The 106,284-nt window shown below is 41.1% G+C and overlaps 4 protein-coding genes across 4 annotated transcripts; 1 reads left to right on the forward strand and 3 right to left on the reverse strand.

Moving 5' to 3' along the window:
• Positions 1-1,507: 1,507 nt before the first annotated feature.
• On the reverse strand, positions 1,508-54,006 carry plekhg5b (pleckstrin homology domain containing, family G (with RhoGef domain) member 5b; the record flags this gene model as incomplete). The annotated part of the gene is made up of 20 exons (XM_079226372.1): positions 1,508-2,561; positions 2,788-2,942; positions 3,038-3,153; positions 3,770-3,902; positions 4,071-4,190; positions 4,293-4,430; positions 5,145-5,294; positions 5,423-5,533; positions 6,458-6,658; positions 6,906-7,001; positions 8,497-8,667; positions 9,925-10,107; positions 21,137-21,303; positions 24,057-24,193; positions 24,280-24,371; positions 24,659-24,715; positions 24,919-25,022; positions 25,386-25,527; positions 46,345-46,421; positions 53,883-54,006. 20 exons carry the CDS (start codon positions 54,004-54,006, stop codon positions 1,508-1,510), a joined length of 3,528 nt encoding a protein of 1,175 aa, XP_079082498.1.
• An 11,611-nt stretch (positions 54,007-65,617) lies between these two features.
• Positions 65,618-71,238, reverse strand: nol9 (nucleolar protein 9; the record flags this gene model as incomplete). Its single annotated transcript, XM_079226859.1, has 12 exons — positions 65,618-66,121; positions 66,254-66,387; positions 66,892-67,066; positions 67,413-67,527; positions 67,618-67,870; positions 67,963-68,130; positions 68,642-68,739; positions 69,110-69,206; positions 69,861-69,996; positions 70,183-70,313; positions 70,462-70,672; positions 70,768-71,238. The coding sequence occupies 12 exons, from the start codon at positions 71,236-71,238 to the stop codon at positions 66,002-66,004; spliced, it is 2,109 nt and encodes a 702-aa protein (XP_079082985.1). The 3' UTR covers positions 65,618-66,001.
• A 1,137-nt stretch (positions 71,239-72,375) lies between these two features.
• On the forward strand, positions 72,376-78,198 carry zbtb48 (zinc finger and BTB domain containing 48). The gene is made up of 11 exons (XM_079226598.1): positions 72,376-72,517; positions 73,537-74,279; positions 74,379-74,689; positions 74,763-74,868; positions 74,961-75,053; positions 75,139-75,225; positions 75,372-75,526; positions 75,683-75,819; positions 76,628-76,792; positions 76,884-76,972; positions 77,540-78,198. The coding sequence occupies exons 2-11, from the start codon at positions 73,563-73,565 to the stop codon at positions 77,960-77,962; spliced, it is 2,283 nt and encodes a 760-aa protein (XP_079082724.1). The 5' UTR covers positions 72,376-72,517; positions 73,537-73,562; the 3' UTR covers positions 77,963-78,198.
• Positions 78,199-78,439: 241 nt separating this feature from the next.
• On the reverse strand, positions 78,440-89,630 carry klhl21 (kelch-like family member 21). Its single transcript, XM_079225774.1, has 5 exons — positions 89,517-89,630; positions 83,571-84,658; positions 82,289-82,694; positions 81,763-81,835; positions 78,440-81,069 (listed from the first exon to the last, which is right to left on the reverse strand). The coding sequence occupies exons 2-5, from the start codon at positions 84,595-84,597 to the stop codon at positions 80,734-80,736; spliced, it is 1,842 nt and encodes a 613-aa protein (XP_079081900.1). The 5' UTR covers positions 84,598-84,658; positions 89,517-89,630; the 3' UTR covers positions 78,440-80,733.
• Between the last annotated feature and the right edge of the window lie 16,654 nt (positions 89,631-106,284).

Consider the following 106,284-nt stretch of genomic DNA (forward strand, 5'->3'; position numbering starts at 1 on the left):
GTCATGCCTGGCAAGGAAAAAATATTAAGACTACATCAACAAAACAAATGTACAAATCATGGAAGCAAACAATATAAACAATATCTTATATATAAAACATAGCAAGCATAATAAATATTACAAATTAACAAAAAAAAACTAAAAGTAAACAGAGTTAACCTATTTGGTTTGGGCGATGTTTGGAACACGGTTATTAATCACTGATCTGAAAAGTGTGAATCTCCTGGGAAAAGCTGTGTTCATGTGATTCACTCATGACAGAATACCAAACCCAAACCTTTTTTCTTATTAAGAGTGCACAGGCAGTACTACATACAGTAAGTGTAGACATCTTTTTTGTGTTTTTTCCTATGACCACATTGTTGGTTGTGCTTCTTCAGTCAAAGTTTTTTTTTGGGGCACTCAGCTCTCATTGGTTCAACATACCAAAACGGTAAAAAAAGAAAGAAAAGAAAAAAGAAGTCCATTTGAGAAATCTGTTGAAACACGATTGGCTGTATTGGACCTCTTTGGTTGTTGGTAATCTACTGGCTACTTCCATCTTTGGGTGTGTTAGCATATTCACAGGAGATGGGAATCAGTTCTGGTTCAGTCAGGAATCGAAGGACCGTGTGATCATTCGAACACAAGACAATCATTCACACAATCATTCACACATTCTCTCACGCATACACACACATCTGTACACGAGCAGACACAGACGGCAAACAATACATTCTAATTCATTGTGTGACTGTAATTGTAATTTCACTCTTTAGTGATTCTTCTACTTAACATATATAATAACTGTGCAATTTTCATTTTGTTTTCTTTTGTTAAAGCAAACCAGGAGTAGTATAAATATTAGGAAGATGTTGTAGGTGCAGGTTTTTATTAGCCACGTGTAGAGAGTGTAGAGAGCATTTTCCCCCAGTCCACCTAAACGTCCCAGCCCCTATAATGCTACTTCCGTTGCAAAGTGCAAGCAGTTAATGTCTCTCTGCCTCTCCCTCCCACTCAAGAAATTCGGAAAACCAATGCAACAGCAACGAAATAAATGTTGTCATGAAAAAAAAGGTTCTATCAGTGTCCAAAAAGCAACCAGAAGGGAGAGGGCAGCAAAAGAGAGAGTGCATTTGTGTCACAAGAAATTCAGTCCAGTGAAGCAAAACAAGTGTTATTCCTTATTATGCCCACATGCCACAGGTCAGCTGTGTGAAAGAGTGGTTATACTTCCCTAGAAAGAGAAAAGACAAAAAACAAAAGTCATACACATATTCCTCTCCAGTAAGAACATGCTGAATCTAGAACCACATTACAAGAATAATTCAACATTTTGGTAAATACAATTATTTACTTTCTTGCTAAGCTAACTAGAATTGCTGGTTGCTTCATCTCTGCTGTACAGACATGAGATCGATCTTCTCATCCAACTTGGCAAGAAAACTAATAACACTCTATTCTCAAACAAATTAACTATTCCATTAAATGTAGTGAATGTATAAACTGATATTGCAGAAGTAAGGACTTACGATGCAGTGAGTGTAGAGTTGAGGACAAGAGTGGTGCGTATCCTATACAGCTGCGCTAGCGTCAGCTTCTTGTGATGCTGGGCCGGTGATTTCTTCTTTTTAAGTGACAACTCCCCCGAATCACCGGTGGACTCGTTTTTCCTTTCTACGCAGGCAGGTGGAGCCGTTTCCCCGTCTGAGCTGTTGCTTTGGGACTCGTCGCCCTCACGTTGTCCGGCGGGCGCTGCGTTGCCGTGCTTGGCCTCCGCCCTCCTCAGGGTGGCGCAGAGTTTGTCAGAGGGCACGCCCAAGCAGTCATCAGACCGGTGAAGGTCACTGGAAAACTGCTCCAAGCAGGTTTTGCCTAACTCGGTCAGGCTCTTGCTGTGTGCCAGCGGTGATGTGTCCATGTTCCTACATTGTGTTTGGTCCTGCGCCTTGGCGCTGTGTGTGTGTGTGTAGGATACAGGGATTTTACCATGGAGGCGCTGCAGCAGATTGTCCTCAGAGCGGGATAAGGCCAGAGTGGAAAACCTCTGGAGGCAGTGGAGTCGTGACTGAACATGAGGCCGTCGGCGAGGTTTAGACGACTGGATTACTGACAGCTGGGACCCCAGTGAGGCAGAATCCTCCTCATCCTTCTCTTCTTCTTCCTCCTCCTCCTCCTCCTCCTCCTCCTCCTCGAATACTGCTGACTCCTGCTCAGTGGAGTCGGCCTCCCGGTCTCCCTCTTCCTCCTCTCCTTCACTTTGGCCCGGTTGAGGCTGAAGCTCTCTGATGAGGGATTCAGGAGAGAGGGTACCATAGGCGCTGTCCATGGAGAGGGAGCGACACTGAGGGTCTATCTCCTTGCCGCCAGGCCCCGTCTCCTGATTATGCTCAGAATAAACACTGGAGTGAGCTCTGTGGGGGCTCTTGGAATGCGACTGCTGGACCTCAGACATGAGCGCCACATCAGAGTCTTTTTTACTGGTTCCCTGGAGGTTCATGTTTGGGGAAGGAAGCTCTTGGTGTTCGCCCGGTTCATCAATGTCCATCACTGACAGGGTCTCAGTAGAGCCATCGGATTGACTGAAAGGAAAGTTTTGGTGGGTTTAGTGGATAGTTAAGACCCAAATGCACGCTTTTGGTGTCAAGTTCAGCCATTTAAAACTAAGTTACGGTGTACTTCAAAATGTGCACGGTAGACGCCTTTAGTCTTACAAAGGCGTCTACAATTACTACTATAACACTACTACAAACATTACAACTACTATGTAAGTGAATATAAAATGTGTTGAGTTGAAGACTGCCATACCTTGAGTTCTGCTGCTCTTTGTGCCGGAGGCATGGGGAACTTGTGGTAGAGTTGCTGCTCTCATCTTCCTCATCTTCTTCTTCACCCTCTGTACATCTCTTCATTCTGTTCTGCTGCCGGAGGACCTCCTCCGTGCGAAGCCTCTGGAGCTGATTCTGCAGAGTAATACAGGCACATTAAGTATGCAAACACCACAACATTGTGTTTGTAAATCTTATTTCCCAAATAAAATATGAACTGCCTCTCCAACCTGGACATTGCAGATTGCATCGATCCAGCTTCGCCCCTGGGTGGCGCTGTTGGCTTGGAAAGTGTAGGCTGCCACTGCACTTTTGAACTCGTTGAGGTAGATGAGGATGAATGAGCCTACACAGACAAAAAGCAACAAAGAATAAATAAAAATCAGCATTATTTGGAAAAATGTTGGCGGTAATTTTTCAGTTTTATGTCTGCTCGTTGAATCCCAGGAACAGTTAATAATCATAGATCAGTGGTCTCCAGTGGAGGAATGAAACTAAGTGCATTTACACATGTACTGTATGATGCATTGCCGTAGATTAAACCACCCAACAGGATGTAAGGCAGCAGTAAAATGAAACATACACATTAATGCAGCAGAAATATTAATCCAAAAACATCATTATAGAAAAACACAGACAGGGAACATTTAGCTACTTTTACTGAAATAAAGGATCTGAATCCTTCTTCTACCGCTTGTGGTCTCTGAGTTCTACATTATTATAGCTTCATGTTGACACTAACACCATTCAACCATTGATCTAATTTATCAAGTGAAATCTTAAATGTTTTCTGCTTACTTACTGGTTATACTATGAAACAAGTAAAATCTTTACATTTCAGAACTGTTGTTTTTTTACTGACAAATTAGATCATATCTTTATTGAAATATGTCAAAAAAGTGTTTCAATTATGAATAATAAATGAATACGAGTTACATCCCAATATTCTTCTGAGCACTCACCAGGGTCTTTGAGTTCCTTACAGACGACATTGTGAATGAGGAGAGGCTGGCGGATGATTTTGACTTTCTCAACCCTTTTCCCTGGCTTGGTAATTAGCAGCAGGTCAGTGAACAGGACACAGTAGACTTCCATCTACAGAGGAGATAAACTCGTCTGAAAACTGGTCTGATGCAAACTCATTTATTTTGGTTCTAATAGGTCAAACATTTCATGTGAAATATGAGGCGACTGTGAAGCAAAATGAGAAACCAGTTGTTGAGTATAAAGACAGGAGGAGCTCATCATGCGAGTCAGTCTTACCCTGCTGTCTTTGCCCTCTTTCATCCTCAGAGCTCCCTCAAGATGCAGCTGTCGAGTCTCCTCCGGTGAAATTCCTCTCATGGGAGCCATGAGGTCGAAGCGGTTGTACTCCTTAAGCATCTGACAGGGGAAAGACAATAAGTTACAATAAGTTTCATACCTGACAGAGCTTTTTTTTTTTAAGATGTGGTAGGGCACTGCAGCCCTCAAATCGTTTCTTACCTTCTCCACTTCTTCACTGCTGCCCTCTACAGCCTCGTAGGAATCGATACGAGCAGAAATGGTGGCCAGCTTCTGTTGTTCCTGACGCTGTCGCATCTGAGACTCCACGCTGTTGATAAAACCCTCGACAGCAGCCACCTTGAGGGGGAAAAACACAGAAATACACTCAGACATGTTCTATCAGTGTAGATAAATAGAGCACCATATACATTGTATTTGTATAGCGCTTTTAGGTGGTAAAAACAGAAAGAATAGAAGCAATAACAATGTAAACAAGAGCGATTACACTGTAAAATACTGTACAAATACTCTGTTACTAAGTCCTGCATTGACCTTTTTAATGCTTTTAATGCTTTAATAAAGTAAAAGTACTCAATGTAGAAAAATGTCCCAATAGCATAGTTATCCCTCATTTTATTTGCTTTGTGCGTGTTGAATTTGTAAGCCTCTGTGTTACATGTCTTGTTAGTACTTGACTGTCTCCTGAATGATGATACTATGTATTTTAATATTCTCACTCTATTCATTGTTTGTGCACGCATTGTAAAGTGTTCATATTTTATAACCTTGTATATTTAATCTTATTTCTGTCTGCCTCTCGGGACTACAGATGAAAAATAGCCTCTTGGCTAACTCTGGCACATTTACAGAAATGTTTTTATTAATGTGCACTGTACCCTCATTAAATAAACCACAACAAAAAATGTGTTATACTATTATATGTACACACTACTCAGGAGTGTACTGTTGTAGTTGCAATGTACAGATAGTAAAGTACAAGTACCTCAGAATGTGTACATGAGTCCAGTACTTTATTAAATGTACGTAGTTGCTTTCCACCGCTGTCCTTACCATGCTGTTGACGATGTCCCGGGCCGACGGCTCATCCGTCTTCTTGAGAACGCTCTTCAGGAGGAGTGGATATTTGGTCAGCCTCTGGTGAGGCTTTGCCAACATGTCAGCCAGCTTCAGACGGTTACACTGCTTATGGGTTTCTGCCCACTGAATAGAGACACACAAACACAGTAAAGCAAATATTTAGAGGGCCGTAAATGTGAAGACAACTGAAGAGGAGTGTGTTGTGCAGCATCTGGGATTAGCTTCCAGGCAAGAGAGCTGAGAGGACTGACCGTGACGTAGGTCCTGAAGAGCTCATTGTCCCTGAGAAGCGTACGCATGTTCTCCATGCAGCCCTCCTCCTCCATGCAGTAACGGATGTAGGGCTGGAACCTGGAGCCGAACTGAACACACAGACAAACAAAGACATGCGTCAGAGATATTACAAACATCGACATGATGGAAAACATATTTACTTATGTCTCAGCCTAAAGCCAACACTGTATTATATTTTTATGGAATTAGTCATAAGATGCGAGTGTCCCGGTAGACCGGAACTAGAAAGGAATCGCATCTCCCTGCTGTTGAAAACGATACTATACCGGATTGTATTAGTACCGTAATTACGGTATACTTCCTTTTTCATGACATATTCACATGTTAAAAAACAAACAATAAAGACTATGATAAACATTTGGCTTTTGTAAACATACTCTATAATTAAGTAAGTTTGTGCATTTCAAAACTGTTTTAATGTTCTTCTAAAAAACAAGTTTATCAAAAGGAAAAAATAGAACTTTTTGCATTAATAAATGATACAGTTGTGGAAGAATTATTCAGATCCTTTAAGTAAAAGTAGCAAAGTACCACACACTCTAAAATGATCCATTTAAGGCCCTGCATTCAAAACTTTGACTCAAGTCAAATAAAAAAAAGCATTATAAGCAAAATGTACTGATATAAAAGTATCAAAGCTATATTGTTGTTTGGCTCGAAGAGATTAGATGTGCAGTATTATCATTTCACTCCCATTATTTATTGATGTCATCAGTTCTATTTTTGACTCGTCCGATAACTTTTTACTGCCTGCTATTGGTTCCATGAAATTGTTTTTATCCATACGACACAGCTTATAAACCAAAGTGTAACCTCACGGAAAATGTGGTCGAAGTCGGTTAGTTTGACTGAGACCTCCAGCTTGTTAAACGACGTATTAGCCACAAACTATGAAGTGCTTTGTATTAAAGTCCACAGGTGCACGCTTCCTTGATAACCTTTCTCTTGTGCTACCTGTGGAGATATTGGAACACAATGTGATTGCAACTGACCGTCCTGAAACCGTGGTAAAGGTCGGTGGGGTCGAGCAGAGCCCGGGCCTGCCTGGCCTTCTCCAGGACCGGCAGCATGACCTGGTTCCACAGGGACGTGTGGAGTCGGACAAGCTCATGGATGTTACTGAACATCTTGGCGGGCTCCACCTCTGTCAGCAGACCGCTTTCCTGCAGGTTCAGCAGCCCGCACAGGAACAGCTGCAGAAGGTGATAGGAAAGAAAAATGTGTCATCAGACACGATGCCGACAAAAACCCTTTAAAGCCAAAAGGTCATCACTTCACACATCACAGGTTAAATCTCTTGTACTCCGACTAGTGAGCAGTGATAAAGGACGGTGTCCATTCTTGAACCTAAACAAGAGCTTCATTGTGTGTCTATCTGTCTCTGTACAGAAAGTAGTTCATCTTACACAACAGCCAGACTTGTATCAGTAGTGCACTTACATCAGTGATGACTCGGAGTTTCTTTATGTAGGTTGCCTCGGTGTGAAGCAGCTCCCAAATCGCCTCCTGCTGGTGGAACTGTCGCCTCGTCAATGTCTGCACACAAACACAGATCATGTTATTAAATATAACTAATATAGTCACTGATTCTTCCCATTATTACATTACATTATTATTTCCGCCATTGTATTTAGAGAGCGTCACACATTTTGTGTGAGAATCTGTGTAACATGTCTGTCTGTAACATCTCACCTGTTAATATCACGGTAAAGTAAGTCAGAAATTGACAGTATACCAAAATCCCATCTACCAGAATGTTTGACCCCGTCTATAGTAAATACTGTGTATACAGTGATGCAGTGAGAGCAAAATATGTCATAAAGAGCCTTCTGCGTCTGCCACCCGCTGTGCTAATGGTGGGAACATCTCCCAATCATATACTCATACAAAAGGCCACAAAAGTTATTATACGTTTAAGAATGTGTAACATATTTTAAATATCATATCCCTGAAAGTAAGAGAACCCTATAAGATGTGGTCACATGGTATATTGCCACTACGATTTAAACTGGAAGACACAGAACTCATTGTATTCTCTGCTATCCTTTATGTCATTATTTCTGACAAAAATTGTTTAAAAAAAAAAAAGGTTCCAGATTTACACTTTGATTGGAATGGATATTTCTGGAATACTTCTTTAATAATGTTTTCGCTTGCTTGCTTACTTATGATTAATCATGATAGATAAAATCCTGATCAGACATATAATGTAATTTAACTGACATCAACTGAAGCATAAATGTAGCTTCTGTTTTGTTTGGGTTATGCTTTTTTTAAACGTGTATATTATGTTTATACTTGTATGTGAGGGATGTATCATGGAAATAAAATTATTTACTCATGATCTTAAACATGAGAATAACTTTTTCTTTTTTGACTTGATTGCTGACTTGTACTGTGAGTGTACGTACAGTAGGAGGGACTGTGTGGGCGCTAAGCAGTGATGTTGCTCGGTCTGGCCGGCCTGATTAGCCATGTACACATTAACAGGTGGAGGCGTCCGTGTTATCGTTTACATTGCCGTGTTCCTGACAGCAGAGTGATAGTAAATCGCTTTGAAAGCATCATTCTGGGGAAACGGTGCATCAGTGCAATTGTGAAGACACACGATGAAGGAAGTAAGAGTCAGATGCATACCGGGAAGCAGGATGCCAGTATGCACGTAGTAGTAATCAGCTGCCAGATAAGATATGTTTTATTTCAATTTAAGATTCATTGTAAAAAAACAAAAGGATTTAAAGAAATTGACTGTTTAATTAAATTAATGCTAATAGCCCTTTTAGTTATTAATGGTGAATCAGGTTGTACCAATTATATTATAATAACAGATAGATGGACAGACAGATATATTTAGATTTACAATCTCTGTGTGGCACAAAACCTTTTAAGTTTCATACAAAAGAGAACATAGGTCTTAAATCACCATTACCATTCATTCTTGCTTGATTGATTAATTGTTTTCCCCCCACAAGTGTGTCGACAGTCTGTTTTTCTTCATCCCCCACAACCCCCCGGCCCGTGTGTGCTGTACCTCCGAGTCGTCCAGTAACATCTGCCAGCTGTCCTCCATGGCCAGGTTGGTCTCCTCCTCCTCCTCCTCCCAGGAGTCCTGGTGGAAGGAGAGCTGCTGCGGCACCTTGGGAAGCCCGAACAACATGTAGGAGTGGAGCTTGCTCTGGAGCTGCTCCAGACGATCCGCCTCCTGTAATGAGACAGGGACGCTTTAGAAAACAAACCTAATTAGTTTGAACTAGGTTACCGGCATGACAGCGAAGAGAAGAGATGCAAAATGAACTGTCCATTTCTGTCCTTTGTGCGTCGATTTATTGTAATGTTCAAACTGTAAGCGAAGATGAGTCCCCAAATTAGCATATAAATCCTGTCCTGACTTGCGCCTTAATTCTTAAATCCAACAGTCGCTGCCATTCAGGCCATTGTTCAGTCTGGCAGGCCTTATGTAGTTATGAAAATGAGCTCTGGGCATTGAGACCACTCTTAACAATAGGAGGACTAGGGAGTGGGGGCAAAAACTGCAACATAGTGGGGGACGATGGACTAGTGGTTTGTGGGCCGTGACATTTTTTTTAAGTCCTTTCTCTATTGATTAATATAAAGACATTGCACAGCAGATTTAGGAGTAAAGTAATCAAAGATTCACGTTCCTTTTCATAGATTTGTGAAAGGAGGCACTGACAGTGGTTCATCCCTCCAAAATGGAAAGTGCAAGGGGTCCAGGTCCTGGTGGAGGATCTCTGGCCCTGAAGGGGTTAAGGGGGACGCTTGGGATGAATAGAGATGAGACGGGCAGTGACAGCTGACTGACAGATACTGTCTCTACATGACATCTGCTACTGTGCAAGATGTGACCTCAGGAGGGGAGAGACAAAGGGAACGTGTGGGCGTGTGTGCTTTATTAGAATGAAAGTTGATATTTATTGTTGAAAACCTCAGCCGTTAAAAGGATAAAGTTAAAAGGTTTGACGATTTGGGATTTTGCGTCAAATAGTTAGCCTTTGAGGTGCTGGAAGGTATTTTTTTTATCTTTGCACAGAACCGGGCTAACTGTTTCCTGTCGTTATGCTAAGCTAAGCGAGGAGTATCAATCTAACGTCCATGAAGTGAAACTATTCCTTTAAGCTTCTTTTTATGGGGAAGCTGAGTTTTTTTATTTGAAATCAGCGTTGTATAGAATTGAGAGAGGCTTTTCCTCCACCTACTCATTTCCAGAGGAAAGTATGTGAGCCAACAACACGAGACGGGAAATTACCTCACCAGAACTCGGGGGATATGACCTTCCGACCTCCTCCCACTGCTGCTTGCTACTGTTTTGTTTGCTTTTTAATGGTTTTTTTTCTGAGACATGTCTATGAAACAAGCTTTTGCAATTTCTGTTTTACAGCCAGGAGAAAGTGCAGCGCACATCAGTCTTATATTTCAACCTTTGTCCGATCAGCGTTACCTTGCCGAAGGGCCCCGCGGCGTTGGAGCTGAAGAAGCCGCTGAAGCGACTGGCAGCGCGGTTCTTCCAGCTGTCGGGACCGGCTCCGGGCAGAGAGCCACCAATCTGTCCCAGAGCTTCCGGCGTAGGAATATTCGTTTCTCCCAGGAACTCAGTCATGTTCTTCCTCCGTCGAGCCTGACCCTGTAAGGCAGAGAGCAAAAAAAGAACAATTAAAGGACGCAAAAAAAAAACTGAAAATGAAAGAAGGCAGACTGGCAGCAGGAATTTTGTCACCTCAAGGGCAAAGACAAAAGTTTCCAGTCTGATGGCTGGAAAGAGACAATGAAGGAAAGAGAAATATACAAAGACAGGATCAACAGGAAATCAGAGGGGGAATTCTGTGCATGGGATGACATCAGCAGGACCGTTAAAGCTATCCTAATGATCAGACACAAACAGGAGAGGGAAGGACTGCCACTTCCTCGCCGTGAAAACTCATTACATCACAAGTCGCGGGCGGGAGGTTGTTCCATAAGGACAGACTAGTCTGGCCATTGTTCCCGCTCCATTGTTACCCTGTCAGCAGGCCCTGCCATGGACTCTCATTCATGCAATCTCTGTCCACTTTACGAGCCCCAGCAAAGCAAACAAACAGGGGCCACCTCAGTATCTGAGGAAGCAGTTGTTTTTGCCGTTAGAGTGAGGAATCTGCTGGTGAGGAGTCGGCGAGATTCAGGCCACTGACCCCCCTTCAAAACACAGTGACAAGGAACTTACATTCCAGGACACTGACACTACCGCTAAAACTGAACCGGCCATTCCAACCAAATTCTTTTACTGATCAACCCCCACTCCCCCCACCACCGCCACACACGCACACAAACACTATGCCATGAAACACGTATGTTCAAAGCTTCTATGCTGCTGGGTATCACAGACACAAGCTTGTAGGTTTGGTTTCAAAAATGGTCCCAAAAAAACTAAAATATATATCAGTAGTGAAAATAACAGAATGAGAAAGGCTCCAGGGTTTTCCAAACAAGTGCTCCACTGATTTAGCGTTGCACTCCAAGAACATTGAAGGACTTGTGATGATGGATAGTTTCAAACAAGAAGTATCAAAACAAATTCAGTTTTTCATTCCAAAGGCCAATGTAGCCCTCAGGCGAATATTGACTGAACAAAAATATAGATGGGATTAATTTCAACCCAAAAAACATAAAGGAGAGGAGTTTGCTGCCATCTAAATGTAGTTATTAAGATAGAAAGAAAACTGTTTATAGAGGGTAAAAATCACGAATAAGAAAATCAAACTAAAACTCACAGGCAGTCAAACTTTGATTAAAGAGACACACTATGAATACCCAGTCTGGATAAACTTCTGAGGTTACACATCCCAGCTCCTAGAAGTAAACAACTTCCATTACACTTCAGATAAAGACTTATCAAAGTATATAAGTTTGTGGCATGTATATGTAACACAGTGAAATGTAAACATTATGAATAGCAAATTGTTCTTCATTGCACAAGTTCCCATTTCAGGAAGAACATGCCCAGACCTTTGTGAAACCACTTAACTAAAGTAAAAGCATACAAAGGGCCTATGCAGAGTTGCATAACAAGATTGTAAATCTGAGTGGGGGGTCCTAAAGGTTTTCAGCTTAAAGTCCTTTTATTTATTTATTTTAGTAATGATGACCAAAGAGGAGAGTGACTTAACTGCAAATAGCTGGCTTTAAAACAAAAACTAGCACGAAAGGAGAAATGAAAAACAAATTGAAAGGCTCAGAAGTCCAAGGAAAACAAGCTTGGACCCATTTAGGGAATCTTTTTTGGGGGGGGGAATCTGGTCCAACTGGCCAAACACAGGTGTCAAGAAGTGATCGGTCTGCATGGACCAACGGGGACAGACTGAGACCTGGTGAGGTTCATCCGAGTTCAAGGGACTCAGCCCTTGAAATTTAAAACAGACATCAGTTTTTCTATACGGTATTTTTAGCATCACCATGAATACAATTCTGACAAACTTAAATATAAGTCTATATATTCTGCAGTTGCGAATAACAAAAACAATCATCTCGATTATCAATTTAACGAGAAACCAGTTTCTCAAAACACAACGACAAGCCCAGGAAGTCGACAATAAAATGAGGATGCAGGGATAGAAGCCCCCAACAGTTTCCCACCACAGTAACAGTGCTCACCATTGAAACCAGAGGCATGTCAAAAGTAACAAAAACCATCCTAATCCTCCAATTGGATTCATGGATCGCAGTCCATTCTGGAACCAGCTGCTGCTCTCTCTCAACTTCTAGCCTCCTCTGTCTCTCTCCACATCCACCGTGAAAACACACATCCACACCGTCCGGACTTCTGGCGCTGAATCAGTCCCGAGAAGCTGAGTGACAACTATGAACACCGCCACGGTATTATTTCCCCCCACCAAGAAGCTGGTGTTGAACTTCGTTCGATCTTGGAGTGCCTCGTTCCAGCTGACGGGGTCCGGGGTTTAGGGTGTCTGGCTGTCGCGTCCTGCCGTGCCCGACAGAAGCTCCTCTTTGAACCGGGACGTATCTCTGTCCTGTCCTGCTGGCCAAACAGTCAGTGGTTGCATTTCATATAGACACTGGCCTGAAGTCATAGCAACCAGGAGGATCCTGCCTCATTGTGTGGGGCAGGAAAGAGGAGGCAGGGCCGGGAAAAAAGAAAAAAAAAGCAAGGCTGATCTGAATATTTGGAGGCGGAGTCAGGGAGCTCCCTCATCCAAACACACATCCTGGTGCTCTTTAGGTCTGTCTCAACAACTGACCACTCATTACTTATGCAAGATTAGCTTTCCATCCAAGCTACTGCCTGAATAAAATCAAGCTAATTACAGGGTGACTGTAAGCAGATGGGACGCTTCATTCTTTACTTGTATTTGTATTTTGGGCCACTAATCTTTGTGCTATCTCAAATCACTGTTGTGCCCGGAGACCTTCGAACAATGCCACGCTAACTGGCCAAAACAAGGAACAAGAAATGCCCCGGTAATGACCGAAGGGGAAATTCCCTTTGTTTACTTGCATGTTTCAGCACATTTAATAAGCTAAGATAAGGAAAAGGCCAGCACCTCCTTTAGGACTTTGAAACCATTCAGTCAATCGACAGAAAATTCATCTGCAACCATTTTGCATAGACTAAACAAAAAAAAAAGAAAAATTGGAAAAAATATTAAAATTAATGAACAAAGAAAATTATTGTTTTTGACGCAATAAAACACTAGCAGAATGAATCAGAGACAATTATATTTCTGGAGGTAATAAACTATTTACATCAGCCGAAGCAAATACATCCTCATAGTAAACATTGAGCCGCTCTGCTTCGTGTCGGCCAAACTAATTATGTTTACAAGGTTTCCCTTGTGCCTCCTGTGTAAACACGTCAGTCAGGACAGAGGGCAGCCTCATCCGGAGCCCTTTATTTGACAAAGCTACTCGCTGTGGGGACTGCGACTCGTGCACTGGGTCCCGTTGGGGCCAGTCACGTTAACGATATCAAGCCCTGTGTCCCCTCACAGCCTTATCTTATCAGAGTGGCTTGTAGCATTAACCTTGGGCGGGAAATGAGAAAATCTTTAAATGGGAAGGGATTGTATTAAAATAAGTGGTGACAAAGAAAGAGCAAAGAAACCCCCCTCCTCTCCTCTTCTCTTTCTGCCCTATGCTACTGCCTTTATGTTAGTCAACTGATAACAACTCCCCTTGATCAGGTGGGTTGATTAACGATGAGAAAACAGCGCGACACTGACCTTTCCTGAGGGCCTGGACACACACACCAACACAAGGTGCAAACACACAGACACGCACACACCAACACAAGGTGCAAACACACACAGACACACACACACACACACACACGTCCATAACCAGGAAATAAAAAACTAAAATAAACCCCCGGTGGTCACCACATGCTGCACGTTTCAAGGCTGTTTCAGATCCAATAAGGAAGACCTGAAGCAATAGTGACACAAAAACAAGCTTCCAGTCTGAGGTGAGAGATGTGAGTTGTAAATAAATGAATGAGGTCCCAGGCACCATCACACTTCACCTTATTTACAAACAGACACATTTTGCATTTAGCAGATGATTCATGAAAACGCACAAGGGATAACGGTTAAACCTTTTTCTGCCCGACATTAAATTGGGACAAATAACTGTTTAAGCTTGTGAATCAAGCTTAAATACATGCAACTGATGGGTATTTTCATAAGGGATAGTTTTGCTTAAATCAATTAGTATGTAAAAGGTCAGAAAATAGTGAAAAAACATCTGTTATCATTTCCCACAGCGCAAGATAACGTATTCAGATGTATTCAATCCAAAACCCCAATATGTTCACTTTTCTTTCTCATGTATGACATAGAAAAGCCTCATATATGACAAGCTAGAACACAAAAATGCTTACTTTTGCTTAAAAAAAACTACTATTATATAAAAACACAAATATTAATCAAAATAACAAATAATTATTCAATCGCCTAATTTCTGCAGCTCTAAAATGTGTGATTGCCATTGCCAACAGAAGCAGCGAGTAACTTTATTGAAGCGTCGACATCCTCTGAGCGCTGCACACAGATGTGTCAGCAAACGTCTCACCTGACAGTCGTCCGCGGTTGGTTTCGTGTCAGTAGGAAGTGACTGAGTAATCTCTGAGTCCACATGCAGCACATCCCAGCTGTGCCAGGATGTCAAACGACCAAAACGAACCATGTTTCCCCCAAAAAAGTCCCCAAACCCTCTAAGGTCTGAGTAAACAAAAGTAAAAGCACACAGGCAATTCCAAAAGTCAAGAAGAATCCATTTCCAGGAAATCACAAACCAGACAACACAATCCAGACCGAGCAGAGAGAAGCATTGCATCTACTTCACTGCCTGATCCTGCTGGTACTGTGCACCGCGGGCAAACGGTCACACACACACACACACACACAACCATCATAAAAGGTGTGTGTTCACCCTGAAGTAATCTCCACCTTTAGGTTCAGGTGAAGTTATTTGTCTTCCCACACACACCTTTCTAGCACGCACACACACACACACACACACACACACACCTCAGCTTTCTGTAGCTCCTCCCACACCATATGGATTATAAATAATAGTCTCCGAGCACCTAATTATCTTAATTAAAGTGTGTTTCGAAAAACACATGAGTCATCTTAACTGGACAAGCTGGATTCAGCAATTAAGTAATGCAACACACGACTTGTTCCTTATTATGATTTATAAATAAATGGCAATGCAATATAATTTAGGGACATGAATCATTTTTGCATGAACAATTATTCTGTTGATGTTTTTTTAGTTCATTAATTAACTATAAGAAAATTGTGAAAAGTCATGTTTAGTATTTGCGGCAATTGATTAATTGACAGCTTTATTATACAAAAATGTATCTATTTTGTACATCATATACAAACATATGAGTCATGTATACTGTAATATGGTATACCTCATATGTATACAAACTAGCACTGATAAATTAAACTGCATGCACACTTGAAACTAAGCAAACTCTGAAGTCTCATATTTGTGTCAAACGCCGTATCAACTCATTCACAGGCACTTCGCACTCTATTAACAAACTATACTGCCTGTTGTGTGGAACACCTCGTGTTTCAGTTCAATGACGCCCCATGTGACCACGTTGATTCAACCATTGTCATTGAAAGTGGCTCTGTGTTAATCGACAATTGACCCCATTGTAAGCCATCGGAGAGGCCAGACAGTGAGAGGAGAGAGGAGGCTGCTGGATCCGATAGCTCGGCGGAGGAACAATCCCCACATTACCATCTACAGTTGTGTAACGCAGATGCGGGAAAACACATTCTGCATGATTCAGATTGAAGAAGAGGAAATAAATGACAATTGTCCCTGCCAAACGTGACTAACAATAACAAGCTGGCACTCCTTTCATTGTCTCACAAGCTGAAATGTTGGCTTTCTACATCATCACTGTGTCTTCAGCCCTGAAAGCTGGTTAGAGCCTTTGCCAGTGAGTTTATTTGGCACAGTCCTCGTCTATTATGAAACAACACCTCTACCTCTTCAGTCTATGACATAAGAAACTCCTCCACACCCCCAAGGCAAAGCCGGGAGTCTCGGCTTCTTTTCCAAACAACAGTGGGGTTGCAACTAATGATCATCTTTATTAGTGATTCACCTAATAAAATATAGCCCAGAATATCCTGATCAGGAAAAAAGACTAAGAGAAGCAGAAAAGGCTTGTATCTTATTGCGATTTATCAATTCAGGAAGTACTGACAAAAAGCCCACGTTTTCACAATCAAAATATTCAGTTTACTTTCACGTAACTCAAAGAAAAGCAGCACATCTTCACACTTTCAGAAGTTGAAAATAAAATAATGTTGATTGACCAACTCATCTGTAATGAAGCAAAAATTATACAAATTAGAATAGCATTTTCAGTGAGGATAAGACATCTGAGTTTCAGTAACAAGTCGATGTTTGGGTCACCTGTCTGATGTTTAAAGGATGACGTATTCAAGAGCATTGAATAGATTCTATCAATCACTTTAACACACTTTTCCATAAAATCCTATTCATTTTCATTTTTAAATAACGCACCGAGACACATTTCAGTACCACACATGTATTGAGGTTTAACATTGGGTATTTAAGGGTTTTCCTGCTGTGATGGAGGAGTGCCTGAAAACTGACACATATGGAGGACCCATTATCTGACATTAACTCCTTGGGAAACCCCAAGCCCAAACCCTCAGACTGCAAACTGTAATGTGATCCTGGTCAATCTCTGGATCAACTAATCGGACTTGAAGTTAAAACACATTACCCTGTTGCATGGGTTTTAGGATGTTTAACTTGATTAGGAGACAGAGCTGCAGGGTTGACTCGCAACTTCAGTGTTGCTTTCAGCATTAAATGGCAACTAATGTCTGACAGAGAGCGAGGATCAATGTACTGTATTATGTGCTGACTGAACATCACAAGGTCCCAGACTGAGTTATCTTTATGACGACTGTAAAACTTGCAGTTTCTGTTCTCAGGAAAAGGGAAGGCAAGCAAGTGCCTGAACTGTGTGGTTTCCCAAAAGCTGCTGCGATACTCCAACATTAATGCAGATATTTTGTAAGTCCCATGTGTAAAAGGTTTTATTTTTGCTCCAACCTGACGTCATATTTCTCTGAATATGGAGCAAAAACCTCGAGAACTCTAACCCTGGGGATAAATTACTTCAACATACCAAACCGGTCAAATGAGTCCCAGCCAATACAGCGTATTCAAGACAGTTTCCAATAAATGAACGCTGCAGTAAGACACGACTACTGGGTGGATGTGGATCTCGTCCACTCAACAATGTACAATACAGGATGTTGAATGTTGTCTTTGATGTTATAAATGTGTTTTTCCAATCACCCACTGGGCTATGCAGGTTCAAAGTTGAACCTGTTTTAGATCCGTTGATACACTGCTGATATTGTAAGGGGGTAGCGGTGCTTTGTGGGAACTATCAGCAAGGTTGGAATGTGTCCTCGACCAATCGGAGAGCCGGGCCCAGGCTCCCCGTTGTAAAATAATCAATCTGGATCATCAAAGCTCTCTGCAGCCTATCACAATGCTGCCAGAGCCTATAAAATGTAGCATGCACGCAATAATAAACTTGATTGAAATACCCCCATTTAAAAGGAAAGAGTAACTGGACAGAAAAGGACAGGACTTGGCTGCGTTTCCTCTGAAGCCTGGCACAAGCCACTGCCATGACCGGCACTGGATCCGGTCACCAGGCAAATATCTGAACTTCTTTGAGCAAAGGCCTCGATTCCATAAAAAGCAGGCACGCATGTTCTTTATGGCGAGGGCCAAAGCTGCTGCCATGGAAACTCAAAGACCGCAGTCAGTGCCCACATGTCCAAGTAGAGCTTTTGTCCTCCAAATAGCTTTCATAAAATATGGGCTGGCACCCAACACGGATCACAGGGTTTCTGCTGTTGAGTCTGTTAAAGACAAAAGTATCCAATAGACTTCAGTGAGCTCGGGCTCTACGGCAGGAGACTCTCATGCGGGTCCAAGATGGAGATAATTTATGAGTCACTCATACCAAATAGCTTCACAAAGACAGAGGAATGAGAAATGTAGGGCTGCAACTCACAATGATTTTCATTTTCTGAATATTTTCACTATTAACCAATCAATTATTTGTTTTATAAATATCAGAAAATAGTGCCAAATTCCAAGAGCCCAAGTTGACATATTCAAATAGCTTGTTTTGCCCAACCACCAGAAAAAACTCCACCAGCCAATATATTCATATTTTTTCTTTTATCATAAAAGACAGCAAACACTGACTCTCGATTGCACAAAGTAATAGAAAAATAATACCATCTGCATTTATATTGGTTGCCTATAAGGCTCGCTTTCACTTTGTCATTCTGTCTGCCACCGGGTCGTGAACTTCTGGGAAAATGAAGGCTTATTTTACAGCACAAAGGAAGAAGATATAGCTTACGCCTATACTTATGAAGGTAATAAAATAACAACACGGAGGCTCTGGAGTCTGAACCAAGACAGCAATCTCTTTATTGCCTCCCACTCGCTTAACAGCAGCACATGACAGCTATAAAGTTATCTGTCGCCACTTTATGAGATAAACATACCCTCTCCTTTGAACAATAATTTGTGTCTGATGTGCATTTTTCCACAAACTATTTAAAATACCTTAAATTGCATCGACTCCTCCTCCCTCATTGAAAACTCCAGAATCTATAAAAATGCCAAAAATGTTAAATACAAAAGCCTGACTACTGGATACAGCATGTCTCCTCCTTTTACAAAAATGTTAATTCTCACTGTGTGTGGCCTTTAAGTTCCTACATCACACATCATGTTTGGCTGCTTTGGAGCATTAGCGTAAAAACAATTTGAATGTGAAAAAAATCCATCAAGCATCAAACTGACATTCACTCTGCCAACTAATCGATGAATTAACCGATTGCTTTATCTCTACCGAGATGTCCTTTCTAACTGCATATAGCGACACTTCACAGTGAAACGGTGCAGTCAGAGACACATTTTGCCAGAAATCCAACAGACTTTCATTCGAACACAGCACTGCCCCCCTGAGGACGGCGCTCATCACAACAATTCATCTCAGCAACTTAAGGTCAGATACTGTACGATTAAAACTCTGCTTTGTGTTTATGTCTCCGCTTAATGACTAATGTTAGTGACTTGCCACCACAGATGGAAGGAAAATGCTTTAACCGCGCCTCTACCTGTTTACCTGCCCAAAGCGATGATGACATCAAGTCTGTCTACACAGTGTGAGCACACACACACACAATCAAACTCACCTGTAAGTGGGTCTAGACTTTCTTACCTTAAGGGTGTTCAACAACCAATGACTTGTTTCATGCACGTAATATAGCTTAAGCTCAAAGCCTGAACGAACGCCCAACTCAGAGAAGGAGAACACACACTCGCAGTTTAGTACAGCGTATCAGAAAGGGGCAAAGAGATTGGTACGGATCGATCCAGATCACATCCTGGGTCCATGAATGTTCTTAGTGCTGCAATATTTGCATCTCTACAGCTGTTGTCTGCATGCACATAGTGGTCACCTCTTTACTTCACAGAATTAATTAAATAAACATTTGTTATATGCATTAAAACACTTTCTTGTGTTTAAAACATGCATGAAATTTTAAAAAAAAATTAACAGTTTTTTTTAAAGCTGGAAATGAAAATCTAATCACTTAAGCAATCATGACATGTCTCACTTACATGATAGTACATTATCTGCATTTAACAATAAAATGATTGCTATTATCTGTATTGATAGCGGTGATCCTGGCTCTGGTATTACTTTGTATCCCATCCAGATTAAATTCTGTGGTGTAATCCTCCTCCTAATGCATGTTTAAACACAATGATGAATAACTAATGTTCATTCAGTGTAAACTAAAGAGGTATTGATTGCATGCATGCACACAAGAGCAGCAGATCAAATCAAGCAATATGTTCTGCTCAATTATCCTCTAAAAAGCAACTGTCCAATCATAGCTGAGCAAACATAAGTGATTTAGGACTGTGGTCGTAGCAGATAATAAAAGTGGAGAAAACAAATGATATATAGAAATGGATTGTTGAAATTGTTGATGGATCAAGATTAATCAATCGTTTTATAACTGCATTCCAGCCCTCTGAATCAAATCATGAGGTCAGCCAGAAAAAATAAGCATATTTTTTCCTGAATTCAAGGGCTTCAAACTTGTCCCATGTCACAGAGCCACAACATGAACCCGATGACTGTCTGCCCTGTTTCCATGCTACATGCTTGGCAGCCTCGGGGATCAGGATCCTGCAGGCCTCAGCCAGCCTCAGCGTCCCTCATCAGTAACAAAACAACCACTTCCTGTAGCTGCAGGAAGTGCTGAAGTGCCACATAGTGTTCCTAAGTTGAGCCGTCATCATCATCATCATCATCATCTGAGACTCACGGTAGGGCAAAGCAAATATGTTTGACCAAATACCTCAATTTATATTGAGATGTGAAGATTTTGCAAAAATATTTACACAATGAGAGTTTTGATAAATAATCATCAGTAATGTGAATGTTCTGACTAAGTGGGTAAAGACAAATAATAGAACAGCTAGATCTGTCTGGTAAGTAAAAAAAAAATGACATCACAGGAAAACAACCCTCGTGCCATATTACAATATCCAAAATCTAAGAGGATATCTAGTTCATACTCTGTATAGATAAAATATCGATATATATTGCCCAGCCCTAACTCAAGTGTTCAGTCAGCAGTAACTGGCAGGCAGACATGTACATACACATAGTGTGCACTCAAAGACACACACAGCTGGAAGAAGATTGACACGGAAATCCAAAAATACATTCCCAGGGTTCTGTTGGGCAGATAAAGGTAATACAATACGATGAGGTCATGGCGGGATTACCATGAGATACTGGGCCCAAAGCATCATGGGACTGAAGCAAGAAGAGGGAGGTTGTGAAGTAAAGGAAAATAGCAAAGGGTGTGGCAAAACAGTGTCACTGGGTGTGTGCATGTTTGTGTGAGGTTTAAAGTGGTGATGTATTTTGGCTTGACGAGTCAGAGACACGTATGAGCTTGAGCGGCACGTAAAACATATCTATTATTATTATTATTATATATTATCCTGTTCGGCCAGATGCAACTCACCAACAGATCCACGGTTTCTTTGCGTCCCAGAGATGCATGCTCCACCCTCTCGCTGGCTGGCGTGAGGATGTAGGGGCTCTGACCGCCAGAGGGCTTCATGTTGGGCAGACTGAGCGACCGCAAGTCCTTCACACCCTGCTCCACCTTCAGCTCATCGCCTAGCCGTGCTGGATAAAAATAAAAAAAAACACAAGGAAGTTGAGCAGTCTAGGAAAGGGAAACCTGTAAAACCTTCAGACCATTATTTATTTATGATATGTATGATTTATCACCATGCTCAAAATGTCAAAGTAGCAGGCATGCCGTTTTTTATTTAAGTTAAATCCTGAAACGGGCTCTAATAGAGGATAATAGTACAATTCATATAGATATCAAACACTCGTTATAGAACCGTTGACACTTCTCCTCTCCCTCCCCCCCCCTCCGCAAATATAGAGCAACATTATTATTCATTCTGAGCTATGTTTCTGGCCACAAAAATTAAAGTCCAATATTAATTATCTTTTAGCTGTTTTTGGTCTCTATCAACTCCTGAGGAAAATATTTTTAGCTGCTTAATGCTCCACTGTGTTCCTTAGATAATTGCCAACCTTGTTTGTATACTCTTAGTGGCTGGAAATGGTTTATTTCTTAAGAATCTTTTCTTAGAAAACAATCATTTTAGAGCACTACGAGTGAACAAAAGCATTTAGTCGCTGGAAAACGAAAGGACTAATGATAATGAGCTGATTAACCGCAATCATTAGCATCCTGTAGCTGAAGGGAAGTCTAGAGTCAGGTGATGATTATCTGTGGCATCATCACAACAAACATCATCTTTCAAATACAAATACTTATGTGATCAAAATACTGATTATAGCCGCATTACTATTTGATAAACCTAAGTGAAAAAATAGAGACGTAACTCCAGGTGCAGAACAATCCAGATTCTCAGTGGTTGATTTAATGAAAACCTCTTAACCACGAGCCTGAACAGCTGTGGACTTGAGTTTCAGGCTACATGTAACTCCAGATTGTGGTCTAGAGCTGCTCGTCGGGAGGGTGACAATTTCAAAAGAATAGCAATTAGTCATGGCATAGGAGCTCTTTTATGGAAGGCCTGAATGGGCCTTTGATCCTGAAACTGCAGCAAGGGGTGACTGCAGTGATCGCAGAACAGAGGCTCTAGTCCCAGTTTCCACAGAAGCATTATGGAGGGAAAAAGCTGGCAGAATCATCAAGCTGCCAAGATGTTAATGATGTTAGATTCATGGAAATCCTCATCACACTTCTGGATACAGATCGAGTAGAACAGCAACATTGTTTCCCTTGTAGTCCTGATGACTTCTAAGGAAACAGTCCACTCCTTTTCCCTCCCCGCCAGAATCAAGGGTGTGAGAGGAAACCGCCGGCCGCCATCTGCCCTGCTCAGTCATTGTTAAAGTACACCAGAAATACACCAAAGTCCATGACTGAAAGGCTGCCTACCTTCTATGAACAAAGTGTTGCTGCTGTTGTCATTTATTTTTCCGGTTTCTGGTGAGATCGTTTGCCCACAGTTATTTTACAAAGGAACAATAACTATGACAGAATTATAATAAGTTAGAAAACACCAACAGGACTCGTCTGCTGGCAGCAGCATCGTTAGTCATTTTCAAGAGAAAGAAATCAGTTTGAGAGTGGGTGAACATTGACAGTTACACACTTAAAAATAATGTCCGACTTCTCCCCGCTTTGATCTGGCCAGTCTCTCCCTCAACGTGCGTCCAATAAAACGGTGCCACAAAGTTTTACACCTGCTTTTCTCAGAAGTTAAATTTCCGACACAGTCGTCAGTCTGCGGCGATAAATCAATCAGGCGTAACGGCTGTTTCGTAAGAATTTGATTTCATATTTTGTGCCTCTCGACAAGAACACCTTCAAATACATAATGCATGAGCACAAACACGCTATTTTCATCAATGCTGGTTTTCTTTCATTTTATCAGCGCACAATTTCAGCCCCGTTCTTAAATCTCAGGTGGCCAAACTACAACCTGCGGCCCGCTGGCCATTTTCAAATTGAATAGAATATGGCTTGGGCATATTTCTAATAAAGTGCACAGCCTTGTTTGTACACTAGATGCGGACATAATCTTGAGACATTATCTCCGTCTTAACCTCTTTGCACAGAAACTAATATTCTACCATTTCTGCCTGTTTTGTTTGTTACATGTTAATATTAGACTTACAGTTTGGTATCTTATATTTACATTTGCATCATAATCTTTTTAGTGGGCCCTTAAAGCCATGAAGAGAAACCAAAATAGGTATTTGTCAATTTCTTAACTTAAATGTCATAACTTTACTTATTTACAGATTTACACTTAACATCCTAGTATTCTAAGTGGGCACTTACCATGCACTGTATTTCATTTCATAAAAGTATTACATTTATTTAAATTAAATTGAAAAGAGCAGCAGATATATAAATATGTTTTTGTAATATGTGGGCACACCAATAAACTGCTGTAATGTCATATGTTTAGTAGTGTTGCGCAGTTATTTAGATTTTCTGGGGGTTTCTGGTCTAGATCCAGAAATCTTTTTGCAATGTAACTGGTTGAAAACTACATATTTGTTATCGTTTGCTCCATGACTTTATTTATCTGTATATGGTCAACAATCAAAAAAGTTTGTCCACCCTTGCATATGACTTATTATAATAATGATATATTTTATTTAATGGCACCTCTCATGGCACTAAAGGTCAACTTACATCACACAAGATCAGCAACAAAACACACAATAAGCAACAGAGCATGAGGTCAGCAATGAGTTAAAATCGGTAGCATCATATAAAAATATGCTACAGCTAAAGTGAGTAAACTGCTTCAAAAGATGGGTTTTAAAACTCTAACAGAGGCTGAAATCCATCTATGGGACCTGTGGTGTGTGTTTACCTTTAACTTTGAGGTAGTGTCCTCCAAAACGGTAGGCCTCAAAGTTGAGGGACAGCGGTGTGTTGGACTGATCGAGGAACAAGTCAACCCGGGACAGCTCGATGCCATTCCTCTCAAACACTGGACCGAGAACCTCTCTGGTAACGCGTGGAAAGAAGAGGCCGTTAGTTATCATATCAAAATCAAACCCTCGCAATACATTCTATGATGCCACTCCTCTTACCTCAGAGTTTTCTTTTTCATTGCAGGTACAATTTCTGTGTTTATGTCCACGTTGAGATCAAACTTAAGACTGAAGCACTCCTTACTGGGGTCCTGCAGAGGGAACAGACACACACTTAGTTTACACAGGTGGTGCTGCAGCTCTGCTGAACATGTGCTCTCAGGAGAGCCACAGGGGGGCTCCTTCTCTCTACGCTGCCCGACTCAGACACAGAGTGGTTTGGGAGATACCAATATGTTATCAGCATTTCAGAGAATAAAGGTGGCTGCTCCACCATTTATGAAAAGCCATGCTCCTACAAATACCTCCGAGTAGTGGTTCCAAGGGGGGATTTGTGTATGTTTCACCCTGCAGCCCATGTGTCTGTGTGATTACTTACGTCAGTGTGTCGTCTCCGTGTCTTCTTTTTCACCAACTTCATCCCCCCTGTTTTACGCTCCCTGCAAAACAGTAACACACACACACATTATGAAACCTAACATATGAGAAAATGCTTAAAGTGACCATCAAGACTTAAAAAGGAGATGTCTAACTGGCATTTCATGGTTGCAATTCAACCCTCCAGTGAGAAGAGATGAATGAGTTCTACTGGCTTGCAGGAACACATGAACCATAGCGCGGTAATAATGGAAAGGTTACCGACCCGCGGTCACTGCTCCCCTCATCCTCTTCCTCCAGGTCGGAGGGGGGGCTGGTGCGCGGGGGACAGGAGCGTGTGGACACGTTTCGAGCCAGGATGGAGGCTAAAAGGTGAAAAAAAAGAGAGAAAGAAACAGCTGTCATTTCTTCTCTTGGATCACAACTACAGCAACCAAGCAAACATATATTTTTTAATATCAAGCTTTAATGGGTTGGTTCAACCAAATGAAATAGTTGGAGGTTTTCTCTCCTGCCTCTGGTGGTATCGAGCCACAAAGATCGTCTTTCTAAGGTTTTGATATGTTTTTTGTTCATGGAAAGGTAGAGTGGTTAGTGGGAAAGAGAAATAAATATGAGACACGTTTTTGCAATATTTAGACATAAAAACTTTGTAATTTTGATGAGGGAATGGGTATAACATCCCTGTAAGAGCAAAATTAACAAATAAAGCAACAATGGAAGTCTACCTTGAGGTTGTAAGTCAAATCGGGGGTGCCGGTCAAAGTGCATGTTGTCTGTGTTCTCCGAGTGGCTGCGTGAGTCACATGACTCACACAGGTGAAGGGGGCCTTTGTTATTCAGGTCTTGGCAGTCTGGGTGGTGGCAAACCTAAAAAGCAGAAACGGCGGGGAAAAGAGGACAAGAGAAGGTCAGATCACATAGCTGCCAAGTACACAAGGTGCCTGAATAAAAATACTCACTCACACACACACACACACACACACACACACACACACACACACACACACACACACACACACACACACACACACACACACACACACACACACACACACACACTTTAAGAATACGTATCTCCCTGCCTGACTATTATTTCTGCCACGATTAAATGAGCACAGAGGCTGCCATGGGTATTCCTGAGGTTTGGTGACTCCCAGCTTCCCACCATCTGTCCCCCTTTGCAGGATGGCAACTAATTGACTTTGAATTGTGAAGTTAGTCTTTCACCTTGTGTGCTGATCTGGGACCAGATTACCCTTACATAAATCGAAAAATCGTATCCCGAGGGGAGACACATTAAAACCGACCACAGGTCGGTTACTGGGAGACTTCCAGACCGCAGAGCTCCGAAAGCTCCGGAGCCGAGACGACGGGCAGCAGAAGGCTGGAGGATTAAGGATCTTTCTGTCTTGGCCCAGACAGACCCGACGCCCACCCCGCCGCTGTTCTCCCTCACCCCGAGAGCATCTTCCACATCTCACCACTTCTCCCTGTGCCACCCATCGCCATCACCCACACTCGGCCGCTCAGGAAGCGAGGACGTATGGGGAGATACAATAGAGCTGCAGCTCATGTACTTCCCGTCATTGTTTTCATGTAGTCCAGAGGAGCAGTGTGTCTGTGCACAACGGGGGTTTGAGCGCCGGCATGGGAGTCGAGCTTTCATGTCAACACAACAACTATAAATATATGCAAGAGGTAGACGCCATGCGCTGACAAAACACCGCTAAAAAAGCCTGCTGGAGTAACTCTATTGTTGCATATTCACTGCCACACGCCCCGGTTATACATAGCAGAATGCAAGTACAATCAAGTTACACAGATTTAAATACAAATAACTCTCTCCCCAGTCGTGGTACTCTACCGTCATATTCTGCAGATTGGAGCAGGAGGCTCTCCCACTCCTGCAATTCAGCTCCATATCCATGCCAGAAGGCTCCCAGGACCCAAATAAACATCCAAGTAGCCACCTAGTTAGCCCGCTGAATCGCACTGCAGCGTGCCCCGTCAAGCCCCGAGCTGCTTTATTAATCCACTCCTCTCAATGTCTAGCCAGGTGTAATCTCAGATTTTAAGGAGCAGGACACAGGGCTGGAGGAGGCCAGAAGGAGGGAGGGATACGGTTATGGGAGGGTGAGGAGTCACAGGAAAGATATAAACCCAAGGCAGGAAGGAAGCAACCCAAAAAAAAAAGGTCGCTCCAGAATGTTTTCAGAAGTACAAAGCCCCCCTAATCTTGCATCCTAATTGGTGCCTGTGCTCTGTCAAAGCCATCTGACAGTCCTGCAGAGATTAAACAGCTTCGCTATGAGCTCGGCGATCTATGGGTCTTCTCCTCTTTTTCCCCTCTGTCCCTACATTCTCTTTCTCTGCCACCAGCAGCACAGACTCCTCCCTTCCTGTCATGCACCCAGGGTCGCTACCCAGGCAGAGCCCCCAACCAGAAAGAGGTTTAAAATAGTAAGAGGCAGAGGCAAGAGTCAGAGAGGCTCAGACTGTGGTGAACGTGACAAGCTCTCCTCTGGTTACTGTGTTCAAGGATCATTCCTGTTCATTACAACTTGGGTATTATTTTCTCATTGTTAAGTTACAATTATGTTGTACTTACTAAAGTAATTGCTGAGATCCGAACACACGGTGGCACCACGACAACGTAAGAACGAATGGCCACATTTATGAAGTTGTAATCGACCAGTATTGCCCTCTCATTAACATAAGTAAGCATTCAGCCGTGCTTGTGGCTGTGGGGTCGTCTTCGTCGCCTTTTTTCTCAAATCAACTACCGGCTCCATCGCTGACGTTGAGCAGAAGTTGTTTCTCTGAGCACCACTCTGCAAGATTGTGGATTTTCTCTCGATATGAAGTCTCATCATTATCATATGCTAGTTTATAATATTAATATGTGGCCATGAGATTCACTGATAATGTTACATTGTGAACAACAAATCTGTGCTGAAATCAACAGGAGAAGAGAGCTAGTTGGGGTTGGCAGCAACAGTTTATGCATGGAGGATGCATTTAGCTACATTATGATGCGGTAAGGCTTTGTTCAATAAAAGGGAGTACTAGGCAAAGGGAAATTATTACGTTGTCATGTGTTCAAATAAAATCTTGTACAAGTCAGTTTTCACAGCAATATAATATAGATAGAGAGATCATGTTTAACTTCCTAACACGAGTAAACTCTTAATTACAATTACTCATATTCACTCTCATCTGTCGACCGTAGACAGACTGCACAACAATGTCACGGCAATCCATCCAATATTTGTTGAGAAATTTCAGACGAACAAGAAGTGTTGTACTTTTCGTAAACAAAGTGAGGTCCTGTTCAGTCTTGTGCCCACTGTGCAGGGACTAGGGTAAAAGAGCATCACGGCAAAATTCAGGAAGTTTCTCAATCGTTGCAGTTGATAACGTTCAACTACTTGAAGGTACGGAGGAGTGAAGTGTCTCACCTCTGACTGAGTCACTGACCTCAGCTCACTGCTGCCAAACAGACAGCTTCATGGTGGAGGCAAACAAGTCACAGAAATCTGTTACAACATCGCCTGCTTATGCCTCTCTGAAGTCAACGCCAACGCATGCACGCACATTTTCGTCCAGCAGAGTCAAATGTCGCGTCGCACCGAGGTGGCAGGTTCTCTATGAAGTGTGAACACCGCTGGCCAGGCCGGAGAAATACGAGCAAATCAGATGCCATATTTACACAATAGCCCAGATAAGTAGGCCTTCCTCACTATCAAGTTGAGGTGTTCACATTCCTGCTGCAACTAAAGCTGCTGAAAAAATATCTGATGCTTTCGCCAAGATAAACGAATGCATCACAGGTTTAAGAAAAGGCTCAAAGAGACCAAATGGAAAAAAAAAATCTCCAAAGAAAAGCTTGTAATCTTACATTCATGACAGATACTTGAAGAGATAAACCCAAAAATAACTGTGTTTCAGGTCAGGATATGTGCAATAGGGATTTTTGCAATACTGAACATTCCTAACAATGAGATGGATGATTGATACTTGGGTACGAGGATGACCTGACTTTCTTTATCCGTCCGTACATTTCTGAATCTGGAGTCAGTTTTCCCAACACATCAAAGTGGAGGAGGAGTGTGTGAGTAAAGCTGACTGAAAGAGAATGTGACCGTGCAGGACAGCTGACAAGAGGCCATGCATGTCTCCTACCTAGTGAATGTGTGTGAGAGAAATGTATCATGTGAGTGTGTGTCGCGTGTGTGTCTCCCCCACCGCCGCCCCACATGACTGCTCTCAGATATGGCTGGATTAGAGGGGAGGGGAGCACGAGTGACTATAGATGAAACATTGCACACACACACACACACACACCCTCAACAGCTGAGGACACACACACCAGCCACTCAGCAGTCCTTCGTTTTTGGCTTAGCACATCCAATGCCACGTGGCACCTGCTTATGCCCCCTTGTTTCCACACATCCTGCAAACACGCCAACACTCACACACACACACACATACACACACACACACAAACGCATGCCTGCATGCCTGCTCCGTGGCTGCGTCATGCATGAACCGCACACCAGTCGCTCAGCTGTACGAAAGCTGTTCTTTGGAGGAAGATGCCTGGAGTCTTCTGAGGTGAATCAGGATTATTACCTTAACACTTAATCCTTCCAACACTGGCACGCAACATGTGAAGGCAACATGTGAAGGCAACACACTTTAAAGCGCTCGCTGCAACGCCGACTAACTTCACACAGCTGAAGCTAAAGACATTAAACAAACCGTTGTATTAACTTCAGATCCAAATGTTTTCAAACGTGATTTATAATTATGGACGGAACATGTGAGTTTAGAGTAACTGTCTGGCAGTTCAATTTGGCTGCGACATCCTCACCACCACCACCGTCACAATCTTGCCTCCAGAGAATTTTTTTTAATAGGTTTTGGACGTCTTGCCAAATCCTCGCTGGAAGCTGGAAAATCTGTGGGTAATCAGCCTTGGTGTATGGAATTAAATGACGCATTGGAATTATATGACCGGAGAGAAATTCAAACGCGGATTGCAGATCTGACTCAATGTGAAACAAGACCCAATTTCATAACAGAGCGACTCTGCTCAGTAATGACCCCTCGAACAGCCCTGATCGAACCTCTGGTCCGTGTGCAATCTCACAGCGTTTCCCCCTCCAAAGCACTCGGCCCTCCTCCTGAACAGCTCGTGCTGCCAGAGCACACCTACCACTTGTGTAATAGCGTGCATCACCGTGTGCATGCGTGTGTGTTTGAAGAGTAAAAAGAGGATATGTGAGCCAGAGGCTATAGTTTATCTCACAGCCAAGTGTCGTGGTGTATATTCAGAGAGATAATAGGTTATCCTTGTTTTGTTGAGTAAGTGCTCGAGTTTCAGGTAAATATGAATGCCGGGGTTTGTTTTCAACATCTGCAAGTAACTTAAACGCAAAGATTGGCTGAGAAGCTATAAACAGGATTTCAGCAACTACCTGAAAACGAGATTAGAAACACAAAATATGGAATACTAATTAAATGTATTGGGACACTTTAAAACTAACCGCTGTATGCCGTGGAATTTGACACCTTAATTGTTCTTCCAAACCAGAGATGATATGATATTGCCATGATGCAGTCAGCTAGATTATTTCTCTGGGGAAGAGGAACCTCTCTGTTTGTTTTATTAAACTACAAAAAAACAAACATTTCACTCAAGGTCTGAGGTTTCTTTTTACTCAAACTTTGGCCGAGTGAAGACCCATTTGGGACCATCTTCCAATGTGCCGGAGACAGCCTTGGATGCTTCCCTGAGAAAAGCTCACAAAAAGCGAGATTTATGCTTTATCGGAAGATTCAACGTCATTCATACTGCCAACATTCAAATTATAAATGAAAATGTTTCTGCACGGCTGGAGATGAATTAGTATTATACTAATTGTAGACGAGGGTGATCCAGATATATACCAAAAAAATATAGATTTTCCAAAAAGATAGAATTTCCAAAACTCTCAACATATTTTTATCGAAAGAAATTTGTTGCCGTTAATAAAACCCTTCATACAAACAAAAACAAGAATTTCACTGCGGTCACAAAACAGTTTGCTCTCCTGATTGACGCACGCACGCGCACGCGCACACGCACACGCACACACACACACACACACACACACACACGTATTAACGGGCTGTTCTAGAAGCATACATTACATTTATATAACCACAATAACAAAAAACTCCTCTCCTTTTTAAAATGTTGTCAGACATGTATTATACCAATATGTGCCTGTCAGTGATATAAGAGAAGCACTTTTAGAGAACGTTAATTTAAATGATTACTGGCTTCTGCGATGCAGTCCCACAGTACTGGACCAATTTAAAACACCGTGTCCCCTCTAGTCCCTCAGACAATCTGGATATCGATCGAACTGACATGAGTGAGAGGATGGGTGGGGATGGGTTTGTCATAATGGTGCCAACACCCATAGAGCAAACTCTATTCTCCGTCAATGTTCAAATGGCCATCATCTTCCTACACACATACCCACAATAGAAAACATGAAATGAATCCACACAAAAGCACAACAGCTGGAATAATGCTTCATGTCGTGGACAATGGAGAACACTGTTTGGTTGGGTTGAGCTCAAACCGTATCGTCTGGGCCAACCTTCTGTCTGACCCTGAGAGGTCTCATTGCACTTCAGTCTTTGTTGAGACTGAGGGTGACTTCCAGGTACACTGTGTTTAATTACACGGGCCAACTTTAATGTGTACCATCATCACTCCACTCCCACAGAAAAGTCGGCTTTAAAAGGTCCTGTCCCGACACGAAAGTCATCACTGATTTGGCAACTGGTTGAAATTCGCCTAAGCAGCAAGTTATGTTAGCGCCAACGCCGCTCCTCATCAGTCACGAGAGGCGGGAGGAACCGGCTCGGGGTAGCTTCAAGTCAACATCCCGTCCCATTTGTTTTTCTTTCAAAATTCACGCTGGTCATTTAATTTTTCTCTCTCTTGCAGAAAAACAAACCAAAAACGCATCTCAATAAACACACCTATGCCGGCAAATAATTGGTTAGCACCAGACGAGGCCGAGTCATGCACAGTCTTGTTCAAATAGTCTGAATGCAGTCAAACATCCAGACAGACTTTGGTCAGACCAACTCATAGCATTCTACAACATCAAACTTCTCAAAGATAACCCAAAAGTCAGACACAAGGACACGTCATCAGTGGTTCATAGTCTACGACGGAAAGAAAGATAACCACTGTCTCATTTTCACACACAAATGCACTAATGCCGACCTTTGACCCGTGCATACATCAATACAGTACAGAGTGCAGAGACTAAACAAACACTGGCCAACCAAACCATGTCTCACGCAAATAAAGCCAGATATTTCTCAAGCTCATTTTGCTGGAATTCCACCCTTATTTGTTTTTATTTTCCTTTGTAAAAATAGACCAAAACCTTTATAAAAATCCTAATGAAATGTTTTATGTTGAAGTAATGCAAAATATTTGTATTTAATTCACATTATGAGACTGTGTTTTTCTCAGTATTTTTCAGCATTGCTCAATGTCGCAACATTTTAAACAGATTCCTCAATATCCATAATATAATAGTATTTCGAGGATGACAACTTGGTGTTTCTAGAATATTTATATACAATAAGTGTATAATAAACATAATTATAAGGCTGTAACTGATTCTATTTCATATTTTACAATGACTCAATTAGTAATTTATCTACAAATAATCACAAGCATCCACACCTCAATGTGTCATCTTCAAATCGCTTATGTTAGTTCAATTTATTTTAGAACAAGTTTAAAAATCCAAAAAGGGTAAAAATCACTTTTTAGATATAATGATATGAACCAAGAAAAAAAAAAATGCAGATCCTACCATTGTAGAAGCTAGAACCTACACATGTTTGGAGTTTTTATTTGCCAAATTCTTTTTTTTTGCAGAATAATATTATTAATGTTGATCTCGTTGCAATAGGAAGCTGTTTGAGGTTATTAAACTGCTGGAAGAGTCAAATACATATAGAATGGTATCACTAACTGTTTAATAACCTTTGAGAACAGGAAAAGAGCATTACCAGACTATAATCCATATTGAAATATTCCAACGACAAACATCTTCTCAACACACCTATCGGCCACTCAACCTTCCTGCATACAACTGTGCCGTCACAACATGTATTAGTTCTTAACTGCACCAAACAATTGAGTGAGTGTGGGTTCCTTCCAGCTGAGCTGACAGAGCGAGCCAGCGCAAACCCCGCTACACGCTAGCTTTTTTGCTACCTGTTCCTTCGGAGCCAGTTCTCATGGCGCTCTTGGTAGCAGAGCACTCGGCCCCATAGGGCCTCCCCATGTGTGCCGGAGAGGGCCTGCTTTCCTAAACATTACACAGAGTTGCCATTAACCGAGGCCCAGTAGGTGGGATTGAAAACAGCGCCCAGTAAGGCTACGGGGGATCAAAGGGGAGGCCTGGCCCCAGAGTCTGACTTATTTTTCAATAAATAAACGGTGCATCTGTTGAGGAGTGGCAAGGGAGAGAGCCGCAGCTCGCTCGCTTTCTTCTGCCGCCATCTGTCCTTTGGCCGGGCTGGGAGGCGGAGGAGAGCCAGGGTCTCTTTTTTTTTTTTTTTTTTACAGCGGCTGTTATGCAACAAGACTGCCTGCTTCTCTGCGTGCCTGTTCCCCATTAACACAACTCACTCTGGTACTGCAGAGTCGTGACGCCTTCGCACACATACAGATTTACTCAAACAGAGGCACTTGTTGCATTTCATCCTCACAGGAGGGAGAAACACGCGTGTGCCCCAAACACGTTTTAAATATGTTCTTTAAAAGGATCCACAGCGATAAGCGTAGGGCGAGGAGGGGGGTTTAACAGGGGATGATGTCATTCAAAGCCAATGACTGCAAGTGAACAAGCAATACGGAGAGCAGGTGTATATAATGCTCCCTTATAAGGAATACTGGACATTCAACAACATGTAACTCACACTTTAAAGGATCATTTCTAAACGTTGCTCGTACCTGGAAATAAGGCAACATTGCAACACAGCCCAAAAACACAAGCAGACAGTTGAACGTTCCCCAATAACTGTTGCCATCTCCGGCGTGCCATTTGTGAAGTTTACAATGATAACGACGACAGATTGAACGGTCAAAACAAAACTTTGATTTCCCACAAAGGTAAACCAAAGCAGGGCCTGTATCTCTAGTTGGCAACGGTCAATTCTGTCAGCTGAAACGACGGCTATCACATGAAGGTTTCAGTTCATCAATGCTACCCAAGTTGGGTTTCCGCAAAATGTTAAATGAGAAACCAGCAAAGGAGTCCGTATACCCATGAAGGCCACATACATGCTATATGCATAAAGATATATGCGCCCAGGCAAAAATAAATCAGCATCTTGTTGTTACAGTTGCTAAACCATGATTGGACAGTTACTATTCGGGGGAGGGGTTTACCAAATGGCCAGTATATCAAAATAATGTATTTTAGGATAAAACTGAAAGTGAGTTAATAAACCATCACAAGAAGACTGCCTGCATAAAAGCACCAGAAGTTGAATCATTTAGTTTATATTTAAACTGTGAAGGGGATGAACTACCAACAGTTGTGCCTTTCCCAGATCTCATTAATGCCCTTGGTGTGTCAAATGATACTACTACCAACAGCAGATGTTGTCACGAACTTGTGGTAAAATATATAGAAGGTATATCAGTAGGCTACATAAGACTTTAGATCAGTTTGTGTGACTCATTTACTTCAGTAGTAGCAATCTATAGACAATAGATAGACGACAGACAGTGGACGACATTTCATAATAATGTCCGTGTCCTCACAATGACACATAAAGAAAGGTTTTTTCCCAGATTACACAATATTGTACAATAGAGAAGAAATGGGGTGATTATTAACACACTGACATCAACAACAAACAACAAACTCAGGAACAAACATGTCCGCAGGAGATACAGTAACTTGTGAAGTAGATTATGCATTCCAGTGGAATGTAGTTTTCAACATGCAGCCAGTGTTTGCCCGTGAACAATATTACCTCCTCATCTTCAACAACTCACTTTCCTATTGGACTAACTGGATATGGTCAGGTTTTTTTTTTTTTGTTCCACTGAATTCAAGCATAAATTGAAACTGCAACAGCTACAGACAAAATGAAATGATTTATCAATTTCTTTATACAATATATTTAGAAGAATTGTAAAGCAAAAGTGAGCTTTTCTTTGATTGTTTTTAAGCTAAAATACATCCGACCCCAAACCAACAGAGTCAAATATTTACATGACAACCAAATGACACATGCCACTGTCACGGTGTCGTCACTGAGGGGAAAAAACAAACAGTCGAGTTGCCTCTTAAGGAGAGAAACGCCACTAAATCCTCTTAACACTGAAGAACTAAACAATTAACTAACACTATTAAGTTCAGGGTGATCAATGCGATTACATTAGAAAAGCACCACTCACCAGCAGCTGGTCTCTTTCTGCTCTAACAAAGTATACTGACTGCTGTCTCGGGCAATCTTGGCTGGACTGTGACGCAACCAGCCTTCCTATCCATAGCTTCAGGGCAGAAGAGAGAGAGATAGACGTGAGGGCGGTGAACAAGACCAAAAAAGGAGGAAGAGAGAGAGGGGGGAACTGGGTATTCCCGAGGTAATTTAGAATTGATTTTTAAACCACTTCAAATTTGATATAAAGTATATGGAAAGGGGAGAAGTCTGGCGGGTGCCAGGGGGTACGGCTGGTCTGCTAATATGAGAAGCAGATGTAAAATATGCAGACAAAGGAGGAAAAACGGATTACAAGTGCTGGTCTGCACAGATGCGATCGTGCGCTACCTTCACAGCCTCGCACAGACAGAAAACGTCAAAACGAAAGAACAATATTCATCTATTTTGACAAGGAATTAATCGTTTGTCATTCTTCAAGCAAAAATGCTTAAATTGTTGCCAGCTTGGGAGAATTTGCTGTTTTTCCTCGTCTTACAAGCATCCCAAATATCTTTGGGTTTGTTGAACAAAACAAGACATTTGATGAAGTTATCTTGAGATCATGACAGTTCAACATTTTACACATACATACAAATGCATATATAACACTTGGTGATGAAAGCAATGGGGAATTGCAGACCTATTATATTTGGGCTATCCTTCGCTTTCACAGAATGAATTAAAACTACAACACATGCTAATGTTTCTCCTGGAACACTCAGCTCTTCATATATTATTTAATAATAGTGTTGTTACACAAGACTCCCAAGAGAGAAGCTTGTTCTTTACACTATGTTTACCTACCATAGAAAACTCCACTTCCCAGGAAAGACAACCCCTTTGACTTTCAGCAGAAGAACCAATCAATATCTCCAACAGACAGCAGGTGGTGAAAGTTGTAGTCCCAACCTGGATCGAGCTTGTTCCGTAGTCCCTCAGATGAGTGTGTGTGTGTCTCAGTGAGTTTCAAAATGATCCCGATCTTCACAGTTAAAACAGCGGACCGAGTGACAGACGGCGGGATCGAAGCAGCGTGACAGAGCAGAGAGGCTCACTCCGTTTACTACAGTAGTATAATGGGAGGACACACATAAACACACACGCAGAAAATCATCAACCACGCCTATCTGCTCGATCACACCCCCACAAGCGCACACACATCCTGGCTGACTCATGTAAAACTGAGCCCTTTTTCTTCAGTATTAGCAAAATTTTCCATCTGCGATCCAGCTGATCAAGATGTAAACCAAACTACGTGAGCAACAGTCTACTTCATGTCTCATTCGTGCCCGTTATAAACCCTCCGGCCTGATTTAGTGCTTCACTTTGACTCCGAGGTGACCCGGGGTTAAACGAGGGAGTTGAGTTTCTTCCAAAGTGACCAGGAGTGGGAGGTAAATGTGTTCAAGCACAACCAGCACACAGACAACACTACAATACATAAACTGACAAAACCACACTCAGTTTACCTTCTGTTGGGTCCAGATCAGTTTTGAAACAAAAAAACAGAAGGAAACACCGGTTAGTTTTCTTTTTCAAATGAGAGAGGGAATAAAGAAAAATTACTCGATATTCCATTTTTAAAGAAATACTTTTGATGCGTTTTGGTGGTGACACAATAAGTTGATAAATTGATCAGTCTATTCAATTTTTTTAATTTGAAAACATGTTAATCCTTTGAGTAATTTTCCTGAAAGGGGAAAAATCCACAAGTGTTATATGTCAAAGTTAATTCACGAGTCATAACGCTTCTCAGTAGGAAAACAGTTGTGTAACGTCTTCTGGGGCTCTCGGGGAGCTTTGTCACATCTGAGAAAAGATAACCTTGATGTCACAATGATGTCATTCAGGTTATCTCACTTGGAGATAACCCTTAGGCTGATGTTTGGAGACATAACATACATCACAGAAGGCCCATGTTTAAAGCTGCAATGATTAGTCGATTAATTGATTGGCTGATAAAGAGAAATAAAATCAGTTAATCCATGAATCGTGTCATTTTCAAGAAATGTCTCCCACAGATGAGGAGGGACTGATTGTTTTAATGATAGTACAGGAAATATCCTTTGGTTTGGGACTCTTTGTTGGATAAAAAAACAATTTAAGGACATTACTTTACTGCTAGAAAGGTCTAATGAAGAGACACTACTGAGTATGTATTGATTATGGGAAAAGCAGGATACAGTGTTTTAAATCTAATCTTAAAAAAAAAAGAAAAGTCATCATATCTCTTCTAAATCCTCCAACTTTATGGAGATGTAATACTCAATTGCTGAAATACCCCCTAATTAAGCAAACCATTCGCTGGTTACAGATTCTAAAATGTAACGATTTTCCGTTTTTCTGTAATCGGCACATGAATCAAAACTGAAAATAATCATAAGATACAGTCCTTGTGTGGTGTGTGTGGGAGAGTGCAGTGCTGTGTAGGAGTGTGGTGAAAGAGCAAGAATGATTTATAGTCTAATGTTCTGGTACAGCCTCCTGCGCTGACCGCGAACACTAAGCCCACTACTCTCTGTTCTTTTGTCATTCAGGTTAATCCAAGATGAACCGTGTTTAAATCCCCCGCAATTAGCTAGCTCACAAAAACAATTCAAGCCCCTGAGGCTGGGGGGGATGCTTGTTTGGAGAAAAATAAGGGGGGGGGGGGGGGGTAGGTTTTAATGCCCGAACCCCTCCTCTTCTTGTCCTGTGTCTTCAAAACAAGGCGACCTGTTGAATCCATGTCTACCCCGAAACCCCCACTGTCAGCCTTAATTAGAGGAGGCTATATTTAAAAGAGTGGACAGCAGCGATGCAATTATCTTCAAGGATTAGACCCCACTGGCAGTGCCATTGTTGGGGGGCTGAAAAAGAGTGACCTCTCCTTGATGCCTGACCTTGGCATTACCCTCAATAACCATAAGCTTGGAATTATTTCATGCCTTCAAGGGAGCAGTTCAATAAAGGGGAAAAAAACAAAAGGGAAATGTGAGTGTGAAGATAACAAGGACAGAGGTGGTGAGAGGGGAAAAAAGTACAGAAAAAGAGATGGGATTAAAGCCAAATATTTCACCCGTGATGAATGCTGGAAGTTCCACGGTTTCGTGGCTGGCTTCAGTTAACAGTGACTTAGAGAACACGCTTCCACAGCAATAATAACACGTTCTGAAGTGGAGATTTTACAAAGCTTATTATCGCCTCTCATTACTAAGCAGCGCAGACTGCCGTTCTCACAGCATTTCATTAAGCAGCGGTTGTTTACGTACTCAAAACACTCCGCGCAAACCAACAATTAGTGGGGCTTGCCGTGGGAGGACTCTTCGCATGCAAGAGATTTAGGGGGGTTTGTTTTCTCAATCCATCTCCTCACTGGGGGCCTTCTCTTAAGTCTTTGAATCCCGGCTATATTGGTCGGCCAATACGAGGCCGTTTCCATCGGAGCGTCAGTCAGGTACCCTCTTCCTGTTATTCCCCCGTCTGCCGCGATGCTGCTTCCTGACTGGGGTTGAACTGGCGTCACTGGTACGCATCCCTTACTGGTGTTTGTGCTTCCCTGACGGAGCAGTGCAAGTATTGACACACATAAGGCAGTGTTCAGTTTAACTGTTATTGACGGATGCCTGTCAAACTGACTATTTATTCACTCACGCTAACAGACATTTGGAAGCTAAAGAGTCAGATATTTTCATCAGGAGTTGGTAGAGACCAAAAAGCAAGTATTGTTCTAGCATTTGTCAGATAAACACAAACATAACTCTAAATGAATGTTAGTCACTTTGTGTCTGCTACATTTGGCAGTAGGCAACTGGGGTTTCATTTATTTATTTAGGGCAAAAGAAACTCATCAGAATCTGGTGGTGTTGAAACACACAAAGTATAAAAGATTAAACACATTTTCTAAGTTAATAAACAAAAGACTACATCCTGTGTATGCCGTTTCTTCAGATTTTCACTGGAATCTGGCATTTTTATATCGTCACGTCTCCATTAACGTTAGGTGATGAGATTTAATGTGAAACGCGTCACTGTCTCGGAGTCATCGGCTTTTCTTTCTGAAACATGACATCCCGTACGGCTGGAAAACTATAGCTTCTGTGATTGGTTCACAGCTGATGTAGTTTGTGTGTGTGTACGGAAAGGGAGCTGCTAGCCTGTTGTAGCCTGCTGGGGTGGCAGGGATCAACATCATAACAGTACTCCTCCACTGGGGGGAAATGTATATATAAACATGGGATTATCGATGAATTAACACAAGGAGGATATCTCTGTCTTTCACAGGATAAGGGTGATGTGCTACATAAAGAATTCTAAGTTTTCGTCGGCTGACGTGTATAGTACAACGAGGCCAGTTAATGCTTGACACAAAGAGCTTATCCTTACGCAAGACTAACGATCAGTTCAGACTTTCCCCATGAAGTAAAAGTATTTACAAGATGTCTCATGGATGGGTGCTGACAAGTCAACCTACTGTAAACTCACACGAGTCATAGTCACAAAGCTGAACACTGCAAAAATATGGAGGAAGGAGTCTGAAATACTGAAATGGATATGAACTCCTTGTCGGTGGTAATTTAATGGTTCTCAAACTGGTCCAACGAGTAAAAAACTTGGACCCCAACAGGAAGATGATTAATGGTGAATCAAGAACAATGTGTTAGTACGCAAGAGAGGGCCAGTAAGTGATCCAGAGTGACTTTTTTCCACCAAATGAAACACTCGCATAGAAGAAGATGCCTGGGATCACTTTTTCTGGGTGCACAGAATAACTGTTTGTAATCATTGGTTAATGCATTTTTTATGTTACATCTGCTTCCTTTTCAGAAAAAGTGTGTATGAAGTTGTTGTAGGACAAAAGATAATGAACCCACAATGTTTATGTTATTCTAGCAGCAGAACATCACATCAATAACTCTAGCACCGCTTTGGTTGTCTAGTTATTCACTGTACATACTTCTATTTCACTGTATATACTTATAGACTTATTATACACTGCATATACTTAGCATTTTCTTTATTGTTTAATTCTCTTAAATTTAATACGCTCTGCTGTTCTGTTTCGTTGTATCTATTGAGTATCTATGTAACTTTGCTTGCTGCCGTCACAAACACATTTCCCCTTGAGGATGAATAAAGTATCTATCTATCTGTCAACAGAGATGCTACTATGTGTGAACGAGTAGAAATTAAGCAGAGAATGAAATGCTGGGGGAAAAGAAAAAATGTCCGCTCAGCCTTCCCTAAATAAACAAAATAACACCCGAGTATCTCAACCGTCAGCGTCATGTTGAAAAGTGATTAGGTAACTTTTCCTCAGCTCACCCAATGTCTAAATGAATCCAGAGCCATCAGAGCGTTGCAGACTACCGTTTCCATTAGCATTACTTCATGAAGTAAACTTTCCAAGAACTTTACAGTTGTAGCTGAGGTCCCATCCTGTTTTTCCAGAAAACCAATTTAAGCACTGCAGTCATTCAAGTTACTCAAGTGCAATACAAGCTGTTAAAAATACATTCAAGCAAAACTGATGAACATACAGTATTTTCCTGTTCTGAAATCAAAGATGATGAACACTTGCACAGATAGAAAAAGACTAATAAATCAAACATAACACATTCCTCAAACTAACCTCATAAGGATGAAAAGGAGAGGCTAGTACACTAAGAGCATGCATGCAGCGGTTTTAAACTGTGCTACAGTAAATACACGCAGAGTGACTGACTGCTCCCACTTTGCAGGAGAAGACAATCCCTGCAGGCTGAAGGACGGACTGGTGGGAAGGTGTTAGTGTAATTGCGAGACACAGAATTTAATCCATCTCTATCAGGAAATGCCACCTAATACACTGCACCCATCAGCCTCTTGACATACAGAAAGTGGGCATCCAGCCCAATAAGAGTGTTTACTTAGCAGCCTTCGCAGGTCCTTGTCAGTGTCAGTTAGGTGAGATTTTCGGCCAAGCAGTTCAGTGGAAAGGAAAGCCGGGTTAAGTGAGTAAAGCCAGTGTGTCTCTATTTAAAAGACAGCAACAACTGGTGTGAAAAGAAAATCCCCACTTGACTATTATAAAAGAAAGAGAACAGCTAACGGTTGAATGATTCAACAACAAGTAATACCGTGATTCTGTACGAGCTATATGACACAGGTGCGTCTGTGCTTTTCTGACTAATATGATACAACTTCCCCGAAAACTTACTCATGATATGTGATTGAATGGGAAACAATAGAGGGAGAAAAAGAGAGAACGAAAGCCATCAACAAACTATAATATGGGGGAGGGAGAGGACCGAGTGACGGCATCAGACACTCACGTCAGGGAAATGTAGCACACATCTTAACATAGTTTACCGAAAGAAAATGATAGACGACATAATTAAAAGACAACCGTCACATCTCAAACGGTAGGAAAGAAATGATTTAAATATGGCATTTATGTTTAATGTCGTAATTTGAGGTATGGTTAGTCATTTTATCAGTATAAAAAGATAACATTTTCGTCTGTTGCAATTTGTATCTCTATCTGCATTTCCAAGGAACTTTATTCTACTTTTTTTTTTTTAAATCGATACATCTTTGCAATCTTCAAGTGTAAAAAGTCAAACTTATTGAAAATGGGCATAAAAACCGGCGGGTGGAAATTCACTTTCAGAGAGAGAAAGAGGGGATAATGAAAGTTAAAGCCAGCTGACTGAAACTTCTTTTCATCCTTTCTGTCTCCGTCAAACCCGGAGACTCTTCACATTATCCCTGTGCCTCCAGCTGTTTGGGCAGGGAGGGGACCGTTGCCAAGGCGACCCACACCTTTCGACTCGTCTTGTCTGGTCCTGTTTTGTCAAAGCTGAGGAAGGGAGGGAGGGAAATGAAGGAGACAGCGATAGAGGCAAATAGGAGGGAAGGAGGGGGGGGGGAATAAGTCCGTCTCTGGGAGTCTAGATCCAGTGAGCAAGCTCAGACTAGCATTGAGTGCTAACCAACATAAATCTGAAATGGATCCAACCAACCAACCCAGCCAAGAAGTAAGTCTGGATTGGACGTCATCTTCCAGTTGGACACCTGCAGGCCAATTTTAAATCCCAGTGACTTGTAGAAACCCACAGCAAAGCATCCAAAGAGACCACCAGTAAGCCTTCTTGGAAGCACATGTGTCAGGCCAAAAAGCCTCAGAGTAACCTTCTGATAGTCGTCGTGTAATGTGGCGACGGCGCTGAGCTACAGCAGCACAAGCACAGAGGATGACACCTGGTGTGATTTCAGTAAATTATGGTGTAGGTGAACTCATTCCATTTCAGTCCAGTCATGCTGTGACTAGAAGAGACGCAGCCCCACCAGGAGCTGATCTATGACAGTGGGAGACCAAAGGCAGGCTTGTCTGGGAATTAAATGGTTTAAATGCATTGCAGGACCGGCCTAAGATTCTCTCACTGTCTGTCTGTGTTTGTGTCTGCACTTTGTCCTGCTGCTAAGCCAACGGCCTATCAAAGAGAGTATTCATAGCACTTTGAAGAAGAAGAAGAAACTTTTAAAGTGAAGTATACAAGTTTAATTTTTTTTTCTTTCAGAGTAAAAAAATCCTTCTCAACCTAATAAGTGGGTGGAGAGTGAGTGGGCAAAAGTTATATTTATGTTCTCATTCTCTCTAGAAATGTGCCTCTCACTTGTGCAGCAAATGCAGAGAATGTGAGTTCTGGAGGGGAATAAGCAACAGATTGAGTTCTGCATTGTAGGTCAGGGTTGCCATAATATTGCCCCCTGCTGTTTGAAGACTGATACGGGCAATGCATGTTCAACTCTTGAGCAACAACAATAATATTGAGCCAAATGAGAAATAAGCTGCCAAAAGACAATTACACTGCACACACTTTTTTATAGTCCGGAAATGCCCAAACTCTCGTGACTCACCCTCTCACTTCGTCAAACCTCAAAAGTACTAAAAGCATAAAAAATATTAGTAACGGTGCATCTTGGGATATCTATCCTCTTTTAACCAGGACAGAAAAGATAATTGTGGGGACTAGCTATGCATATATCAGCTAAAGAGACAGATACAAGGAGAGTGAATATTGGAGTTCAATATATCATGCGGTCCGACACACATCTCCAAATTAATCATCATGTTGCTTTTTAACTGCTGGATATGTAACTGGGCAAATATTTGTGAACAAAAGCTTTACAGCTGGCTTTGTTGCTCCCTTAATTGTCCCAAAAAAATTATTTAGGCTACATCCACACACTACTACGTTTCCGTTTTAAAACGCATATTTTTAGCTATGTTTACACTGAGGGTCCACACTACTCCGGAGTTTTAGAGCACCGAAAAAGAAGGAAACGCTACTGAAGCCAGGTAAGTTTAAATTCCCTTATAATCTCGTAGTTTGGACAGGCGGAAATGGAGAAGTTTGCGAACGATGGTGTAGAAGTAGTTCACTAGCAGTAACGATGTGTCCTTCCCTGATTTGTCATACCCCTATCCCACGATCCTTTTCCGGAAAAAAACTAAAACGGCCAGGTATACCCGTGACCTGTTTCAATAACGGAATACAAGTGTTGCTGGCCTTGTTGTTTATGCTAGCAGCTGTTGTGCCGTTCAATTCTGTATTTTATAATGCTACTAAAAGTAAGCCGCCCTACGGAGCAGACATATGAAGTTCCGGTTTGCGGCGTTGAGGAGGGCGATGGACACAAACAACTTTCCTCTTCTTATTAATGCTAATTTTATTCTGCACAACTATTGTGAAGTTCAGAAACTGAAAACGAACAAAAGCCTAAATGCGCTCCAGTACGACAGCCACCTGGCAGAGCTACGAGTGTGACAACAGACAACAACAAAACCGAGAGGAAACAGGTGAGGCGTGCGTTGACCCATCGATCGACTCACTCTAGTGAACTTTAATTTGTACCTGTTCATTTTAATGTAAATGTTGTGTGTGTGTGTGTGTGTGTGTGTGTGTGTGTGTGTGTGTGTGTGTGTGTGTGTGTGTGTGTGTGTGTGTGTGTGTGTGTGTGTGTGTGTGTGTGTGATATAGAGCAAGAACTGCTCATTATTGGTTAGATTGCTATTTTAGGTAAAACTATTTTTTACTCTGCTGTCCACCCATCCCCCTCCATCTCTCTGTCTGCCGATCTATCCCATTCCACACCGGGCTACAAGTCTTTCCCTAATCTCCTTATATTACATCAACACTGACCCTGACCAAGGAGACAGGTGGCGTCAGACATGCTTTGTCCCACACTACCTTCCCCCTTTGCCACAAAAGGTCAAATAAACACAGATGCAAACACATGCATCAAAATTAGGCCGCACATAAACATTACCTTCTGCCCCATTCACAACTCTGCAAACAAACCTTTAAAGAAAAGTGGAGGGAAGTTGTTATGCGAGAGTTGGCAGAAAGGCTCTCAGGAAAAGTGGGTTTGGAGACTCAATAATGTGAGGAGCAGGGAAAGGATAGTGCCGGTTAAGCTCTTTGGCTCGCTCTTCTACCCCCACTTTATTATTCTCAGTTGCCTTGGAGAAAAACTATATATACCCATCTCTCTCTATCCCTCTCTCCACATGCTGGCTGAATGCATTTTTCTCCATGTCATTTTCCCTTTTCATTACTTCCACTAAGGTGCGAGAAAAGGACAACTTCCTGATTCATTGGTAAAATCAGTCTAATGCTCAAATCTAGTGGCAGGGAAGGGGGCAGGGGTCGACAAACCAAAACAGCCAAGAGGCCGACAGACAGACCAGACACTGTGTCGGTTTTTCCTCTGGCCAGACTCCCATTTTCAGAAACCAGTGGCTTCAAAGGAATAATTAATTTCACAGTCTAGTGGCCAGACACAGAACCCCGACAATCACGCCCCTTTTGACACCTAAAAGAAGAAGAAGAAGAAGAAGAAGAAGCAGCTTTGCCGCTCTGCTTCACCTTCACTGTGTCTCAATGCAACACGAGAGAGCTGCAGTAACTTCTGGGTACATCCAGTGGGTCCAAAACAAGTTATGGGGACAATGTAAAGATGCGCACATCTTAATTTGATAAATGTTTTCATCCTGTTCAAGCAAATAACAGCGATGAATGTAATTGCCCTCTGACATCTGTTTCGGCGGCACCAGACCATGTGTCAATGCCTCCTAAAAGCAAAAATTCCTGTTGCAAAAAAAACAACATTTTTAGGTTAAAGTTTGGTTCGTTTTAAGAACAAAATCGACTGGGTTAGGGTCGGAATAGATCATGGTTTGGGTTAAAACAAGTGCTTGGTTAAGGTTAGCTAGTTTGTCATTATGGTTACAATAATAACTACTTGGTTAGGGAACAATTATGGCCATGGGTAAAAGAAACCAATGTTGGCTGTCGGTAAGAAACAGAAAACGAACAGAAGTCTGACGTTTTGTTAACCCCTTCAACCAACCTGACCTGCTCTCTGTGGACCTGGTGGCTGTATAGCAACTATAGCAACTTTTAACTCACCTGAACAATGAAATAAAGCAACATGACTGGGTTGATTTGTCACAGGAAAAATCAGCTCTTACAGTAACTTAAAGGAGCGATGCTGGTAGACCATAGAACGATGTTTTGAGTGGTGATATGCTGTTAAGATATTGTTGTCATACAAAAAAAAAGTGCTCGGAGCGCTTTTTCATTGAAACGCTGGGATGAAGCGCTACCGAGCACCCTGCGAACAATTTTCTGCCCCCCTAAAAAAAAAAAGGAGATTTTTCGACTAAACATTCTGTGAACTCTACTCCAGCGTAGTATAACAAAACACATTTTCAAGAGTAGCAATGCAAATTATCCAAAATGTAAGCCTGTGTTATATGAAGTAAAGATAGGAAAATTAGACATTCTTGTTGCCTCTTTAGGTGACATGAGTAAAAATTAGTCAGTTGAAGAAAGATTAGATACAAAATAGACTCTGCAGGACGACTTTATAACCATCAGGTTTTTCCCGAAATGAATGGGGGGGAAATTTGTTTTGGGATTTGGAAGAGAAATATTAATGTTTCACGACAGTCTTTGACCATAGGAATACAATTTATGTATTTTGCAAATGGGCATAGTTTTCCATTAAGTGAACTAAATATTTGAGATTGAAGACATGTAGCCACTGAAGATAAGCCGGCTGACTGTTTACTGAAATCACAGTCCTTCTTTTAGTTGACCTGGCAGGTCTAAGGGTTTACGGTCTTACCTTAGAGGCCCTCCGGCGCTCAGGACACTCAGGGTGCTGGCACACCACCCAGTCTTCCTCCTGGACCGGCTTGTCATCTGAAACAGAACACACAAGTCAATTAAAAACATCTCTCTTTATCACGAAAAACACCAAAACCAGCCACCCAGCCAGCTACACGTCCATTAACACACCTGTCTTGGTAAAGCCGTAAAAACATAATGTAGACACGAAGACTGAAGTCAATGCCTGTGTTTATATAAGGACGGAGTAAGAGAGCGACTATGAGACACAAGAAACACTCTAATGCAGTAATAGAGACCAAAAAGCCATGAGCGAAAAAAAGAGAAGCCTGGTTAAAGAGATTTCTTGAAGGAAAGGTAAACAAAGGGAAACAAAAGATGGCGGGGTGTGTTGTTGGGACGAGATCAGAGAGAAACGAATAACAACCAGTGAGACAGGAAGAAAAAGAAGCGGACGAGAGGAAGCCCCAGTCTGTTTTTTCTACGAAAGTGAACTCATCGTGGGGAAGCTCGCTGTACTCCACCATAACAAATCACCATTGTCAAATAAACCTCTAAATTCTACTTGACTCGTTGGCCAACGCTGCATTAAAAAGGTATGATAAAAGGCAGTGTTTACTTCCACATCTTCTACATGTACACACACGATAAAGATATCATAACAGAGCCCCGATTGTTATCGGTCTGCCTAATGAGAAAAACAGAGAATACGCGTGTGGGGAGGCGAAAGTAGGAGCAAGGAAGGGGAGCAGAAAGAGCAGACAGGCGGTCGAGGTGCTTAAAAAGTCACCTGGTTCTGGACATGACGGGCCTTTGGAGCTAAACCTTTCCAGCAAGCTCAGATAACTTGTTCATTGTAATTTCACCGCTCCTTATATGGCCGAGCCACAAAATGATGTATCATTAGTAATAGAGATGGGCTGATGCAAGAAAATGAAGTCACTCGGTGGCGGAACTTTAAAGGCCAATAATTTGTCAACATGAAAAGAAATGGTGAAACAGCCAAGGGCCCTCTCCAGGCCTGAGCTGGCGTACGGAAAAAAAGTCACCTTGAGTCATCCACTTTTGGCTACAGCTACGCTCACAGGTCAAGGGTGCTTGTGGGGAAGAGGGAAAAACACTGTAATTGGTGCATACCGCAGCCCATGGGTTCCCCACTGGGATGGGAAGGGTCAACCTGCCTGCAGGGATTTTGCTCGATGGGAGTAAAACCAAGAGTCCTCAGCTACTCTAGCAGCTTTACCTTGCTGGTGGCGATAGAACAAAGTCAAGTAGGATTTATCCTCCGTGGACCATGAATGCCTGTACCCAATGTCATACAGTCAAGCAACGCTGTCGGAAAAATGTCCAATTTCATGCAATACTTTAAATCAATTCACCAATCAGTAATATCAATATTACAGGGACAAGAAAATGTATAGTAGGCTCTGTTCTGAAGGGAAATAAACAATTGTTGGTTACAGGAAGAATCAATTATAAAAAAGGTTTTGTGTTAATCCAAAGTGAAAGTGAAACATTTGACCTGCAAGTAAAGTCAGAAGATTTCACCCTCTGTGGACCATGAATGTCAGGCTATGCATATTTCGAAAATAATATATATATCACGATTTTGAATGTTTCCTGGTAATTCAATCAATATAAATGAATACTGAATATAACCACATGGTTCTATATACAGAAAACAGAGAAATTGGAGTTAGTACGCACTTGTTATTATCAATTTAGACAACGTAATTGTGTATCACTAAATCTTGATTTATGAATCCATCCCAATATGATTCTATTGAAAGAGAATAGATTATCATATTGAATAATCCCCCCTGCCCTACATGAACCAAATTTCTTGTTTAAACTTCCACCAGCTTCCGGGAAAAGAGAAAGAAAGCCTCTCTCCTGCGTCCCTTCTATGCTGGGAGCAGGACGAGACGTACCCACTGTGGCCAGCGGGCCTCAAGCTGACGGCCCCCTCAGGGTTTACAAGCCTCCAGGTTTTATGGAGTGTTTCCCAAAGAGGCAGATCTTTCTTTACCGCAGCGAGACTTCAGACGGCTCACATCCATCAAGTGGACAGAAGCGAATAAATGCTAATGTTGCTCTGTATCTGCGGTGTGAGTAAATAAACAGCCGTTTCCTGACAAGTTAGCGATGTAAACTTAGCTGATGTAAATGTCGTATCTACAGCTTGTTTCCTCCGACTCAAAGTGGCCACCCAATAGATCACATTTCATTTTTACCTCAATGTTTTGGTGATTAATAGGCTTGGAAATGGATCGTAAAGAACCATCTGCCAGGACTCAAGTCTGACTAAGACTGCCACTCTATTCAAAAGTCAAACTATTGAAATGTAAAAAAAATAAATGTTGTAAAATGTCAAAAATGTAAAAAGCTGTGTATACGCTCAAGTCCATTGTGTAAGAAGTATTTGTTGAATCCATTGTCCCCGAGATGTGTGGAGGCACTTTGGATTTTACACAAATTGTGGAACTGTCAAATTCATCTCTCAAAGTGACAATGCCATGATTACAAATCTGATGAGTCATCTTTTTAGCTCGTCATGCCAAAGAAGCAGCGGAGGCAACACACATGAATACATAGGTTACGAGTTACTTACTCAGACATTCAAACTTAAAAAGCTAACTGAGCCGTAACACCAAATCCACTCAATATACCGCTGTCCTAAACTCAAGCCTCTCCTTAGCCTCTAAAAACCCTTAGCCCTCTCTTTGCTACTTGACCGTCACGCTGTATTGTAAAAATCCCTTCATCATCTGTGGAAGCTCCGTCTTCTCTCCTACTTGCTCATATCTTGCTGACTCTCCCGCTTTCTCTCGCTCTCTGATGAACTGGAATTTCTGAACTCAGCACTGCTGATTAAGCCGAAAGCAAACACAAGCATGCACACACACACATGCACGCAGACACACACACAAACAACTATACACGAACACACGTGACAGCGGACAATGAGCTTGCACACTAAAGAGACAGTGGAGCATCCCATCATTGCAGCTCTCTGCTGGCTTGCTCGCCACAGATAGACACTGCCTGGGGGCAAAGACCCATTAGGCATCCATAAATAAGCCAGAGAGGCAAAGCCACGTTCCAAATGATTTACACTCGAACAAACAAGATGTACGAAGTATTCCAACTTGTCAATCACCACTTTCTCAGCTTGGAACCAGAAAGCAAGTATGAATGTGGTTTTAAAGCGGAAAAACGGTCATGATTCTTGTATTTTATTTAATGAAGTTCCCTTTTTACAGTGAAAATGTTGTGCTAGCTACAAGGGAATCAATTTACTTTCACATCATGTTGCCTATTTATAGCCATCAAATACCTATTAAAGACCTTTTGCAGGGATCTGATTCATATGAATTTGCAGGAAACAATACAATTATTGAGCTGAAGTAGCCAACTAGCTGCAAAAGATAAAACCTGCCAGAAACAGCGGCGATGTCAGCTGACAAAATTGACTTGTGGACTAAAAATGAGAGGCCTCCTGTAGTCTGAAGCATCGTTTAAAATATTACGTTGGATTTTGGGTTGTAAACCTGTCACAATATACTACAATTTCCCCACTGCGGGACTAATAAAGGATTATCTTATCTTATTGGAAACTGCACACATCCATCATAAGATACTAAAGACAATTCACAGGAGCAGTGGTTTACACCTGCACATTCTGATGTCAAACTCTCAAAAAAAGTCATACTCTAGAATGCCATATTTAGGCGGGGAGAGGCCGAGTCAAGCACACGTTTTTATGAGGAACGTTAGGAACGCTTCACTCTGCTTTCTATTTTGATGAGATCTCATCACGGCACAGTTTGACATTATGTTTTAGCCCCTCCACCCCGAATGCAATGATACATGCAACTTCTTGCCAGGAGATCATTATGAAAAGACTCAGAGACAAACACAGATGGCAGGCAGGCCGGATGGCATACGGACTGGGAGAACTGGCAAATCTACAGCCATATCAACACATGCCGAGGTGGTAGACAGACACATACAATACATAAATATGGAATGAGGAGACAAGAAGGGGAGTACGTTTTGCAGGGATGAAAGGAAAATTGGGATGGAGAGTCTGGCTAATAATGGACAGCTCTATAGGCCTGAGCAAAAGAAAGAAAGACACACACACACACACACACACACTTTAGGAGAGTTATATAGTGCTGTTTTTAGTTCTAATAAAGATTTACAGCAATTTAATTATTAATTAGAAAACATTCATTAATAATAATCGCTTAGACGAAGGTGAGAAAATGTATACCACTCTCGTATTTGTACAGTGAGTCTGACGGTTAGTTTAGCATAAATACTGGAAACCGGGGGATCTGCCTCAAGCACCTCTACTTAAAAACTCACTAATTAACACGTTATGGCACGTTGTTTCATAGGCAAACAAACCAAATGTACAAATAAATTGAAGGTTATGTGCCAGACTTTTTCTTGGACCTGGAGCAGGGACTTCTGGCCGAGACATACTCTTAATGCTAAGCATTTAATTTAAAAGCACTTAATGTGGCTCCATATCGAAAGGACGGATAAGGGAGAGCATGGCATCAATCTCCTCATCTCCATCTTGGAAAGACAGCGAGGCTGTCAGACATGGATGTAGTCAGCAAGTAGGGAGAAATGTGACTTGTGTCAACAGTCTGTTCAGTCCGTTGTGACAAATGAAAGAACACAAAAGCTTGTGTTTATTTATTCTTAGCTTTTTTGGAAAAATTCCTGAATGTGTGACACAGAAACTTATTTATACCTCTCAAACCACACTTGGTGAATAACGGCACCTAAAAAGGCTCTGTTCACTGAACACCGAGCCCAACCTTTCTACTGCAACCCTGGAGTGTTCCTCTACAGGTGAATGAGTCTAGGGCCCGGCAAGCGGAGGATGAAGCACAAGCAGGTTGCAGCTGTTTCTGATGCCGAGCGGGGGCACGACGCGGCCCTCCTGCTTCATGTTGTTTTACCCCCATAGTGGTTAAATCAAACACATGTGCATCACACACACTCTCCTACCCGCTCCCTTCATCCTTCTCCCTCCTCCACCACATCTGAGCAAACCCAAGGTCCCCATGTATAAAACTCAAAACCACAGAACAACATGTGTAAACTGTTCCAGAGGGATGGAGGAACAGTCAACAATCATTTTTAATTTATAAGATGGAGGAAAACAAATAATATCTAATTCACTCTGCCGACTCATTTTGGAATTATTTAATGAAAGTACAGCTTTCTCACGTCTTCACATGCCCGTCTGCTTTCTATAGGACCGTTACATTAAGGTGGAACTCAATACCCTGTCACCATATTTAAGAGGGGTCATGAGGGGATTACTGCATATCTTGCATTTTTAAGGGCATTATTGCCGAAGAGTACAGTAATTGGTCAAGCTGATTATTATATAATAGCCTGGCCTTTTTTTGCTAGACTATTCTTTTTATGGACTTTACTGAAGCTACAGTTACTGGAAACCATAGCTAAGAATGGGGGAATTTGTCTCTTATTTTGGACTGGCTAAATTGGTTCCCATCAAACAACCTAATTTTGTTCTTTGGGGTTTTTATTAGCAACCACACAAAACAAAATCTCAACAGCCAGTCGACATTGATTCTCCTGCTTTAAATCAACATCTTGATTAAGAACAAAGCCCCATGCAATATGCAGACTTGTAGTCCTTAGTTGTTGGTGAGCTTAAGGTAATAACAAATGATATTGCTAAAGCATTTTTGCAATTATCCGAGTTAAGACATTATGCATAATGATCAGGTGTGGTGGAGATATTTGCTGATTTAAGGCTCGAATGAGAAATTAACGTCGTCTCATTATCCTGCTTATCCAAATAAAGAAAATTGCAATACGTGTTGCCCGTGAATGATGATATCGCTAACATTTGCAAACACTGGTCACAAGATATATATACAAAATATTTTGTAAACTAACATACGTAACAAAGAAAAAACGCAAAACTTCTGATTTGGGAAGCTGGAACTAGAAAATGTCTTACTGATGGACAAACTGATTAATAATTTCAGCTTGGAAACACCACAGCTTTCAGCTTGCAAAATGAGGAAAGTAAGTTTTAAAAAAGGAATAAAAACAGTTGCTTTCGTGTACTAGCTGCAAGATGGAAAAACAGAGAGGACCATCGAGTAAGTGTACAACCTTGATGTCCATGCCTCTTAAGGAAACAACTACACGTTTGATATTTTTACCTGCAGCACTGCAGTTGCATGGTGTTGTAAGATGGAGAAAGCAACAGTGCGCTCTAAATAAAAAAGCAAGAGAAGAGAGTTTTGGGACTGATTCCGAAAACTGATTCTGTTGTGTTTTGGAGAATCGAAAAGTATCCTTAAGCTGAGAAGCTCCCGGCCTGAGTGCTCCAACAGAGTTCGGAAATGTTTTGAGAAGAAGCTTGAGGCCTAATTACAGAGATGGTGAAAAGGTAAGGATCAAAGCCTCTCTGTTCCTTCTTTGGCATTCCTCTTTTCGGTCGATGCCAAACAAATCTGCCTCAGCAGGCACCGTCCCTAAGCTGACCAGAAAGTAGCCGGATTTCCAGGAGGCTGGCTGGCAGAGAGAAGAGGATGAAGAACATTCCTCCGGCCCTGTGTTATCACTTCCCCTTCACTAATGGCATAAATCGGGCAGCACAGCGGAAAGCAAGTGCCCCTGTGCCACGTCAAAAAAAAGCACTGAGAGGAGACAGGGAAGCATTTCAGCTGAGCTATGCACTTCTTCGGTGGTAAATATTTCATCTGTGGAGCCGGTCTCATCCGTTCTTTCCCTCTCGTCTCTCTCATGTGAGGCTGTCTTCATGCCAGGTCACTGAGTGCTTTCCACGGAAGAACAGAGCCATGGAAAAAAAAACAACCTTTCCATGATGGTGCTTAAATCCTTCGCTCAAAAGTGCAAGTGAACCAGATCTTCTGTTTGCAGAAAAGGTTACATACAACAATGTGAAGTAATGTCTGATGTCTGACGTCATAGTGGCGCAGCCAGGTCAGAACAACACACAAGGGTTTTCCTGTTATGCTGAATAATAAAATGATAATAATGTTCTCCAAGGTCAAACTGAAACACGATTATAGCGTGTTGCGCTCTCCCACCCATGAAAACAGTGATGGTCACAGCTGCATATTTTGTAGGTTAGAGCAATGCAAATTGGCCCCTTATAACAGGTTGGGTTCAAACAAACTCTGGCCTGCACATCACTACTGTCATCCAATCACCAATCAGTAATATTTCAAAAGGAGGACACGTGTCTGCAAATAATTAATATTTTAAAATGTATAGTAGTGACAGTTGAGATTCAAGCACATATGTGTTAAGGTTAGCGGATACTTACACTGAATTAAATTGTCAATTAAAAGAAATAAACTGTCATGTCTATCTTTTAGTTACCTTATGTTTGACCTATCTTTTAAATTTAAAAGCCTCTCCCCGGCCTCCAGTTTCATTGTGAGAAAGCAAACACACAAACATACCACTTAGTCAGGAGATCCTCACAGGACCCCAGCTTACCACAGAGATCATGGATGACGTCCAGGGATGAGGACCAGGAGTAGCGCTCTATTCCCACTTGAGTGAGAGAGGGTGGCAGGGCCTCCAGCTCGTACTCTCCACGCTTCTTCCAGTAATGGAACATTACGAGTTCTTCAACCAGCTATTTGGTCATTAAGATATACTCTAAATGTTAAAATCATTAACCCGAAAGCTTAGCTCACCACGTGTAACCCGCCCTCGACCCCACCAGGCGTCATAATGACCTGAACTTCTGCAGACAATCCAAATCGACCTTCTCATCAACCATCTTTATCAAATAAAACTTGCCAGACGTACTCAACTTTTAAACTCTTCCAACTGCCAATATGTTCATGTTCATCCCCACCTGCACAATTACCTCATCCAGCTATAAGCCACAAAACACTTTGCTTTGAACCTTCTGTCCAAGTACGATTCAAGGCTGCTCCAAGTAAGCCCATCTCCAGGGGCCCATATTACTCATTCTAAACCTGGAATACGCTTAGAAGCTGCCATCCAGGTTTTAACAGTCAGGTTTTAAGTAGGCAACAGTTGTCTCTCTACATTAATGTCAAATGCCTTTTCCTGTTGATACTGGAGCTTTTGTAATTGTCCACTGAAAGCCACCCAAGTGCTGCCAAGCACAAAATGCTGCTCTTTTCTAATCCCTTTAAGAGAGCCAGACTTACAGACGGCCAACCGCTAAAAGGTGTTGCAAACTTATCTCCCCCAGCAAGTAAAATGTCCTCTGCTGCTGCCTTCCCTGAGCCTCGACTTCATCCATGGCAGAGTTTTTCAAACTGTACAAAACTTGAGTGTGAAGCAAGCTGCTCATGTTAGAGCCCTGTGTAGGATCTCCTGGCGATCGTGGGGGCTTTCTGCCCACTCCATCAGACAAGTGTTGTATTCATGCAGAGGTGAGTTGCATGCTGGGACGGGCCATCTGGGCCAATGGCTTTTGGACTGGGTGACACAAAGATCTCATTTAAACCTCCTCCTACATCCAGAGTGGACTTTCTTTATGTTTTGCGCAAAGACGTAAAAGGCTGACATTTTTCTGAATTAATTAGTGCCCGCGCCCTTTATGTCTCCTGACAGATTTATGCCTTTTTATGAATGCACCAGCTCTGTGGTGACGGAGCTCAGTTATTTCTGGGGAGGTACAATGCACACACACACTGGCCTCTTGGAGATGAGAAAGACCAAATGACTAAAAGGAGTCCCATTGTACAATTATTATCTTAGACAAGGAGCTTCCACTCCTAATATCTTTGGAAAAGGGTTAAAACAACTTGCAGCTAAATAGTTCAAATGGAGGCATAATATCTCCAGTGTTGCTTAAAAGCAGATGCACTGCTATTATGCATCTAAAATGGGAGAAGAAATACTGCGAGAATGTGCTGCACCGGCCGGGGAAGGGAGGGACGTTGTCACACACACACACACACACAACGACCCACATGTCCAATTTTGGGATAAAAAATTAGAGGGTAGGATGGGAGCCGGTTTGCTGCTCAGCTCTGGGCTTTGCAGACATGTGGTAATAATCTGAAGCAGCTTTGAGCACATGGCTTCCCTTTTAATGAAGAGAGCAGCCTTGCAGCATGAGAACTGCGCTGCAAATACGAGGGCCAATTTCCACCGACTGCAGAAACAAAGAGGGAAGCAAAAGAGGGACTAGACGGCCTCGCTTTCATCATCGTCCATCAGACGGCCAGAAAGTACCCGCCACCATTATGGTACTGCCATGTATTTGGATCTGATCTCACACAAAAATAAGAAATTGGGTCATGAAAATAAATCATATTACATGAATTTAGGAATGGACCCTTTACTATGAAAACACTAACCCAGGGTGCACTTTCACATGGTTTAGGTCCAGCCATCTGGTAGAGAGCAGAAGTCTAAAGATTACAACCAGGATGAAAGCGGGTGTTTCCACCATCAATATATAGAGTCCTGAATAGCTGTCCAGTTTGAACGTTTCCTCTCCTCTTAAAAAGGGGCACCTTAATAAAGTGAGAGATTAATGTAAAAAAAAAAAAAGAGGTAAAAATCAAAAACAGCAGAGGTTGAGATTTTCAGACTCCCTGGTATGAGTCATGCTCCAAAAAAAAACACTGGATCCTACATGTCCCATAATGCAACTCAATATGTTAAATATAACCTCCCTCCCTCCTAAAAAAACACCCTGGTGTTTTGAAACTGACACGGCCCGTCTGTAATGCAGTCCTCCTGAGATGACATCATCTGGGTAATCTTTTCAAACCTTTGAACGCTCCTCCAAAACCAAAGTAGTTCTCATCACGAAGACTAAACTGAAATCCACATGTAACATTGGTGGAGTAACCCTTTAAATGACTGTGTTACAAATCATTTGTAATCACACCGGCATGGGACATTTTAGTCCCCCTAAAACTAAGGACAACTGAAATGTAGCATCATGCACAGCTGCGTAACTTAGATCAGATAAGTGTTCATTTTTTTTCCGAATATGGCATCCAGCATTTGAGGGCAAACATCCTCTCTTGCGATACCAGATTCAAGGCATGCGTCTCTCGGCAGTATAATCCTAAACACAAGCCTGTAACCTCTTTTCTACTGACATTAGACAACGGCCCACAAAGAAAGATACATATTCACTGTCTCTTCTAGTGCTACAAAGATGGTGGGAGGAGCAGCTCAGCTCTCATTATGTTACAGAAAGGCTCCAGGACATTTAAGGAAAGGTTTATCGTTTTGGGAAAAACACATATTCATCCACTCTCATGTCTATGTTATATGTGTAGCAACAAGCAGGAGACGGTTGGCTTAGATCAGCACAAAGACGGGAAGTGAGGGAAATGTCTCGCATGGCTAGACAGCAGTATCACACTTGTCATCTAACGCTTGGCCAGAAGTGAATGAACATATTTCCCAAGAACATCATTAATACAACACAGGTTTGCCAGTAAACACACCGAAAGCATTTGAAATAAAAAAAAAAACACTTGGGATCATTATTACAAATGTTTCCTTCACCGAGGGTCATTATAACAAAAAGCAAAAGGTTGCCTCAAATACCTCTAATTTGTTTTTAGTTTCAGACAGAAATAGCACAAAGTGCCGAGACTGAATGAACTGGCTCCTCAGTAGAATCACACACTCACTAAAGTATTAATGGTGTGTAGAGAATTGAGTGTGTGAGCTGGTGCAGTACGACAAGACTGTAAATGAGCCTGTTAGAGAGTGTGTGCTGTGAGGGGGGGAAAGTGTGTGAGCCAGAGTGTTGACAGAAGGAGTGCAGTTGAAGGCTTGTGCGTGCCCATATGGAGGAGGTTTGGGTTTATATTTAGTAAGTTGGCCCATCAAACGGGCCGAGGTTAACCCTACACCGGCAACTTTAAGACGCCTCTGCGTGAAAGAGTAAATACCAAAGATTCATTTCAGTTCCATCGAAGAGAGACACTCAAAAAAACGTCTTCCAGCCAGACTGTAATCGAGATGGAGACACGGACAAAGAGTAACAAGTACAGCCTGTGCCTGATGATTTATTTATCTCCATAACTACCATCTTGCCAGGACTAAAGACCAAAACGTATTAGTGAGAATGCAGCCCGAGAGTCTGCAGCCATGCTAGCAGCTCTGCGAGGTTGCTTTGATCTCACCGTTAATGTCAGCAGGCCGACGTGCGCACAACACGCGGATGTTTAGCAGGTCCATGTGAAGCTGAACGGATTCATCTGCATCTATGTTGATAATCTTGTTCATTATAATACATTTAAGAGAAGAGCTAAAACGTTGAAGTTTTGCACTGTTTGTCGAACAAAATAAAACATTTGAACAGGTCACCTTGGGCTGATCTGTCTTTAGACCCAAAAATATCCTGCAGATTAATCCTGAATTTAAATGGCCACTAGTTAACTAGGTGTAATGTTTAATGCCATTTTATATTCTTTAATAGGTTTAATATTTAATCTTAATGTCTGTCCACCTGCCAACATCAACACTAAACAAAGTTAAGCCGAGGTGAGGATGATTTGCATTAGTTTTGCAGATAATTGGTAATAAATTAAAGTATTGGTCAAGTTACACATTTTGACCAGATGATAGAGATAGATTAAAATGAAGAGATTCCTAAAATGAATCCCAGATGGTATGTGGTGCCTGAATTACAATATAATACAATCTAAAAGAAACGTGTGGAATCGATGATATTCTAATAATGTATTTTAATGATAACGAACACTGATGCATCAACCATCAGAAACGTGCAGCAAGAGGAGGGTGTGCAGGACCATCCATCCCGAGTGAATTACTGCGAGGCATCATGTAATTTAACCGTCCATCCTCAAACCAGCAGGGACAAACAACCACTCTTCAACTTGTTGATATGAATAATCCCATAATTTGAACAATCTGGTTTAAATTGCAGTGGGGGCTGCTGTTGAGAAGCCAATAACAGAGTCAACAGGAATCAAAAACACTTATTCCCTAAAAGTACAGTTATTGTCATGTGGAGGGCTGCGGGTGTAAACAGCCATTTAGCCAGGGTGGAGGTTATGAGCGTGGAAGGACACATTCAGAGGTAAACATTTGCAGAGATGTTTCTTAAATTAAAGAAGGTGTGTGACCTTCACATGGCCCCTCTAATTATCTGCTGCACAGTATGAAGCAGAGCAGCTCGCTGTTGGTCTATTTACAACATGAAGGGTGGGTAATTAGTTTGACTTTAGTCCAAAATGTAAAGATAAACGCTGACCAACGACCAAATGAACAAGCGTTGACCTGGTCAAAGGGATTCTGTACGCAAATTAAATAGCTTGTTCTGCGTCTGATGCGAAACATTAGAGAAGAACGAAGACAGAAAATAGGCCAATACCCCCTCAGAGCAACAAAACAACAACAAAAAGCAGAAATTTTAACACAAAAAACATGTCTACTGTTGTGAAGAAATATCCCACAATAATGAGAATAACAGCTATTCAAAGTGCCGCAAATGAGCGCAATAAGAGCGGATGATTTAAGAGTAGTAGAACAGTCCCGGCTTCTGTTTACTATCCGCCACTTCAAGTGTTCTGGGAGTCCTTTGTGGGAGAGAGAGGGATGGTGGGAGAAGATACGTGCACAAGGGGAGGGAGGACTGGCCTCCAGCAGTGAGCATGTCCGTGACAATGACTTCATCTGGGACTGAAAACTGCTCAATAGATAAGTGATGTGTAGGAGGCCACAACACCTGTTATATCTGTGTATTGTGATATTCACCTCTTCTTAGTGAGCCGCATTAAAGGATTAGTTCGACAATTTGTGGGTTGCAGCACTTGACTATAGACAGAAAAGCTGTATTCATTCACAAACAAACACTGCACTCATATCATCTGCAAAAAATGATTTTTCCTCGAGTTGGTGAATTTAAAAAGGGTTTAACTGTCCCATTTTCACAAAGATGTAAATCTTTTTTGCCTCAACAGTATTCAACAACTACACCCCTCATGCCATTGACCGAATGCCTACAGACTCATGACTAATGTAGTTTTTAGATTTAAAACTAATCAATTCATTGGATGGTCTACAAATCACGTGTTTGAGTCACTTGTTTTTGTCTGACCAACACTTAAAAACGCGCGAAGATACATTAAATAGTTTTACATGAATTAAGGGGTTTTTGTGTGTCACATGACCTTTTGAACTCCCTGCTGTAGGGAAGTTCACATACAGGAAGTACAGTACAGAAATGAAGAGATGCAAGGAAGGAAATTATTTGTCAGACACAAGAGGATCAGAGGATCATTGCATCAGTGCTTGATTTGTTTTCCCATTACAGATAACAAATTCAACCAGAGAAAAAACGAGCTGGCCTGCAAGGCAGACGAGTGTTTATTGTGGTGCAACCTGCATCCTTGATGCAGTTTTAAAGACAAGGAGTACAAAATGACCACTAGAGCCATGAAAAAGTCAAGACAGAGCCTGCTGTGCATCTGACATATTCAATGCAGAGCATTCATTAAAAAAAAGTAACGGTTGTTGTGCATCAATATTACAATGAGTTGCAACATTTCACATGAAGCTGGGATAATTATCCCGGTCCAGTTGGAGAGAAAAGAGAAAGAAAATAAAGGAAAGAGAAGATGAACAAAAGCTGTGACCCGGAGCGCCAGTCAGGAAAAGGCAGAAATGCAAAGCGAGGAAAAGAGAAAGGAAATCACTGCCGGAAAAAAAAGTGGAACAATGGACGGTAGAATAGAGACGGTCTGAAAAGTGAAGTTCAAACTGCACGAGTCACGAGCCACGAGCCAGGCGAAAATCACCAACACACACGCACACACACAACACGGCACATGCACCAGAATTACACCAGTCTAGTCAGGTTCAAATGTTGGAGCAGGAAGACTAAACAATACAACGGCTCCCTCAGAGCTCTGCAGTTTGTTTGTTTTCAGATCAAAACCTCTGCAATGCTGCTTAAGAAAACCATCTCACCAAAAGTTCCATTTAGTAGCTGTTCTGGAGCTTTCCATCAAATCGCATGAGCTTCATCAGCAGAATGCAGTTCATCCAGTTGAAATGTAATTGTCCACATTTTTTAAGAACTTCCTGGCCAAACTCCATCAGCTGATGAAGGTCATGTGACGCAATCAAAAACACCAGAGCAGCTACTAAATGGACCTCATGGTGAGGTAGTTCTTATCGTTAATGCCAACATGGACCAGAAGTCCTTGAAGTGCAAAGGGAAAGAAATACAAATGTGAACATTGACTATTCCACGCAAACTCCATCTGCTGCTGAAGATCATGTGATCTGATTAAAAGCTCCAGAACAGCCAGTGAATGGACCTGGTGGTGGGATTGATAACTCGACCGCGGCATTAACCTGCAACAATAAATGACACAAAGGAAATAAACACATCAACAAAAATGAAGTGTTTAGCTCTCAACTAAAGTAACAAAACCAAATTCATGAAATCATTGATTTAGGCCAGAGCTTCATGTAGCCTTTCTACACATGTCCTCCTTTTTTTACAATAACCGACATTTTAACATCCTTATAATTCATCGAAAGAGTACGAACTGAGTTTTCTATTCTGTGTTTTTGTTTTTCGGTGGTGGACAGAGACCAGACAAGACATCTGGTCCCAGATTAGACGAGTGTGTTTAAGACCGGCTTATGACTCCGGTGGCCTGGAACATTGAAGGGTTCCAGACTCAACCAATTACGGCTGCTAACTCCATGCTGACTTCTTACTGTATGAACCCATGAACTCACAGCAACGCATACAATATACATGTAAAGCTCACCAAACCGTGGAGCACGCAGGGTGTAGAGCTGAAAGAGATTCGTGGACTCACAGAATATCAACCTGCAACAATTTGTATCGTTCTTTCCAACTTCTCAAAAGTATTTTTGTCTATTATTACAAACTCATTTTCTTTAGTTTTTTGGGACAAAAAAAAACATTCAAACATGACAATTAGGGGGGGAAATAATTACTAGTTAGTCACAGGCCTATAGGAAAGCCTTAATATTGCAAATTTCACTTTGATGTGAATTATGAGCTGCATGGGGAAAGAGAGCAGAAAGCACAGATGGCAAGCCTGGGGGGAGAAACACAATAAATAGTGTGGGTTAGAGATTTACAAGAGCTAATATCTATCATCTGAGTGCATGCCGAGCTGCAACAAGACCCTTCATCATGAGGGGAACTTCAGATCACAGTGTACTTGTCCTCCTCTGATTAAAATGCCCCTGCCTCCAGCTGGGATAATTGCTCAGGTCACTTGCCAAATCCTCCAGTAACTTTGATGACTGGTGGAGGGGGCGGCATTAAACAAAGATCTGGTGCCCGAGGATCAAAGTCATTCTGACTTCTTCAAGAGCAACTTAGTGCAAAGAGTGCATGACACAGTGTGTTTCTTACAAAGCAGGTAACTAATGGACTTTTAAACCCAACAGTTTGACGTTAACGTAGAAATGGTGATCAATATCCATGCGTTTTACTCACTGAGTCGTAATTTGAGACCGAGCCAGCTCCTTGGTGGAGATTTGTGCAGAACTGAATGCATGGTCCACTTGTTTGGCACCATCTATGCATGCAGTCCTTGGGGGAAAAACAAACAAAAAAAAACACCAACAAAAGCACCCCGTCCGTCGGCGTGTGGCGGTCTCGCTGCGATGTGTTAATTAGTCTTCTCTATGGCATTCTCATTTCCCTCGAAACACGCCTCGGCCCCGGGTTTAGGTCGGTGGTCGCTGGAGAGAAACAAAGCTGCAACTCACATCGCTGGTTGGGGGCAAAAGAGTGGCACAAAAGCCTCCACGAAGAGTCAACACGGGGCTAACAACCGGTGAGGCGCAGCTACAAGTCTGGAGTCCGCGCTAAGCTGCACATAACCTGTTGTTAGCCGCGCGTGAGCACATGCGAGAGGGAGAGAGAAAAAAAGAAGGAATCTCCTCGACGTCCGACGTCTGTTGGTGAAGCTTAGTCGGTGCAGGAATGGGATTACGAGAAGAAGAAGAAAACCTGCGTGACTCTCTTAAAGAAGCAACTCTGTGGATTGGGGTTCCTTCTATTAACTTTACACAACGGGCAGTTAAACACATGTTGTGGGCTGCCTGCTTCGTGTCTCTCTCTCTGTGTGTCTCTCTCTCTCTCTCTCTCTCTCCATTCATTCAGACAACCCGAATCCACAAAAGACTCGACGTCGTTTCCCTTGCGAGTGGCGCAATGTGGCCGCTAGAGGCGCCGCAGAGACGCCAACAGCACGGCCACCAAACGGCACACTAACCAGAGTCCATTCAGTTTCTGAGGGATTTTATCCAAAGAAAATCAAGATGTCTCTCAACTAAGTTATATCTGAAATAAATAGCCAAGAGGATATATAACATATTATCCCAAATAAAAATGTAAATACATTTACTTAAGATTAAGAACCATTTTGAGGTACTTGAAGGCTACTTTACTTGAATATTCTACTCATGCTTCTTCTACTCCACTACAATTGTTTGATTATCCCGATAAATAATACAAAATATAATGCACAAATGCATAATTATGTGTCATTATGGATTACGATTAATCCTTTCTTTTTTATTTCCCTGGAGAAATGCTCAAATTACACAGTAGATGAAGTGAAATGAGGCCCACATTTATCAGCTGCAACATTTAACTGCTATAGGTGTTGTATTGTAGTGCTCATCCTGGACTTTGACTTGGAACAGAGTATTTCTACACTCAGAAGATAGCTTCTCATTTCTAAATGACAACTGTTGACTTTGTGGGTTGAGATATTATATCTATATGGTTGACATGGCAGTTACGAACAGATTTTAGCTATAGCTAGCTAGTGTAAGATAAGGCTAACATTTGACAACTGGTTGAAAACTGTCTCCAGCTCGTGTTTTAGGGCTTTTAGCTAAATTGATTGAAAATAAAATTAAAACGCATAAAAAATAAACAACAACAAACTTAATGGCTACAAACTTGCTACAATGCTAACAGATTGAGGCTGAGCTTCCTTGCCGGTCTATGGCTCTAGTCTACGTATGAATGCATGGAGTACAGCATATTGATAAAAATGTAATTTATTCTGTAACATTTTGATGGTTTGGAGGCTTAGAATAGAAATCTACCATTAGATTGGTGCTTAGAGGGGACTTTTCAAACAGTATGCTTTACTTTTAAAAGAGAAAATGACTTCAAGATGAGTAATCGGTGTCTTTGACAAATCAGAAAACCCGGTCATGAGCTACGCTGGAGTTGCTTGAGTGTAAACTTCTCCAAATAAAGAGAATGCTGAATGGCTATCAATATTCCAATGATATACATTGCAACTAGAAAAGCTATACAAACCCTTGCAACAAGGAATAAACTGGGACACACTTGGAATGTTTACAACAGTGAAATGGTCGATACCATTGGCTCCCATGTTCCAGTCAAAAACAGGTGTTCTTCTAACCGTGAATAATACAATAGTTAGATAATGACATTCCTCTTGCCTTTGGAAATAATGCTTTACTACTGGTAGGGTGGGATGTTGGGAACATGGGACTATACATTACAAATATTATCAACTAACATTCAACTTGAGAGTACCCTGTACATCAAAATATTGTTTTAAAAATCTTTATTGATGTCAGAAAATTAGATTACCACACAGCAAAACTGGGGTTCTACACAATGCACAAACAGTGGGAGAGATTAGGGGTGAAAAGAGCCCTGAAAGCTAATTTTTGTCCTGAGAATGGTCATGGCATTATATTATTTCTGTGTATTTTGTGTAGTTTATCTACTTCCATTAATGTTTTAACTGATTCGGGTGATTTTAGCAATTGTAAGGACACAATGCCTCTGCATTGTTACTTTACCTAGCACAATCGTCATTGAAGTGCACTGTTGAATTGTTTGTTTTTGAATTGTGGGTGAAACATAGGAGTCACACATTATTTGAGATTTCTACATGACTGACTGTTGGCCGGTGTCCTTGATACTTTCATGGCTTCAAACAGATCAGTGTTTCAGCCACGAGCATCATGTGAGGAACATTTCAAATATTGTTCAAACCTGAAAATCTGCACGAAAACAAGATTAATTGAATTGAATAGAAAATGCTTGGTTTATCTTCGCTTAAAAAATAATTAATAATTTCAAAATACATATTTTCTATTCATCAATTAATCTCATTTTTGTAGAGAGCTAGAGCTAATGACTTGCTCTATTGAATTGACGGACTAACTTTCCATCTCCAACTTTGATGCTAGATTACAAAAGGTATGTTTAACATACTACTTAACCCATGGCAGGAGCATCAAATCAATCCAAAGAAATTAATGCATTTCACAGATGTGTGTTGTTATTTCTGATCATTCAGGTTCATGTTGACCGTCTAGCGTCACCTCTACAGTGGGATTTCTCTTTGGTTTGCATAAGGTCTACAGGGGAAAAAAACAATGACAAAGCCAAAACAATGACGCTGCTGAAATGCGGCTATGTTGTGTTTGTGCGCTCCCACCCTCAATAAAGAGGCGGGGAACTGCGAACAAAGAAAAACGAGGGGGCAGAGAGGGGATGTTAAAACAGCCCACTTAACAAATTAGCAATTCTTCCCTGTGTGAGAGGATGTTTATGACCGAGTGGTCCTTCCATCCCCGGTCAGATCATTGAAAAGGTCAGTCTACATACAGCTACAAGTCAGTCTTATGAGGTTTGACTTGATTTGCTTTTAAAACCGTTATGAAACATTAAAAAGTTATTCAGTAATATAAGCCAGTCTTTGACATTTTTTTTATTTGTATCATTACTGCCCTTGAGACATTTTCTAAGTGAACATCTGCTGTGGTTCAGTGCAAAATCTCAACATACATGTGCTGCCCCCTTGAGGTCCAATAGATAGCACCAAGAAAGAAAATGGTCCCTAAATTTGATCCCTTATATCCCACAAGGGCCTCCATAGGAAAAAAGAAACTTGTTGCATTTACAAATCTTATTGAGTGACCTAAGATAACAGGACCACTTCTGTGTCGTCCCTTTAATAACACAATACCAAATGTACAGCAGTTGCAGAACCAACATGTAAAGTCTTGGCAGTGGGCATTTTTATCCAATAATACAATTGTCATAAATGAAAGAACTACTGTCTGAATCAGGGACTATACTGCACACGTTAATAAAACTTGAAATCCACATGGACCCATGACTATGAAACAAATATCAGCGTCAGTTTAAAAACACATGAAAACAAGAAAACCACAAAGTCATAATAAACAGTGTTTCTCATTTAATATCTGGCAGGTTTTTGTATTCCTCTGCAGCTTTGGAATGCCAACTACACAATACAGAGACATCAAAGACGAACTGCAAGTACAAAGTGTGATATTATTATCCATGTGACAGAAAACGCAGACACTCCTTCACAGTCTCATCAAATATATACGTACAGTAGGAGGTTTTAAGTCCAGCAACCGGAAAGCAGCCGTCTCCTCCTGCAGAGTCTGTGACACTGGCTGTTCTGTCAGACTGAATCTTGAGATAAAAAACAACAACTGTCCAGCACAACCTCAGTTCTGTACATTCAAAGGCCAATTCGGACTTGTTTGGCGTTAGAAGCCAGTCAAGAAGGGTAAAGGGCAATGCAGTGTGGGAAATGTCATTTTGTCCCCGTATGACTGGGTCTTGTTAGTCCCTTGAAGACTCGCAGCTTTCCTGCACCAGTGAGATCGAAACTGTAGTCTGTGGTGACATAGGGCATCTCTCCTTCAAAGCCAGGCTGAAACAGACAAAAGTACCACCATGAGTAATGCCAATATTAAGCTTTAAATGTACCTTTTTAAGTCAAAGCTAGGCAAATGACGGCCTTTTAAGTGTATAGTGTTATGAAAGAACAGAGCAGTCTTCTGACCTGTGTTGTAAGGATGCAGGAAGGCAGCGATATCGCACCCAAGAGGAGACAATTGACCTTACGAAGGATGGAGGGATCTACAGGCGTCAGCAAAAAGTACAGACCTCGACTAATGTCGATACCTCGAAGCACACCTGGAACACATTAGCACATCAATTCATTACATTTTTGCAATTACACAACATTGTTTTATCACCTTGATACCTTTTGACTTTTGCCAGTCTGCAGAGAACTGCTTATGAACTTATGTCCACCACAGAACATTTTCAGATTTTTGTTATTGACGTTGTTCATTCGTGGACTAACTGACATACGAAATATATCTTTGTGAATTACTTTTTGTCCATATATAGCCTATATAAAACATATAAAATGTGCTTATTTGATGTAAGTCCTATTCTGTATTCAAATATTTATTCAAATGTGCAACATTTTTGTCATTGGAAAAAGCTTCCCTACATTTATACGTGCTGACAAGTCAGATGGACTTTTTTCTAGTTACGAGAAAAAAATATAGGTCCATTTTATTATTTTTACACATAACAGTAATGTCTGTGGCAACGCAAACAATAAGGAACAAAAACAAACAAAATTCAAGGATTTGAGCGTTCATACAACAGGCCAGGCAGGATACGTACCGAAGCCCACACATGGGCAGATGGGAGCCTGGGACAGCAGGACTGGGCCTCCCCTGCTTGAGACTTTCTCCCCCAGGCAGCAGAGTCCCACCAGACTAGAATTGGCAGCGTAAAACATGTGACCCGGCACAACCTCACAATGGATCACACCTAAAGCCACTGCTGTGTTGGGCACCTGTGAGCCAGAAGGGGAGAGGTTAGTTTATTATAAAACACAAATAAAATGGAAGACATTAAAAAAAAAAAAGAATAAAAGAAAGTATTCAAGCTCAGCTAATCAGTTGCTAGATCTGGCTTTTATTTCAGACATCCTCCAAAAATAATCAGGTTTCCCAAAATTATTTTCTTCATATTGGCAGAGGGAGACACAGAATATGTGATTCAACATCACATGTTGTTAACATCTTTTAGTAGTGACACCTTTCAAGGAGTCACTATTTCCTAAGACCCCGTTCTGATGCTATAAGTTATAATTTGAATTCGTGAAGACTATGATGATAAAGGCATCTGGACTCATGTACCTGGTATGGGGTGAGGCTGTGGAGAGGTCTAATTGGTCCGGGGTCAGGGGACTGCAGCTGACTCAGGTAGGCCAGCATTGACAGCTCTCTGATCTCATTAGTACGCTGGTGTTTTCTGTCAAATACAATGCACCAACAGAAAATGATGTAATAATGAAGGTTTTTACATGTAAATGCCAACACAGGTTGATGATGGTAGACTTACGCTGTTCCTTGGCACCCCACTCCTTGAAAGTCTGATTGTAAATCGAGGTGAATGTAACTCCTGGAGGTACTGAGGCTCTCCGTGAACTCGGCCAGAGCGGTCTGGACCGGTGGGTGCGTTTGGTAGCCGTGTGCCGTCTTCAGAAACTCTGGAGTCAGGGCGGGGCACTGGTTGATGCCGCTGTGACTGATCTGGACCACATGCGAGACTGGGAGGAAGCGGATCATGTCCACTAGCACATCAAATCCAAACCCTGTGGACAGCCCCAAACAAGCACGCGTTCACAAACCGATTACAGTGAGTATAGTTCTTCATATTCTGTCATAGAGGGTAGTTTGAGCTGACCTTTGACCCAGCCCATGGTGTTGATAATGACTGGAGTCGCTTTGCTCCGGGACCGTCTACACCACAAGGATTTAAGGGATTCCAGGTAGCGTTCTATGTCTGTCTCGCATGACGCATTGCCATAGTAGATCATGTGCTCTGGTGTGCACTGATGTGTGAAAGGAGGACCTGGAAAATAACTCAACGTTAGTCCACTAATCCCACATGGAGAGAACAGTTCAGATAAATAATGAAGTAACAGTGTGACATTTTGGGAACTATTATTATTAGCCTTTTTGGCAGGAAGATTCATACCTCTCAAATATCTGTGTGGTAAATATGGAGCTACAGCCAAGAACCAGTCCAGAACATAACCCCATAACCATATCACCTTTAAATTAGTAAACTTCACATGTGCTGGGAGGTGGAATTTGTTCTGATTGAATAGAGCGAGAAAGCGAATATGCCTTTTTCCCCAAAATGTTTCTTTTAAACACTTTGACTTAATACATCTTAAAAAGATACTTTGAACCATGGGTGTGTTTAATATAGATGTTTCACAACATAACATTCCAAATGTTTCCCAGATTTAATTTTACTGTTGCAGTTTTTGTGAATGACAAAAGCTGACAGGAAGTAAACAAGCACTGAAGCTGTTGCTGAACAATGCAATTATGTTGAAGAAAAATAAAAAACGTACCCAGAAGTGGTCTTCTGACAGTCGACAAAGACAGGCAACCAGCGGTCGTGAACTCTGTTTGACCAAGGTCACCTTCCAAATAATCTACACTCGCAGTGCTACAGACGGAGACAGATACACAATTAGTATGTTCTAATGTTTTTCATAGAAAACTATCACAGAACAGGTGTGACCTTAAAAAAAAAAGGTCTTGACTAGTCTGAAGGCCGAGACCTAGCTTTAATACTATAACACTGATAACTATGATGTCTAAAAATAAGCAGCAATCATCTCTCTAGGAATTGTATGTCAATGGATGCAGCAGATTGCATTTAAATACAAAAAAATAATACAGATAACAACCAATTATATATATATATATCATTGATCATAAGTATATGCAACACTAGAACACACTAAATCTAGCATATCAATATAAAAATATTACAAAATGTTACTATACATTTATAAATAAGAATGAAAACTTACTGATTTAGTAGGTTATTGATGAGAGTGCGGATGAACGTCGACTTGCCCACATTCTTGGTACCACAAACAAGGATGACTGCACTGCCATCCATGTCCCCTGTGAATGACAAACATGTGTCCAATACTTTGTCAGTGCAGGATCAAATGTAAGCGTTTGTGCAGCCATTATCAGACATGGAACAGATTGCATTGCTTTCTTCATCCATCTGTTAAAAGAGATGGCTTTTGTCATTCAGACATAGATGTCCCTTATATCAATGTTTGTTTTGGCTTTATTCTGACATTATGGGACTCTCACGGAAACAGAGACAATGCTTATGCGTGGTTGGCACCCGGTGCACAAAGGAGCGTTGTCACTGAGAACAGTGATGAGTTCAACAGTTTAATGATATGAAGGAAGAGGAGGGTTTTTTTGGTCACAGGCTGCGCACGTAATGGACTCGCTCACCTTTTTTGGGGAAGCATTTTATGTCTTATTAGATAGCGAAGTCGGTAGTGGAGGGAAAACAGGAAATGAGAACGAGAAAGATGCAACAAACTCCCCAGATGGATTAAAACAGGCGACATTTCCGTCCATGGTAGGCGTCTTAACCCCTAAGCCATGACGTCATCCTATCAATTTTAGAATTTAACAATATTGGATTAAAAAATCTGCTTTGTAGTCTATAATGTCTGGCAAACAAGCAATATGTCAATATGGAAAATTGCCAAAACCTTTACATAACAAGTTGCATGTCTAGAAGGTGCTTACCTCTGCATGCGCTGACAACCATGTTAAGGCCATCTCTGTAGCTCTTTGACATGTGCAGGCCCTCGATGGCTTTGCCGAGGGGAATCATACCCAAACCATTGAGTGGAGTGTCAAGAACAGCTGACATGAGTTCACTCTACAAGTGGAAAAGCTTCTGTTAGACATGTGCAAGACTGACCTTTCACAATTACCTATACAATAATTCTGCTCATGTTCTCATCATCTCCTGATTCCAGCTCTATTCCAAATTCATTTTAGTTTCACTTTTTGTGATTAGATGAATATTGACAGTAGCTTAATGTACAAATATCCGTCAACTCACCATTGGGGGGCTGAACAATTCACTAAGATCTGTGAAGCTTGACAGAAAGCGTGTCAGAGACGTCTCCATGGGCTCCAGTAGGATGATGGATGAGTTTGATTTGACCTTTTTGAGTAACTTCTTCCATGATGCTGCAAGACACACATTCAAAGGGGTTTAAGGAAAAACATACATATTAGTATTGTGTCACCAAATAATTCTTAAACTCAAATATGCAAAAATTAATATATCATAAATACATCACTCTCTTACAGCAGAATAGCCCGTTTATGTGTTTACCTTGTTGCAGGTACTTTCGGAGAATGGGTACAGCCTCCCTCGTTTCATTTCTGGTGTGGTCAGAGCTTTCCAGAGCTCTAATGGTCAGTGGACAATGTGAGGCTGGGGAGAAGAGTGGATAGGACTGTTGGCCTTCTTCAATGGTGAACCCCATCACTTCTACTCGGCCGTACAGACAGGTCAGAAGGCACTTCCCACGGAAACACAGGGTCTGCGGGTGAATAAATGTAATGCTCAGTCAAATACATGGATAACATATACGTCATAACTGTTGCCAGATCTTTATGAAAATATCCTGAAGCATACCTGATCCTTCTGCATGACAAGTACTGCATGGTTTTGTCGATCATCTCTCTCTGCACAGGTATGGAGAGACTCTTCCTCAAGTCTCCCTGGACTTACATCTTCCATGTCACCCGAGGTCCCCACACCGTTCCCATAAATGGACTTGGAATACTCCTTCCATTCCTCTGAGTTATTTGACTCGTCGTCCATTCTAAACGCTGAACTTCCATTAGCCTGTGTGTGAGATTGCTTTAATCCAGACTGAGGGAGTGGTTTCTTTATGTCATAGACAGGTTTAGCCTTACTCTTCAATCTCTTGACGGTGGGCTTTTTCTGCACAGATGCCTGGTACTCCTTTGCAATTCTAGCCATTACAGGACTGGAGATGAGCTCTGAGGAACTGACTGGAGGCCGGGACCTTTTCCCCCTCACATCCTTCCACTTCATAGATTTAGCTTGGCCCGCGACATGTGTGGGTTTATTCACCTTCATGATCCTGTATTCAATAATTATTCATGTGGGTGCTGATGAAAAACAGAAGGGGTGAGCCTGCAAAGAGAGAGGCAAGACAATTAGCATCTGAAAGGACAGGTGTCACTATAACGGTATCTCCACAAACAAGGAAAATTACCATTTACTAAATAACTGATCGATAACATGTGGTTAAAGAGGAAGACATTTAGCTTAATAAAAATGATAAATAATAATAATGTGTATTTGAACATCACATTTGACACAAGACATGCAGCTCAAAGTGCTTTACAAAAAAAGTGCAGCGCTTGCGTAAATGTACCCAAGTAATGCCATTTGCCACTGACAATAACGTCATTATTTTAAAAAACAAATTAGCCAGCTAGCTCGATTTTGCAGCAAATCGAAAGCAGTTCAAAGCTAAGCTAACCACGCTGCAACGTAACACGAGCTACTGTTAGCTCTAACGTGGTACTTCTTACATTGTACGTTTGTTTGTCAACATGGGAGGCTGATCAATGAATACATGCATACATGCGTACACTACAAAGAGGAACCAGCTGTCAGACAACAATGAATGTTAAACTTGGCGTGAAGTTACCTGACAGCTATGCTAACTGTTCGCTAATATTGTTGCAATCAGATGGAGAAAACTTACCCCTGCTTGGGAGAAAAAAACAACGCGGAACCGTAGAGATGATTCTTAATTTTATTTTCAAATAGACAACATTTATAATTGGTTAAAGTGAAGCCAACAAAGTGGTTAGCTGTTACTGAGGCGGTGCTAATAGGCTACCCTACATGTGTGAGCCACCAACAGACGTCGCGTCCCGATGGTCGACTATGATTTAACCCGGAGTTTTATTATTTACGTTTATGTTATTAGGCATAACTATTATATTGTATTTATCCTATTCAAAGACATATACTAATTTATAAAAAATAATGTAGCTACAAATAATAATGATACAGCGGGCTATGTTGTGTTACCGGTGGGCATCTGGATGTTTAATAATGGACAACAAGTACTTTTCCCTGGGTTTCTGTCGCATAAACAGCGTCACATCCTCTTCCTTCTACAGTTGTTAGGGCCCTACAAGAAACGAAAACGAAGCATGTAGCGGCTTTGCTACGTTTTCAATCTATTTACAGTGCATCCGAAGCAGGTGCAGCTTCAAAATATAAAAGATAGATAATCAGTTTTCATCGATCCTGCAGATTTGAGTCTCCGAGTGCAGCTGTCGATGCGTACATCGCTAAGGGATCGTGTTAAAATGTGTGCAAGGAAATAAACGTTGAGGTGCGTAACTTGGGCAGGTTGGGGTTTGCCAAATATTTAATTCCAATCAGTGTCAACATCATAACAAATGAGCAGTCTAGGAAAATATAGGTATACGAGAAAACTTAATTAAAAAAAAATCAATATATTTCATGTAGATTTATCACTGACACACATGTAATTTAGTTTAGTTATCTTAACTTGTACGCTTATAGGAAACTAGACATGATATCAAGCTCTCCAAAAATAATCCAACACAAAATGTTAAGGTTTCAGGTATGCACTGTTATTTTGTAATTTCAATTGAACTATATAGTAGTACACGTATTTCCGACGTTATAGATTTAAAATGATCAGTATTAGAACGAGTGTTACTTCTCACACATATATGGCCCCTAAAGTTACCTTTTTGATATTGTTGGCACTGAGTGTCTTATTTGATCTTATCTTGTGTCTGGCAATACAATGCAACCAGCGATTGTTTTCAATATTAATTAGTCCCGCTTTAATGTACAAGCAAGAAGGTGGAATAGAAACATGTATAAACATACAACCTCTGTATTAGAGTTTAAATATTTATATATATATATAACGTTATTGACAATTGTTACTCGCTTCAATCCTTTCTTTCACTAAAAAATACCAAGTATTTTTCAAATTTGATATTCTCAGATGTGTGTATTTGCTACTTTCCTTTGACATAAGTGATCATAAACTAATCATCTTTTGGTTTAGAAATGATAGCCAAATGAAACAAGGATATTGAAGACGTCATGTTGGGCTCTGGGAAATTTATAATATTATATATATATTTATATATATATATATATATAAATATATATATAATATTATATAATATAATAATAATATTTTCTGACTTTTTATGGATAAAGGTAAATAGATAATAATAATAAATAAACAGAAGTCAGTGTTTGCAGCCCTAATCTAAACTGTTACTGTAAATTGTGTATTGAAGGTTACAAATAGTAAGTAAAGTAACTTTATATACCTACAGAATAATGTCCTTGTGTCTCATTCAGCAACAGATTTCAGTGAAACCAGAGGGATGCCTGCAGCAGAGAGCAACCATGCACTGCGTGTCCTGTCCTCCCTGAACCAGCAGAGGGCAGTAGGGAGGTTTTGTGATGCTGTGTTAAATGTAGGAGGCGGGGTGGTCTACTTGGCCCATCGCAACATCCTTGCCTGTTTCAGTGAACTGTTCCAACAGTCCAACATGCCCGCTGCCTCGTGCATGGAGTTCTGCCTGCAGGAGTGTCCCAACGACGGCCTGGAGCTGCTCCTGAACTTTGTCTACACCGGAGAGCTGAAGTTGGAACCCGACAACCTCGAGAAGGTGCGGCATGCAGCGGCCAGCCTGTGTGTGCCGGAAGCACTCACACTCTGCCAGCAGTTCAAGGAAATTTGTGTGGATCCTGTGCCTCTCAAGCGCAAAAGAGGCAGACCTAGAAAGTCTCTATTAGATACAACCCCTTATTCTTTAGTCAAAGAAGAGAACTTGCTTACAGTCACGCAAGATGAGTCCAGCATTGATACTGCCACACCTAACTGTATCACAGCCGCCACTACCACCACCACCACCACCACCCGCTCTGGTCGTGTAGTGAAGGGCCCCAGGCGACTGGTGACTGTCGAAAGCCCCACCACAGATTTTACAGCCCCTGAAAAAGTCAGCAAAAAGGCTCTGCTTATTCCCACCGAGACAGAAAGTGGTGAGGATGTCGACGGGAACCGAAACCCAGATCAGTCAAGTGGTGAAACTGAGGTAAAATACAGTTTTACAGTGATTGAACATTTGCTACATGTAACTTTGCAAGTGCAAATTATGATGCTTTTAACGATGAATATGGTGTGCTATTTGCAGATAACTGACTTGCAGATTGACATAAACGACAACGGTGTTAGCCAGGTATTGGAGGGAGTAGAAGAAGAAGAGGACGATGTTGAGGATTTTGAGGGGATCACTGAAGACACAGATGAGGAGTATGTGCCGGTCGAAGAGCCCATTTCCTCAGCCCCGTCAACATCAACGGCACGGAAGAGCAAAGTCCAGAGTAAAACGGACCAAAACGAGAATGGCGAGGCTGTGGAAGAAGATTGCAAGAAGGATTCCGTGGAGTGTCCCATCTGTGAAAAATCCTTCAAGAGCAAATACTATCTCAAAGTCCACAACAGGTATACAACTTTGGGTATTTTCACTTCAAACAACTGTTGAAAGAATAGCCAATCAATGTGTCTCTTTCCGCAGGCGGCACACAGGGGAGAGGCCCTTTGGTTGCCTCAAGTGTGGAAAGAGGTACTTCAGGAAGGAGAATCTTCTGCTACATGAGATCAGAGACTGTGCCAAAGTACAGGCGAGTACCTCTGAATTCTGTCTTCAATATCAAGTAAGATCCTAGAAAGTGTTTCAAACTGAATTTTTTTTTGTGCCGTGTTAAATTTACAGACGTACACCTGCGTGACGTGCTCTTCAACGTTTAACGGAAAAGAAGAGCTACGTTTGCACGTCGTGTCCCACACAGGAGATATGCCCCACAAGGTACTGCAGAATAAACACAGCATCATTATATCAAATCTAAAACGAGGTCCTAAAAATATTATTGACATGGTGTCATTTTTTTCAGTGTTCAACGTGTCCTGAACAATTTATGCACAAGAAAAACTTGACAATCCACATGATGAAGGTCCATGGTTATCCCAAACCACACAAAGTACGTTTTCCTGATTGCATTTCAATGAGATCACTATTTTCTGGTGATGTACTGACAGGACATAGTGATTTCATGCTTCTTATATTTTCCCCTTTGAATCTAAAGTATAAGCCTGTTTCATTCTGTTCCATTTTTTTACTTTTTAGTGTCCCCAGTGCCCCAAAACCTTCTTAACCCGGACAGAGCTGCGTGTGCACGAAGCAGCCAAACATCGAGGCGAAAAGCCGTTTGTGTGCGAGGAGTGTGGCCATCGAGCCTCGAGTCGAAACGGCCTGCAGATGCATATTAAAGCCATTCACAGGTACTGCAACATGTTTTATTTTGTCTGGTTTCATCACACTAGAGGGGCCGAACATCTCTCTACCACAAGCCTTTTAAATAAAATGAGATGAAATCAGTTTTCAACTGTGATAGCGTTTGTGCAGATTGTCTGAGTCTCTTTTGTTTTGCTTTACAGAAATGAGCGCCCTTTTGTCTGCAATGTATGTGGCCATGCATTCACCCAGAAGAACAACCTAAACATGCATCTGCGTATTCACAGTGGCGAGAGGCCCTACCAATGCCATCTGTGTGGCAAAACCTTCAGGACGCAAGGTACCAGCCATCCTTCCTGGTCTGCTGCCGCCTTCATCACTGTGAACACAACTATGTTGACTAGATTAGATTAGATCACACACACACACACACACACACACACACACACACACACACACACACACACACACACACACACACACACACACACACACGGCTCATGGAGACAATTTGAGTCAAAAATAGCACTCCTTCTCTCATAAGGTACTGACACTTCCTGAAGATGTTAGTACCTCTATTGTCCACCGTGAATAAACATCCCATAAATCCGCCAAGAAAATGTAAAAAAACTACTCAGAGGTGCCTGAGAATCACCATTTTTTTGTTTGTTTTCCTCAGTATCAAAGTAATCGAGTGGTAGTATATACATCCGGGATACATTAAAAACCAAAATATCTGATAGATCATGCTTTTTTAAAATCATCATGCTTTTATTGGTGCCAATTTTCCAAAATCCATACAAATAGTCTAAAATAAGACAGGAGTAACTCACTGAATCCACTGCCACATTATGCTTTCTGTTTACATCCCCAACGGCACTATGAGAATTGCAGTTCAAAAATATTTAGAGCATGATGACATTATGATGATTATCCTAGATTGTAATTAGAGTGAAAAAATCCATTAATATCAACTTTTTTTGTGTTGCAGTCAATTGAGTTTTTGACAGACTTTGAAAATCCCTGGGTTAGAATTAATTAATATAAATAATAATGTGTATATATATATATATGTATGTATGTATGTATATATATGTGTGTGCGCGTATGTGTGTGTATTGTATTAATTGCTGTCTTTTTAATACCAGCCAGTCTAGATAAACACCACCGGACTCACACTGGTGAGCGTCCTTTTGGCTGTGATGTCTGCGAGCAGCGCTTCACAGAGAAAGGCGCCCTCGTCCGCCACAAGGCCAGCAAACACGAGGAGGGCCGGCCCCACTGCTGTCACATATGTGGCAAAACCTTCAAAGGTAAGATCTAAAGCATGTTGATACAGCGTGCCCTGATGAGCACGGAGTCACACACTAATGCGATTACTCTTGTGGTGTTTGCCTTCTTCAGCGAGGGAGCAGCTTCGTGTTCACCTGCGTCGCCATAAGGGCATGAGGAAGTTTGAGTGCATCGACTGCGGCTACAAGTTTACTCGACAGGTAGGGTCGCTAGAAGGGCGGCAAACAATTACTCACACTTACTTGGTTACTCTTATTCTGCTACACACTAGTTTACTATTGCAGAAGATGGAGCAAAACAGCAAATATTCAGATTCGAGAGGCTATAACATCTGAATTTTGGGGACATTTTGGTTAAAAGGCATTACAGTTGCAAAAACTGGATAATGTATCTCTGGTTAAAAGATCATGTTGATTTAATAAATTTAGCACTTCATAAAATATGGGCATATATGGGTATCTAAGACATTTGTAATTCTTATTTATTTTGGTTATTTGTGTATGTATTTAATATTCTTATGTGACGGTTTCTTTTAAGTTTGTCTGTTTTACTTTCTAACAAAAAAATAAACATCCAAAAATAGTTCACTAAACAAACAAAGCAAAAAAAAAAAAATCCTAATTTTTGAGAAGATTAAACTAAGGGGTCTTTGGCTTTTAACTTGAAAATGACAAACATGAATATTGGATTATTAATTGTCTGTTCATTGACTAATCAATTAACTGACTGATTTTGACCCTCACATCTCTATATGCTGCCTCTTCCAGGCACACTTGCGACGACACATTCAAATCCACAAACGCACCGAGAACTACAACCCCCGGCAGAGAAAACTGAGGAACGTCATCGTGCAGGAAGTGGACGGCGAGAGTCCCGGTGAGAACGATGCACCGAAGGAAGCGCAAGACGCGGTGATCGCAGAGGAGACTGCTGACGGACAGGAATCCACCAATGCAGAGCCCGACTCGGGGGCGGGCCTCGCTCCTAGCTGCGTCGTGAGCGTGATGATTGAGTCGAGCAGCGCGGGAATGGAAGAGGTGGTGTCCGACCAGAACCTGGGACATGTTGAGGCGGCGGAGAGCTTCTCTGTGCCAAAAGTCTTGCAGCAAACACCGCTGGTCACTGAGGCGTACAAGTCCACGATGGACATGGAGGAAATGGTTGAGAATATACCAGAGACAAAGACCTGAGGACGGAAAGACCAGAGACTGTGTGCAACCGACTCAGAGTGGATGTTACTGGGAAGACCACTTCCTTAATGAGGAGCCCCTACATGTGATGGAAAGACATTTCCAGAAGAGCAGCAAATAATTCTCACGCTTTAAGTAGTTGACTGTAAATGAGCTGCATGCGTGTGAAGGATGCATGAATATGAAACCATATCTTTATTTGATTGAGCCCCCTTTTATCAATGATAAAAGCAGTTAGACTCTGGAAAATCAGTAATAAACTATCCTCTGTGCAGCTCAGTTTTGTTACTGCATATTTTTGGAAATCCACTTATTATCTTTCACGATGAGAAGATCGCTACCATTCACATGTCTGTTACAAAAGCAGCAAAACAGTCGAGTCTTATTGGAATGAAGACACTGCACAAGTTATTTTATTTGTTAAATATATATATATATATATATATATATATATATATATATATATATATATATACTGTGTGTATGTATGTATGTATGTGTGTGTGTGTGTGTGTGTATGTATATATATATATATATATATAATGTATGCATTTTACAAGTGTACGCATTAGCTTCCTCTTGCTATTTATAAAAAATATTTTCACACTCTACTGTTCACAAACTACTGTCCATTGTTTATAAGAAGTTCATTAGCAACCTGCTAAGATCTCATCAAATGCGACTGCAGCCTGCAGTTTAATTTACGGTAACCGCACTGTAAACATTTTACAAACATAGTACGTGAGGTTACAAAAATAGATTCAACATCACAAACTTGTATGAAAACTAAGACAATGATAAAAACAATGCATAAACAATACCATAAAAACACTAAAGCTAAATTACATGAAACCAAATTGAGATTCTTTTGCACTTCCAGTTACTGGCGACCCACATATTCTTGTTACTTTCTTAATGCAACTGAAAGGCGTGGACATCTTAAGCAACCACAGCACAAATATATCCTTAAATAAACATACAAATGTCCGTAAATACAATTCTGAAAGAAAATTCTTCATGCACCTTTGACTGGTGGAGAAAAAGGCTGATGTAGCCGGTTAAAGCGTCAGGAGTGACACAAGGAGATGCCTAATTATCGCTAGCAGTAGAATCTCACGCCCAGTACAAGTCAATATCACACGCAACCATTCTGAAAGCCGACGACAGAAGATTTCTCCGCACACTTTGAGCACAAGATACTTCAATCCATCCCATCGAGCCATATGTCTGTTTAGTAGTTCAGCACCAAATGCCCTTTTCACATTTCAAGCTTATATTTTAGTTTTTGAATGACGCTTCAAATTTCTGTTGTCATGTTTTATGACATGGTCCCCCAATTTAAAAATAGTGATTGTTGTCATACAAATGTAATTTATTGCTGCTAGAAGGACCTGTTCAAACAGGTGCATGCCTCCCTCTGTGTATGGTCAGCGGGAGAGCATACCGACTTCTGACCCCAGCGAAAATGTTTGTTGAAGCCTAAACGGCAACAAATATGGATTGAATTTCAATCAATTGTAACGTTTGGACTTGCTCTGGAGTTATAATATTAGTGTACCCTAATCTTTATCTGCAACTGTGAAGACGGGGTTTTAACACAGTGAATATATGCAAAAAAGAACAAAACCGCTGCGCAGTATTCAAATGTTGATTTAAATTTAAAATGTCAACGTTATGAACAAAGCTCTGAAGCTTCAAACTATCCTGTATATATACAGGATATCAATTGTGTGTGTGTGTGTGTATATATATATATATATATATATATATATATATATATATATATATATGTATATATTGTGATTACTGTTGTTTTTGGAATGTAAACAGATTATTGCTGTTTCTGAACAAATATTACAGTACACAGAAAGACTTTGCCCAGTTGGAGACTGTGTGCTGCTCTTTGATAAAGGAGGGGAAGTTAACCTGCTAAACTTCATCCTGTGAGTCTTTTCTCTTGTAAAACCAAATCATACAGTAAACAAGGTCACCTTTGTCCAGCTTTTCCAAGTTTCTAATTGTGGAATGGACTTGCTGCTGCCCCTTGTGGACAATAAGGGGAAAACAACCACTGCAGCTACCAATCATAGTTACATTTGAATTGTATGCTCTTTGTCATCAGGGGAAAGTTATAAACCCATCACTGCTTTATGCACAAAATGATGAAATGACTCTGCACTAGAACAAATACTTGGACAAAAGACACAAAGGTGCATGAATGCAGTATAAGTGTTAAAGAGTCTATTTTGGTTTTACAAGACAAAAAGATGTCCAGGATGAAGCAACCAGTATGCAGCCTCCCACTTGTGTAACTTCCCAAAATCAACTATCACGTAACATTCACACTCCATGGTTGTTTTGCTGTGTCGAGGTGCTCTCTTTTTTGACTATTGTTGTCACTTTTCATGTCAACAAACAAGTGCAGAACTAGGAATGCCTTCCAAGAAAAGACTGTCACTGTTATCCCCATAGATAAAGAATAGCCATCTCCCTTTTGATGGCCAGCTTTTCACTCCGCCTTCAAGTGTAGCTGTTCAGAGCAACTACAAACGACTACAAACGACCCTGAGGACTAACTGTTTGATTTGGTTAACTTCCCCACCTTCAATTCGAAGGCAGTGGCTTCCCTTAACTTTAGTATACATTCGGGACCGTCTCTCACACAGTGAGACCAAACAGGGTGGAGAAACACCAGGACCTTCTCTAACCAAGGCAATAGACCGCTACAATGAGAGAGATTGAAAGTGTAACAGGGGTTTCTAGGTCCTAGCTCAGTGTGCTGGGTTCACATCCTGGTTCTGGTTTTGGTTGATATTGTTGTTGAGATTTTGGAGCGCTTGGTGACGATGGTGACGATGCAGGTGGATGGCGTTGGACTCGGGTATCTCAGTGGGTTCAAATGCAATGGACATTTGGGGCATGAACTGGCGGAATATGCTGACGCTGCCGTGCCAGAAGGTTGGCTGAGGTAGTCGTCCAGCAAGAGTCCATGAGCGGGTGGTCGGATCGAAGGCCTCCACCACGTCTGACAGCTCAAACGTATTGTCATAGCCACCGGACACGTATAATTTACCGCCCAGGGCTGCCACGCTGCCTCCAACGTGCACCTGGGTAAAAGAAACAAGATCAAGAAAATTAGATTTGTGCTTTAATACAATTGGGAGCCCCCAAAATTACAAAAAGGTAGTAAAAAGTAAGAATATACTGCATTTAACAATTAGAAAATAAAAGTGAATACATAATTAAGGAAAGTAGTCAATACCAATACCAGTAAAATTCCACTATTCTTTACCCAATCCAATGTTATGGTATAAAACAATACAGTTAGTTAATTCAAATGTGTAAAAAATATTAAGCTTTATACTCTTTATACCTTTAAATATACACACTGCTCTGGATCAATCGTTGTCTTGGACATCATATAAATATCCACACTTTATTTTTGCTAATGTTTTGTTTTGGATGGAAAAAAGGAAAATATTTATGAATCATGTACTGCTTTTGTTAGTTTTGGGGCTAATGTGTTCAATTCATATCATTAGAGGCAGTAATCATTTTAAAGTAATCATACTGAAGTCATTCAAAAGGGCAAATAAATTAATCTGGCCCCTTTACGTTTTTCCAGAATAGTTAGATCAATTAGTGACAAACTGCAACAGTTGTTATTTTTGTGTTTTTATGATCATCTTTGGATTTACTGGAGTGTTGCTGATACCTCTGTGAGTCAGAACTATGAGAGATCATAACAGGTTGCTAATAACAGCATGCTCATAGACAAGTGTCAGGTGTGAAATACAAACCTGGGTCATCGGACTAATTTTGTCCCACTCGTTCTTTTGAGGATTATAAACGTCGACCTCGGCGGAGTCATCCCTAAGAATAGAAGCACACCAAAGTCAAACTGCTGCTACATCAATCATTACTTCACATGTATTCACGCAAACTTCACTGAGTATTGCAACAACAATGTATCATGAACAAATATCTATTTTTTGACTTTTATATAATGACTCATATCCCAAATATTAAAGTAGTCTTTCTGTCAGTGAGACCGGAACGTATAATTTAACTGTATTTGACTCTTAACTAACCTAAACTAACGCTTAGTGGAATTTTGTGTTCTCATTTCTCACAGCAGAAAAGAAGACAACATTTAAGTTATAGATGTGAAGTAAAAAGTAAAATGTTTCTCTCTGAAACGTAGTGGACTAAAAGTATAAAGTAGCATACAATGGAAATACCCAAGTAAATTGTCAGTAACTTTCCACCACTAGTGTTTACAATTAGTATCTGGATCACTGTTTTAAAAATAACTTTTCTCCTCACCTGATAAAGTAGATGAGGCTTTTGAGGGTCACAGTTTTCGGGGTGAAGGACCACGGCGGCAGCTGTCCACAGCTGACCAAGTCCCAGCGGTTGGCGTCTACATCATAGCTCTGGATGGTCATGGTCTCATCCCCAGTCAGAGAGCCAATGGCATACAGGCGTCCGTTGCACGTGGTGGTGGAGCAGTTGTCCATGGCGTGCAGCATGGGTGGCAAGGCCTCCCAGCAGTCCAGAGTGTGATCGTAGCGCTCGGTGCTGTCCGACGCCACCACGTAGAGCTGACCTTTCATCACGCAAGAGCTGTGGTACTCGCGGGCCTTCAGCATGGGCGCCGCCTCCGTCCACTCGTTAACGCTCGACTTGTAGCGCCACACGCCGTCGTAGAGACGAGAGCCGTCAGAGCCACCTGGAGGACACAGACATGTTGTGTCGATGGTTAATACACATCAAGGATTTCCTCTTGTTGCTGAGTGTCATGGTGCACTATAACTGCAAATAACAATGTACTGCAAAGCCAAACAGCAGATCAGTTTCAATCCTCCAGAACATAGGATGAACAACAACGCTGTCCCGAAATCAAAGATTTTATATTTCAAGCTACTTAGTTGCCCTTAAAGTTTGATTGCTTTAACTTCTCATCATGATGTAAATGTTGATTGCACAATGTAATGGCTGTAGATTAATGACACCATCTGTGTTTTCATTTAAACTTGCTTTAAACCTCGCTTTCCCCCTGCAAATTCTGAAAGCGATCTGGTTGTCTTTCCGACAGTGGCACCAAAGCGAACACTGCTTAATTTGTTTTCTTGCAGGGGATCCGAGCTCTGAAACACGATGATGATGATGATGAGGATGATAACACCACTGCTGTCCTGGCAGCACACCATGTCCTGCCTCACCCTGCCTTGGTCACACAGGGAGACACTAACCAAAGAGCCTGCAGTTTATTTATATAAGTCTGACGGCCATTTCATGAAAGTTAAGGAGCAGGAATGGAAATCTACCAACTGGAGCGTTCACACTGCAGGGAATCTAAAATACATAGCGACTGTAACCACTGCACACTGTCTGTGGTTTGTCCTTCAGTAAGAGGAACACCAGATAAAGCTGAACTGCTACTTCAAGATGGAGTACATCCTCCTGTGTGCCACATTTATACATAAAACAAATCTATACTCTAGAATACTATATTGTTTTTCTCAATGCAAATTCCCATAAATAATAGTTTTCATGCAAGACCTCAATATTATAGTGTGTATAAAAAGGTGTTTGACCAACTCACCCGTGACATACATATCATTTCCGAGGGCAGCGATGCTGTAGCCTCCTCCGAGGTGGTCGGGGAACTCGGCCAGGTAGCGCCACTGTCCGGTCTGGGGGTTGTAACAGTCCACTGTGACCAGCTCATCGCAGTCCTGGTCGCAGCCCCCAACCACCACCAGGATTTCTGCGAGCCCCGTAGACGGCCGTGGCCGCATTCGGTGGCAGGGTCTGTCGTGGCGGTCGTACTCGCAGGACTGGAAGCTGCGAGCCTCGTTCACCATGCGAAGGCAGGTGGGCGACAGGTAGACGAGCGGGTCGCTCTCCACGTGGGCCAACAGAAAGAACCTCCTGACGAAGGGCAGTCGGACCTGCTGGAGGAGCTCGGGCCAGTAGTGCAGTCTCCGCTGGAGGTCAGACTTCACCCAGCGCAATGCAATTTGATAAACTGCCTCCTCCTTGTCAATGCAAAGCTTATCGTCTGACAGAAACTCAAGGAGACGCTTCCACGGCAGCCGGTTAAAGTCTGTCGCTTTAGCCAGCTCCATTATGTTTTTGAGCACAAAGCGGCGAGCGCTTGTCGCCAGCTCTCGGCAAGCGTAGGCCTCTGCAAAGTCCTGGACCTCTAAGCAGTTGGTGACGTCTAGCCGCTGCTCGAGAAAAGCACAGCAGGCCTCCTTGACGGAGGGGAACTGAAACAGATCTGCCGTCTTGAGCAGGTCGTCCACATTATCCTGCGAGACGGTGACCCGTCCCGTGTAGCAGAAGTCCACCAGCAGGCCTAAAAGCTCAGCTGACACCTCGTGTAGAACTACCCGGTCCATAACGCTCTCTTTTAAAGTTCCCGCGAACATAGCTCGAAAGTAGGTGCTGGCTGCGGCCAGCACTGTGCGGTGGCAGTGGAACTCACGGCCCTCAGCACACAACGTCACATCGAAAAACTTTCGTTCAGCACGGAGTTCATGGATTCCCCGCAGCAGGTTGAAGGCATGGGCCGTGTCGAAAAAGGGCAGGGTGGACGGTTGTGTCTGCAAGACTGGCTTTTCCATCTTTTCTCCTCTCTCTGGTTGTGTCAGTATCCGGTGGTTGTGGTCAGAATGATGTTTTCGTCTAAGACAGAAATAAAAAAGAAACATACATCAAATTCCAACCCATCACATGTTACTTACATCATATCATTATGTTCCAGAGCATGTAGGGTTGCCACAAAAAAAAAACTTTCAATATCAATTATTGTGCTGATTATGTGTCAAAATATTTTAAAAAGTAAGAAATATCCTTTGCAGTTTCCAAAAGCCCTTCAAGTCTTCAAGTTGCTCAGTTTCCAAAAGCCCTTAAAGTCTTCAAGTTGCTCATTTTGACTGAGCAACAATCCAAGACTCAAAGATATTCAGTTTATAATCACTTGAGACCAAGAAAAGTAATTTGGGCTTTTTAAAATCAATTAAAGTCCATGTACAGTGGCGGCGAAGGATAACTTTTAAACATTTAAAAAAGCTTAAAATGTAAAAAAGAACAAAGGCAAAACCTCACTGCCAGATGAAACGATGCAATTCATTACAAAGTCGGTTAACTACACTGATAGGTAGCGGTTATTTCAGAAACTATACAACTAAACAGCAAGTATTGTAACAGCACTCTGAATTCTTTTCTAAATAAACCCTAAAAACTGTCCTTACTCCTACCTGATGAGCCCCTCTCGGCACGTTTCGTCTATAAAACACGACAGCGAAGCTCAGCACGACTCTGGTCTCTCTTGAGAAGATACAGAGCTTGCTTGTGCTCAAGGGCTATAAATACACCAGCAGTGTCCATTTCCAGACAAGGGTCGGAGGGGGGTTTAGGGAGAACACCTCACAGGCTGTGGGCCGATGCTGTGGGGAGGGTACAAGCACCCCCACTGGTATGTCTCTGTGGTCAGTCAGCGTTAAGTAAGTGGTCTTTGAGAGAGGGGCCAGTTGAGCTCAGGCCTCATCACCACCTTCCGAAAAGCAGCACACCGAAACACAAAAGTACCCAACGTACCCGCAGTAGCACAGACCTGATCTGATCACAGCTGACAAACAGGAACAGGGACAGGTCGAGTGTTAAAAACTATACTTTCATGAATGGTAAAGTTATACATTTACAGTTGGCTACGAGATCTAGCTGTATTTAGTTTTCAATGCTAGTTAGTGAATGCTAGAAATTCGCTAACTCTATGATCCGGATCTTTCTAGATCCACAAATACGTTCGTCATTTTTTGTTCCAGCTTCTGTATTGTGAGGATTTGCTGCTTTTCTCTGTTTTATTCTATTTTTTGCAAACTGTATAACCTCAAGTTGGCGTCACCTTAATGGACTGTGGGCAATTTTCTCTATTTTCTTAACTTTTCTCGTCAATATTTTGAGATGATCATTCTTTCTGAAAATACACAAGTATCTCCTTACAGAGACTTGTTTAAAGGTTGCAATAAAGCCCCAGTGCTCTGGCCAAAAGGACTAAACACACATTCCAAACGAGGGTTCAACAATGCAGCAGTGCACATACTGCAACTCTGTGAGGGATCAAACCGCTCTCCTGAAGGGCAGACAGGACCCCAGCACCCAGAGCTGCACTGAAAAACCATCGAACTTCTGTGGAAGTGATTATCTTTATGTTAGAGAGGATGATGGCATTTCCTTACATAGACGCCTTGAGCTTTCCTTTACTCCGTTGTTTACGTCTTACTCTCAACTGCCCTCTGTTACAAATACTGAAAAAGTAAAGGTATTTAACTATCACATCTAGTCTTTATCTAAATATTTTCGCAGTTTTCTAAAAATCTTTTACTACATATTATCACGAAGAGCAAAGCCATGACTTAGCTTTGTACTTTCAAGTCAGAGGTATTGGGCAACTTACGATCGGCGTGTTTACCAACCAGATCCAAGAATAGCCGACAGACATTTATGCTCTCAAATGAAGGAAGAGAAGGAAGGTGAGCGGGAGGGAATTAATAGATGCGTGTAAACAATATCACTGCTGTGAGTGACGACTACAGAGAGACCAGTGAACAGCCAGCATCCCTTTCATCGCGTACTATAACTGTGTTAGCCAGAGGTACAATGCTGTTAGTCAGAGGACTTCAGTAGCATCCTGGACAAAACTTTGGAGGGTAGGGTGTTATTTTCTATTGCTTAAAATGGTTGATGAGACAGTCTTCATCTATTCCTGTACTTGGGAACCGTGTTAGTGTATTTGGAGACAGGCAAATAATCAGAACTCCTGGAAATAGAAACTGACTTAGTGAACATACTGAGTCAGAGTTAAAACCAGGAATAAGATTAAGAGTCTACGGCCGAGATAGCAGCTTTAAGCGGTATGCTAGCGTAAGCATGGCGCTAACATGCTCACAATTACATAGTTAGCATGCTAGCATTTGCTTATTAGCACCAAGCTCAAATCATAGCTTAATAGACTGATGGGAATGTCATTCATTATATGTTAAGCTGGCACCAGAGGAGAACTTGAGGGATTGTCAAAATGAAAAATAAAAAATGCTTCTTAGGATATCAAGGTATGAAGCAAATTCCACGACAATCCATCCAATAGTTGTTATGATATTTCACGAAGACGACAGAGACCAACGTCATGGCTGCGCTAGAAGACAAAGTAAAGTCAGTAGGATTCATCCTCTCGGGCATATGAATATCTGAACCGGCGCATAGACAAAGATTCAGAGTAAAAATACAAAGGCAAAAGTTTTGAGGAAAAACAAACAAAAAAACAATGCAAAAATCACAAGATCATCTTGTAAAAAGCCAACTTTGAACACAAAACACACAAAAAGTGCTTGACGTAGCTCCATAAAACTATGTGGCTTTCAAGAGTCCAAGTATTCAACAAGTACATAATGTTTATTCAGGAGCTGTTCTGTGCATGTGAACCGGGGAAATCAAAAACAGATGCAGTTTTCATGAAAACATTTGCAGTGTGTTCTCCATCTCTTGGTTTGAATGCTAGCGTTGTCCCTTCCTGGTACAAGTGTGCAATTACCTCCAAAGACAATTTACATAGAGGCTTTAACATGACTTTGCATTTCATCTCAGTATCAGTCATCATAACAGGAGAACAGTTCTACTGTTTACAGCTTGGCTTTTCATATTTAATATCTTAGTTTGCAAGTTTAGGATCAGGCTACTTGTCTAGTACATGACAGACAATATGAAAAGAGGCACATAACCTAGAGGGCTTTTTTCTGCAACAGTGCTCAAATTCGTGTGACGTAGCACACACAGCACCTAGCGGGCTCACCACACTGAGACAGCTGCTCTCACTGCTGTCGATCCAGGCTATTGGGGTCGAGGCAGCCATCAGAGTGAGGCACTTCACAGCTGAGCCTGTTCTGGCCATAAAAAGGCAACCGCACTACACTCACTCACTCACTCACTCACTCACTCACTCACTCATAGCATCCCCCCGAGGATCCAATGCTTCCCTTCACTATGCACATTGGAAGAAGGTGAAGTTGTGCCAGAAACCCACGGCTTCTACAGGACTTTTACTTGCGATAGAATTGTAATACAGCTGAATTGCTCCTTTTAAGTAGAATCTTCCACTCCAGTGTCTGGCTGAAGTGTCCTTGAATTCAGTGAACCCCTACCAGGTCAAGTCTTTTTATGACTGAGCTCACAGTCCTGCTACTGCCAAGTGTATAAAGCTGCACATTATTCATTAATCTTGTGTTGGAAAAGGAGGGCAAAGGAAATTGTTAGTGCCACCCAGAAGGCTTGTTTCACATGATAAAACCACAAGGGATCATTTCAAATACTAAGTAATGTGCTCCTTCATCTTTCACTACATTCCTCTAATTCCTGCTCCTGTAACAAGACTTAGAGGTTACAATCAGTGGAGGAAGAAGTAGTCAGGCTTTGGCTTCAATATGAACATAGCTGGCAATACTACAGTTAAAGATATGGGTTACAAGTAAAAGTCCAGCATTCAAACTCTTACTAAAATAACAGTGCTATCATGAACATATACTTAAAGTGCCAAACTCATTATGCAGAATAGTTCATTTCAGAAAAAAATATATCATATTACAGGATAATAATTATTGATTAATTTCTGTGTTGGCCTATACAACACTTTAATGATGCAGCTGAAGGTGGAGCTATTTTTAATTACCACATATACTGCTGGGTATCATCACTTTACTAGATACTAATGTATTCTATTGATTTAGCGTTATATTTTGTATTCATAATATAAATCTGCAAAGTCACTATAGCTAATAAACAAATGCAGTGGAGTAAAAAGTACAATATTTCCCCCAAAGGGTAGTGGAGTAGAAGTAGAAATAAAATAGTACTCAAGTAAAGTAGTTACACGTACCTCAAAAGTGCTTGACTACATGTAATAATGTATTTAGTGACATCCCGCCACTTGTTATAATAAACATTTGCATCACTGCTGCAGCCATACAAGTCCACATTATCGAGCACAGTGAGGCCTCAGTCAGAGAAGACGAGTTATCTTCTCAAAGCCATGTTTGGCCAGTGATAATATTCAAATACAGTAGCTCATGCTCGATCATAACTCAGGTACAAAAGGCCCAAAGACACACACACGTACATAAGGTGTCAGTAAAAGTTACTTATTATGACAAAAATGCTTGACAAGGAAAATTGTTTCGCAACTTTTCGGTTTAGCCCATTAACTTTTCTCATAACGTGTCGACTCAATTTCAAAAGTAAGTGCGATAAGCGAGCATTTCTTTCCTTTTATGAGAGCGCGGTCTATATAACGCTACCCAACATTATTTGGTAGCAACCCTCCAGTTCACCGCACCAGAACATGAACGTCATGTTGATAAATTGCCCGTAACGTTATTTTCCCATCGACTATAAGTTTACGTAACGTTACCGCTATTGCCAATCCTGTCGTCCGCTTGGTGGAAGAAAACAAACGCGTAAAGACATACCAACTCGGTTTCAGTCCACTTACCGCTATCTGTCTTCTCCTGATGTTAATAATTGTAAAGAGTATTGAGAGTTAACGCTAGATAAATCGAGCTGTTTGATGCCGTGAGTCGTGTCTGCCTCCCTGCGCCATGATACCATCAACTGGAATAAATGTTGCCTTCATGTGGTGTCGGAATTATGACACTTAACACGCAGACGATCACACGCTCGACAGTCTTTGGTCAGAGATCGAAGAGAAAGTAAAATACAGCGATTAACTTGTTGTAAAAGTAGATTTTATAGGGAATTGTATGTGATTAATACATTCTGGGGTGTTATCGTAATGTTTTACTATTTGTTCAGGTTTGAAATAGATAATATGTGTCTGCAGACACATATTCATTATTTCACATTTCTCAATGATGTTAAATAAAACACCCAACTAGTACTATTACTACTACTAGCGTTACTAGAATAATACAAATATCAATTAAAATGAAACGATAGCAACAACAATACAAATACTAAGGATATGAATTGACAAAATATACAATACAAGTTGGAGAATTACGTTGCAAATAGTTAATTATTTAGTTTCAGACCAAAAATAAACTGCGCGTCTTCACTTACAGGCAAACCCTTAGAACGAGTACATGAACGCAACATGTCCAGTACTTGCAATATATGATCCAGAAATTGCAAGGATCCCCAAAATACACTCTCAATTGCACCAACGACTCTCATTAAATTACATACAATTGAGAATATTTAGTTGTGAGCACTAAGTAATGAAATAACCCTGAAGGCATATGTTAATGCTGCCATTGCTCCACTGATCTCAAGGTCAAAGGAAGCTTCAAGGTTGGCATCAAAAAGCTGCCGCCCATGGGTTAAAACATAGCTACTAGTTTTTTTAATGTATTCATCAAATGTTTGAATTTGAATTGATGTACATAAAAAAAATCATGAATAAGTTTAATTTAAAAGATTTGCGTTTGACTGAAAAGTTACGTGTGAAGGTTTCTGTAAAATATAGAGAAAAACTGGTATTACAAGAAAAAGGACTAACACATTTTTTCATGTCAACAAACCGTATGTATTCATGAAAGCCTCTTTCGGCCAATATGATGAAAACCAATTATGTTAGTCCTTATAATTAAATATTATCGCAAGATAATGACTTAGTATCTCCAAATAATGAAAAACTTTCTCACAATGATGACTGAGTATCTCAAAATGACAATATTTTGTACCTTAACTTGGAGATACAGAGTCATTATTTTAAGAAAGCTTAGTATAATGACTTATGGGATCTTTTTTTATCAACACATTGTCAGAAATGTTCATCCATCGTCACATGGGACCCTAATTGTGCCAGTATTTATAGAGAAACAGCATGTGATGTTTGTGTTGTTGTGACTTGTTTCAGAGAGGTTGGAAAAATCGAACCATTTTGTAATTTTATGGCGAACTCTGGTGGCAGTGCTTGAGAATAAACTAAAGGGTCAAAACACGGTCAAAAGGAGACGTAAGAGATTCTGACATGTCAAGGTAGGAAAAACAAAGGTGTAAAAAATGAATGATGGCTGAGTCCTATTTCACTGCTTCGTTTTCAGAATTGTGGTAATGGTGTAAGAACCGTCAGGATTGATCAGTCCAGCTACATCTCGCTCTACTTGATGTTCATCTCAGATCAGGAAATTGTAGATCTTTCAGTTTGAGAAATAGCTGCAAGAACTAGCATCAATTCACGTCTATGGCTACTCTGCTAAAGATAGTGTTTCTTTAATGGCAGTTTGATTAACAGGTAATTAACATCACCAACTAACTCGATTTAAATTTCCTTAGACTCACAACCTTTGAATGATTTTTGGCTTTATAAGTTAATTTAAGTTACCTTTTGAACAATGCTGTGTATGGAGACAAAATCATAATTCAAAAGTCTCAGCATTAGATAATGAAATCCCACCAGTCCTCCACCATTCCTATGAGTGTTTGCCATTTCCTCTCATCTTTTAATTAAAAGAATCATCAACATTTTCCTTCCCTCATGCCCACATTTGGAAATACAGATTTGCTTGAAGGAGTATCTATTCACAACCCATTATTTGTGCAAATAAACATTGTACATTAGATGTATTGTGCTTGAATAAACATGAAATATATAAATATAAACAATGAATGAGACAAAGTCGAGTCTCAGCCTAAGCTAACAGAATTGTCATAAAATGCAAAGATGAAATTCAGATGATTCTTGTATGAATTAATAAATGAATTCATCAGGTTCTCTCAGTCGCTTCTTTTTATCTGGCAGAACACTGACAGTGAATACCCCCAAAGGCTATCACACATTTTATTTCAATGAACTGCCTATTCAGTCCATGGAGGACACATGTAGAGTTATCCACTTTTGCTGCTCATTCTGCTGGAGGGGGATTACGAGAAGAAGGAAAAAAGAGAGGATGGCCTTGAATATAAAAACTAAAATAAAGAGTGAACTACCCTTTCCATTGCAATTAAAAGTGACCTGCTGTTGAAAGCTTTTGGGCATCATTTTTTCCTTCAGGTATTGTAGATGTGGGAATTGCTGACTGACATCTTACAGAAGGTGTCGCAGTGACATTGCACAAATGCTGCCAAATTAGCGACCCAAAGAGGATTCTTCTAACAACTGACATTATATTTCACTTAGGTGAGATTTCCTAATTCAACTCTCACTATAACACAGGAACGTAGTTGAGCCTTTAGCCAAAACATACAGATTTTAAAGACATAATCTGACTTTTTTGGAGAGGACTTCTATTTGCGTTCTTGCAGATAAGAACATGATGATTGATACCACTCGCTTGGATGATTATGAAGTTACAGGCAGCGGCTGGTTAGCATAGCTTAGCATAAATACGGAAAACTGGGGGTAACGGCTAGCCTGGCTATAGCTTGTTTGTTTCATCAGCACAAAAAGCTAAATGTAAAAACAACGTAGTTTTACAAGCGATTATGTTGAGCTATACATCATGCCTTCAATTTACACTCACATTAAATAACTTTTTCAGGCCTCTTGATATCAGCAAACACAATACTGACATATCATCTTCATTTTATAAAGTTGATAGAGAAAACTTGGCAGCAGACAGTTGCTTATTTAACGTCGAAATAAATAGTTTTCTGTATTCTGTGGGCTAGTCAGTGTGGTCACAGCAGATTGGATGTTCATGGATGTCTGCACAAAGCCTCTGCATACACCCACTGATGAAGAAATTCCCATATTCACTCTTTGTTTTTGGTCTGTGGAAAACTCCTCCTGGGAGAAATGTCTGTCTCTTTGGTGCTGAACACATAGTGTATAGCCGGTTTTCACAAACAGCTGCGTGATTAAGTTCCCTTCAGTAGTGCAAAACTTCACAACAACTTTACTATTTTGGGTGAGTGAAGTGATAATTATCTGCGGGTCTGCCACAATGAGCGAGACTTTTCATATACACAGTCATTTGAGTATTTATTATGATAAAACGTATTGATAATAGTAGCTTAAAACTTTATTCATTAATTCACCAGAGCAGTGATACTGTCAAATATAAGCACCCTTATGTCTGATCCTGCAGACAGAACAGAGACATTTTCCTAATTTATGGCCCCACTATATTGGAAAAACTATGGAAAAATATTCTATCATCAGCCCAAGAGCTTACCGCTTCCATGTTCCTTCAAGAACAAGTGATAAATGAACACAAAGCATTATTTAAGAATTTATGTTTGCACCCGTTCGGTCACTAGATGGAGACATTCTATAATATTTATGTTATCGCTACACTTTACATCTGTTGACCCAATAACTCCCACGACAAAAATGATATCTCCCTCATTAATTACTAAATAATAATGAAAAAATAGGATCTTGACAGTATAATGCTTCTGGGTATCCTTGACTAAATTGCACTGGATGTAAACAAAACTTTGCTGCGGTAAAATGATACACTTAGACGGGTTATATTTTAGTAGTGGCAAGACTGTTTACATGAGACCAGTTAAGACTGTAAACTCTACTGTTAATTTAAAGTGTACATGCTAATTGTAAATCCATTATTAAATACGTGGGCCAGCAAAGTCCTTCCTAAGCTTAAAAAATATCTAGTTTCAAACAATTGACAGTTGATTTGAAAGTATATAAAATTCATCAATACATCAATTACTCAGTCAATGAACTCATTTCGTCATTATATCTCACTGTGGGCATAGAAACAGCTCGTCTAATAAAGCCCTTTCATGGTGCAGCCGTAAATCGACTGGACAGCAGTTACATCCATAACATTGATGCTTAACAAACATTTGTTGTTGTGATGCTCAGTTGCATATTTAAGGGGCACAGCACAGTCACTGTGTAAATTATTGATATGACAACCTTCAGTTTTGAATGGAAAAAGTGAAAGAAACCCGCAATAAAGAAGTCATTTCAACGTGAAGTCTGAGAGAAGCGGAATAACAGAAAGTGCGAGGAGGCAAACGAGTGATGAACACAGGGTTGCTGATGAAGGGAGAAAACTAAGAAGTTGGAGAAGTTTGAAAACAAAGCTGACTCGCACAGACAGTTGGTTTTGCATGTAGAACAGTTATACAACAACACATGACAAAAACAGCCTTCTTATGCTGTGCTTCAATATCAAAGGTCAAGATGCGCTTTGGTTAATTTAATTCCAAATGTATTGTTGCACGACGGTGCCTCTCCATGTGGTGATGGCTTTGATGGTTCCTGATAATAACACATCCTGGGCTTTATGAATAAGTAGGTGTATTATTTGTAGATCTGGGTGTCGGGGAGAAGCAAAACATAGCGGTGGAATTAAATATTTAACAAACTCATAGTTATTGTCCTCTGTACACAAAGAGGCATGATGCTGCTGGGGCTTGGTCAGCAAAGCTTTGGATAAATAAGGGTTTAAAATGTATTTTTATATCAATGCTTTATTATTCATGCATTCACAATTGCATTATTATTTATTATCTTTATTTGCAGGGTTACAGTGCTTGCAAAATGTACCTGAGGGCATATTTATTTCACCTGCGACACTGAATAATTGTAGTTTGGATGCAGTAGTAGTTTAGGAGGTTGCTATACTGGGACCCCACCAATGATTTATTTATTTATAATTAGGATGATTATAACTCAATTACATTCCGAAGGCAAAATTCTAATGTAATTTTTTGGTTTAAATGCTGCTTCATGGATCCCCATTGCATCTTGCATATACAACTCAATTCACTGTGTTTTCTTTTACATATTACTCAACACCATGGTGTTTGTTTTTACAATTTAATGTCTTGCAGCTGCCATAATGTGTATCATGTAGTGAGGGAGATCAGTGTAATGGGCTCCCCATTGCTCAAAGGTTATCCACATTTTATTATTTTTTTCATGTTGCATGAGTCCAACTGTTCAATTGCTGACAGACATGTCATAAAGGACATCTTTCAATCAGGCTTTCCTGTGTGTGCGCTCAAATCATGTTAGCACAAATCCCCTGTGAAACATTTGGTTTTCACCAGTACTATTATTAGAACTCATATGTAAAACATGGTTAATGCCAAATTACACATTGGGGCAGCGTTCTCTTTTTTTCATCCAGTCTCTGTTGGATGCCAACTTTCTGGTTGCTGAGCAATTCTGTCCAATGAACTTCAGAATAAAACTAAATTGCAAAGCAGAATCATAACTAGAATTACCGTGGCCATATTCCCCCACCAACCAGTTAAGTTGCAGTTTACATTCATGTCTATATTCAAAATGTCATCCTTCGTCGTGGCATCCTGTTTGACATTCATGTGAATGTTAAATTGGCATAATTGGCATACGAATTTCATGAGGTCACAGTGACCTTGAACCACCAAATTCTAATCAGTTCATCCTTATGTCCATGTGGACGTTTGTGTCGGATGTAATGAAATTCCCTCACAGGCGTTTCTGAGATATCACAGCCACAAGAATGGGACGGACGGGAGGTCACAATGATCTTAGATTTTGACCTTTGACCCCCAAAATCTTGTAATTTCATCCTTGAACTGGATTTGTGTGCCAAATTTGAAGAAATTCCCCCGAGGCATTCCTGAGGTATCGCGTTCATGAGAATGGGACAAACAGGCGGACAACCCAACAACATAATGTCTGCCTTTTAGTGATAAGAAATACAGCTGATTGAAATGTGTTTCTTTTTGTGTGTTTACTCACCATAAATTGCAATGTATAGTTCGGGAGCATTTTCTGCATGCAGTCATCAGTCTATGCTGTGCTGTGTTTGCAGTTGCATATTACAGTGCATCTTATATGTAAAGCAGGTTTATTTTATGTTGATAATGCACTGGGGGAAAGAACACTTTAGCGTAGGTTTATTGTGATTAATAATTTCTGAAGGCATGGTTATCTGCTTGCCTGGTGCTCACAGCCTACATGATAATCTGCAGTATAATCCAATCATGTGCTCCTGATGAGTGGGACACTACTTGAGGATTTACCCTCTGTTGGCACATCTGCTCAAAAACATATAAAAAATATAGTTGGAATTTGCAAATTCTTCTCTTTTCTCTGTGCATTTGCAATAAAAGCCCCCAACATCCATTCTCAGGCTTTTAAATTGTATATGACTGTGAGAGTTTAAGCTGCCATTACAGACGCCTTCAAAGTGCCTCAATGGAAGTTTGGACGCCATTTATCCTGCTGAAAAATATATTGTTTGGAGATTCCTAGACAGCGTTTTTCTAAGACATCAGCAAACTGTTCCTGTGGTTTCATTTATCTTTATACCAGTCTCCTCTTTCACAGAAGAAATAATAAGTTACTTCCCTCCCACTGCTGAGGACTCAAATCCATCTGCTAGTTTAGTTTGCCTCCAAACACAATTAATCATGCTGTCACACAATCTATGCATGAGTGCTAGATGTCTCAGGGCTACAAGGCACAAAGTGACACAGTCAAACAAAATAGCAAAGGATGTTAACTACTCTCTTGTGTACAAAAAAATATTTTCATTATCCCTGTGATCAAGTATGAGAGCGTTGGAGTACTCAAAGTCCACTTTAGCCAGTCAGTTAGCTATCCTCCAGGACTCGTATAATGCATGAGAACCAGCTGTCCTAATCCAACACTTTGTTAAACAGAAATGCAATACGCCAAAGTGTATCACAGGAAAATAATCACAAACATGTTGTGTCACCTTATGATTGTGACAGCAACGGAAATAAACAATTGGACAATGGTATATTTGGCTTTACATTTGTATCTATATTTTGTGTACATCTTATTCTTCCTGAGTACATGACTGATCCTTTACCAGCACCCTCCCAAATAATCTTCAGATATAACACGCAAACTAAATGAACAGATAATAATGAAATGCCAGTTTCCCCTCGTGTCTCAGTCTGCTGCCCCTACACAGTGTGTACACAGGAAGTGACACCAACACAGCGGCGTCCCAGCTGACAAAACTGTTCATTTTGGTACCGTTTGCAGAAAATAATAAGACATTAAACCCTGGGAGGGCTGGAGAGCCTTATGTTGCTCGCACTCTGTCTTCGAAGAGCGGCTTTGCTTCCTTCTCACCAAAGGCGCTTAGATTTGGGGGCTCCTGCCTCCTGCCACATTTCTGAGGCAGCTGTGTTATTATGGATGGAGATTACTGAGTGTTGGTGGGCAGAAGACAACCTCAACTGGTCATTAGGGAAACAAAGAGCCCTGCCTGCTAAGGGCGGCCTGCTGGATTGCTTGCTTCAACACATTAACTCTTTAAATAGTGTGATGTCTTGAGATGTCCGGATCGGCTTGTGAGGCGTGGGTGTCACAAATCAAGATGACAAGCTGTGGTTTCTAACTCTAATTGCGTAAATGCTATTAAAGACTGGACAGCAGTAAACTGCGTACAACTAAATAATAAGAAGAAGGAGGTTCTAGTTATTGCACCTGATGATGCTGTCCCTATGATCAAGCAGAGCATTGGTTCACTCACCTCTGCTGTCCACCTAAACCTGCGTAATCTCTGGGTAATATTTGACAAATCCTTGTCTGTTGATCCCCAGTTGAAGCAGCTGTCCAGATCCTGTTTCTTCCATCTACGAAACATTTCCAAACTGAGATCTGTCTTATCTACGGTCGAATTGGAGATGATCATACACGCTTTCATATCTTCATGTATTGATTACAGCAACGCACTCAGTAAATCTGCTAACCGGTCGCAAGTAATTAAAAATGCTGCTGCCAGATTACTGACGAGGACAAATAGGCGGTCTCATATCACCCCCATTCTCAGGTCTCTTCACTGGCTCCCCTCAGAGCATAGGATCCATTTTAAAATCCTCACCCTTACGTACTGAGCACTATGTCATGGCTCAGCCGTGACATAGTGCAGTCAAACAGTATTGTTTGACGGCAACTAACCTCTGTTCCCTGTGCCCAGGATCCCTGTCAAGCCGCCGCCACTCACACCACTCACGGCACTCACGCCACTCCTCTGCTCAACCTGCATATCACCTCCTGCCATGTCGAAATCATCAGTGTTCTGTTCAATAAACCCATTCCCTTCACCTTACCTTGCTGTCCCCGTGTCTGCGCTTGGGTCCAGCCAAAACCGGACCCTTGCACACTACACGATCAGACTCCTTCATATGTTGCTGAACTACTTCACCCTTATCAAACAGCCTGCAACCTCAGGTCCAACCAACTGAACCTTCTGTCCATCCCACACACTCGCCTAAAGACCCGTGGTGACTGAGCCTTTGAGGCAGTAGCTCCGAGGCTCTGGAACGCTCTGCCTGCACCAGGGTTTCTTTAACTTGGCTGCTACAGAAGAGGAACGTTGCAGCACCAAAAGTGAAACCTGAATTTCTACATTTCATTCCAGAAAACCCAAACCTAATTAAAGATCAGGCTGCAAACTACGGATCTAAAAAGTTAAGCCAATGCGGAAGTGTCTTAAACCTGCATTTTTCTAATGGCCAGCAGGGGGCGACTCCTCTGGTTGCAAAAAGAAGTGATTCAGAAAATGACCCTGCTTCTTCTTGATTTATTACCTCATTAAACATCGTGAAGATAAGTTAACTGTCTTAAACATAGTTTCAAGTCTTCAACACAGCATGATGTATATTTAGTCAATTATGGTCCCATTTTAAAAAGAATAAAATAGCATAGTCTGCTTTATCTAAAATAGAGAAAATACTATAACAATAATACTATACTAAAATAGAGTCCGGCCTGTGTGTTGTCTGTGTTTTCTTCATAGAACTTTAACCCTTTCATCGTGCATTTTCTGTTCATTAACGTTAATTGTCACACTTTTGGTAGCCTAAAAATAACGTACTCAGCATTTGGTTGTGCAAAAAAATAAGAAGGCGACGAGCTTGAGGCTTCAAAATCTTATTCCATAAACAATTGGGTGATATCACGGTGACATTAACTCCATGTGTTAAGATAAAGATGGTTCCAATTTGTAAAAACAATTTTTGATTAAATATTATCTATTTTTTTGCTGCCATAAACAAACACCATTTCCCACAAGCCCCACACCATTGTTGATCAACCGTCACAGACCGAGAAAAGAGGCAAGTTGAAGGGCTGCAGCTTCAGAGACATACAACCAAATAAACCTTTCTGACTTCGTAAGACAACCTACATGTAAAGGCACTTTATGATTTTGTCAATATCTTTTGATCTTCGTCCCATTTAACTTTACGTTATTTTCCTTTTTCCAGTAGGTCTGTCCACTGTCCACAAATCTGCAATGTACCCCCCGTGAATTTCTAGGTCAGAACTTTAGCTCTTTATTTGATCTTTCTTTTATTTTGACATGTATTTTGCACTATCGCTCTACTTTTATTTCACAAAAAAACATTTCAACAAAAGATGTGTAAATTCAAATGTGTCAAATGTCAGTTAAGGGTAACTGTTTGCTAATCAATTCATTATATAACAAATAAATGAGATGGACCACAATCAACATTAGCCATACTGGTAAGCTACCTTAGTGCTGTGTGGGTTATCCCTTATTCTACTAATGTTAGATGTTTTACTCAAAGTTGTTAAAGGGGTGTTTGTGGCAATGCTGGTTAAAAATGTACAACATGTGAAATTATAGCCTAAATGTTGCGTAAACAAAGAATAAGCTGCATTGCAAGACGTTGATAAAACAGTTGTTGTTCAACTTCTGTTTCTAGGCTTAGCCTTGATTTATCTTTGTTTCTTTCCTGCCGTGTACAATTTGTTTGTGACAGCAGATCTGTATCAAAACAAACATCTTTTCCCATATATTTGAGACTGACAACTAAGATATTATATGCAATCAGACAAATTGCCCCATTTTGCACTTTGTGTGATTATTTTCTGCCTCTCACATTTTGCAAATGAAATAGAAAAGTGTTTTCTCAATTACTGAGACAACAGTCAAGGTTGTTTATCTGCACAGAAACAAATCCGGCTCCTGCTCCACAGCCAAACATTCTATGATTCTGTCTGAATGATTTCACGCTTGGAGAAGCGGAAGTTAGGGAGAATATATCAGGTAGGAGGGGACAGTAAGGCTTCTAGTGTGGAAGCACCCTCTTCTTCTTCTTTTGCCCACGTTTAGCACATGTATATTGTCCTTTTTATTACTCAGATGGCTGCTAAATCTCAAAATTCTTCTTATAGAATTTGAGAATAAACTTACAATTTAAATGCTCAATCAACATTCCAGATGGAGGAATACTTAGTGAGACATTTGGTATAAGACAAAATTTCACTAAAACACATTTTTATCCTCAAACTTACAGTGCTGTGCATTTGCTATTTATTCCTTTCAACTAAACAATACATTTTTGTGAGATGCCTTAAGTATGTAAGCTACATTTCACATTTCTAATCAAACGTTGAAGTATTCTTTTCAAATAACCCCTTCACTTTAATTTATGAAACCTGTGCGCATCCCTGGGTTCAGTTGCCGTGGTGACTAGATCACATTTCCTCCTGTGTAGTGAAAACAAGCTCATTTACTCAATCATCTCCTGGCTCTGTGTTTCTGCACCTGCTCAGTTCAAGGCAGTCAATGCCTTATATTACTAACACAAATTAACCTAAAATGTTTTAACATATTTTTATTGCTTGAAACTTTTTAAATAATGGAAACATTTGTGAACCTCATGGTGGCGCTAGACAAAATGTCAGAGAATCATAAAATACAACGGCAGGTGAATGTCTAGAAAGAATTGTGCCAATAGATGTTCTAAGTATTTCACAGTAAACAGTTTGGAAACTCATGGGGATAGATTCCCATGTGGTCCAACTCGCCACCCGATGTTAAACACTTTCACAAACACTCACCTGCAAGCATGACTGACTCACACAGAGGATTCAGAGGATTCAGCCATTTCTCCCATACTGAGTAGTTTTTGGCTGTGGCTTGTAAACACACTGGTTGTCAGAATAGCACATCTCCCAAACCTCAGACTAGAAGGCTGAACCTGAACAAGCTTGAGTGACATGATGATGCATAGCTAAAATATATCGCAAAAATATATTTTAGAATTTCATAAATATTGTGAGTCATCTCATAGTTAACAGGAACACAGAGTCCACAGCCATGGTAGTGCACAGACGCGAATGGTAGTGCACAGACGCGAATGGTTGCAAACAACGCAAATTTCCGCTCACCGTTGCGAATAATGCGAACGACGTGTTGCGAAAAATTTGCCTCATTCGCGCGAGTTGAAATCTTCCAACTCTTGCGAAAAATGCCACTCAGTTGTGAAAGCCAATCAGTGTTGAGATGCTCCGCCCGTCACCACTGCCGACCTGCCGTTGCTGAAGCAAACTAGCTACTAGTTCGCCTGAAGTAGTGCTCATTCAGACGCAGTTCCTGGAAAACAGCAAGCTATTTTTTTGAAAAACAGAATGAGCGCAGATATGTGAGCATCACGTTGTATCAGTATTAGTGGCTGCAGTGAGCTGCTTTCCTTTACAACTCTTTTTAAAACAAGGTTGTAGATTTGATACGGCCGCTCTCAATTCATGCTCCATGTTGAGAGACGCAACAGCAGGAAAGACGACCTCACGGAGGGAAATCTCATAAAGATCGGCTTTTGGGGAAATGACAAGAATCGGCAAGTCGCGCATGCGTAAGCGTAAATTATTAACGCCGTACGGTAAAATCAGCATTTCCTCTTGCGCCCCACCTGTAATACGCCCTAGTTGGATAAATACTGAATTAAAGGAAACATGGTGTTCATTTATTTTAATGACAACCACAAAGTGTGCAGGCTTTGTCACTACAGTGTCTTTTGGAAGAATATTTCCAGAGCCTCTCGATATGGGAAGTCAGAAATGTAGTTTATGGAGCTCCGCAGGCTGTTTGTCTTGACCTGCAAATACATGAACTGTTAGGCTTTAACAGTGATAGCACATAGCTTAAAATAGTGATAGCAAATCCCATTGTGAAAAGCACGCAACATATTTTTCACCACTCTCTCTCTCTCTCTCTGTCCGCTGTGACTCACCTGTGTGCAGCGCATCGGGGCGGAACTTCGCCGTGCGCGACACAAAGAGCGGAGAAGAGTTGTAGACGCGACCCAGAAATGACAAGCTGTCGTGTACGATCAATAACATACGGCCGTTTAGTTTGTTTAATAGCAGAACAAGGTGCAGACCTGTTCTATAGGAAATTACTAGGCCAGCCACTATATTGCAGGCTCAGACCTCAACAATGGAAAATTATTTGAGGCAGCTAAATAATATTTTTTTGAACCAACTAAGTGAAATTGGACATTTTCTCACGGCACACCTGACGATCTCTCACCGCCTACTGAAGTCATTATTTTAACCCAAACCATGATGTTTCCATAAGGGTTAGGGCTTTGTGACCTGATCTCATGCAGACTCTGTCACTATCTATAGCAGTGATTGTCAACCACTGTGATTGTCAACCACTAACCCTAACCTCTGTCTTTGTGTCCCTTAACCATAGTGTCGTCATGTGTGATGCGTAAAAGCAGCTCTGGTGAGGTGATTTTTGCATATTAATACAAAATAAATACAAAAAATACATAAAACAATCTTCTGATCCACTTCCCTGTCTTTAAGGATCGAACTCTCAAAGCAGATCCTTTCTTCTACGTCTCTATCGCTCTCTAAAACTCAGAGAATGGATCAAAGGCATCATTGATCCTCTCCGCCTTCATTTGCAATCAGATCTGAGGAGTAGCACTCTGCTACAATAATCTACTGTGCACACTGGAGAGAGCGCTGCTGCAGTACCTGCAATCTGTCATTGTATGTTTGTTTGGTTATTAATGTTAAAGAACTGCACTGATGGAGGTCACCTTACCAACAGATAGAAATGAAATGTTTCGTCTGCAGTTCATAGCTGTTTGACCTCAGACCCATACAGTTAAGAATCTGGGAATTTGATCCCTCTCTTTGCAAACTGCCTTCCTCCACCGTCGTAAATTAGTCCAAATACACCCCATTTAAAAAAAATCTAAATCAGACACTGAAATCCTCATACATGCCTTCATTACATCTAGACTATGGCAGTGCAGCAGCAAAAAGTGTCTAACTGGTCCAGAATGCAGGTCTAAGAAGTCTGACCATATAACACAGGTACTGCGTGATGCATTGGCTACTTGTCCACAAAAGAGCTGATTTCAGAATCTTACTTCTGACCTATAATGTTGCAAATAGACTGGTTCCCTCATAGTTCTCCAGCGTTATTTCGCAATACACTCCACCACATCCTTCATGTACCTTTGATGCTGGTTACTTAACCATTCTTTGATATAATAAAAACTATTTTGGTGGTTGAGCCTGACCCAACCGAGCTCCACTTTTCTGGAATAATCTCCCACTGCACATCTGGGAGGCGAGCTCTGTTGATACTTTCAAATCCAGGGTGAAAACACATCTTGTTTCTGTTCATTCAGTTTTCTCTGTTTTTAAAATGACTAACCTCAACGTTGATCTCATATTAACATTATAACCTGTGTATGTGAATTTGTGTGTATGTGTGTGTACTTTAACTTGCAATATTGTTTTTTCTTTTCTGTTATTATATTTCCTGCTGACTTGTGAAGTGTACAGAGACTCTCTGGGTAATGGGCACTTTAAATAAACTAAAGCTGAAGTTGATGAGCAAGCTAATGCTGTATAGTGTACACAGAGTGTACTGCATACAGATTAACAACCAAACTGTTTGACTATTTTTCCCGTGTCTGCACGTTCAGCACTAATCTAGAAGCAGAAGGCCATTAGCTTAGCTTAGCATGAAGGCGAGAAGCAGTAGGAGGAAACGCCTGGCTCGTTACATAAACAGGAAAACGACAAGCTGTGGTTTTACAGATAGATACGTTTACCAACGCATCGAAGTTACCATTTTAAAGCAACGCATCAATAAAAAAATAATAATTTTGCCCTTGAGCTGTGAATCAAACAACGCCATACTAAGTCCCAGCTAAGCTTGTGTTGGCAAAGGTGTTTGTGTTCTGAGCCAGGGGAGCTCCGTGCTATGAGGCCGGGTGCCGTTCATCTGCATGCAAGGCTATTGCCTGGTGCCCACGCAGCAGGGACATGCAGATGTATGCTGCGTTGTCAAAAAATGTCTATTGATTTTGACTACAAACAGGGGTAAATGTACTATAAGAATTTTTATACTCTATTATAACCTGACCTTTAGAGGAATTATGAGAATACTGAGTGGTAAAAAGCTGATAGCATTTACATGCATTGGGATTGATATGCATGACATCAGCTGCTGAGAATATCCTTTTTTGGACTCAATCGCTATTCTGCTGTGTGCTGACAGGAGCTCAATTAAACACCTCATCTCAATGACATTCAGGACATGGTTGGATGAGATACTGCGCTGCGCACATTTCACCTGGACGCAGAATAATTATACTGATCCCTATCCATACTATAGGTAATGTCACTCTCGTTCATCACTGTGTTGTGTGCTCAGCCTTATTGAAAAAAATGTGATGTGGCCCTATAAGTATTTTGAACCGCCTTTGAGGGCTTAACAGAAATAGCATGTGTCTATTTCATTGTAAAACCCACAGGCATGTGTAATATTCATTGGCAAACCCATTTGTTCACAGATCATTGCTTCATCTGTTGTATTGTAGCTTCAGAGCACCATGCTTCAAATCCTGTATACACAATTTAAGACTGTTACTAATGAGCTTATATGAGTCAAAATAGAAATATTTCCCGCGTTGCCCCACAGCTGAGTAGGGAGTCTTTTGATTAACACATCGTGACAATGAAACACACATACACACACACACACACACACACTGGGATACACCTACACACAGTGACTACATACTGTAGAAATCCTGCCATCGTGGCCCGCAGGAGAAGTTTGTTGAAGTGCTGATGTTGATTAGCATAGCTTTGAGTGAGCCAAGCCTTTGTCATGCATTTGCCACGATGAATCAAGTTCAACATGTGCAGCCACCGGGCTGTCACCACACAAAGATTTGCCACAGATGAAGTTGATTTGCATATCAAACCGAGGACCTCATGTGCCACAACCCCCTCATTTGCTGTGAAAAATATGCTCACACCTGTTTTAAAATGATCGATAGGACCATCACAACCCACCTCATTTATTCATAGCTTATAGGCGGAATCCATTATAACAATAGACTGAAATGCTATGATTCTGTTGGATTATTAGTAGTATTTAAAACGAGCTCTCTCAGCAGTCGTCTTATTAGTTTTCCTTAAATCACCTTTTGTAACTGCGGAGATCTAAATTATTGAGAGATGGAAACACATTTATATGAGAGACATTATTTTGTGTTCTTTTTAACTACTTTGTGAATAATTAACAAAGAGGGCAAGATTTAATGTGCAATTAAGTCTGAGCTGTTTAATCAATGTTACATTCTGTTTAACTTGGATGGTCAATTGAACACAGAAACTGTGAATAATGTTCCAACTTGTATTTGTTGTTACTGCCATTTTTGATATTTTCCAGCAGGTTTTTAATTTGTTCATTTATCTTAAGAAGTAGAAGAATTGTCTTAATCCGTCAGTTTCTTACAAATATTCACATTCTTGATCATCACATTTTGAGATACATGGTTTTCACTTGCCTCTGAGATGTAATGGATTACAAGTATAAAGTAGCATACAATAGAAAAACAGTACTAATGTAAAATACAACCACCCGACATTTGTATTTACTTAACATAGTTTTGAACCACTGTTGATTTTATTCTGCTGACCTCCACTGGGTGTTTTATCAAACTGCAACATTATAGATTATTCCCCTAACCATTTGTATTATAATGTGAAGTTTCTCTCAAACTGTAACGTATAGATAGGATTATTATTGATGTGGAGAAGAAGGAGAACACTGGAGTCCTTTCTTGGTCATGCTGCATTATCTTCTTTTTATGGCAATTTGTTTACCAGCTGTCTCAAAATGATGAAATATACATTAACAAGGAACCAAGAGCATCATTTGTCTGACATACTGTAAATTATTGGACAACACCCTCTAAATAACATAGAAGGAGGAAGAACTGCTACACCTCAGGTCTATTTCCTTCCACTAATAAAGCTGTTACGTTGGTGGTGTTTGCTGCAGTGGAAGGACATGTAAGCACTACCAAAGTGAATACAGGTAGGCAATGGACCTGTTTGCATGAACAACACAAATGAAATGAAGGGGGCGAGTCCGTATCATCTGCAGCAGAAGCAGAGACTTAATGGATTCTTTTGAAAACCCGCAGCTAGAAACTATTTATTTGCCTGTTAATCAGGATCGCCCAAGAAGAGCAGATCCGATCTTCAGTAA

This window comes from Taurulus bubalis, assembly GCF_910589615.1.
Source record: "Taurulus bubalis genome assembly, chromosome: 11".
Classification (NCBI taxonomy): domain Eukaryota; kingdom Metazoa; phylum Chordata; class Actinopteri; order Perciformes; family Cottidae; genus Taurulus; species Taurulus bubalis.

What these genes read in the sequence shown, in the direction of transcription:
- zbtb48 (XM_079226598.1), top strand. Translation starts at nt 73,563, where the DNA reads ATGCCTGCAGCAGAGAGCAACCATGCACTGCGTGTCCTGTCCTCCCTG. An exon ending in AGTCAAGTGGTGAAACTGAG is followed by an intron (nt 74,280 to 74,378) that starts GTAAAATACAGT and finishes TGCTATTTGCAG; the next exon opens with ATAACTGACTTGCAGATTGA. An exon ending in CATATTAAAGCCATTCACAG is followed by an intron (nt 75,527 to 75,682) that starts GTACTGCAACAT and finishes TTTGCTTTACAG; the next exon opens with AAATGAGCGCCCTTTTGTCT.
- klhl21 (XM_079225774.1), bottom strand. Translation starts at nt 84,597, where the DNA reads ATGGAAAAGCCAGTCTTGCAGACACAACCGTCCACCCTGCCCTTTTTC. An exon ending in AAATGATATGTATGTCACGG is followed by an intron (nt 82,695 to 83,570) that starts GTGAGTTGGTCA and finishes TGTGTCCTCCAG; the next exon opens with GTGGCTCTGACGGCTCTCGT. An exon ending in AGCCTCATCTACTTTATCAG is followed by an intron (nt 81,836 to 82,288) that starts GTGAGGAGAAAA and finishes TTCTATTCTTAG; the next exon opens with GGATGACTCCGCCGAGGTCG.